The sequence below is a fragment of the Coregonus lavaretus genome (genome assembly GCF_964263955.1).
Source record: "Coregonus lavaretus genome assembly, chromosome: 3".
NCBI classification, from domain to species: domain Eukaryota; kingdom Metazoa; phylum Chordata; class Actinopteri; order Salmoniformes; family Salmonidae; genus Coregonus; species Coregonus lavaretus.
The window spans coordinates 30,699,468-30,843,646 of NC_139990.1; the positions used below are offsets into that span (position 1 = coordinate 30,699,468).

A 144,179-nucleotide genomic window follows, 5' to 3' on the forward strand; every position below is an offset into this window, starting at 1 on the left:
CTGCCTCCCCATACATATTCTCTGTTAGTTCCTTTGTCCCCTTGTTGCTAAATTCTAATTCCACTCCTGTTACTATCTCGACCCAACGGTCAATCTCTTTCCCTGTGTTACTTTCCAAAGCAGGCTGTCTCTCATGCTGTCCTTCTACCTCCCTGTCTGCTTTTATGCATCCCTCTCTATGCTTCCCTGCCTGCTCTTTATCTGAAAGCCAGGTCCAGCCCCCCTGCTTGCCTCCCCTCCCTGACCATTCCCCCCCCACTACATCTCCCCTAGCTGCCACCCTCCTGTCTGAATATGTCCTCTCCACCACCTTCCTATCATGGTTCCCCTCATCCTGCATGCCATTCTCCTTTGCGCATATCACCCGTTCAGAGAAGCTGAATGACCGCTTGGGCACATCCCTGAATCCTGCATGTTTATCCTCCCCTCTCCTGTCTCCATCATCGTCCTCATCCAGACAAAACTTTTCTCTGTCTCTGCCAGGCCGGATGAAACACTCTGAGCTTTTAGACCGGGACGGAGGCTTTGGATGTTCCCTGAATTTCTTTGTATGCTCCCCAAATTTACTCAGCAGCTCACTCACCCTAACTCCTCTCTCATTGTGGATACTGTCATCTGTGTCACCATATCTCCTATCCTCTTTTTCTGAAGCTGCTTGTGTCCGTGGTCGGTCTTTCTCCCTCAAGTTCTCCCTCTCTTTATCTTTCAACCATGCCACCTCTCTCTCCAGCTCCCTCTCACAGTCCTTCCCTCCATCTTTATTGCACTTTGCTTCTCTTCCTCTTTCTCCATCTCCTTCCCTGCCTGTCCCTTTTAGACCTCCACTCCTCGAGTCCTCAGTGCCAGCTAAGGGTTTAATGATCAATACTTCTGATGCTCGGATCTCTGTGACACTCCCTCCACCAGCCAGAAACTCCTTGAGGTCCATCTTTACATCTCTATTTTCCTGCTCCTCTTCCATCACCTCCCTCTCCCTCTCCGACTCTCTCCTTCTACCCGTCCTTTCATCACTTCCCTTTCTGTCCTGTTCAATAATGATGATGTTGTCTGCTCTGATGGTACGAAGGCCTGGGACTAGTGGATGGGGGTACTTGGGGCTTGGAGGATCTGAGTCTCCCTCCTCCCTCTCCTCCTCTTTTCTCTCTCTCTGGCATTCCCTTTCCCTATCTCTCACAGTATCCCGGCTCGTCTCTCTCCCGGCACTTCTGTCCTTTTCTCTGCCCCCACTCCTGTCCCTGTATCGCTCTATTTTTATTTCTATATCTCTTCCCTTCCCAGACTCCCCATCGTGACCTTTCACGTAGCCTCTTTCTTTCTCCTTTTCCCGCTCTCTCCTTACTTCTATTTCCTGCTCATTCCCTTTCTCATGGCCCATCTCCCCAGCCCTCTCTGCTTCTCTTCCCCTCCTCCATCCGCCATGTGTGCGAATGAATGGGTTTTGTCGGACAGGGTTGATTTGCTCCTTTAACACCTGACTCTGTGGTTTAGCCTCTTCATCCAGCCAAGGCCCTGTGATGTCTGGGCTGAGTGGTGGTTCACTTCCCAGCTGCACCAGTGTAGAGCTGTCCGGGTCACTCGCAGGATCAGAGGGGGACCTGCCCTCCTTGACTTGGAGGGGGCCCTCCCTCTCCTTGTCCCCGAAACTCTCCTGTTTCATTCTCCTCCTCTGGATGATCCCTCGCTTCCAGGCAGGCATGCTGGCGAGTTTGGCCTCCTCCTCTTTTTCTCTCTTCTCTCGCTCCTCCTCCTCCCTCCTCTTTCGCTCCAGCAGGAGTTGTTTCCATTCCGGTAAAGAGGAGACAGACATAACAGAGAAGAGGTCTTGCTTTTGGCAAGTTGCCTAATCTTCCTTTTTTTAAATGCTCTGGCAACAGGTCTGCCAAAAAGGACACATAGCAAGATGTTCATAAAAATATAATAAACATATGTTGTGTTGAAATTGTATAGCATATTCACTTTCAAACTGATCATAGAAAACTGGAGAAAAATGAGTGCCTCACTTTGTTTTCAAATCAGAATATACTTTTTATTGAAATGTTGCCTACTAATGTACTTTGTACATTTGTATGACAGCATGTGTAGAGGCTATGTAACTCAACTATGTAGCCTATATACTGGATTACCTTTTACACAGGCTTCTTCCTCCCCTGATGGTTACTTTCTCTAATCATAAAAAGTTAACATACCATCGACGGATAGTTTTGTGTTGTCGTTTAGATTAACATGCAAACTATGCCTCTGGTCTGCACATAGCTGTACGTTTGCACGCCAAACGTTCACCACAATTACGCACTCCTCGTTTTAAGCCTGCATGCAAGGGATGTTAAAAAATCATCTTTCAAACTTACCAAATCCTTGGTATTCCGCAGTAATGTTTTATATCTCGCTCTGTGTTGGTTTGAGAGTAGTCATCTTCTGAATGAAGGGCGACTGTGCGCCTCGTCGTGCTTAATGCGCTCGAATCACCAACTGGAAGATTGGGCTCTATCTAAAGCTTTCCGATATAGTTCATTAATCGATGTTGTCAAAAAGTCAGGATTAATCATGTTTATATAGCTCCATTATCTAATGACGACTACACTGTGAATCAGAGCATGTCAATTTAAAACACTTCCATTGGTAGTAAATATTCCCCAACTGCAGTGCTGTCCGACTACTGTAATCCACTAATTACATTAAATTCCGTCAGGGGAGTTAGTGGCACACACCATATTGGCCGACCTAAGAAAAGGCGTTTAAAGAAGACTCCCGTCTGCCGGTCACCCACCCCCTCATCCCTCTGTCCCGCTAATTGGAAGAGAGAGAGAGAGAGGAGAGAAGGGAGTCACCTCCGCCAGAACATGAGGGTTGAGGTGATGCGAATTACCCGAGGTGATGTGAAAAGCTTCAACCTGTCGTCCCTGGTGGAATCCCTAGTCCAAAAATATAGGATTAGTGATTTTTCCAATATAATCCTTTAAGATTCTCACAATCCTATAGGATTTTGTGTCACCTCTATCAGAATCATATTGGTATCCTATTGGACTACGTTTTTCCTATTTGAAATAGAAAGTAATCATATTGGGTCCTATAGGGTTCTTGCAGTCCTATAGGATTTTGTGTCACCTGTATCAGAATCCTATTGGATTATGTGTTTTCCTATTGGGAATCAAAAGTAATCCTATTGGACCCTATATGATTCTGGCAATCCTTTAGGATTTTGTATTACCTCTATCAGAATCCTATTGGAAATCAAAAGTAATCCAATTGGATCCAATAGGTTTTTGATCAATCTTGTAGGATTTTGTCACCCCAATCAGAATCCTATTAGTGTCACGATCGTTATAATGAGTGGACCAAGGCGCAGCGTGATATGCGTACATCTTTTTAATGTGTACTTAGCAACACGATACAAATAACAAAACGAAACGTGAAGTCCTCGGTCATACACAAACCTACACGGAACAAGATCCCACGAATCACAAGTGCACAAAAGGCTGCCTAAGTATGGTTCCCAATCAGAGACAACAAGCAACAGCTGATTCTCGTTGCCTCTGATTGAGAACCACCCCAGCCAACATAGAAACACATAACCTAGAACAGAACATAGAAAACGAAACATAGACACTACACAAAGAAACTAACACCCTGGCTCAACATACAAGAGTCCCCAGAGCCAGGGCGTGACAGTACCCCCCCCCCCCCCCCCCAAAGGCGCGGACTGCGACCGCGCCAACATAAACCCAACAGGGGAGGGGCCGGGTGGGCATTCCACCTCGGAGGCGGATCCGGCTCCGGGCGTGACCACCACCCTCTAACAACCCCCCCGTAGCGCCCCTGGTCTGGTCCCGCTGGCTGGAGCTGGACTGGACATCGGTGGAGCGGATTGCTTAGGCTCCGGTGTGGAGCAGCTGACCGGTACCTGACCAGGCACCGGTGAAACAGGCACGGGCTGTGCCGGACTGACGACGCGCACCACAGGCTTGGTGCGGGGAGCAGGAACGGGCCGGACCGGGCTGACGATGCGCACCACTGGCTTGGTGCGGGGAGCAGGAATGGGCCGGACCGGGCTGACGACGCGCACCACTGGCTTGGTGCGGGGAGCAGGAACCGGCCGGACCGGGCTGACGATGCGCACCACTGGCTTGGTGCGGGGAGCAGGAACAGGCCGGGCCGGGCTGGCGACGCGCACCACAGGCTTGGTGCGGGGAGCAGGAACAGGCCGGACCGGGCTGGCTACGCGCACCACAGGCAGGCTTGGTGCGAGGGGCAGGAACAGGCCGGGCCGGGCTGGTGACGCACACCACAGGCTTGGTGCGAGGGGCAGGAACAGGCCGGGCCGGGCTGGCGACGCGCACCACAGGCTTGGTGCGAGGGGCAGGAACAGGCCGGACCGGGCTGGAGACGCGCACCACATGCTTGGTGCGGGGAGCAGGAACAGGCCGGGCCGGGCTGGCGACGCGCACCACAGGCTTGGTGCGAGGGGCAGGAACAGGCTGGACCGGGCTGGCGACGCGCATCACAGGCTTGGTGCGGGGAGCAGGAACAGGCCGGACCGGGCTGTGGAGACGGACTGGAGGTCTGGAGCGAAGAGCTGACACAACCCGTCCTGGCTGAATGCCTATTTTTACACACTCTGTGTGAGGCATCAGCACAGGATGTACAGGGCTGTGTACTCGTACTGGCACTACAGCACGTGACACTGGCGCAGGATATCCGGGACCGAGGAGGGGTACTGGAGGCCACGAGCGTTGAGCCGGCACACTCCGTCCTGGCTGCATGCCCACCTTAGCACGACACGTGCGTGGTGCTCGCACAGGACGTACCGGACTGTGCCGGACCACTCGCGGCACAGTACGCAGCTCCGCATACCTCGGAACCTGCCCAGTCTCACGCTGCCTAGCCTGAGTACGGGGAGTTGGCTCTGCTCTACCTCTAGGCTCCGCCAACCTCCCTTCCAGCCCCCCAAACCCGGTGGCCTCCTCTCCTACTCCCCAAACTCGCCCTGTAGCTGCCTCCAGCAGCCCCGTCGTCCATGCCGTGTGCCCCCCCAATTTTTTTTATTGGGGTTGCCTCTTCCGTGTCCGACGTCGACCCGGTTGGCACCGCTGCTCCTCTCTATGGCGCGCCTCCACCGTCTCCTCCCACGGACGGCGATCCATTCCGGCCTGGATTTCCTCCCAAGTCCAGGACCCCTGCCCGTCCAAGATCTCCTCCCAAGTCCAGGCTGTCTGCTCCTGGACACGCTGCTTGGTCCTTTGATGGTGGGATCTTCTGTCACGATCGTTATAATGAGTGGACCAAGGCGCAGCGTGATATGCGTACATCTTTTTAATGTGTACTTAGCAACACGATACAAATAACAAAACAACAAAACGAAACGTGAAGTCCTCGGTCATACACAAACCTACATGGAACAAGATCCCACGAATCACAAGTGCACAAAAGGCTGCCTAAGTATGGTTCCCAATCAGAGACAACAAGCAACAGCTGATTCTCGTTGCCTCTGATTGAGAACCACCCCGGCCAACATAGAAACACATAACCTAGAACAGAACATAGAAAACAAAACATAGACACTACACAAAGAAACTAACACCCTGGCTCAACATACAAGAGTCCCCAGAGCCAGGGCGTGACAATTAGAACATATTTTCCTTAATTGAACCCATCAAATTATACACTGCAACAGCTGGTCCCATGTTTCATGAGCTGAAATAAAAGATCCCAGAAATGTTCCATATGCACAAAAAGCTTATTTCTCTCCAATTTTGTGCACAAATTTGTTTATATCCCTGTTAGTGAGCATTTTATCCTTTGTCAAGATAATCCACCTGACAGGTGTGCGATATCAAGAAGCTAATTAAACAGCATGATCATTACACAGGATAATAAAAGGCCACTCTAAAATGTGCTGTTTTGTCCCACCAGAGCTTTTGACAGATAATTAAATGTTAATTTCTCTACCATAAGCCGCCTCCAACGTCGTTTTAGAGAATTTGGCAGTACGTCCAACCGGCCTCACAACCGCAGACCACATGTAACCATGCCAGTCCAGGACCTCCACATCCGGCTTCTTCAACTGTGGGGCTGCGGAGGAGTATTTTTGTCTGTAAAAAAGCCCTTTTGTGGGGAAAACTCATTCTGATTGGCTGGGCCTGGCTCCCCAGTGGGTCGGCCTGGCTCCCAAGTGGGGGGTCCTATGCCCTCCCATGGCTGCTCCCCTGCCCAGTCATGTGAAATCCATAGATTAGGGCCTAATGAATGTATTTCAATTGACTGATTTCCTTGTATGAGCTGTAACTCAGCAAAATTGTTGAAATTGTTGCATTTTGCGTTTATATTTTTGTTCAGTAGTTTGTTGTCATTAATTCCAGTACAATACAACAACATTAATTACATTTTCGTTGATTGGAAACAACAGTTCTATATTAATTTCTGTTTTATTCACCTGTGAGAATGACTGTTCCTTTAAGAGTTTTAACGTCACAGCAAGCACGAGCTCGTCAGTGTTAGCCTAACTCCCAAATTTAGTGTGCCACCTGTGGCTGTGCGGAGAACCTCAGGTTTTCTAACATTATTATTCTAACTGTTTTATCCTACACTTTGCTGTGCGTAAATGCATGAATTGTGAGTACAGTAGTTGTTTCCTTATGTTCCTGACGAAAATTAGGCTGTTGCTGCTTCCTGTTGACAATAACTTTTGATAAATAGCCCAATGTCAAAACACAGTTTTGAAGTGTTCAAATCAATAAACAGTTTGTGATATATTGAAAACATAAACATAAAATGTACTACCTACACATACATGTGCCACAATTTTGTATTTTTTTTAACGAGCACCTTATAAACTGCATATGCACCAAAACCCTGTTGTTTTGACAAGTGGCAATTAATCACTCATATTGATTATTGGGGAAATCAGGTTGTATGCGCTGTTGAAACGAACACAACTCAAAAACCACATGGAAACTGGAAATATTGTTTACATCACTTGTTAGAGGACAACCTGCTGAAGACAACCAGCTACATTTCGGAGTGATGCATTTTGATTTGGTGGTAGCCAAAACGGAAAGAGAAACGCAACACTTATGTTAATCACTCATATTGATATCATGTTGAAATCAATAGAATGAGAGGGGCAGGTCGGGTTACACGTCCTGTTGAAACTAACCACATGGAATCTGGGAATAACAGTCCAATAGAACTGTGTCCAAAATCTGATAGGACTTTTCTAATGGATTCTTTATTGGAATCCTATAGGATAGAATCCTATAGTAGTCCAATAGGACTGGTTCCAAAATCTGATAGGATTTTTCTACTGGATTTTTGTATTGGAATCCGATTGGATAAAGTCCTATAGGACAGGTTCCAAAAATGTTTTACTTTCCCAGATCAGACAGTTGATGAATCATGCATAAGAGAATTGCCTACATCCCTCAAACTCAACTCTGAACCTTGAAGCCAGTTCCACTGCTTTTTTTCATCATTCCCCTCTAATCAGAGATTGAGACATGGGACACCAGATGGGTGTAATTCATTATCAGGTAGAACAGAAAACCAGCAGGCTCTGAACTTCGTAGGGTAAGTTGAATACCCCTGGCCTACATCAATGGTAAGAGCCTAAATCAAACTTAAATTAACTCTAAAAAATAAAGAATTACAAAAAATGACAATAGGAAAAAAATACATTACGGCTTGCATTTATTTAGATATTTTGTTGTAGTTGCTTATAATTTGTTCCAGTGTAACAATTAACTTATTGTGTTGGTACCAAACTGATGAAAATATGGCATCACATGAATAGTTTGCTCCAAGGTAGTTTCACCTATATAACATCTTATTAAATTAATCCATGTAGTTAAAAAATATGCTGTAATTAGACCTAATATAAAATAACTAAACAATGAATACCTTATCCTCTCCTATAATCCATGTTCACAATACAATTAATCTATTGGAATTGGAAGGAATTCAGCTATTCAAATCCTTATACATTGATTTACTGCAGCAATTACTGCAACACAAAGGATATATCAAGGACACAGCGCAATAAAACAATGATGATAGAGAGAAAAGGATAAGACAAAGACACACTTAAAATGTGACAGAATGTGTGTGGGGGGGACATAGGAAAGGAACAGCTAGCCAGTTTTAGAGAAATGATTTATTTTTCAAATTAACTGCCAATATGCCAACATTCCATTCAAACAATGCAGTCAACCCACAGCCATACACTGGCTGAAATCAGTTGATGATAGAACTTAAGACAAGTTGTAAATGCACAAAGTATATATAATAGCACTCACAGCTTTCCATGAAAACAAAAATGTAGACATTTATGGTCTGTTTACATATATTTTAGAGGCTATTTATACAGAAAATGTGTATAAAACCCCTATAAACTGTATTTATAATTATGACAATATTTTAGGTTGGCAATAATTCTATTACACAATTTCTGATGTCATATGCCTTACTTTTATTTTCCTGCATAATTAAAGTCAGGATTATACCTCTACTGCCATTCATTCCAATTAGACTGGTTTGGATTTCTCCCTGACCAATATGGCCGCCATTTTTACTCCATTCTGGAACTTTCACGGTTTATGACATAGCCCTTCTAGAAATGTAATAGGATCTCTATGAGTTGGCACTTGGTGGTGGAATGCAAAAGGTCATAGTATGTTCATAGGCTATATAAAAATATACTATTTTAGATTTTTTTTTTTTTTTACAATATTCTGAGTAATTACTCATAAATACATTGATGTTAAAAGCTATGCCTAAATGCTTGGTGGCATATTTACAGATGTTCTGAATCTGATTATTTTGTAAAATCAACACAGTGTTACCCCTACCAAGTGAAGTTAACAAACAACTGCAATGTGTACTTTTGTAAATTGCTGTGTGTAGCCACACAAATGTCCCATCTGATCCCATTCATGTATGTGTTGTAATAAAGCTCACCAGCTTGTAGTCCCCAAAAAAATGGAAATGAGTTACCTTTGGTTCATTCAGCCATTCCTATGGGGGAAATGGGGTTTTGGGATAAACACCGAAAATAGAGTCTGAGGTTAACACAGGCTTAGGAGATCTTATACGTTTTGTTCTATGAGATAACCAGGGTTGGGGTCAATACCATTTCAATTCCTGTCAATTCAGAAAGTCCAATGAAATTAAATTCTAATGCCAATTCTCTTCCAATGCCTTTCAATTTGGAAAGGAAATTGGAATTTATGTGCTTGTTTTTATTACATAAATGCTTAAAAATTCACAAAAAGTGACATTAGCTGATGAAGATTATCTCATAGAACAAAACCTATAAGATCTCCTAAGCCTGTGTTTACCACAGACCTTATATTCAACGTTGAGCCCCAAAAAAAATGCATTTCCCCATAGGCTTTGACCAACGAGCCATGGAGGAGTTAGTGCCTACGAAAAGATGCCATTACTATTGCTCTCTATAACCAGGTTTCCATCCAACCTTTTTATGTGAGTAAAGTACATGTTGGATAAAAAATTTTTATGACAGCCCTGATGGAAACAGAACATTTGTCTGTAAACTTTTCAAATGTCAACAAAACAAAATACGCTAGACAAGGTGGGATCTTTTTGTGTCTGTAAAATTAATTATGCAAGAAATGTCAGTGGAAACGCTTTTATGCGCAAATATTGATATAATAACCATCACATAGAAGTAAACTTGGAGTCACGCGATAACATGTGTGGTCCTTCCACTACGACTCGTCGGAAAAGCATGCAGTTTATTAAGATACAGACTAATAAATTATGAACTTCACAGGGTGGTGAAAGTGTAACGTGATGAGCTTGAAGCTCCTTTCCAATAAATATCTTGGGTCTTATTCTGGTGACATGATCATCGATGCTAGGGTGCCGTTTGACAAATATAAATAATCTCGCTCTTTTGCCCATACTAATCTCATGTACCCGCACTGTATCTGCGAGCTGTTGGCTAGAGCACACTTGCCAATACAAGAGTGGGCACACGCAGTATAACGCACTTTTTTTGTGTGAGAAAACCATCAGTAGAGTTGAAAATGCGATGGAAACCCGTTTAACTGGTATTTTTCATTCGGGAAATGTGAATTTAACCGCAAAAGGTATTTTTATGTGCACCACGTCATCACGCAGTCTTTTATCCCAAACAAGTCAATTTGATGGAAACATCTTTGGTGGGAAAATGTGCATATTGTTTTTATGTGGATTTTAGAATATTCTTATGTATCGGCAATTGGATGGAAACCTAGCTTTTAACACCCATGACTTCAATTCACTCTTCCTTGTGGTTGTTATTGTTCTGAGCAGTGCCCTCCTGTGGCAAAGAGAAGAGACGCAGTTTGCTATGCAGCTGGACACTGAGGTAGGCACAGTCCTGTGTATCCAGGGAGTGAGCCAGGGCCAGGTAGGCCGAAAGACTCCCCGCCAGCAGCAGCCTGTCCAGGGGCAGTGCAGGGAGGAGCCACAGCACCACAGCCAGCTCCACACACACTGGGTGACGCAGGTGGGCAAAGAGACGCTGAGCCCGGGGGGACTTGAGAGCCAGAGGGTCTCCCAAACCAAGACACTCATAATAAACCTGAGAGGGATGGAAGAGGGAGGATGGAGGGAGACCGGGAGAAAGGGAAAAATTACTTATTGCAGATATTAAACCAGTTATTTATATTTAAATCAGAAGGATATTCTTAATCATTCAATTGCTGACAAATGAATAATTTTATCAGGGTAATTTCAGCTTTGGTATCACATCAAAGAGAGAATTCATGCAGATTTTTTTAATTGTAGGCCTAATACAATGTGATGCATGAAAATGCTTCGGTGTAACCAGTGTCAAAGTGAACAGTATCATTTCCTCCACTGTCCCTGTCCCCTTACTGGCCTCAAACTAGTAGTCCTCTGATCGCAAACACGTGACTGCAATCTTACTCTGCATGGGTTTACTTTACCTGCTTGATGCCCAGTAGTTCAGGATAGTCAAAGATCAGCAGTATACTGCAGATGATGGACCAGCAGAGGAAGTGCAGGGTGAAACAGAGCAGTGGGAACCAGGTATTCCATGGGGCATTACGTACTGACCACAGACAGGGAGCATCCGTCACAGGCTGCCAGTAATGCATCAATATCTATAACAGGGACAAGACAGTCAAGTAGGACAGCAAAAGGGGTATTCAAATGTAGAATTGTCTCTCATAATTCTCCCTTTTTTAAGACCATAAGATTGCATAAATGAAAGTGTGTGTGTGTGTTACCTGGAGAGCCAGAGCGGTGGTGGAGCAGTACATGGCCCGGTTCAATACCCCCAGGACAGACTGGCAGGCCTGCTTGACTGGAGCCCAGGCCAATAGACTGTGCTGGACAGTAAAAAGCCCCAGAAGCCCCAGATCCACAACCACAGACTTGAGAACAGAGCTGTCCCGCAAGGCTACAGACCATGGTACAGAGTCTATATAAAGTATAGAAATATGGACAGAGAGATAAGGATATGGCGTGGTAGGTTAGGTGTTGTTGATTATCAGTGGAAGACAACTACAAAGTATTTGAGCAAAGTATAATGATGAATTCCCATGTTGAAATGATCTTGTTAGTCAGGCTGGGCCCTGTTTCCCAAAAGCATTGGTTCTAACGATGAACATAGCCTTAAGATCCTTTTGGGATACCGGGCCTTGTTCAGCTAACATTGGTTTGCACATGCACATCACATCTCGCGCACAGCGTACGGTTTCGACTGCAGTACTTTCGACTTTTTTCCAGTTCCAAAATAATTTCTTGAGATGAATGAAACATTCGAAAAACATTCTAACTTGCTACTGTAACAATGTCTCCGGAAATTGCAACAGCTGTGAACCTTTTGTATAGTTTGAGACCAGAATTTGCTACTTTTTCTGATGAACACACAACCCTCTGCCAAAGAATCAGGAAACATACCTTGACACAGTGGCGACTCTCCAGTGATGTTATGATATATCGCTCGAAATGAGATAAAACGAACAAAGTCTGCACCGGTTATAAAAACGAAGACAAAGTTTAACAGCGCCAAGATGCAAAGGGTCATACCACGAGCCGTGACTGACGCCATTTCAATATTGACTTTTTCCTCATTAGGCAGCAGAAACAACAGGCGTCGCCTCTTTCTCTCTTATCTTAGCTATCTGGGATCCTTGGGACGTACCGTAACCTTAACCGTAACCATAACCCTTACCTTACTACTGTGTAGTTTCTTCCGGGAGGTGAGCGGTAGGGACAAATATTAACACTCGATGTCGCTGTTGACCATAACTAAAGTTTATACAAAGTAGCTTGAAGAGGAGAGACCTGGGTTCGAATCCCACGAGGATGTAAATAACTTTCATTTGGCTTACTCAATGCTCATACAGTACATACCTGTCCAATAAAGGAGACCCTTTCTTACTTTGAACTTTTTTATTTATATTATTATTCACATAAAAGCCTCACAAAATGGACAGAAAAATCAACATATGATTCATTTTGTACAGTACAATATCAAATGTATTCAAAAGAAAGCCCAGGTCAGCATCTCGTGGTACACCTCTCTGATTCTCATGTGTAGGTTAATCTCCCAATCAAACATAAAATCAAATCAACCTCACAGTGATAGCACTCCACATGGTAACTTCTGTCCAAGGCCACTACCCGGATGGACTCTCTTGAACCCTAAGGCAAGACAGATATACAGACAGAGGTTCAGATCCTTCTCTGGACAGACAACTAATTATAAACACGCACCAAATAGCCTTATATCATAGCCTGTGTGCCAGTCTGCTTGGATGAGCGCAGAAACAACTGGCACCCAGGCTATTATACCATGCTTTTAGTTAGAACCTGCTCAAACATTCAAAAGCAAGATATCATAGCTAACCTCAGATGGCAGAATTGGCTGGCCACAAGTCGCACAGCTAGGTGCCAGAAGTCTGAGAATAAAAGGACAAGATGTAAATGAAATAGAGAAATGTGATTGACTCAATTGTGGTAATAGATTAATCATTATTGCTATGCTGTATGAGGGTGTGTCTGTGACAGGGTGTTGATGTTGATTTAAGGGTGTGTGATGGTCTTGCTCATTGTGTTGGTGTAGCAATGCAGTCAAACTCACCTGTGGTAGTCTCTGACACAGTAAACCTGTTAGTCCCCTGTAGCTCAGTTGGTAGAGCATGGCGCTTGCAATGCCAGGGTTGTGTTCGTTTCCCACGGGGGGCCAGTATGAAAAGTGTATGCACTCACTAAATGTAAGTCGCTCTGGATAAGAGCGTCTGCTAAATTACTAAAATGTAAGTAATGTTGTCGGTGTCCACAGTGAAGGGCATTCCTTCTAGGCTCTCATTACAGGTGACATATCGAAAGCAGGCAAGATGGTAGGAATTCCCAAGAGCCTGTAGTACCTGGTTAGATTGAGTGTGGAGAGGTCACATAATGGGAAAACACACTCTCTTTTATGTACTACTTTGCTCAACACTAACACAAGCACATACAAACAAATCTACCCTCATATTCTCATTAATCTACTCACCATTTATTTTATTAAATATCCACAGACATTACAGAATTCTGGAGACTCACGAGCACCTGAGTACTTTCAAAGTAATTGAAAAATAAAGTATATTTCATCAAATTCTCATAACAAGAGACAGTAATTGATTAACTAATTGAAAGAGAGTTCAAATGAGGGATAGTGAGAGAGTGTGGGGTGGGGTGAAAAGTATTCCAGTCTGAATAGCCACAACTATAACCAAAACACAGCTGAATTAAAACAGGGAGGGCTGTTAATGAAATGACATTTGTTTTTTTGTGTGCATGTTTGTGTGTAGAATAGATGCATGACATGTATAGGTCTACTCTGGCACCCCAATGGTGGAACAAGCTCCCTCACGACGCCAGGACAGCGGAGTCACTCACCACCTTCCGGAGACATTTGAAACCCCACCTCTTTAAGGAATACCTGGGATAGGATAAAGTAATCCTTCTACCCCCCCTTACCCCAACCCAAACCCCAACCCAAAAACAAAAAAACAAAAACAAAAAAAACAAAAAAAACATTGTGAAGTGGTGATCCCACTGGCTATAAGGTGAATGCACCTATTTGTAAGTCGCTCTGGATAAGAGCGTCTGCTAAATGACGTAAATGTAAATGTAAATGTACTCACTGCAAGCACTGCAGGTGAAGCAGGTGTCATGGTATAGCTTTCCCATCGCCTGGCAAGCCCGGCCAACACCATATACTGCTTCACTGCATCTTACACAGCTCCCTGAAAATGGCAGACCACACACACAATGCACACAAAACAGGAATACACACAAACTACACACTGTAACCACATGTTTCTTTCAGTATCCCTCGATCCTCCAGCAAGAGCTGCACGGTCAACTGAAATACTCTGACACCTGATCCTTTCCCCAATCACAAATGCAAGCAGCCAAGCACACAATCACACACTGCAGAGCTATCAAGAGCTGTTAAATACCACAATAGAGTACCCCAACATAAAACAGGTATGCTGTTGCTTGCTACAGTATAAAAGGGAACCTAACGTTCGACCAAAGCTGTGGTTTTGATATCTGCCTTACCAAAGTAGATGTCGGTACTGGTCTGGGAGTCCATCTCCACTTCCAGAAGCCTCTCTATGTGAGCTTCTAATTTTATGTCTGGTGCATGACAGCAGAGTCTCTGGCTGTAAGGGGAGCCCCTGTCTGGGTTTATAGGAGATCAAGAGGAGCTTGTGGTCTGCTGGTCTCCCTGTGGGGCCAGCTAGCCCACTGGCTTCTGCAGAGAGGGGTAGGACTGGCTGAGAAAGACGAGTCCAGCTGGCCACTCAACAACTTTAGCAGACATTCGCAGGTTAAGATTTTTCACCTAGTCGGCTCGGGGATTAGAACCAGCGACCTTTCAGTTACTGGCACAACGCTCTTAACCACTAAGCTACCTGCCGCCCCAGGGTTGAGCAAAGCTTTGAGATATTTGGAACAACATAGCAGGGGGGAGAAGGAGATAAATTATGCTGCGTTCGTAACCAAGTGGGAAGTGGGAATTAACCACGTACGACTGGGGAAAATCCACTTGAACGGCCTTCCAACTGGTAATTACTAGTGGGAAACTCCTCTATCATCCTGAGCTCCCACTTCTCCCACCTGTTGATAGCTTGCTCATTTAAAGTAACTGTCAGGTAAAAATCTCACTTTTAAAAGTTAATATTCTGTTAACTCATACCCAAATAGTGTTGTTGACTCGTCCTATACTTGTATTTGTGGCCAAAGCATAAATTGTAAGTAATTATAGGTAATATTTAATAGAAATTAGGAAACACTGGGCAGTTACTTTAATCAGTGACCATTAGTTGTGTGTTGCTGCCCTCATGTGGTCTTCCTAGGGTTCCTATCTTGTGCCCTGGGCTCCATCTCAGGAATGCTAGCTCATATGGCATAAGGCATGTGGAGGCAGGAGGATGTCTCAATAGTGCAGTGAGAGAAAAGCCCAAATGTTGACATCTGCACAGGTCCACTGAAAAAAACCCTGATACATGATGACACTGTGGCAGATACTGTGGTTTATGAAGTATATATACTTGGTAATACTTTGTAACAAATAACACAGGTTAGCCTATATCTAAACATGTCATAAGCATTCTGTAAAATAAAAAAATATAGCCTAAACTGCACCTTCTTCTTTATTTTTTCTAATTGTCTGGGGAAAACACAATCTCCCTTTCACAGTCTACTAAAATATTGATGTTACAGAAAATAAATAACACATAACCCTAGAAGTGGGCCTTCCCTCTGCAATATAATCAACACAACACACAATGAGGGATGCACAATGTTTGCCCAAAGAATGCTGCACACTTTTAAAATGCAGTCTTGTCACTTTAATGAAATATTCGAATTCATTGTAGGGCATCAATAAAACTAAAACAGAGAGAGAGCGGTGTCAAGGCTTCAACGGCAACCTGGACTCATGGGTAGACGTAACATAGATGCGGTAAAGGTGTCCATTGACCAGGCGTTCCATTGACCAAATTGGCGCTCATTCAACAAATCTGATCAAACAAAGTGCATATTCGTCAAATCTGTCATGGTTTATGTATTGTAACTGGTCCACAATGTGGTTACTGATTTTGATATGTTTGGCTGTTTTGCTGCATAACATGTAGAAGTTGTCCCTTTTCAGGTTTAGAAGAAGTTCGTATAAGCTGGTTAGCATAGCTAGCATACAGAAATCGGCGGTGGTAGTCAAATTCGTTTTTAACTGTAATGCAGTTGATTGGTAAAGATGACATGACCATGTGTTGGGGTTGACATCAGTGGAGGCCATCCTCCTCAGTAAATTTCATACCAATAAAAATAGTAAAACATTACAAAAGTTATCATTTTTAGATAAAACTATACTAAATATAAGCACGTCACCAAATAGTTTATTGAAACACACTATTTTGCAAAGAAGGTCTACAGTAGCCTCAACAGCACTCTGTAGGGTGGCACCATGGTGTAGCCGGAGGACAGCTAGCTTCCGTCCTCCTCTGGGTACATTGACTTCAATTCAAAACCTAGGAGGCTCATGGTTCTCACCCCCTTCCATAGACTTACACAGTAATTATAACAACTTCTGGAGGACGTCCTCCAACCCATCAGAGCTCTTGCAGCATGAACTGACATTTTTCCACCCAATCAAAGGATCAAATAATTAATCTAGTACTGAAAGCATAAGCAACAACTAGCTAGCACTGCAGTGTATAAAATGTGGTGAGTAGTTTACTCAAATAGAGAGAAAGACAATAGTTGAACAGTTTTGAACAAATTAATGTCTTCCAAAATGAAGGAGACGCAAGAGAGAAATAGAGAGAAAGAGATTTGTCGTAATTTTTTTCACTTTCACTTTCACTTACTTAGCTAGCAAATGCAGCTAGCTAGTTTAGCCTACTGAAACACCCTGCTCAAACAGAGGGCTGCTATGTTAGCTAGCTGGCTATGACTTTCCAACACAACACTGGAACTCTTCCAAGTCAAGGTAAGCTTTTGGTTGTACTAATTAATTGCCACCGGGGCCCGCCGGTGTAACTGCTTACTGACTGTACACTAACGTTACTGCATGATTGTAGTGGGTTTAATAACACATTAGTTCTATTAGCTATGACGTTACTTTAGCTAATATGGTGACAACGATGTAGGCTGTGTGTAGCGGTTTGGCTTGGAAAGGTTTTTTCGCCTGGGCACATGTGTTGTGCATTGAAGTCCACAAGCGAAGGTAAGAGGTGAGAGGAGAAGTGCACATAGACGCAAGAAGGAATACAACGTGGCTGCTATGAAAGTGAACTGTGTTTACGCGTGATCGGGGAGGATTCTGTTGAAAAAAGTTTCTTAAACGGAAGCAAACAGAACAAAACGAGGATAAACATACCTGTTGGAGAAATGATTACACCCTATATCAGCTAGATGCAGGCAAGAGTGTGCAAGGCAGTATTGAATGTCACTGTCTGTCCATGTGTCACTGTCTTGTCACCTCAAATGTGTCTCTCGACCTGTGTGCACCTACGTTGTAAACTTTCATTCATAGGCTAGGTTGTAGCAATCTCATGATGGGTATAGGGAAAATTAGAGTATCATGTAGTAGCCTAAACCTATCGCTGTTACATTGAACTGGGTGAATGGAATATGAATGAGAGTCATCCAATATGCTGTAATAGAAATAAGGCGATGCTCATTAAAAAACAATTGTCCTCCCTCATCTTAAACGGCACTGACCGCCACTGGTTGACATCCATACAAGCATTATACTCTGATTTTTACCTCAACATAGTGTGAAATGCACATATAAACAGTAGGCTAAATGTGGGCTAATTTTGCTGGGAGGCAATGAGGAGACTCAGGATCTTTCCCCCACACCCTTTCCTCCACGCATTTTCATGTAAATTCCATTGTTTTGGTCGAGTTCGATTGACCTCTTTACCGCATCTATAGTTTAAAAAATCCGGGACACTCAAATTAGTATGATATGTTACGTTAGGCATGGTATGTGTTTACATTTACATTTGACATTTTAGTCATTTAGCAGACGCTCTTATCCAGAGCGACTTACAGGAGCAATTAGGGTTAAGTGCCTTGCTCAAGGGCACATTTACGTCATTTAGCAGACGCTCTTATCCAGAGCGACTCACCAATTGGTGCGTTCACCCTATAGCCAGTGGGATGACCACTTTACAATTTTGGGGGGGGGGGGGGGGGGGGGTAGAAGGATGTGTTCATTTGTGGATGTCCATCATTCATTTCGTATGATATGTTACGAATTACAATTCGTATGATATATTACAAACTGCAATTTGTACAATATGGTACGAATTTGCAATACGTATGATATGTTACAAATTCCAATTTGTTGTAGTTAATATTAGCTAGGTGGCTAATGCTAATCTTAGCTAGGTGGCTAACATTAGCTAGGCTAGAGGTTAAGGTTAGGGTTAAGGTTAGGTCTTAGGTTAAAGGGTTAAGGTTAGGGGAAGGGTTAGCTAACATGCTAAATAGTTGCAAAGTAGCTAAAAAGTAGTAAGTAGTTGCAAAGTTACTAATTAGCTAAAATGCTAAAGTTGTCCGTGATGAGTTTCGAACAAGCAACTTTTGGGTTATACACCCGACCAACCACCTTCCTTTAATTTTGGCCTTTATTAACTGTATTTCTTATGTAACCATACAATTTAACATATACTAATTTGAGTGGCCCGGGTTTTCGTTTACTATGTTACGTGTAGTCTATGAGACCAGCCTGTCAACGGCTATAATCTACCGTCAAGTTTCGACAGACCGATTTACGGTAGCCTACACGCCCCACTCTGCGTGAAACAGGTAATGTAAATCAGGAAGTTAATGGTCTGTCACGGCCATCGATTTTTTTTTAACAAAAAGCAAATATCGTAGTTTTGATAACATTTATCCGGAAATATTTTTTGGTCGTTTTATCAGGGGACATGCGGCTCACTACAATTTGCGCTCGAGAGCTCCTGGGAATTGTCATTTTGTTGCTCCTCAACCTGTCAGGTGAGAGAACATTCAAAACAACCTTTCAAACAAAGCAAGCAGACGTTAACAATAAGTTACAAATCATGTACTGAGTGTGGCCTTTACATATTCACAATGTTGCAAAATATGATGATGTCGATAAACTTAAGAATTATATTATATTTCAGTTTTACAAGTTTTTAGTTTGATATATTTGCGAGAATTGTTTTATTATTATACATGATTGTGAAAGTATTTCATGTAATCTGTAACCGCATTCTGCATATTCTTGATCCACTGCAATTGGAAACAGTTTACAAATGACATTTAACGTTAGACAGGAAGGATAGACTTAAAACTGAGAAGTGAAAAGCTGAAAACGACGTCTTTATACTGATGTTCATTTCAATAGAACACAAAGAAGGCTGAACTTAAACTGCACTTAGGCTCAATTTGTACTAAAATAGTCAGACATCTTTCTCCAACTTGTGTCGGATATCATGTTGATTGAGTTGACACTGAAATGTGAGGCCTAACACATAACATGCAAGCAACATACATTGCTAGAGTTTGCACACCAGATAATGTGATATAAATAACCAAAGATGTGTGGACGTTACAGGTTCCATACGCTCTTTGTTCTCGATTCTGGAAAACAGTGATCTTAGAAATGATTGATGGTGGGGTGGGAGGGGCTCGATAGTTACATATCGGGAAATTATTTTGATCATACATCGTTTTGACAATATTGCAATATAATTGTTGCGCTAGTTAATTGGCTGTACCTGCACCAAAACTCCAGTATTTTTCCTTCATAGCTTGTTCTATATCTACTTTTTAAATAGGGAGCCAATTTGTTTTCAGCACTTTTCTTTCCATGACTGATCAAAACTCCTCTTCCCATGGCTCTCTCTTGTCCCTCTGCAGCAGACATATGGTGAGCAATATGCTTGGAACATCAAATCGCAATAAAATCACAGTATCCAATCACAATACATATAGAATCGTGACAATCGCAATACATATCGTATCGGCACCTAAGTATCATGATAATATCGAATCGTGACGTCCCTGGCAATTCCCAGCCCTGTAAAAAAAAAAAAAAAAAAAAAAAAAGGATGTAGAATAATGTTATATTGAAGAGGAGGGGACCTAAAAAAATGGAGAATAATGTTATAATGAGGAGGAGGGGACCTAAACATGAAGGGTAAATTATATAGCAGACAAGCAAGGGTTATACTCAGCTGAGGGTATGTTGTTGCTACAGTTTGTACGCCAGATAATGTGATATAAACAGTTTTTTTGTGTCCATTAGTGGACGTTACAGGTTTGCCCATACAAACTGCCGCCATAGATTTTTCAGCTAACCTGGTATTGGCGATACTCTCTTCGTTCTCGATTCTGGAAGACCGTTACCTTATAAATGTCTGTGTCCAGTTGCAGGTGCTTCTACAAACACCAGAGAAAACACAGAAAGATAGTAAATCAATGTTTTAAATCGCGCAAGGAGGTTCCTCGCCATCTTAGCTGCTGCACATCTAGCATTTCCTAGCATCTTTGCCGGAACTAGTCGTTTATATGCTACGCGGGCACGGCCACATGTAGAAGTAGATGACAAAGATCAATACAAAGATCTACACACATGCAAGAGGCATATCTCACTTGATACAAAACATGGATTTACTGTTTACTACTATTTACTATCTTGTTCCTGACATACCTCTTATTTACATTCATGTTCACACAGTCTGAGGCCATTGTGAGCTGAGCCTACACAGTACATATGGGTGATTCCTCACAAAACTAGGAACAAAAAAGATCCCAGAAATGTTCCATATGCACAAAAAGCTTATTTCTCTAAAATTTTGTCCACAAATTTGTTTGCATCCCTGTTAGTGAGCATTTCTCCTTTGCCAAGATAATCCATCCACCTGACAGGTGTGGCATATCAAGAAGCTGATTAAACAGCATGATCATTACACAGGTGCACCTTGTGCTGGGGACAATAAAAGGTTACTCTAAAATGTGCTGTTTTGTCACACAACACAATGCCACAGATGTCTCAAGTTTAGAGGGAGCATGCAATTGGAATGCTGACTGCAGGAATGTCCACCAGAGCTGTTGCCAGAACTGAATGTTAATTTCTCTACCATAAGCCACCTCCAACGTCGTTTTAGAAAACGTGTGTATGGTGTCGTGTGGGTGAGCGGTTTTCTGATGTCAACGTTGTGAACAGAGTGCCCCGTGGTGGTGGGGTTCAGGCATAAGCTACGGACAACGAACACAATTTTATTTTATCAATGGCAATTTGAATGCACAGAGATAACATGAAGAGGCCAATTGTCGTGCCATTCATCTGCCGCCATCACCTCATGTTTCAGCATAACAATGCAGGGCCCCATGTCGCAAGGATCTGTACACAATTACTGGAAGCTGAAAATGTCCCAGTTCTTACATGGCCTGCGTTCTCACCAGACTATATATACAGACTATATAGCAGACAAGCAAGGGTTATACTCAGCTGAGGGTATGTTGTTGCTACAGTTTGTACGCCAGATAATGTGATATAAACAGTAAACAGGACAATAAACAGGAAGCGAACAATGCATAAATATGTAATCACCAATTGTGAATGAAGATCAGGGCAGGCCAGTCTATTGTATTGATCCATTCTAATTATAATCTTAAAATGGTATGTACCCTATATCAGTCCACCGAATCAAAGCAGTCTTAACAGTCTACTCTGGCCTACTTGGAGTAGGCTACACAGCGAGAGTGTGTCTAACTGTACATGTTCAATGGCTTTCAATATCTGGGAAAATATCTGCAGCAGTTGAGTGAGTGTCGGAGAATGTGGTGATGGGGCTTGTGTAACCTTACATTGGCAAGGGGAGAAATGTCACCATGGACAATTTCTTAACTTCACTGTCATTGGCGAACAATTTGCTTGCAAAGAAAACAAGTCTGGCCGGCACCATGAACAAAGTGAGATGGGGGCTCCCTCTGCGCAAAATAAGGCACCTGCACAGCTGTGCTGAAGAATGACAACACAACGGGGACACAATAAAGAGAGAACTGGAGACTATTACGCACTACAACCAAAGAAAAGTATGTAAAAGTTAAAAAACTTGGGTCAACTGTTAGGACAAGGGATAACAGCTAAATTAAATCCAACTGATGCCATTGCGTGAAGATGCAAAGAATATGCAGTGTATTCGGAAAGTATTCAGACCCCTTGACTTTTCCAAATGTTGTTACGTTACAGCCTTATTCTAAAATATATTTAAATCGTTTTTTTCCCTCATCAATCTACACACAATGACAAAACAAAACAGGTTTTTTTGATTTTTTTTGCAAAAGTATAAAAAATAAATTAACGGAAATATCACATTTACATTAGTATTCAGACCCTTTACTCAGTACTTTGTTGAAGCACCTTTGGCAGCGATTACAGCCTCGAGTCTTCTTGGGTATGACGCTACAAGCTTGGCACACCTGTATTTGGGGAGTTTCTCCCATTCTTCTCTGCAGATCCTCTCAAGCTCTGTCAGGTTGGATGGGGAGCGTCGCTGCACAGCTATTTTCATCCAGAGATGTTCGATCGAGTTCAAGTCTGGGCTCTGGCTGGGCCACTCAAGGACATTCAGAGACTTGTCCCGAAGCCACTCCTGCGTTGTCTTGGCTGTATGCTTAGGGTCGTTGTCTGAGGACCTGAGCGCTCTGGAGCAGGTTTTCATCAAGGATCTCTCTGTACTTTGCTCCGTTCATCTTTCCCTCGATCCTGACTAGTCTCCCAGTCCCTGCCGCTGTAAAACATCCCCACTGCATGATGCTGGCACCACCATGTTTCACCGTAGGGATGGTGCAAGGTTTTCTCCAGACGTGACGCTTGGCATTCAGGCCAAAAAGTTCAATCTTGGTTTCATCAGACCAGAGAATCTTGTTTCTCATGGTCTGAGAGACCTTTAGGTGCCTTTTGGCAAACTCCAAGCGGGCTGTCATGTGCCTTTTTACTGAGGAGTGGCTTCCATCTGGCCACTCTACCATAAAGGCCTGATTGGTGGAGTGCTGCAGAGATGGTTGTCCTTCTGGAAGGTTCTCCCATCTCCACAGAAGAACTCTGGAGCTCTGTCAGAGTGACCATCGGCTTCTTGGTCATCTCCCTGACCAAGGCCCTTCTCCCCCGATTGCTCAGTTTGGCTGGGCGGTAAGCTCTAGGAAGAGTCTTGGTGGTTCCAAACCTCTTCCATTTAAGAATGATGGAGGCCACTGTGTTCTTGGGGACCTTCAATGCTGCAGACATTTTCTGGTACCCTTCCCCAGATCTGTGCCTCGACACAATCTTGTCTCGGAGCTAAGCAGACAATTCCTTCGACCTCATGGCTTGGTTTTTGCTCTGACATGCACTGTCAACTGTGGGACCTTAAATAGACAATTGTGTGCCTTTTCAAATCATGTCCAATCAATTGAATTTACCACAGGTGGACTCCAAGTTGTAGAAAAATCTCAAGCTGATCAATGGAAACAGGATGCACCTGAGCTCAATTTCGAGTTTCATAGTAGAGGGTCTGAATACTTATGTAAATAAGGTATTTCTGTTTTTAAATATTTTATACATTTGCAAATATCTAAAAACCTGTTTTTATTGATTTAAAAAAAATCTATTTTACAATAAGGATGTAACTTAACAAAATGTGGAAGAAGTCAAGGGGTCTGAATACTTTCCATAACAAAATGTGGAAGAAGTCAAGGGGTCTGAATACTTTCCAAATGCACTGTAAGCACGAGCTGACACGAATTGACTATTTTTGACTGCTGTCATATCGACACATTCATTATAATGCCATTATTGTTTTTGTGTCAAGGGCACATGGCGCTAATGATGTTCAGGCTACTAATGTTTTCATCATTTGACCGCGCGTCTTTGTGGTTGGGGTATTTTTTATTTTGTCGTTATAAAAATAAGCTGTTACTGTGTAAGAACAAATATGCTGTCAGTTTCATAGTTGTGTAACAAAGGCACTCCACAAATAAAATTGATTGAACACTTGAATTTTGGCTTTAAAAAAGTAATTATATAGCCTACAGTAACATAAATGAATGCAAATGCTATTGTGTTATTTGAAATAAAATAGAAAATCATATTTGTTTAACAAAAGCCTTCATAAACACAACCAAATGATTATTTTTATGATGGGTAATATTAAATATATTAATTACATTGTTAGAATGTTGCAGTCAGAATGATTGCTCATTTGCTTGAAGGGCGGGGGGGGGGTCTATCGAGGCCCAGCGGTTCTAGTGTTAATCAGTTATTAGTTCATCAACAAAATTTAAATCAGTAAAATCACTATACCTAATTGGTAGGTCTACCATTACTTGTTACTTCTGTGAACTTTCATTATCCTTCCTCTTCATGAGGGAGAGAAATTAGAGTGTATACTCATGTGAATAATGACCACCCCCCTTTTCAAGATAGACAAAAAAAGAAAACATGTGTTCAAACCTTTTAAGTAATACATTTTTGTACATTACACTAAATTATTAGCCTCTATATCTAAGTACCCACAACACCGAATATCGAAACGAACCCTATTATATTTCTGCCTTTTTCTTGCTATTTTGAAACCGATAAGCTTTACTTTGTGTTTAGTGCCAGTTGCCCAGAAGTGTTGGTCCAATAGGTTGATTATCGATTAGGAGTCATACACTGAAGGGACATTTTGGACAACAGAAAAAACAAGCCTAAAAAGCTTATTTTCCCTCTGCTGGTAGAGCATGAGCTGAAGAGGTTGTTGTAGGACATGCTCCTAACAGTATGGGGGAAGAGTTGAATTCCATCCATAGAGATAGAAAGGGGACTCCAGTGCCTAAAAGCCAGTTTTAGCATGGGCAAGCCATTGAGGACTTTCACCATTTTTAAGTAGTCAACTTGTTAGGACTTACTATGGGTTATGGAAGGATCACATGATTCCATCTGGGTCATAAGGAGGGATCAGCCAATTAATTATACTTGTGAGCAAACATTCCATAACTGCAGGTGGCAGTAAATCGCCAACCTAGTCTTTATACCTGTTCAAAAAACACACTCCAGGTGGCACTATGCACCTTTTCAGTTTGTTTGCCAACTCATAGAAGTAGTAGTAGAAGAAGAAAATTGACTACTTCAAAATGGAAATGGCCTCAATGATGCTGCCCATACTCTCACAGATGCCATAATGGGACAGATGCAATGATTTGATTTCTGTCAAAGTCTATGATTCCATTCTATACCATAGGACAAGGAGTAACAACTGGGAGGCACGTCCAACATTTGATTAGGGGAAATTCCAAATGTCCCGGCCACTGTGTGTAATAATGCCCATCCTCCTACATTAGACTCCTAGATATGATTCAATAATATCATGCAGTACTTTGCATATGAACTTTACTACTGTACCTAGTAAAAAAAATATCCTGGTTGCCCATTTAATTCACTTGTAATCTGTTAATGCTTTTTTGTAATTTGTGTGTAGAGATTTCCTGCCTACAGGAGAGATTTTCCTTTTTGCATGCAATGTGTTCTTACGGGGAATGGCACAGTGATGCTAATACTGTATGATACTGATACAGCCACTAGGGCCAGGAACGAGGAGCTCCGGTCCAGTTGGGCCACATAGGTTTTTATAGTGTTTCGGGACTCGAGTCGATCCATATTCACCAAACCTGATCTGATCTTTTGGGTACAAAAAACAGTTGTTGAGTGGTGGGAAACCTTCTCAACAACTGAATTGCTTCAGGTGGCAGTATGAAAAATGTATGCACTCACTAAATGTAAGTCGCTCTGGATAAGAGCGTCTGCTTTATGACTCAAATGTAAATGTAAAACATCTTCAAGATATGTGGGTTTTTGGTAACAGAATTACAAGGTAATATTTCTTAAATTTACAGAAGACACATTTATTTTGCCAAAACTAAATATAAGTGTTATTAGTTGGCAAGGGTATTAACTTCAACATTATCGTTTTTTAAATGTATTTTTGATGTATTTCTAATACCTTTTTGATCTTTTTGACTAGAAATCAAAGCCTTTTCTTATTCCTAATTTTAGAATAAACAATTGTTCAAATGTATTTATGCCTTATTTTCTCAAAAGTATAGAGACTTCGCTTTCATTTGACACCAAATTTGATGTGCTACTATGAACTTCACATTTTGGTGCTCATGGGTCCTTCTAAATTGAAATAGCCATGTGCTACAAAGCAGAAAATGGTGTCATATGAAGCTTTACCGCTTGCTCTGTAATATGGCTAGTATTCTTATTTCAATACAATTTTCTTACATTCATTTATGAATATTGGAAAATATAAACATGAATATTGAAAAATATAAAATTTTTGATTTGGCTACTTTTTAAATATATTGTTGAACATAATATACTTGGGCATATCAAAGTTCCAGAGTGGGATCTCTGATAGTTTTAATGTTATGGCCCATTTTATACAGAGAAATTGGCTTAATAGGCAATATAAGCGATCACGGCCCTCTGTTTAGTTGTACCATTGCACGTCCTGCAAATCACTAGCAGAGGGTGACCATTTTGAATCCATTTTCACATTCACTCTGTTGATAGCCTCGGCTTCCAGGCCTGCATTCAGTACGAATTTATTTTGTTGGTGGAATGTTCAATTAAACGGAAACGGTGCTGTACTGAACGACCCAGGTGGGGTTGGGTTGTGGGTTCAAAATGCATATTCATATTGGAAAGGTAGGTATGAATGGAGTGCTGATTGCCAGCGGCTGAATAGAAATAACAAAATTTTTTAAACAACCACCCCTTCCATCCCTCTTCAGAAGCCAAAATTATCTAGAGTATGCTAATTTATGGTAGTAGAATTGCTAGCATACTATATTTTAGAAAATTGATATTTCTGAAATTGTTTACTTTTATTTTGTATATAATTTGGTTGAAATGACACTACTCCACGTCGGAATCTGTGAAAATGATTTGCTTTCAGTTTCAATTCTTCGCCTCTGTTTGAACGTGCCTATTCCAATGGTTGGGAGGGGCAAAGGTCTTAGATACACCAAAGATTGTGGATAAATTTAAGATGAATGACTGAAGCCGCTTAACATTGGTCGCGTTGCCCTGCTCCGACATTGCGTGCATCAACCAATGGATGTGTGCCACGTCATCAACTGTGTCATGCAACGTCTTCATGCATGCAACGTCTGAGCAGGGGAACGTGATCAATATCTGGCATGCTCACGTGAGAGAGGGAACAGCTGGCTCTATCCTACTTATTGGTCGCGGTCCCTGCTAAGACGTTGTGTCATCGACTGACAGATTGCTATAACATATGATGTGGTTAGCTGATACTGTACGTAAAATACCTATCCAGGCGTTGTAAGATCTGGCAGGCATCAGCAATGTGAGCAGAGGAACGTGCCCATTGTCCCCTCCCCGCATGCCTTGAGCTAGTGAGATGTCTCGCTCTGGGACACCTCCTCCACGGGGTGGGGGCAATAAGCAAACGAGCAGCCCCGCCCCTATCAGAAAAGAATAGGGAGCCGGATGTCTCTTCAATCTCTGTATACATTCCACCTTCTTTAAGCCTATTTCTGACAAGGTCTTCCACAGGCTTTCATACGAAAGTTAAGGTGAAAGCCTGGTAGAGGCTACTCTGTTGGGAATGCTTAAATTGGATTATAACTCAAAGTAGCAGAGATCCCACTTTGGAACTTTGATATGAGTATACAGTGGGGGGAAAAAGTATTTAGTCAGCCACCAATTGTGCAAGTTCTCCCACTTAAAAAGATGAGAGAGGCCTGTAATTTTCATCATAGGTACACGTCAACTATGACAGACAAAATGAGAAAAAAATATCCAGAAAATCACATTGTAGGATTTTTAATGAATTTATTTGCAAATTATGGTGGAAAATAAGTATTTGGTCACCTACAAACAAGCAAGATTTCTGGCTCTCACAGACCTGTAACTTCTTCTTTAAGAGGCTCCTCTGTCCTCCACTCGTTACCTGTATTAATGGCACCTGTTTGAACTTGTTATCAGTATAAAAGACACCTGTCCACAACCTCAAACAGTCACACTCCAAACTCCACTATGGCCAAGACCAAAGAGCTGTCAAAGGACACCAGAAACAAAATTGTAGACCTGCACCAGGCTGGGAAGACTGAATCTGCAATAGGTAAGCAGCTTGGTTTGAAGAAATCAACTGTGGGAGCAATTATTAGGAAATGGAAGACATACAAGACCACTGATAATCTCCCTCGATCTGGGGCTCCACGCAAGATCTCACCCCGTGGGGTCAAAATGATCACAAGAACGGTGAGCAAAAATCCCAGAACCACACGGGGGGACCTAGTGAATGACCTGCAGAGAGCTGGGACCAAAGTAACAAAGCCTACCATCAGTAACACACTACGCCGCCAGGGACTCAAATCCTGCAGTGCCAGACGTGTCCCCCTGCTTAAGCCAGTACATGTCCAGGCCCATCTGAAGTTTGCTAGAGTGCATTTGGATGATCCAGAAGAGGATTGGGAGAATGTCATATGGTCAGATGAAACCAAAATAGAACTTTTTGGTAAAAACTCAACTCGTCGTGTTTGGAGGACAAAGAATGCTGAGTTGCATCCAAAGAACATCATACCTACTGTGAAGCATGGGGGTGGAAACATCATGCTTTGGGGCTGTTTTTCTGCAAAGGGACCAGGACGACTGATCTGTGAAAAGGAAAGAATGAATGGGGCCATGTATCGTGAGATTTTGAGTGAAAACCTCCTTCCATCAGCAAGGGCATTGAAGATGAAATGTGGCTGGGTCTTTCAGCATGACAATGATCCCAAACACACCGCCCGGGCAATGAAGGAGTGGCTTCGTAAGAAGCATTTCAAGGTCCTGGAGTGGCCTAGCCAGTCTCCAGATCTCAACCCCATAGAAAATCTTTGGAGGGAGTTGAAAGTCCGTGTTGCCCAGCGACAGCCCCAAAACATCACTGCTCTAGAGGAGATCTGCATGGAGGAATGGGCCAAAATACCAGCAACAGTGTGTGAAAACATTGTGAAGAATTACAGAAAACGTTTGACCTGTGTCATTGCCAACAAAGGGTATATAACAAAGTATTGAGAAACTTTTGTTATTGACCAAATACTTATTTTCCACCATAATTTGCAAATAAATTCATTAAAAATGCTACAATGTGATTTTCTGGAGAAAAAAAATCTCATTTTGTCTGTCATAGTTGACGTGTACCTATGATGAAAATTACAGGCCTCTCTCATCTTTTTAAGTGGGAGAACTTGCACAATTGGTGGCTGACTAAATACTTTGTTTCCCCACTGTATTTCAGACAGAAAACACTACTTACATTTGTTTAACCATTACATTAGGTATTGGGATTAGGCTCTGCTCTTCCGGGGCATCTCACTGTCAGAGCAAGCCTCTTTCGTTAAGATAATAAAATAACTACAGTGTGCTCGATATGCTATATCAATCCCCCTGATTGAAACGGAAGCAGAGCCAAATCGATGGAGGCTGGGGTGATGGTGGGCTAGCAAAATCAGACAAGCATAGCACGTAACGCAAGTTGGATGTGTGTGCGGAAATTGTCAATTTAAATAGAACACCATGTAAAGGTAGAGTGATGAATCTAATTGGTGCAATATCGGCTGATGCCATCACCTGATGCCGGATGCACACTCAGGTTTTCTTTCTGAACTGGTTTCGCTTTTTATTATGTTCAACAATATACAGTACCAGTCAAAAGTTTGGACACACCTACTCATTCAAGGGTTTTTCTTTATTTTTTTACTATTTTCTACATTGTAGAATAATAGTGAAGACATCAAAACTATGAAATAACACATGGAATCATGTAGTAACCAAAAAAGTGTTAAACAAATCAAAATATATTTTATATTTCAGATTCTTCAAAGTAGCCACCCTTTGCCTTGATGACAGCTTTGCATACTCTTGGCATTCTCTCAACCAGCTTCATGAGGTAGTCACCTGGAATGCATTTCAATTAACAGGTGTGCCTTGAATTTCTTTCCTTCTTAATATGTTTGAGCCAATCAGTTGTGTTGTGACAAGGTAGGGTTGGTATACAGAAGATAGCCCTATTTGTTAAAAGACCAAGTCCATATTATGGCAAGAACAGCTCAAATAAGCAAAGAGAAATGACAGTCCATCATTACTTTAAGACATGAAGGTCAGTCAATACGGAACATTTCAAGAACTTTGAAAGTTTCTTCAAGTGCAGTCGCAAAAACCATCAAGCGCAATGATGAAACTGGCTCTCATGAGGACCGCCACAGGAAAGGAAGACCCAGAGTTACCTCTGCTGCAGAGGATATGTTCATTAGAGTTAACTGCACATCCGATTACAGCCCAAATAAAGGCTTCACAGAGTTCAAGATTTCAGAGGAGACTGCGTGAATCAGGCCTTCATGGTCGAATTGCTGCATGGAAACTACTACTAAAGGTCACCAATAAGAAGAAGAGACTTGCTTGGGCCAAGAAACACGAGCAATGGACATTAGACCGGTGGAAATCTGTCCTTTGGTCTGATGAGTCCAAATTTAGATTTTTGGTTCCAACCGCTGAGTCTTTGTGAGACGCAGAGTAGGTGAACGGATGATCTCCGCATGTGTGGTTCCCACCGTGAAGCATGGAGGAGGAGGTGTGATGGTGTGGGGGTGCTTTGCTGGTGACACTGTCTGTGATTTATTTAGAATTCAAGGCACACTTAACCAGCATGGCTACCACAGCATTCTGCAGCGATATGCCATCCCATCTGGTTTGCGCTTAGTAGGACTATCATTTGTTTTTCAACAGGACAATGACCCAAAACACACCTCCAGGCTGTGTAAGGGCTATTTGACCAAGAAGGAGAGTGATGGAGTGCTGCATCAGATGACCTGGCCTTCACAATCACCCGACCTCAACCCAATTGAGATGGTTTGGGATGAGTTGGACCACAGAGTGAAGGAAAAGCAGCCAACAAGTGCTTAGCATATGTGGGAACTCCATCAAGACTGTAGGAAAAGCATTCCTCATGAAGCTGGTTGAGAGAATGCCAAGAGTGTGCAAAGCTGTCATCAAGGCAAAGGGCGGCTACTTTGAAGAATCTAAAATGTTAAATATATTTTCATTTGTTTAACACTTTATTGGTTACTACATGATTCCATATGTGTTATTTCATAGTTTTGATGTCTTCACTATTAATCTACAATGTAGAAAATAGCAAAAATAAAGAAAAACCCTTGAATGTGTAGGTATGTCCAAACTTTTGACAGCTACTGTATATAAAAAAAATTGCCAAATCAAAAATGTTGCATTTTCAATATGCATGTTTATATTTTCCTATATTCATAAATGAATGTAAAAAAAACTTATTGAAATCAAAATACTACCCATATTACAAAGCAAGCGGTAAAGCTTCAAATGACACCAATTTTTGCTTTGTAGCATCTATAAAACATTATGGAGTCTTTAAAGGAGGCCTGGGTAAGGCCAAAATGTAAAATATTCCAACTTCACTGAATTCTTTCTCAAGTATGCTTTAAGATACAAATGTCAAATATTTGTCAACAATCCTTCCTCCAAAGGACCCTTTTTTATTTATTTTTATTTAAATGTCGTGAAAATACATAGTTTCATGAGGATTCGCCCATATACGGCAACACTTTTCACAATTCAGTGTGAATGCTGTCGTATTGTTCTGGGCTTGCTTCAAGTCTCTGCAAGTTTAGGTGATGAACATTTCCTGCATGTTCTTGTAGGTGCACTACAAGAGTATTTTTCTCACAGAACAGCCTATGGAAATTGTGTTAACCATACCAAACTCCCATCTTAACACCATAAGATGTACACCATGTAACCACTAGACTTTCCAAATCTTTGAAAGAGGCCAGACTGATTTATTTCACTTTCAAAATATTGAGGTTTTCAAATAAAGGAAGAGTTTCTCAAACATTATGAGAGTACACTACTTTTTCTTCAAACACCCTTGTTAGATCACCTACAGAACTGTAACAAGGGCTTTGATAAGACTTCAGTCTATGAGTACTGACTTAATTGTGGGTGCTACTTAACAGTCGAGTACACAGTGGCCGGTGTGCTTGGAACCCGCTGTTTGTTATTAATGTTGACTTTTTTATATGTCGATATGCTATTCAAAGACAAAAGAGCTCCTACCGTGGTAGGTTTGGGCACAGACCAGTCATCTGACACTGGACTTGATACAGCCTACTTCCTGTCAATTTGAATGTCACAGAGAACCTCTTCATATTTTCCTCTGAAAGAAAATATAGCCTAGTGTTCTGGAAGGATGTGTATTTGTGCAATAACCAGTGCAGCCTCGAGTCCAGACATGCAAATAGGTTCTAGCCTACTCCCAATGTTGAGTGAAACTTAACTGCTATGTCACTGTTTTATAACCTTTTTCTGTCATCATGTATTTGTTGTTACCTTCACCTCAGAAATCTTAGCCTGTTCATTGATTGAAACAACAGTTTTACTCCTCAAACAATGACATAGTAGTGGACTAGCCTTTTCTGTTTGGACTGCAAAATATGAAAAATAACCTTTTCTTTGTTCTGTTCCCTCAGAATGTCTGCGCATGAATGTCCACCCTGACAAAGATGCCACTGTGACTGTGTCGCCCTCACTGTTCCTTCCGTTGGAACAGTGTTCTGTGTGCACAGTCCGTGGTGGTGAGAATGACACCCAGACAGCCTGTCACTCATCTCTGGCCCTGGTCCCAGATGAGGACATCACCTTGCTCTTCAACTGTACTGAACCGCCACAGAGTGCCTTCACCATCCAGATCCACAGGAAAATCGGTGAGTCTAGAGAAACATTGTAGTATTGGGTTTCCTGTTAGATTGCCAGCTCAATTCGATCAAACCAGTCAAAAAGACGCACAACACAGACAGCTGCTTCAGAATTTGACATGTATGCTGGGGGTGGTAGTTGTGTCAACAAAGATACTGCATAAAAACCGCAAAGGCCACCTTTCAAATCTGGCACTAAGGATGAACCGTTAAAGCAGGTTTTGTTTGGATTTCTTCTCCTCTTACTTGTTATGTGATTTTATTTTACCCAGAATGCACCGAGGACTCCTGCAGCCCTGCCACAGGTGCAGCTCAGCCTTCCCTCTTCCCAGAGTTCATTAGAACCCTCGTCTGGCACATAAATGTGCCAGAGAAGACCATTTTGAGTTTGGACTTCCCTAGTGACAGGCTGAAGGAGATGACTGAATCTGAGATGTGTCAAGATGGCTACCAGTATGCTGTAACCAGGACCAGCACTGAAGAAGAGGTCAAAACTCAGACATACTGCAGGAATGGCTTTGTGGCTCACCTAGATATAATGAGCAACGCCACAGTGTCTTTTCAAGTTCAAAATGGCGGAGAGGTGAATTCCTCTATATTCACGGCCACTGCCAAACTAATGGAGAAACGTAAGCTCTGTCAACTCTTCTGTTCATGCCTCACAATAATGTGAGCAATGTACACTATATATAGAAAGGTATGTAGACACCCCTTCAAATTAGTGGATTCGGCTATTTCAGCCACACCCGTTGGTGACAGGTGTATAAAATCGAGCACATAGCCATGCAATCTCCATAGACAAACATTGGCAGTAGAATGGCCTTACTGAAGAGCTCAGTGACTTTCAACGTGGCACCGTCATAGGATGCTACCTTTCCAACCAATCCACATACTTTTGGTAATGTAGTTTATGTACAATAAATTATATTTTGTTGAAAACAGAACATTCAATATACTGAACAAAAATATAAATGCAACATGCAACAATTTCAAAGATGTTACTGAGTTACAGTTCATATAAGGAAATCAGTCAATTGAAATAAATTAATTAGGCCCTAATCTATGGATTTCACATGACTAGGAATACAGATACAGTGAGGGAAATAAGTATTTGATCCCCTGCTGATTTTGTACGTTTGCCCACTGACAAAGACATGATCAGTCTATAATTTTAATGGTAGGTTTATTTGAACAGTGAGAGACCGAATAACAACAAAAAAATCCAGAAAAACGCATGTCAAAAATGTTATAAATTGATTTGCATTTTAATGAGGGAAATAAGTATTTGACCCCTCTGCAAAACATGACTTAGTACTTGGTGGCAAAACCCTTGTTGGCAATTCAGCTCCCTCCACAGATTTTCTATGGGATTAAGGTCTGGAGACTGGCTAGGCCACTCCTGGACCTTAATGTGCTTCTTCTTGAGCCACTCCTTTGTTGCCTTGGCCGTGTGTTTTGGGTCATTGTCATGCTGGAATCCCCATTTACGACCCATTTTCAATGCCCTGGCTGAGGGAAGGAGGTTCTCACCCAATATTTGACGGTACATGGCCCCGTCCATCGTCCCTTTGATGCGGTGAAGTTGTCCTGTCCCCTTAGCAGAAAAACACCCCCAAAGCATAATGTTTCCACCTCCATGTTTGACGGTGGGGATGGTGTTCTTGGGGTCATAGGCAGCATTCCTCCTCCTCCAAACACGACGAGTTAAGTTGATGCCAAAGAGCTTGATTTTGGTCTCATCTGACCACAACACTTTCACCCAGTTCTCCTCTGAATCATTCAGATGTTCATTGGCAAACTTCAGACGGGCCTGTATATGTGCTTTCTTGAGCAGGGGGACCTTGCGGGCGCTGCAGGATTTCAGTCCTTCGCGGCGTAGTGTGTTACCAATTGTTTTCTTGGTGACTATGGTCCCAGCTGCCTTGAGATCATTGACAAGATCCTCCCGTGTAGTTCTGGGCTGATTCCTCACCGTTCTCATGATCATTGCAACTCCACGAGGTGAGATCTTGCATGGAGCCCCAGGCCGAGGGAGATTGACAGTTTTTTTTGTGTTTCTTCCATTTGCGAATAATCGCACCAACTGTTGTCACCTTCTCACCAAGCTGCTTGGCGATGGTCTTGTAGCCCATTCCAGCCTTGTGTATGTCTACCATCTTATACCTGACATCCTTGGAGAGCTCTTTGGTCTTGGCCATGGTGGAGAGTTTGGAATCTGATTGATTGATTACTTCTGTGGACAGGTGTCTTTTATACAGGTAACAAGCTGAGATTAAGAGCACTCCCTTAAAGAGTGTGCTCCTAATCTCAGCTCGTTACCTGTATAAAAGACACCTGGGAGCCAGAAATCTTTCTGATTGAGAGGGGGTCAAATACTTATTTCCCTCATTAAAATGCAAATCAATTTATAACATTTTTGACATGCGTTTTTCTGGATTTTGTTGTTGTTATTCTGTCTCTCACTGTTCAAATAAACCTACCATTCAAATTATAGACTGATCATTTCTTTGTCAGTGGGCAAACGTACAAAATCAGCAGGGGATCAAATACTTTTTTCCGTCACTGTATGCGTACACTACATGACCAAAAGTATGTGGACACCTGCTTGTCGAACATCTCATTCCAAAATCATGGGCATGAATATGGAGTTGGTCCCTCTTTTGCTGCTATAACAGCCTCCACTCTTCTGGGAAGGCTTTCCACTAGATGTTGGAACATTACTGCGGGGACTTGCTTCCATTCAGCCACAAGAGCATTAGTGAGGTCGGGCATTGATGTTGGGCAATTAGGCCTGGCTCGCAGTCGGCGTTCCAATTCATCCCAAAGGTGTTCGATGGGGTTGAGGTGAGGGCTCAGTGCAGGCCAGTCAAGTTCTTCCACACTGATCTTGACAAACGATTTCTGTATGGACCTTGCTTTGTGCACGAGGGCATTGTCATGCTGAAACAGGAAAGGGCCTTCCCCAAACTTTTGCCACAAAGTTGGAAGCACAGAATCGTCTATAATGTATTTGTATGCTGTAGCATTAAGATTTCCCTTCACTGGAACTAAGGGGCCTATCCCGAACCATGAAAAACGGCCCCAGACCATTATTCCTACTCCACCAAAGTTTACAGTTGCTACTATGCATTGGGGCAGGTAGCGTTCTCTTGGCATCTGCCAAACCCAGATTAGTCTGTCAGACTGCCAGATTGTGAAGTGTGATTCATCACTCTTGAGAATGTGTTTCCACTGCTCCGGAGTCCAATGGCGGTGAGCTTTACACCACTCCAGCCAACGCTTGGCATTGTGCATGGTGATCTTAGTGTTGTGTGCGACTTCTCGGCCATGGAAAACCATTTCATGAAGCTCCCGACAAACGGTTCTTATGCTGACGTTGGTTCCAGAGGCAGTTTGGAACTCGGTAGTGAGTGTTGCAAACGAGGGCAGATAATTTTTTATGCGCTACGCACTTCAGCACTCGCCGGTCCCGTTCTGTGAGCTTGTGTGGCCTACCACTTCGTGGCTGAGCCGTTGTTGCTTCTAGACGTTTCCACTTCACAATAACAGCACTTACAGTTGACCGGGGCAGCTCTAGCAGGGCAGAATTTTGACGAACAGACTTGTTGGAAAGGTGGCATCCTATGACGGTGCCACGTTGAAAGTCCCTGAGCTCTTCAATACAGGCCATTCTACTGCCATTGTTTGTCTATGGAGATTGTATTGCTGTGTGCTCGATTTTATACACCTGTCAGCAACGGGTGTGGCTGAAATAGCTGAATCCATTCATTTGAAGGGGGGTCCACATACTTTTGTATATGTAGTGTACCTTGAAAGAAAAATATGGGCCTCACAATGGGTCTGCGGTTGTGAGGCCGGTTGGACGTACTGCCAAATTCTCAAAAACGATGTTGGAGGCGGCTTATGGTAGAGAAATGAACATTCAATTCTCTGGCAACAGCTCTGGTGGACATTCTTGCAGTCAGCATGCCAATTGCACGCTCCCTCAACTTGAGATATCTGTGGCATTGTATTGTGTGACAAAACTGCACATGTTGGAGTGGCCTTTTATTGCCCCCGGCACAAGGTGCACCTGTGTAATGATCATGCTGTTTAATCAGCTTCTTGATATGCCACACCTGTCAGGTGGATGGATTATCTTGGCAAAGAAGAAATGCTCACTAACAGGGATGTAAACAAATTTGTGCACAACATTTGAGAGAAATAACCTTTTGTACGAATGGAGCATTTCTGTGATCTTTTATTTCAGCTCATGAAACATGGGACCAACACTTTACATGTTGCATTTATATTTTTGTTCAGTGTAGTTTGAGTGCTTACGTTTCAAATCTTCCTCAGAGAGCCGGATGATGTCAGTGACCCCAGAGCCAGACACTATCGTTACCATCAGCAGAGACACCAAAGCCAAAGAGTGCAGTGTGTGTGTTGGGGAGGGGCCTACCTGCACCTCCAAAGAACTCGTCCTGAGAGACGCCCGCAACACCTCTGTGAAGTTCACCTGCCCACGGCCACAATATGTCTTCAGTGTGCAGATCAACAGGGAAATTGGTAAGATGCCTCCGACCCATTTTCCTCGCCTCAACAGGGCCCTGACCAGACCTGTTTTCTTGTAGCACTTGATTGAGCTTGCCTGGCACAATGGACCCAATAAGAGAGTCTCAAAAGTGTAAACCCTGCTCATCAGTTAGCTTCACTAACCACGATTCCATCCAAATATTTTATGCAAGTAGAGTCATACCCCATAAAAACTAAATCACGATGGAAACAACAGGAGGTTTCGTTACAATTTAATAAATGGCGATAGATAATTTGTTCGTTAGACATGGTGGGAACTTTTTGTGTCTAAAATTAATTATGCGCAAATATTTATATAATAATCATCATATCGAAGTAAACTTGGAGTCAGGCTATAATATGATGTGTGGTCTTCACACTACGACTGGGGAAACCATTCAGTTTATTAGGCTACAGATTAAATAAATTATGATGAACTTCACAGGGTGTTACACAGTGATGAGTTTGATGCTCCTTTTCAATAAATATTGAGGGTCTTATTCTGGTGACATGATGATCGATGCTTGACTGCCGTTTGACAGATAATAACATTCTCTCTCTTATCCATAATAATCTAATCATGTAGACTAGTCTACCCGCACAGCCTACCCGTACTGGATCTGAGCGGTTGGCTAGAGCGCACGTGCCAAGACCAGAGTAGGCACATTTGCTATTTAACGCAACAGTTTTTGTGACCAACCTATTGGCAGAGTTGAAAATGCGATGGAAACGCATTGAACTTTTAGATTTTTATTCGGTACATTAAAACGTAAGTGAAAAAGTACATTTTGTGTGCACCACATCATCACGCACTGAAACAAGTTAGTTTGGTGGAAACACACCATGGGTGGAAAATGCGCATATTTTCTTTATGCAGATTTTAGAATATTCGCATGATCTGTCGCCAATTGGATGTTTTTCCTCCTCCAGATTGCACAGAGATCGCCTGCAGCGGGAACATCATCCAGGCGGAGTCCTCCCTCTTCCCAGACTTCAACAGAACCTTCACCTGGGACCTGAAGGTTCCACCCCGCCTGTCCTTCCAGCTGGACTTCCCATCGCCGGGAATGAGACAGATCCCACCCTCTGAAACCTGTCCTGACGAGCATACCTACACCATCATCACGTACCAGCGCACCGGGCCCGCCACCATCGGCATGTTCTGCCCAGATGGCACCATCACCACGGTCCAGGTGCTGTACAAGGGCCGAGTGTCCCTGCAGGTCCCTGGGAACAGGAAGCTGGAGCCGCTGGACTTCAAGGTCACTGTTGGGCCGGAGATTAAAAGTGAGTGTCTGGCAGCTGTTGGAGGAGCCATAGAAAATGAATGCCTTTTGAGGTCACTGAGGTAATCTCTATTAGCCTATATTTATTCGGTAGACCTCCCTTGACAGAATTACTCATGTCATTATACCTAATTTAACCCTCTTCCTTCCAGTGTTGGCTGTGGTAAAAGTCAGTCTACCTCGAGGGGTGTCAGATACAAACTTTCTCTCAGCCAACTACCCTAGAGGTTTTCCTGACGATGACCTGATGAGGTGGGACTTCATGGTGCCCGGCATGCATAACTACACAGTTAACTTCCTAAATCACACGGAGCCTCTCTGCCGGAAGAAGAAAGTAATGGTGATGTACGACAAGGAGGGAGGGGAGGTGGGCATCCAGAAGACCCTGGTGGATCCCCAGCCAACACACAGGCAGGGCAGCTTCACCATGACCATGTTGAACTGTGAGACAGACAGGACCAAACAGGGCTTGTCGCTCCACTTCAGGCTCTCTGTAATGAGGAGCGGCCATCCAGGTACAAAGACTATTGGCGATCATAAATTGTTATATGACATGATTTGTGTTGTAATCAATCACAAATAAGATCCAAAGATGCTTATTTATTCTTTGCATGCAATCTGTTAAACCAAACCTAGACTTTTCCAAACCAATATACCACTAATATTTCCATTATAAACTTTTGAATAAACTTATTGTGGCATAAAATTAGCCTGATCATTCATTCAATCAAATTAATTGAGTGGTGATCAGTAACCTATTTCTCCGAGGATGATTGTGCCTGTCTGTCTTGTATTCCTGGTCAGTTCTCTGCACTATAAATCTGTCAGAGGAGGAAGGGCCATTCCTCCACATTGAGAAGAGGGGCTCTGACTCCAACTGTGAGATGAGGAAGGACTCTGTGGTCCAGGAGGAAATCACAGTTCCCTCAGGGACCAAAGCCAGCCTTTCTTTCCTGGACTGTCCAAGTGAAGACCTACATCTGACAGCCAGCAAAACCATAGGTACTGTAACAATACATACAGTAGCATTGCATGTATTGCCTCCAAAATAACTTAACTTGACATAGGAACTATAGTACTATGGACAGTATTTATGCCATTCTCACTTAAGCTTGTTGTTAGAGTATCTTTGTGACAAAGCTAGAACAAATGGTCTTTGTGTTTGTGTATTATCCAAATCTAAGGATGTGATGCACCAATAATATTCATGTACAGTGCCTTCAGAAAGTATTCACATCCCTAGACTTTTTTCACATTTTGTTGTTACACCCTGAATTCAAAATGGATTAAATTGAGATTTTGTGTCACTGGCCTACATACAATACCCCATAATGTCCCAAATTTTTGTTTTTTTGTTTGTGAATCTTTACAAATGAATAAAAAATGAATAGCTGAAATGTCATGAGATGATAAGTATTCAACCCCTTTGTTATGGCAAGCCTAAATACGTTCAGGAGTAAAGATTTGCTTAACAGGTCACATAATTAGGTGCATGAACTCACACTGTGTGCAATAATGGTGTTTAACATGATTTTTGAATGATTACCTCATCTCTGTACCCCACATATACAATTATCTGCAAGGTCCCTCAATTGAGCAGTGAATTTCAAACACAGATTCAACCACAAAGAAGGTTTTCCCATGAAAAGAAGGGCATATTTTGGTAGACTACTTAAGTAGTTTTTTTTTAGGTATCTGTAATTACTATTTATATTTTTGACAACTTTTAATTCACTACATTCGTAAAGAAAATGATGTACTTTTTACTCCATACATTTTTCCTGACACCCAAAATTACATTTTGAATGCTTAGCAGGACAGGAAAATGGTCTAATTCACACACTTATCAAGAGAACATTACATTTACATGTACATTTTAGTCATTTAGCAGACACTCTTATCCAGAGCGACTTACAGTTAGTGAGTGCATACATTTTATTTATCGAACCCACAACCCTGGCGTTGCAAGCGCCATGCTTTACCAACTGAGCTACACGGGGCCCAGTTGGTCATCGCTACTGCCTCAGATCTGGCGGACTCACTAAACACATGCTTCATTTGTAAATGATGTCTGAATGTTGGAGTGTGCCCCTGGCCAGCCTTAAATTAAAAATATTAGAAAATGGTGCTGTCTGGTTTGATTAATATAAGGAATTTGAAATTATGAATACTTTTACTTTTGATACTTAAGTATATTTAAAACCAAATACTTTTAGACTTTTACTGAAGTAGGATTTTACTGGGTGACTTTCACTTTTACTTGAGTTATTTTCTATTAAGGTACAGTACCAGTCAAAAGTTTGGACACCTACTCATTCAAGGGTTTTTCTTTATTTTTACTATTTTCTACATTGTAGAATAATAGTGAAGACATCAAAACTATGAAATAACACATATGGAATCTTGTAGTAACCAAAAAAGTGTTAAACAAATCGAAATATATTTTATATTTGAGATTCTTCAAATAGCCACCCTTTGCCTTGATGACAGCTTTGCACACTCTTTGCATTCTCTCAACCAGCTTCACCTGGAATACTTTTCCATCAGTCTTGAAGAAGTTCCCACATATGCTGAGCACTTGTTGGCTGCTTTTCCTTCACTCTGCGGTCCGACTCATCCCAAACCATCTCAATTCTGCAGCACTCCATCACTCTCCTTCTTGGTAAAATAGCCCTTACACAGCCTGGAGGTGTGTTGGGTAATTGTCCTGTTGAAAAACAAATTATAGTCTCACTTAACCCAAACCAGATGGGATGGCGTATCGCTGCAGAATGCTGTGGTAGCCATGCTAGTTAAGTGTGCCTTGAATTCTAAATAAATCACAGACCGTGTCACCAGCAAAGCACCCCCACACCATAACACCTCCTCCTCCATGCTTTACAGTGGAAACTACACATGCAGAGATCATCCGTTCACCCACATCCGCGTCTCACAAAGACACGGCGGATGGAACCAAAAATCTCCAATTTGGACTCGAGACGAAAGGACACATTTCCACCGGCCTAATGTCCATTGCTCGTGTTTCTTGGCCCAAGCAGGTGTCTTCTTCTTATTGGTGTCCTTTTTAGTAGTGGTTTCTTTGCAGCAATTCGACCATAAGGGCCTGATTCACACAGTCCCCTCTGAACAGTTGATGTTGAGATGTGTCTGTTACTTGAACTCTGTGAAGCATTTATTTGGGCTGCAATGTCTGAGGCTGGTAACTCTAATGAACTTATCCTCTGCAGCAGAGTTAACTTTGGGTCTTCCATTCCTGTGGCGGTCCTCATGAGAGCCAGTTTCATCATAGCGTTTGTTGGTTTCTGCCACTGCACTTGAAGACACTTTCAAAGTTCTTGACATTTTCCATATTGACTGACCTTCATGTCTTAAAGTAATGATGGACTGTCGTTTCTCTTTGTTATTTGAGCTGTTCTTGCCATAATATGGACTTGGTCTTTTACCAAATAAGGCTATCTTCTGTATACCAACCCTACCTTGTCACAACACAACTGATTGGCTCAAATGCATTAAGATGGAAAGAAATTCCACAAATTAACTTTTAACAAGGCACACCTGTTAATTGAAATGCATTCCAGGTGACTACCTCCATGAAGCTGGTTGGGAGAATGCCAAGCATGTGCAAAGAGTGGCTATTTGAAGAATCTCAAATATCAAATATATTTTGGTTGTTTAACACTTTTGGTTACTACATGATTCCATATGTGTTATTTCATCATTTTGATGTCTTCACTATTGTTCTACAATGTAAAAATAAAGAAAAACCCTTCAATGAGTAGGTGTGTCCAAACTTTTGACTGGTAGTGTATCTTTACTTTTACTCAAGTATGACAATTGGGTACTTTTTCCACCACTGTTCATTACACTTTGGATGGTGTATCAATACACCCAGTCACTACAAAGATGCAGGTGTCCTTCCTAACTCATTTGCCGGAGAGGAAGGAAACCGCTTAGGGATTTCACCATGAGGCCAATGGTGACTTTAAAACCGTTAGAGTTTAATGGCTGTGATAGGCGAAAACTGAGGATGGATCAACAACATTCTAGTTACTACACAATACTAACCTAATTGACAGAGTGAAAAGAAGGAAGCCTGTACAGAATAAAATATTCCAAAACATGCATCATGTTTGCAACAAGGCACTAAAGTAATACTGTAAAAGATTTGGCCTGAATATAGTGTTATGTTTGGGGCAAATACAACACATTATTGAGTACCACTCTCCATATTTTCAAACACAGTGGTGGCTGTATCATGTTATGGGTATGCTTCTAATCGTTAAGGACAGTTTTTCAGGATAAAAAAAGAAATGGAATGGAGCTAAGCACAGGCAAAATTCTAGAGGAAAACCTGGTTCAGTCTGCTTTCCACCAGACACTGGGAGATAAATTCACCCTTTAGCACAAAGCCAAATCTACATTGGAGTTGCTTATCAAGAAGACTGTGAATGTCGAGTTAGTTTTGACTTAAATCTGCTTGAAAATCTATGGCAAGACCTGAAAAATGGTTGTCAAGCAATGATCAACAACGAATTTGACAGAGCTTTTAGAATTTCTTTAAAGGATAATGGGCAATTGTTGCACAATCCAGGTGTGGAAAGCTCTTAGAGACTTACCCAGAAAGAGTCACAGCTATAATCGCTGCCAAAGATGATTCTAACATGTATTGACTCAGGGGGTTGAATACTTATCTAATCAAGATATGTGTTTTATTTTTCTAGATTTTTTTGACACATTTTATCATTTTTCTTCCACTTTGACATTGGACTATTTTGTGTAGATCATTGACAAAAAATGACATCCATTTTATTCCCACTTTGTAACACAACAAAATGTGGAAAAAGTCAAGGGGTGTGAATACTCTGAAGGCCCTGTCTGTAAACTATTATAACATCTCAAGCCTTTGTGGATCTATTCCAGGATGCCAGAGTTTGGAGTCGTGCTCGGTGAGTGGGACTCTTCTCACGGTCCCCAAAATGCCGACGTGCCTCCCTACGCTACTAGAAAGCTTCACTTGGCACCTCAACATCCCAGTATATGGCACCGTGGATCTACTGTCCCCCACAGGAAACCTCAGGCAGTCCCTGCCAGGACAGGAGTGCAATGGCAGTGTCTCCCTTCACATAGCCGAGGGTGATGGGTCCTCCATTGGCTACTTCTGCTCCGAAGGCGTCATTCACAAAGTCCAAGTGCACTCCAACGTCTCTGTCACTGCCACAGCCAAGGACCTTAGCCTGATTCAAGGGCCTTTCCTCAATGTGTCCTTCAGTGACGAAATTTCAGGTAACTAACCATCTTTGCAATCTTTTGTTTTTCATGTTTTAAATCTTTTAAAGTAACTGTCCAGTGAAAATCTCATATTCTGTTAACTTATACCCAAATGGACTCATCCTATATCCCCATTGGTGGCCAAAGCATAAATTGACTTTAAAAACTTGTATCAAACTTGTATCTCAAACAGACCGTTTAAAAAGTATTTGCTATTTCCTCAGAGTATGATATCATACTCCTGAGGAGGATGAGCTGGCCAATCAGCAGTCTATTTATAATTAATATTTTTAATGACCGGTATACGCCCACACCATTCTGTTGTTGGGGTACGCCTAGAGCTGTTACGTTGACCGTATTAACGCCACACCGGCGGTCACGAGTCATGAAGGCAGTCAAATTCCATGTGACCATTTAGTCACTGTAATTAGGCTTCTCCAAGTGCTGATGCTGCTGATGGTTATTAGTAGCCTACCAAACTTGCTAACTGCCTGGTACTCAGCACTCTATTGTCCCTATAATCACTCTTACATCAAAGCAAATGTCATCGAAAATCTAATCAAACACTTCATGAGAGCTCAAAAGAGTGATGGCCTCTATTAAAAAGAGGAGGATCCCATCAGCTTTCTATAGACTTACTATTTATTTCTCAACATTCCTAATGTTAAGCACATTGCTATTCTTTACAACCCGAGTATAGCCTACCTGGCTGGCATGAAAATGAACGACGGGAAAAGCATCCTCCATTCCCTGTTTAAGTTCATAGATGACGTATTTTTTTCCCCTGCCCCTGTTCCGAGACAGGTGCATGATAATGGTCCATTCTAAATCAAAACTAATTTCACACACATTATTTATGATATGTAAAGACAAGATTAAATCAAGAATAGTCTGATGGGTGACAATATTAGTCTATCACTTGTGAATGATATATTATCACTTCTGAATGATGATAAACGGGCGGCAGGTAGCTTAGTGGTTAAGAGCGTTGTGCCAGTAACCGAAAGGTCGCTGGTTCTAATCCCCGAGCCGACTAGGTGAAAAATCTGTCGATGTGCCCTTGAGCAAGGCACTTAACCCTAATTGCTCCTGTAAGTCGCTCTGGATAAGAGCGTCTGCTAAATGACCAAAAAAAAAAAAAAAGATAAACAAATAATAAAAAATAAAAAAATAATTAAAAAAAATAAAGTAATCCTTCTACACCCCACCCCCCCATTAAAAAATAAATAAAATAAATAAAATAAAAATAGTGGTTGTCTCACTGGCTATCATAAGTTGAATGCACCAATTTGGAAGTCGCTCTGGATAAGAGCGTCTGCTAAATGATGTATATGTAAATGTAATGCCCAGTGTAAGGCAAGAAACAATGCCTTTTTTTGCGACTTTTTCTAATCATAGTCACACACCTCATGTAGCCTAGCCCATAGGCCTACAGTGGGGGAAAAAAGTATTTAGTCAGCCACCAATTGTGCAAGTTCTCCCACTAAAAAAGATGAGAGAGGCCTCTAATTTTCATCATAGGTACACGTCAACTATGATAGACAAATTGAGAAAAACAAAATCCAGAAAATCACATTGTAGGATTTTTAATGAATTTATTTGCAAATTATGGTGGAAAATAAGTATTTGGTCACCTACAAACAAGCAAGATTTCTGGCTCTCACAGACCTGTAACTTCTTCTTTAAGAGGCTCCTCTGTCCTCCACTCGTTACCTGTATTAATGGCACCTGTTTGAACTTGTTATCAGTATAAAAGACACCTGTCCACAACCTCAAACAGTCACACTCCAAACTCCACTATGGCCAAGACCAAAGAGCTGTCAAAGGACACCAGAAACAAAATTGTAGACCTGCACCAGGCTGGGAAGACTGAATCTGCAATAGGTAAGCAGCTTGGTTTGAAGAAATCAACTGTGGGAGCAATTATTAGGAAATGGAAGACATACAAGACCACTGATAATCTCCCTCGATCTGGGGCTCCACGCAAGATCTCACCCCGTGGGGTCAAAATGATCACAAGAACGGTGAGCAAAAATCCCAGAACCACACGGGGGGACCTAGTGAATGACCTGCAGAGAGCTGGGACCAAAGTAACAAAGCCTACCATCAGTAACACACTACGCCGCCAGGGACTCAAATCCTGCAGTGCCAGACGTGTTCCCCTGCTTAAGCCAGTACATGTCCAGGCCCGTCTGAGGTTTGCTAGAGTGCATTTGGATGATCCAGAAGAGGATTGGGAGAATGTCATATGGTCAGATGAAACCAAAATAGAACTTTTTGGTAAAAACTCAACTCGTCGTGTTTGGAGGACAAAGAATGCTGAGTTGCATCCAAAGAACACCATACCTACTGTGAAGCATGGGGGTGGAAACATCATGCTTTGGGGCTGTTTTTCTGCAAAGGGACCAGGACGACTGATCCGTGTAAAGGAAAGAATGAATGGGGCCATGTATCGTGAGATTTTGTGTGAAAACCTCCTTCCATCAGCAAGGGCATTGAAGATGAAACGTGGCTGGGTCTTTCAGCATGACAATGATCCCAAACACACCGCCCGGGCAACGAAGGAGTGGCTTCGTAAGAAGCATTTCAAGGTCCTGGAGTGGCCTAGCCAGTCTCCAGATCTCAACCCCATAGAAAATCTTTGGAGGGAGTTGAAAGTCCGTGTTGCCCAGCGACAGCCCCAAAACATCACTGCTCTAGAGGAGATCTGCATGGAGGAATGGGCCAAAATACCAGCAACAGTGTGTGAAAACCTTGTGAAGACTTACAGAAAACATTTGACCTGTGTCATTGCCAACAAAGGGTATATAACAAAGTATTGAGAAACTTTTGTTATTGACCAAATACTTATTTTCCACCATAATTTGCAAATAAATTCATTAAAAATCCTACAATGTGATTTTCTGGATTTTTTTCCCCCTCATTTTGTCTGTCATAGTTGACGTGTACCTATGATGAAAATTACAGGCCTCTCTCATCTTTTTAAGTGGGAGAACTTGCACAATTGGTGGCTGACTAAATACTTTTTCCCCCATACTGTATATATTTTGAAAAGGTTTGTACCACAACTAAAGTGGCCAAATAACTTCTTAAAATTAAGCACATTAATCCGCTTTACAAGGGGTGTAGAGCCCAACTGGCATACATAAGCAGCGCGTGAGTTTCAAGTTTGGGAAATATAGCATTACACGCATAATCGCATTTGCGGTCACTTTTGATTATGGTGTTTTCCCGCTAATGGAACATTCGCGCTTATAGCCTATTGCCGTGTGCGCATTGCTGCGCTTATAATGTGAAGAAATAGCCTAATAGTTTATCAACATTGTAAGCTAAACGTTCTGATCTGTTGCGTCAGCTTCATTGCGTAAAAAAGGTTTTTTGATGCTAGTGGTTGAATTAATTTGGGATCTATAATAAAAAAAATAATAATAATAATAAAATAAATTCAAAAACAAAACAAAAACTATATATATATATATATATATATATATATATATATATATATATATATATATATATATATATATATAAAAGATCATTAAAAAATATACTATAAAAAAACAATTTGTAAAGTGGTTGTCCCACTGGCTATCATAAGGTGAATGCACCCATTTGTAAGTCGCTCTGGATAAGAGCGTCTGCTAAATGATGTAAATGTAAATCTATCGCATCCCACACCTGTCCCAGACTATGTTTGGAATATTTATTTCTCGCACAGAATAGAATAATAATAATATGCCATTTAGCAGACGTTTTTATCCAAAGCGACTGACAGTCATGTGTGCATACATTTTTACGTATGGGTGGTCCCGGGGATCGAACCCACTACCCTGGCGTTACAAGCGCCATGCTCTACCAATTGAGCTACAGAGGACCATTTGTGCTATGGGGGATAGTAGATTGACATAGGCTAGTGCTTTTGCTGTTTGTTAGGCCTACTCATCTTGTTGGCTGACGAAAAGTACATGTGGACAGTTCTTCCAATATCTTCAATATGCACCTCGGAATTGGATAAGGACACGCACAGTTGCATCCCTGATGTGTCTGTCTTCACATGTAGCCTGTGAGAAAGACCCGATCACATGATGGAGAGCCATGTGAGTGAGAGGCGCTTCGTAGCACTCAAGGAGAGGGGAATTATAATTCATATATTTAGCCCAAGAGCACAATGGCCACTGGCTGCAAAAGGCATGGATTATTTTGTGGGCATTACAGCCACACAAAGGGGATGCCACCGGGAAATTCGAGGCATTATCAAGTGTTTGTCAAATTGTGAATGAGAGACATTTGAAGTGAAAACTGTTTGCGCAAGCAGGCAACTTTTTTCAAATCATAATTAGAGTCGCATCATGCAGCCTTACAATGTATGAAAAATCAAAACATATAGCCCAACGTTGGTAGGAGAACTAAAGTTAAAAAATTAAGCATATAGGAGTACCTATTTCTTTGTTAACCGCTCAACACAGACTAGCCGCATGTGCTTACTCCCTCAAATCGTTTGGAGAAAATATCCTTTCTATTTTATTCAGCTTTGTTAAATTGTATTCTTCATACTATAAAATAATGCCAAATCTTGTCTGCTAAATGAACTAGTGTAGCCCACAGCCATATGGCATAGCCAGATCAGGGCCTAACAAGAGGACAACTCAGAGTATGCTATTCTGTTTTTCTGAAATAGACTACATTTTCTTCATATCTTGTTTCTTTAGACCTGTCTAAAATAAATAATGGATTTATTGTGAATGAAGGTGTAGACATGGATTTATTACACTTTTTCAAATGTAGATGTTCCAAAGGTCTGCATCAGTGGCTTGTAAGCTATGTGTGGAAGCCAGGAGATGCTAAATGTGTTTATGTTAATTAACGGTCAATTACCGTGAGACCGGCAGTTATTTGCTTGACAATCACCGGCTGACATAATTTCGTGACTGCCACAGCCTAAGGTACGCCTACACCATTCCAACACAGAAAAGCTTATTTTTAACATACTTAATTACACTTTTTTTGGAAGGAAAACTATTTTGCTCATATTGTAATTAATTATAGGTCACATTTCATAGAAATCTGGAAACACTGGACAGTTACTTTATTCACTTACCTTTTTATGATTCCTTGTGTAACATCCACAAGAGGGCACTGAAATACATCAATAGCAAGGGGATTTGTTTAAAAAATGGATTCAGTGGAAAATTGCATTCTCCCTCTCTTCAACCACTGTGTTCAAAATGTTTAGAAAATGATTGTTCCTCATCACTTACTTTGTCTCTCAGAGAGCATCATATATACAGTCCAGCCCAGAATGGGTTTCCCTGCCCTCCTGGCCACCCCAAACTGGCCCAGCGGTATGAAGCCGTACTCCACCGTGTCCTGGATCGTCAATCTGCCGGGCCACCTCCAGGCCAACCTGCTGTTCACCAACATCAGCCAGCCGAAGTGTGGCCAGGGGCACACTTGCATCAAGGTGCAGACCCTGGGCTCTCCAGATGAGATATTGAGTCACAGGGAGGATGAGGAGGCAGAGGACAAGCTGTTGGTCGCCGAGAGCTTCTACCTCAACATGTCCAACTGTTTGCCGGAGGATAGACACTTCAGTGTGCTCAGCAAGGTCACCCTGCAGAAGACTAGCAGTAAGGACCTGTTTGTTATGTTATTATGGAGTTGTGACTGAATTATAATAATATAATTATAATATGCCATTTAGCAGACGCTTTTATCCAAAGCGACTTACAGTCATGCGTGCATACATTTCTGTGTATGGGTGGTCCCGGGGATCGAACCCACTACCTTGGCTTTACAAGCGCCGTGCTCTACCAGCTGAGCTACAGAGAACCACGGTTGTGCATACGTAAAAAAATGTATGCACGCATGACTGTAAGTCGCTTTGGATAAAAGCGTCTGCTAAATGGCATATTATTATTATTATTATTTAAGATATCTGCATAATTCTAGCATTTGTCTCTCAAGACCTTTCTGGTTATTTCAATAACTCTTAAGAGATCTTAAATTTGAGGGAAAAAGAAAACAATTGTTTATATTTCTTAAACGACGTCAATACACTTAGTGCACTTATTAGGGATACTTGATGTTCTCATAATCATCAACACTGTATTTAGGGGTGCTGGCAGTGAAGCTTGACTCAACTCAGAATATATGTTCATCCCTCTACTAAGTATGAAAAAAGCTAAGCGATATGTCAAAGATGGAAGAGAAAATCGTAACTTTCTACAAATAAATATTACGCTCTCAATCAAACCCAAATAATTCAACTTCTCTTCGCTCTATCAACTTGAAACTGATTGATGTTCTTGAGGGTAGGAAGGTGTATGCCAAAGCAGGTGTTGATAAAAAAAAAAAAAAAAAAAAACAGCATTCAATTCAGTTGTGAACCTTAACTCAGCATGTATTACTGTCTCTAGTGCGTTTGAGAAAATCTAAGCAATACGTCAAAAGATGAGAAAATGGCATCTTCGTAAAACATTATTTACTTCCTCAATTAAACCCTAATAACTCCACTTCTCTTTGCTCTATCAACTTGAAACTTGCCATAGTGTTTTGAATTGTTACATGGAAGTTACATTGTCACAAGAGAGGATGTACAGTATAATGCTTCCATGCAACTTGTCTTTCAGCCTGCTCATAAACCAGCACCCCATTTCATTGCTACAGTAATTCTTACCATATCTAATCATGATTATCTCCTTGTGTGTGTCTCTGTAGAGCTGCTCCTGAGAGGCATCCTGGGGGCTGTGGGAGCAGTGCTGCTCCTTATGATCATTGTGCTGACAGTCGTCTGCTTGGTGCTAAGGTGAGAACACCTGCCTCACCAAAACAATCTGTATAGATTTTATGTTAAGGTCAATCTGAGGACATTGTACGACTTGGCTGTTTCCTCCACTGTAGATTGTCTGTTTGACTCAACCATTTGTATTCCTCTTTCGTGCTTTACAGGAAGAAGAAAAGAACGATGGTCAATGAGGCTTCCATCTACATAAGGAAAGGGAATATTTTCATCCCAGGCGACGGCGTGTTCCCCAAAACCCGGTCGGACAACGAGTCTCATGTATACGCCTCCATCGAAGACACCATGGTGTATGGCCACCTGCTCCGCGAGCCCAGCTATGTGGGCACCATCCAGGACCACTTCCAAGGACAGCCGGTCGACACCTACCGGACATTCATGCCGCTCCAGGACGGTGTGCCTGAGATCACAGAGACTGCTGCAGACCATGAGCCTGAACTGGTGCCTGAGAATGACATGTACAGACCTTTCCTGGACCCGTCGGAATCCTTCATCCCGTCGAGACCTCGCACGCCCATAGACCGCCAGGACAGCATGGGCTTCATGGACCGCAGGATGGTGGACAATGAGCTGTACACTTTCAAGAGCACTGGGGATATAAATACGATTCGACTGTCGGGTGCAGACCAAATCCTAGATCCAGAGATCTTCATCAACTCGGAGGGGGAGGAATCCATTTAGCGTACTGTGAGATGGACTACTGTTAATCATTTCACATAGCTCCAAGTGTTTCAAGTTCACTGCAGTGTAGAAATGGAGCGGAAATGTGCCTTTGCATAACATTCAGGGAGTCTGTATTAGTGGTGTGTCTACTGCACTAGACCATCAGACAACACTAGTACTACCTTTCATTGGAGCCTCTGAGTCTACGCTTCCTCCAAGCTCCTTGAAAGTAATTTCTGAAACAGCACATGGTGCTGCTCTTCTGTTTTTACCATACTGGTCTACTTGGTTTTTGTGTATATTTCTTGATTGTATTTTATCTTTGTTTTATATGCTAGTATGTACTTAATATAATTAATGTTGCCTGGGCCACTGGTGTGCCATGGATTTAGGAGCAGGGTTGCTTGTTTTGTTTCTTAGTTTTGTACCTAATGAGTAACCTTGGGTTACTTTTATTGCATCGTTTATGCTGTGTGCCAAAGCTTTTTCTCTGCCAATTCTTTTAATAAATTAATTTGACTTTTTGAGTGGTCTATGAAACTGTACAGCATGATATTGTGAATAATACGTTTTTTTAGGATAGATAAGGTAATCAATCCAAAACAAGATGCCTCTTAAAATACTTTAAAATACTAAAGACTTGCAAAGAAAAGACAAGGTTTCCTCCTTGTTGTGATGGGAAAAGTGACATTATTTCAACATTTGGCTAAAACCTGTGACCTTTTAAGTCCTGGCTTGAAGCTTGTTATAACCACAGGAACTACCATTGTTGAGAGGGACTTTTACAGGAAACAACTAAACCTTTAGCCAGATGCCAAGGGACATCAGATTGTGACAATCCTCTTGCGTCAATAAAATGTTGTTTAAAATTTTGTCGTGTCTCCTCTCAGTTCGAAGTAAAAAATATATATATATATACACAGTGGGGAAAACAAGTATTTAATCAGCCACCAATTGTGCAAGTTCTCCCACTTAAAAAGATGAGAGAGGCCTGTAATTTTCATCATAGGTACACGTCAACTATGACAGACAAATTGAGGAAAAAAATTCCAGAAAATCACATTGTAGGATTTTTAATGAATTTATTTGCAAATTATGGTGGAAAATAAGTATTTGGTCACCTACAAACAAGCAAGATTTCTGGCTCTCACAGACCTGTAACTTCTTCTTTAAGAGGCTCCTCTGTCCTCCACTCGCTACCTCTATTAATGGCACCTGTTTGAACTTGTTATCAGTATAAAAGACACCTGTCCACAACCTCAAACAGTCACACTCCAAACTCCACTATGGCCAAGACCAAAGAGCTGTCAAAGGACACCAGAAACAAAATTGTAGACCTGCACCAGGCTGGGAAGACTGAATCTGCAATAGGTAAGCAGCTTGGTTTGAAGAAATCAACTGTGGGAGCAATTATTAGGAAATGGAAGACATACAAGACCACTGATAATCTCCCTCGATCTGGGGCTCCACGCAAGATCTCACCCCGTGGGGTCATAATGATCACAAGAACGGTGAGCAAAAATCCCAGAACCACACGGGGGGACCTAGTGAATGACCTGCAGAGAGCTGGGACCAAAGTAACAAAGCCTACCATCAGTAACACACTACGCCACCAGGGACTCAAATCCTGCAGTGCCAGACGTGTCCCCCTGCTTAAGCCAGTACATGTCCAGGCCCGTCTGAAGTTTGCTAGAGTGCATTTGGATGATCCAGAAGAGGATTGGGAGAATGTCATATGGTCAGATGAAACCAAAATAGAACTTTTTGGTAAAAACTCAACTCGTCGTGTTTGGAGGACAAAGAATGCTGAGTTGCATCCAAAGAACACCATACCTACTGTGAAGCATGGGGGTGGAAACATCATGCTTTGGGGCTGTTTTTCTGCAAAGGGACCAGGACGACTGATCCGTGTAAAGGAAAGAATGAATGGGGCCATGTGTCGTGAGATTTTGAGTGAAAACCTCCTTCCATCAGCAAGGGCATTGAAGATGAAACGTGGCTGGGTCTTTCAGCATGACAATGATCCCAAACACACCGCCCGGGCAATGAAGGAGTGGCTTCGTAAGAAGCATTTCAAGGTCCTGGAGTGGCCTAGCCAGTCTCCAGATCTCATCCCCATAGAAAATCTTTGGAGGGAGTTGAAAGTCCGTGTTGCCCAGCGACAGCCCCAAAACATCACTGCTCTAGAGGAGATCTGCATGGAGGAATGGGCCAAAATATCAGCAACAGTGTGTGAAAACCTTGTGAAGACTTACAGAAAACGTTTGACCTGTGTCATTGCCAACAAAGGGTATATAACAAAGTATTGAGAAACTTTTGTTATTGACCAAATACTTATTTTCCACCATAATTTGCAAATAAATTCATTAAAAATCCTACAATGTGATTTTCTGGAAAAAAAAATCTCATTTTGTCTGTCATAGTTGACGTGTACCTATGATGCAAATTACAGGCCTCTCTCATCTTTTTAAGTGGGAGAACTTGCACAATTGGTGGCTGACTAAATACTATTTTTCCCCACTGTATATACAGTGAGGGAAAAAAGTATTTGATCCCCTGCTGATTTTGGACGTTTGCCCACTGACAAAGACATGATCAGTCTATAATAAAAAATTAAAAAATTGTGGGCAGAACTGAAAAAGCGTGTGTGAGCAAGGAGGCCTACAAACCTGACTCAGTTACACCAGCTCTGTCAGGAGAAATGGGCCAAAATTCACCCAACTTATTGTGGGAAACTTGTGGAAGGCTACCCAAAACATTTGACCCAAGTTAAACAATTTAAAGGCAATGCTACCAAATACTAATTGAGTGTATGTAAACTTCTGACCCACTGAGAATGTGATGAAAGAAATAAAAGCTGAAATAAATCACTCTCTACTATTATTCTGACATTTCACATTCTTAAAATAGAGTGGTGATCCTAACTGACCTAAGACAGGGAATTTCTACTAGGATTAAATGTCAGGAATTGTGAAAAACCGAGGTTAAATGTATTTGGCAAAGATGTAAACTACTGATTTCAACTGTATGTATGTACAGTGGGGAGAACAAGTATTTGATACACTACCGATTTTGCAGGTTTTCCTACTTACAAAGCATGTAGAGGTCTGTAATTTTTATAGGTTCACTTCAACTGTGAGTGACGGAAGTCTCAAAGAAAACCATTAGTAACACACTACGCCGTCATGGATTAAAATCCTGCAGCGCACGCAAGGTCCCCCTGCTCAAGCCAGCGCATGTCCAGGCCCGTCTGAAGTTTGCCAATGACCATCTGGATGATCCAGAGGAGGAATGGGAGAAGGTCATGTGGTCTGATGAGACAAAAATAGAGCTTTTTGGTCTAAACTCCACTCGCCGTGTTTGGAGGAAGAAGAAGGATGAGTACAACCCCAAGAACACCATCCCAACCGTGAAGCATGGAGGTGGAAACATCATTCTTTGGGGATGCTTTTCTGCAAAGGGGACAGGACGACTGCACCGTATTGAGGGGAGGATGGATGGGGGCATGTATCGCGAGATCTTGGCCAACAACCTCCTTCCCTCAGTAAGAGCATTGAAGATGGGTCGTGGCTGGGTCTTCCAGCATGACAATGACCCGAAACACACAGCCAGGGCAACTAAGGAGTGGCTCCGTAAGAAGCATCTCAAGGTCCTGGAGTGGCCTAGCCAGTCTCCAGACCTGAACCCTATAGAAAATCTTTGGAGGGAGCTGAAAGTCCGTATTGCCCAGCGACAGCCCCGAAACCTGAAGGATCTGGAGAAGGTCTGTATGGAGGAGTGGGCCAAAATCCCTGCTGCAGTGTGTGCAAACCTCGTCAAGACCTACAGGAAACTTATGATCTCTGTAATTGCAAACAAAGGTTTCTGTACCAAATATTAAGTTCTGCTTTTCTGATGTATCAAATACTTATGTCATGCAATAAAATGCAAATTAATTACATAAAAATCATACAATGTGATTTTCTGGATTTTTGTTTTAGATTCCGTCTCTCACAGTTGAAGTGTACCTATGATCAAAATTACAGACCTCTACATGCTTTGTAAGTAGGAAAACCTGCAAAATCGGCAGTGTATCAAATACTTGTTCTCCCCACTGTATGTGTACATGTATGTATATGTATATATACATATATTTGCGAGAAAAAAAAAACATATGGGGGATTGGAAGACAATTATATTGATGGAAGTTACAATCTATCTGCAATTTTTAAGCTGATCTACCCCCTAAAAAAAGTAATATTATAGAAAAAGTATACCATCTGGAAACTGTGCTGTCAGAGCGCCTTTAGAAAATAGATACTGTTATTTATGTCCAAATGGTCCTGAACAATGCCAGTATGTGTGAATCTCACCTGACTGCAAAGCTTGTTGCTCCTTCATAATATTTAGATCCTGAACAATGTCATTGATCTGCTTCTGCAGCTCCTCTATTGCTGCAGCTTTGCCTTCATCTGGGGCCCAGCAGCACCACAGATCAAAAACAGGTGGAAAACAGGATCGACTCAATTAAAGATGACACAAAGTTTGAGCACTAGGCTCCTGCTCCAGTAAGGTGGCAATGCCAGATGTGTTGAAATTATTGATATTTGTTTTGCAGTTAATCTTCTGGAAAATGAGAGCTGTGTGTAACAAAAATGTAATATCTCTAAAATTCTAAATGATTTATTGATTAAAAACAATTTAAACAATGGACATAAATATAATATTCTGGCAATTATATAGTGTAAGGCACCCACCTTTTCTAAGCCTGCTGGAATGAGCAGTTCACCAGGAGGACTATTCCAAAAACCAAACAGGTTCTTCTGAACTCCATGGCTAGATCTGTTGTTGAATGACTACTTCAATGTGGAGCCTGGCAATTTCTCCTCTCCCTCTTCCACAAAATAAAAATACATGTGTAATTGAAAACTGCTGCCTGGACCTGGAGCTGTCCAACCTCAGGACCTGATACTCTCCCAGTCCGAGACATCGCATGCACAGACATCCTTGTCTGATGTCTGGACATCCCAGTGGTCCCACCCTGTACTTTGAAAGAGAACAATACTCACTTTATGATCAACTCAATTATTTGTCTCTAGTATGATTGCAATGCAACTTCATTTCTTTACTCAGGATCTTGGTCAGGTTTTTAAATGGTGAAATAGTAAACAGACGAGTTTCGTTTGGACCCGTCTCCTCTCAGGCAGAGCAGAGCAGATGCCCGAGGCCAGGGTTCTTAGGCAGTGGAAATGGTCCAGTCTCACATCTGCTCTTTCGGCTGTGCACTTTCTGCTCCTCTGATGACACGAACACATGGCAAGGACAATAGGACATTTTAGTCATTTAGCAGACACTCTTATCCAGAGCGACTTACAGTTAGTGAGTGCAAACATTTTCCATACTGGCACCCCGTGGGAATCGAACCCACAACCCTGGCGTTGCAAGCGCCATGCTCTACCAACTGAGCTACAGGAGGAAACAGTGACTATTGCCATCAGAGTTGTAGCTACTCAATTACAGAAAAATATATTCAATTTTTAGAGATATACAGTATAAGCACTTCTTTGATATTAACTTCACTTAATGCTGAACATTCATGAAATCCTGGCCAACCTGGAAGACCCAAAGGTAAGAGGCTTTAGTTTTTATTGGAGCCATTTGAATGCCAAGAACACAATGTTCCAAATACTCATACATGTAATTTCTATTGGTGATTCAGAATTTCCCTGCTTTGAAGTGTAAGAAAGACAGTCACATTGCATAAGCCTTCAAAATAATATATAAAAAAATACCTTTCATACATTTCTCCTAAAACAGACAAGGAAAAACAGACTGTACATATAAAAAAAGCTTTATTAGAATAGTAAACATTTACAAACATGTGATGCTAACCAAGAAAGCCCACTTTCTGTCTCTTCTTTCCCAGACTCTCCTCCTTCTGCAGAAGCTCCATGAGGGGGGCGTGGAGGGCTTTCCCTACCCTTTTCCCTGTCTGTAGAGATGTACACAACAGAGCATCAAAATATGTTTTTGTGTGTGTGAGATATGAGTTTTCCAGTATACAGCACCTGGATACACAGTGCATTCAGAAAGCATTCAGACCCCTTGACCGTTTCCACATTTTGTTACATTACAGCCTTATTCTAAAATTGATGAAATTGTTTTTTTTCTTCATCAATCTACACACAATACCCCATAATGACAAAGCAAAAAATATATACACTACCGGTCAAAAGTTTCAGAACACCTTTACTATTCTAATAAAGCTTTTTGTATTTGTACAGTCTGTTTTTCCTTGTCTGTTTTAGGAGAAAAGTATGAAAGGTATTTTTTTTTTTCATTTAAAGGCTTATGCAATGTGTCAGTCTTCCTTACACTAATCATGTAGTAACCAAAAAAAGTGTTACACAAATCAAAACATATTTTAGATTTGAGATTCTTCAAGTAGCCACCCTTTGCCTTGATGACAGTGTAGTGTCTGAGGGTCTGTGATTGTGCTGACATTTGCAGAAGAGTGTGTTAGAGGAAACTTGGCTCTGCTTGCTGAAACATCTGGAAAGCATTACTAAATTCCTGGAAAAGAGGATATGGTATGAAATGTTAAAAGCCAGGGATTGGTGTATTAAAATCACGCCATACTATGTCACATAGGATATAAATGCCAGGTCTTGAACAAGGGAGATAGGAATAGCAAATCAGATTGGGTCCGGCTGTTCTTCAGATATCTGCAGGTATCTGTAAATCTGACGCTGAAACTCTTTGTTATAATAAACCTTTATAAACAGAGTACAGTGTCAGCGGACTTATCATCATCACGGCATTATCAGCAACGTTTGTTTTGGACACCACAACAGCTTTGCACACTCTTGGCATTCTCTCAACCAGCTTCACCTGGAATGCTTTCCCAACAGTCTTGAAGGAGTTCCCACATATGCTGAACACTTGTTGGCTGCTTTTCCTTCACTATGCGGTCCGACTCATCCCAAACCATCTCAATTTGGTTGAGGTCGGGTGATTGTGGAGGCCAGGTCATCTGATGCAGCACACAGTCACTCTCCTTGGTAAAATAGCCCTTACACAGCCTGGAGGTGTGTTGGGTCATTGTCCTGTTGAAAAACAAATGATAGTCCCACTAAGCCCAAACCAGATGTGATGGCGTATCGCTGCAGAATGCTGTGGTAGCCATGCTGGTTAAGTGTGCCTTGAATTTTAAATAAATCACAGACAGTGTCACCAGCAAAGCATCCCCACAACATAACACCTCCTTCTCCATGCTTTACTGTAGGAAATACACATGCAGAGATCATCCGTTCACCCACACCAAGTCTCACAAAGACAAGGCGGTTGGAACCAAAAATCTCAAATTTGGACCCCAGAACAAAGGACAAATTTAAACCTGTCTAATGTCCATTGCTCGTGTTTCTTGGCCCAAGCAAGTCTTCTTATTATTGGTGTCCTTTAGTAGTGGTTTCTTTGCAGCACTTCGACCATGAAGGCCTGATTCACACAGTCTCCTCTGAACAGTTGATGTTAAGATGTGTTTGTGACTTGAACTCTGTGAAGCATTTATTTTGGCTGCAATTTCTGAGGCTGGTAACTCTAATGAACTTATCCTCAGCAGCAGAGGTAACTCTGTGTATTCCATTCCTGTGGCGGTCCTCAGAAAGCCAGTTTCATCATAGCGCTTGATAGTTTTTGCGACTGCACTTGAAGAAACTTTCAAAGTTCTTGAAATGTTCGGTATTGACTGACCTTCAGGTCTTAAAAGTAATGATGGATTGTCGTTTCTCTTTGCTTATTTGAACTGTTCTTGCCATAATATGGACTTGGTCTTTTATAAAATAGGGCTATCTTCTGTATACCCCCCTATCTTGTCAAAACACAACGGATTGGCTCAAACGCATTAAAAAGGAAAGAAATTCCACAAATGAACTTTTAACAAGGCACACTTGTTAATTTAAATGCATTCCATGTGACTACCTCATGAAGCTGGTTGAGAAAATGCCAAGCGTGTGCAAAGCTGACATCAAGGCAAAGGGTGGCTATTTGAAGAATATCAAATATATTTTGATTTGTTTAACACTTGTTGGGTTACTACATGATTCCATATGTGTTATTTCATAGTTTTGATGTCTTCACTATTATTCTACAATGTAGAAAATAGTAAAAATTAAGAAAAACACTTGAAAGAGTAGGTGTTCTAAAAATGTTGACCGGTAGTGTGTGTGTGTGTGTGTGTGTATATATATATATATATATATATGTTTTGCAAATGTATAAAATATATATATATATATATATCATATTTACAGAAGTATTCAGACCCTTTACACAGTATTTTGTTGAAGCACCTTTGGCAGCAATTACAGCCTGAAGTCTTCTTGGGTATGACGCTACAAGCTTGGCACACCTGTATTTGGGGAGTTTCTCCCATTCTTCTCTGCAGATCCTCTCAAGCTCTGTCAGGTTGGATGGGGAATGTCACTGCATAGCTATTTTCAGGTCTCTCCAGAGATCTTCGATCAGGTTCAAGTCCGGGCTCTGGCTGGGCCACTCAAGGACATTCAGAGACTTGTCCCGAAGCCACTCCTGCATTGTCTTGGCTGTGTGCTTAGGGTCGTTGTCCTGTTGGAATGTGAACCTTCGCTCCAGTCTGAGGTCTTGAGTGCTCTGGAGCAGGTTTTCATCAAGGATCTCTCTGTACTTTGCTCTGTTTATTTTTCCCTCGATCCTGACTAGTCTCCCACTCCCTGCCGCTGAAAAACATCCCCATAGCATGATGCTGCCACCCTCATTCTTCACCGTAGGGATGGTGCCAGGTTTCCTCCAGACGTGACATTTGGTATTCAGGCCAAAGACTTCAATCTTGGTTTCATCAGAATCTTGTTTCTCATGGTCTGAGAGTCCTTTAGGTGGCTTTTGGCAAACTCCAAGCGGGCTGTCATGTGCCTTTTACTGAGAAGTGGCTTCCATCTGGCCACTCTACCATAAAGACCTGATTGGTGGAGTGCTGCAGAGATGGTTGTCCTTCTGGAAGGTTCTCCCATCTCCACAGAGGAACTCTGGAGCTCTGTCAGAGTGACCATTGGGTTCTTGGTCACCTCCCTGACCAAGGCCCTTCCCCCCCGATTGCTCAGTTTGGCCAGGGTGGCCCGCTCTAGGAAGAGTCTTGGTGGTTCCAAACTTCTTCCATTTAAGAATGAGGGAGGCCATTGTTTTTTGGGGGACCTTCAATGCTGCAGAAATGTTTTGGTACCCTTCCCCAGATCTGTGCCTCGACACAATCCTGTCTCAGAGCTCTACGGACAATTCCTTCGACTTCATGGCTTGGTTTTTGCTCTGACATGCACTGTTAACTGTGGGACCTTATATAGACAGTGTGTGCCTTTCCAAATCATGTCCAATGAATTGAATTTACCACAGGTGGACTCCAATCAAGTTGTAGAAACATCTGAAGGATGATCAATGGAAACAGGATGAAGCGGAGTACAATTTCGAGTCTCATAGCAAAGGGTCTGAATACTTATGTAAATAAGGTATTTCTGTTTTTTTTTTATTGTTAATACATTTGCAAGAACTTCTAAAAAACAGTTCTCTCTGTCATTATGGGGTATTGTGTGTAGATTGATGAGAATTTTTTCCCCAATCCATTTTAGAATAAGGCTGTAACGTAACAAAATATAGAAAAAGGGAAGAGGTCTGAATACTTTTCGAATGCACTGTCCATTGCAATGCATTTACATAAACAAAATAAACATTCACTCACACTTCATGAATTTCCTCTGTACAAATGTGAAAACAACTTTGTGATGTGCTGATAAGGTTCAACTTTGATACAACTGAACATTCTATGCTAATACGTTTGTTGGGGTGAGAGATCAGATGGTATGAAGAAGAGCGCAGGCGTCCTATTTCACCTCTGTCATCTCAAATATGCTCTCTGGGTCCAGGCTGCCTCCCCCCACCTTCCTGACACAGGTGACCGTCCCCTTGTGTGTGACAGAGATGATCAGGCTGGCCACTGAACATGCCTTCTCCTGCAGCGTGGCGTCCACCACGTGCCTATGGCCCACCTGGGGTGAGACGAAGACACACACAAATAATGTGTGAATAACCATAATTTGTGGACAAAACCATCCAACTTACTATCCTTTGTCTAAACTACACTAATTTACTCAGGTAAATTATGTGATTTGTTATGCTAATAATACCGTCTCAGCAGGTGTTGCCATGTCAATGACCGAACCCACCTTGCACAAGGTCACGATGCAGGGAACGTTCTCCACATTGAGTCGTATGCAGTCATAGGGGTCGTCTGACAGCTCTATTTCCTTCCCTCCTTCCTCGTCCTCAGAGATGTGCACTTTGGGAATTCTGTTGGGAGAGAGGGAAGGTGAAGAAATTGTTTGACTCAGGACTGGATGTTCTATTGTTTGAGCTCTGTAGGACAGACTTTATGAAATCACAGCATCTATTTATTGCAATTTAATTAGCAAAGTGGTAACTGGAACTTAGCACCTTACTTTGTATTGAAGAGAGCCGCTTTAATGGCAACAGAGATGGCATCAAAAAGATTTCCATCACACTGCAGGAGCTGAGAAACAAAACAAAAAGTGATGACGTCTTCACACATATATAACAGAGACCAATTACACTTTGCAAGGGGACCTGTCCATCCCTACCTTCAGGCTTTGCTCAAACCCTTGATGGGAATTTTTTTGTAAACTATGGGATAAACAAAGTTAAAATCACAGACGTGACGAACAGATAGTCGGGATTCTCTGTTGCTAGGCAAGAACTTGAATGGTTCCTTTCACTGGGCTTGGGTGTGTGTGTGAAGTGGGGATCTGACCTAGGGTCGAATTGCTCGCTCTTACCACTCCATGGCTGTCCTACCTTATCAGAGACTGAAACCAGACTGTTGCCTAATGCATTTCTCCTCAAACAAAGTAGAAAGAGCAGCACCAGAGTTGAACAGAGTTTAGACTAATCATGAGTAATTACAGCATGACGGGAGGGAAGAGAGGAGTTGGGTTTGGGTACGTTTGAGAGATTGAGTGTGGACCTGCCATGTCCAACAATCAATCTTCAGGTCAAGCCAGGGTGAGCCGGGGTTGAACAGAGTTGAAACTGAACATGATTGTTTTTGCATGACAAGGGCGTGATTGATTGTAATAATATTGTTCCTAAACTGAATGAAAGTCAAATGTAGCCCTATCATAGACTAAGGAAGTGGGCGGAGCGGTAGAGAGAGGGAAACTGAAGTTAATGGTGGGGGAACCTAAGAGGGAGGGGCTTTGAGCTAGGATGGATGTGAATGTGACTATATAGACGGAGAGCGGAGAGGGAGACGGGAGGTGCTCTGCAGATCATCTCGACTTACGTTACTCTGTGTAATAAAGTCTATCTTGATTCTACAAAAACTCTGGAAGAACTCAGATTTTTAATAAATATAGTGATAATTTTCCACAACACCCTACATCCCAACTCGAGCACTCCTGCCACCTCTGGTCTCTTGGTTTCCGCTCAGCCAAAGCTCTTCTCTTTCCTGGAACAACCACCCCCCCACTTCTTTGAAGAGTATCTTAAATAACTTCCACAGCACTTGTTGTTTCCTACTAGCACTGACTTTGCTGATAAATACTTTGTTGAGGGAATATGTACTTGCCACGATGGTGATATGTTGTTGTCTCACTCACCTAGCCATCTTAACAAGAATGCACTAATTCTAAGTCGCTCTGGATAAGAACTTCTGCTAAATGACTAAAATGTAAATGTTTTCACTGATACACTCCTTTTCAATATCCTGAACACTTCATTATGATCACTTTGCCTTGTTTGCCAAACTGTCAGTAGATTAGACTCTAATCTTCTCTGGTTATTTTTTCCTGTATGCTGCCACAGTATCTGCAGTGGTTTGACATTCTGATTGGCTAGGCAAAGGTCACTCTTTTCCATGATTGGCTTTGAGGTATAGGTCTTAACGGCCCAAGTGACCTGAAATTCCGAGATCCGGGTCCGGGTCCTACTTTGACTTTTTTCTCGGACCTGGGTCGGGTCTGATATAATTGCCACGGGTCTCGGGTATGTCCAATAACATGTATTTATTTACAGACTGGACTTGATGGACCCATCCTTTGTTTAAATTAATGAGTGAGGTGATGAGAACTGCGCAAGCTTGTTATCTGTGTCAGCCAATTGCAAGTCAATAAAATGTATAGCTGAAACTGGTTCCGGCTACACACCTCACATGCACCTGCTGTGAGGAGAGAGCGCGCGCGAGTGAAAGGAGCCTTGGCCTAGGCTACTGTTGTTTGTTAAGATAGAGGCCTTTTTCATTGAAGTAAAATGAAAGTTACAGAACGAGAATAATGAAAAGAAGCCGACAAGGGGAATGTCCTCCGTTTTATTGTAGTGGACAAAGATGAAAAGAACATTGGCGCGGCCAAATGGACTGTGTGCAACTCGCTAGTCAGGTTTGTTCCAATTTTCATTTTTTAAATAATTATTATGATTGTATATCAGTATAATTATTGTAGGCCTATTTAAGAATCTAAACCAGTTCTTTAAATATGATAAAAGTGTCGTTTTCGTTTGCCAAAATTTTTATTTTGTGCTCCGTATTTAGTTTAAGATATGTTAAAGTAGGCCAGTGGCTTGTTTTCATGGATGCCAAAGGAAGCTAGGCTTCCCCAAAAAAACTATTTTATCTTTCATCTCTCTCTGCGTTTACTAATTTTCCTTCAATTCGCAAGAGGCTGAATGTATCTCACAGAGAAAGCATCCGAGCAAGCAAAACAGCGCCCCCTAGACCATCTATCTATCAACATATACAATACCGGTCAAACGTTTTAGAACACCTACTCATTCAAGGGTTTTTCATTATTTTTACTATTTTCTACATTGTAGAATAATAGTGAAGACATAACTATGAAAAAACACATATGGAATCATGTGGTAACCAACAAAGTGTTAAACAAATCAAAATATATTTTGTATTTTAAATTCTTCAAATAGCCAGACTGGCCTCCAAATCACTAAGTCTGCCCCTGGCACCGGAGCTCCAATTGACTCCTACTGTTGAACTTGCAGTGAGGAAGAATGTTTTAAGCCTACCAGAGTTCCTCCTTTATTAATCTGCTAAATCAATGCTCTTTTGTGGTTGACTAGAAGGGGGAGTGTAATGCTTATCTTTATAAAAAATATATATTCTGTTCGAAAATTAACACATTTTCCTCCTGTATAGCAGTAGTAGCCTATCTGACAAGGATAAAGAATGCATGGTGGTGTTGGGAACATGGCGCGGGCATATCTCGATCGGTCTCGGCCTAAGCTTCTCTTCCTTCATTTAAAAAAAATCTATATCCTACAGTGGACTATAGGCCTCAATGCAAGCAATGCCCTAATGCATATAAAACCATAGGCTATGAAGTTTTGAATATGCTACACATCGAAACAAATTGTTTTTTTTGTCATTTGTTATAGGCAGTTAAGGACATGTACAGTGGGGGAAAAAAAGTATTTAGTCAGCCACCAATTGTGCATGTTCTCCCACTTAAAAAGATGAGGCCTGTAATTTTCATCATAGGTACACGTCAACTATGACAGACAAAATGATTTTTAAAAAATCCAGAAAATCACATTGTAGGATTTTTTATGAATTTATTTGCAAATTATGGTGGAAAATAAGTATTTGGTCAATAACAAAAGTTTCTCAATACTTTGTTATATACCCTTTGTTGGCTATGACACAGGTCAAACGTTTTCTATAAGTCTTCACAAGGTTTTCAAACACTGTTGCTGGTATTTTGGCCCATTCCTCCATGCAGATCTCCTCTAGAGCAGTGATGTTTTGGGGCTGTCGCTGGGCAACACGGACTTTCAACTCCCTCCAAAGATTTTCTATGGGGTTGAGATCTGGAGACTGGCTAGGCCACTCCAGGACCTTGAAATGCTTCTTACGAAGCCACTCCTTCGTTGCCCGGGCGGTGTGTTTGGGATCATTGTCATGCTGAAAGACCCAGCCACGTTTCATCTTCAATGCCCTTGCTGATGGAAGGAGGTTTTCACTCAAAATCTCACGATACATGGCCCCATTCATTCTTTCCTTTACACGGATCAGTCGTCCTGGTCCCTTTGCAGAAAAACAGCCCCAAAGCATGATGTTTCCACCCCCATGATTCACAGTAGGTATGGTGTTCTTTGGATGCAACTCAGCATTCTTTGTCCTCCAAACACGACGAGTTGAGTTTTTACCAAAAAGTTATATTTTGGTTTCATCTGACCATATGACATTCTCCCAATCCTCTTCTGGATCATCCAAATGCACTCTAGCAAACTTCAGACGGGCCTGGACATGTACTGGCTTAAGCAGTGGGACACGTCTCGCACTGCAGGATTTGAGTCCCTGGCGGCGTAGTGTGTTACTGATGGTAGGCTTTGTTACTTTGGTCCCAGCTCTCTGCAGGTCATTCACTAGGTCCCCCCGTGTGGTTCTGGGATTTTTGCTCACCGTTCTTGTGATCATTTTGACCCCACGGGGTGAGATCTTGCGTGGAGCCCCAGATCGAGGGAGATTATCAGTGGTCTTGTATGTCTTCCATTTCCTAATAATTGCTCCCACAGTTGATTTCTTCAAACCAAGCTGCTTACCTATTGCAGATTCAGTCTTCCCAGCCTGGTGCAGGTCTACAATTTTGTTTCTGGTGTCCTTTGACAGCTCTTTGGTCTTGGCCATAGTGGAGTTTGGAGTGTGACTGTTTGAGGTTGTGGACAGGTGTCTTTTATACTGATAACAAGTTCAAACAGGTGCCATTAATACAGGTAACGAGTGGAGGACAGAGGAGCCTCTTAAAGAAGAAGTTACAGGTCTGTGAGAGCCAGAAATCTTGCTTGTTTGTAGGTAACCAAATACTTATCTTCCACCATAATTTGCAAATAAATTCATTAAAAATCCTACAATGTGATTTTCTGGATTTTTTATTCTCAATTTGTCTGTCATAGTTGACGTGTACCTATGATGAAAATTACAGGCCTCTCTCATCTTTTTAAGTGGGAGAACTTGCACAATTGGTGGCTGACTAAATACTTTTTTCCCCCACTGTAACTGTGGATCATTTGGCCAATACCGTTATTTTATTGAGGGCGCTGGTAGCACCCGGTCGGAGGTTTCTTTCTCTCTCTTTCTACTCAGATCTGAACGGGTCTCTCGGATCCGAAATGGCATGGCTGTTTTACCACAGGCCTTTTCGGAACGGGTCAGACTGGCCTAGGTCCATTCGGAACAGGTTTTTTGATAATTAATTTATGCATATCGCGTCAGGTGGGAAAGCCACGGATCCATTTTGGAACCTGTGAAGACCTCTACTTTGAGGTTCAGTTGCTGTGTCAGTCACTCACCAGCACGTCCACATAGAGCACCCAGCAGTGTTCCCCTGGGCTGATGCAGAGGCTTTTCATGTCCACACTGTATCTGTTGTTGAACACTTTGTACAGGGTGTTGCTCAACTCCATGCCCAGCTCATCACCACCCCGACCCTCAAACTCTGGTGTGGCATTGGCAGAGCTAGGAAGGGGACAAGAAGAAGGCGAATCATCATAGATGACTTGTTACAACACTACCTCCAGTGTCCCTCATATTAGAATTATACTGTATTCCAACCGAAGCAACAATGCACTCACCAATCAACAAAAAACTCCACGTAGCCCTCATCTGGGACCATGGGCCTTGGCTTTCCTATTTCAGCTTTGACTCCCACTAGCACGTCTGTATGTCCCTGCAAGGGACAAGACACATACATTGACGGCAGGGATATGATACATGTATCTCACTGTCTGACATGTGAGATTATACCGTGTTAGCTTTTTGATGTGCAACATTGTTTTGCAAGGAGCATGCTTCTCATTGAAATTACCAGTGTCACTTTAGCTGAGCCATCTGTATTTGACACCATTTCTGTCTCAATCTCCATGTGTCTGTAGTCCTCGCATCCTCGTCCATCAACCCGTAAGTCATCCTGGTGAAAAGAGGACCACAGAACATAAGAACAATATCGTGTCACATTCAATACTGACAGTTGCATTAACATTAGCTTGTTAGCTAGTTAGCTAGCTATGTCAAGAGGATGCCTTTCGCTTTGGTAAAGAAAGACAGCTAACCAGAAAACAATGAATTCACGCAAAAAGGTCAACTAAACAAGAGCATGTAGCAACATCTTTCAGAATACCACCTACCCGTACACCATGCAAAATATACACCTTTTCGGCCTCACTGACTTGCACAGTAGCCATGCTGCATAAACACTGAAATACCGCGTGTGTTCTTCCGCTGTGTACGTCATCAATGAGCGGCAAAAAAAGACACAGATAAAAAAAAAAAATCAGCTTCTTATTGTACCTCAGTGGCAGAAACTATCCAGATTATTGCTGGATCAGTGTACAAATCAACACAGTTCTACCATTCGATTCTAATGCACGGAATATAGTATGTATTTTTGGACTGTTTGAATTTGTACTTTATAGCCTTTGAGATAACATGTCAATGATTTAGCTTATTACGCATTCAAAATCAGACAATTTTAAGATCGATATTTCTTCGATCAATGCTATGTTTTAATTTTGACATATTTTCATGAACAAAATAGCTATAGTTATTACTCAAAAGTAGGCGAAAGATGATATTTGGCAAAAGACTACGTTATAGTGCAGTGGGGGTTTAAATTGAGTTAGATACATAGCGCAAAGGCCGGCAGATAGCGATATTGAGTCGTTTCATCTTACCGTCCAAAGGGAACCCATGCAGCAGGCAACACTTGTATCCCCCGTGGACCGGTTCATAGATAAAACATTCTCCATTCAGGCTGCAAAGGCATCGATTTCCTCAACTCGATTTAATGTCGGGGGAAAAAACAGGGGAAATATGTGTACTTTCTTTATGAAACACCACTTTCCATGACCATGCTAGAGCCGCAAATGCCTATGAAAAGTAGTCCTGGGGTGTAATCATTATGCTGATTCTGTTGCAAAATGTTTACTCCAAACGGAAAACGCAAACGAGAGTTTCAATTGGACAAATTCAGGTAGGTCCCTCCCCGTTACGTTCCGTTTTCTCTGTTTTATGTAAGAACCGGTCCATGAAGGATATAAGTGTTTACACTATATAGCCAGCTGCATGCATTCGCTTTGGACGGTAAACTGAAATGACTCAATACCACCATCTGCCGGCCTTTGGGCCATTAGCTACACTGATATCCTAAATCGGTTTTTAGATGCAGTTCTGTTGGGTTGGGTTGGGGATTGGGTAGGGCGAATCTGTTCCTAGATCTGCTTGCAGAGGCAACAAATATACTAATAACTACGGGGGGCAACGTCAGGTGCTTGGAACGCCAGATAACCTTTGGAGCGAACAGACGTCTTGCGCATGGAAGGCAGGGCACTTCCTGGTTTTTCCTCAGTTAGTTTCTTGCTTGCCAGAGTGCTTTCTATATTAAGTAATGAGGGAAATTGGCATCCACCCACCTAACTAATAGGTCTGCACGTATGTACATTTCCATATGAGACACAGGAAACATCGAAACCAAGTGGTTTTGTAGTTTAACGATGGACTCGGTAATTCAAGCGTGAATAGTGAGACACAACAAGGGGTACTGCTAACTACCTCCACGCTAGCAAGGATAACTAGCTAGTTAACGTAAGCTAGCTAATTATGTACAACCAGCTACGATTTACTGTTGTCAATAGCTAACGTTTGCGTGACAGACAATCAAACCGAGTAACGTTACTCTTCTCTGAAAACTATTCCCTCAACCAGGAAAGAGGTGAGTTGAAATCATCGTGGTTGTTTCTACCGTTGCCTAGCTAACTAACCAAGTACGTAAAGCCATCAAATCTATGAAATCATGCTAATCATTGGAGCTACCAAGCTTGCTCGCATTATATTCTCTGACAGCAGAATCTAGATTTTTTTAATTAGCTAATGAACCATGTTACTGGGCTATTATTCTAACTCAATAACAGTGATTGTGACTTAACATAGAAGCAGGTCAACTTATCAAAAGACCGGTTTTATTCAACTTTAGTCATCTTACTATTACAATCAGTGGAAGGTGTTTGTTAGGAAATTTCAAAATATATACATAAGGTTAGAGTACTATCAATACCAGATCAATATCGCCATCTGCCGGCCCTTTGGCTAGTGTAACAGTATCTTTTCAGCTGCTGAAAAGTAGCTACTGATAATCTTTAGTGGTTCTAGTGAGCTATGGTACTTTTCTGCTGTGGGAATTCCATACTGAATCCTTTATGCTTAGTCAAAATACAACATTTAACAAATTAAACTGACTAAGGACAAGACTGATCATTGTGATCAACTGAGCAAAAGCTTACCACATTAAATCTAGACTAGTAGACAAGACCATGAGTATGTTTATGTCACAGTCAGGGACTGCCAGTAGAGGTTATAAACGGAAGTCACATCAGCCTGTTAACTGCTATTTCATCCTATTGAGACAAATCTCTCCTCCACTCTTATCCTCCACTCCCATCCTCCTGTGCTCTCTTCCTTGGTGTCTGCCATCATTCCTCAGTTGTATTAATTACTGTTGGAGGCATCCAAGCAGCAGGGCGTCCTGCATCCCTATAAATAATTTGTTAAAAGGATGCCTCATTCAGCGGTATAGCACTCATACAGTATAGTGCTCACACTCCAGTCTTCTGTAATGGTTCATTGGTCCATTGAAGTCATTACCGTCATATCTGTTAGACATGATATTTCGTTATGTTTATTAATGGTGGAGTCTGTTGAATTCTGAAACTTAGGCTAAATGTGTGACTCTTGTCAACTATTGCTGTCTTGAACGGCAGAATAGAATGGCAGTTTTGTAAAAGGAGTTTCTGCTATAAGACAAAGACGATACTAATGTCAATCAGTTCATTCAGGATAACAGCAGCATGTAATTCAGTGAAGGGCTAGTTTATACACTGCCCCTTCTAGTCAACCACAAAAGAGCATTCATTTAGCAGATAATAGCTAATCGATGCTTGCTTCGAAGTGTTTTTCTTGACAGTGCTTTGGCTTATGTTTACAAATGCAATAGAAGTTATAGTGAATTCATTATGTAGCATCATCCTTGGTAACAGATTGTGTCACTGGATTTATGCAGCAGTAATAGATGTTATAGAACAATGTTTCTGTGAAGTTCCTGACTTATTGGGTTTCTATGTTGTAGTACAAGATATACTGTTAGCTTTGTTCACTCTATGGGAGTGACACTCCAAGTCATCTCTCAACATTGAGTCACTTATGGGTAGTTCCACCTAAAAAAGCACAAGAAAGAGGATTTCGACACCCACCGGGTGATTCTCAGAAACCAGTTTTAACCATGGCAGTAGCAAATTGAGTTAGAAAACCATTATGTATCTGCAACAATCAACTATCATTCTGAATACTAAGATGCCTAGTTTATGGCATAGTGTCTCATTTTAAATACATTTTAAAGACTTTGGAGAAATTACTTTTTCTAAATAAAATAGTCATTTTTTAATGCTTAAATCCACTTTTCATTTTTGAAAATACATGCACATAATTACAGTACTTATACCTATGCTAAAATAAGGGGTATTTTAGTCAATTGCATTAAGATCAGATTTTGTTTTGTTTTATGCAAATCGTTTGGGATTAACAAGTGACACAGTTTGATAATGTGTTGAGTTACTAAATCTCAAATAAAGCTCAGTACAGTTTTTCAATGGCAAACTATGAAACACTCATTACCGACACATGCATTCTCATCTCTGAAACCTGCTTATCATTACCGTAATGCACCAACATTTAGGAAATATATTTAGGAAATAGTCATATCCCCCTGTTCAGAGTAATTAGTCATAAACGCGATCGATAAAAGACAGTACTGCGCAGCCGTCTTCATCGACCTGGCCAAGGCTTTCGACTCTGTCAACCACCGCATTCTTATTGGCAGACTAAATAGCCTTGGTTTCTCTAATGACTGCCTCGCCTGGTTCACCAACTACTTCTCAGATAGAGTTCAATGTGTCAAATCGGAGGGCCTGTTGTCTGGAACTCTGGCCGTCTCTATGGGAGTGCCACAGGGTTCAATTCTCGGGCCGACTCTATTCTCTGTGTATATCAATGATGTCGCTCTTGTTGCTGGTGACGCTTGGATCCACCTCTATGCGGACGACACCATTTTGTATACATCTGGCCCTTCATTGGAAACTGTTAACAAACCTCCAAATGAGCTTCAATGCCATACAACACTCCTTCCGTAGCCTCCAACTGCTCTTAAACACTAGTAAAACTAAATGCATGCTCTTCAACCGAACGCTGCTTGCACCCGCCCACCCGACTAGAATCACTACTCTTGGCGGGTCTGACCTAGAGTATGTGGACAACTACAAATACCTAGGTGTCTGGTTAGACTGTAAACTCTCCTTCCAGACTCATATTAAGCATCTCCAATCAAAAGTTAGATCTAGAATCGGCTTCCTATTTCGCAACAAAGTCTCCTTCACTCATGCTGCCAAACATGCTCTCGTAAAACTGACTATCCTACCGATCCTTGACTTCGGCGATGTCATTTACAAAATAGCCTCCAACACCCTACTCAGCAAATTGGATGTAGTCTATCACAGGGCCATCCGTTTTGTCACCAAAGCCCCATATACTACCCACCATTGTGACCTGTACGCTCTTGTTGGCTGGCCCTCACTACATATTCGTCGCCAAACCCACTGGCTCCAGGTCATCTATAAATCACTGCTAGGCAAATCCCTGTCTTATCTTAGCTCACTGGTCACCATAGCAACACCCACCCGTAGTCTGCGCTCCAGCAGGTATATCTCACTGGTCATCCCCAAAGCCAACACCTCCTTTGGCTGCCATTCCTTCCAGTTCTCTGCTGCCAATGACTGGAACGAACTGCAAAAATCTCTGAAGCTGGAGACTCTTATCTCCATCACTAACTTTAAGCGTCAGTTGTCAGAGCAGCTTACCGATCACTGCACCTGTACACAGCCTTTCTGAAATTAGCCCACCCAACTACCTCATCCCCATATTGTTATTTATTTTGCTAATTTGCACCCCAGTATCTCTATTTGCACATCATCTTTTGCACATCTATCATTCCAGTATTATACGAAATTGTTACTATTTTGCAATATGGCCTATTTATTACCTTACCTCCATAACTTACTACATTTGAACACACTGTATATATATTTTCTGTTGTATTTTTGACTTTATGTTTTGTTTACCCCATATGTAACTCTGTGTTGTTGTTTTTATCGCACTGCTTTGCTTTATCTTGGCCAGGTCGCAGTTGTAAATGAGAACTTGTTCTCAACTGGCTTACCTGGTTAAATAAAGGTTAAATAATGTCCCATCCTACGTCCTGATATTACCTGGTTCTGACCACTAGATGGTGCTGTTCCAGGTGATTTTATTTTTAAGAAAAAAGTAATCTAACAGCAAATTCACTGAGAATACATTAAATAGGATGAAGAAAACAATACTTAAAGCCACAGCCCATACTACTTGTCAGACATGGAGAACTGATACTGTATACTCGTTGGGGTGGGATGTGGGGGGTGGCTTTTGACTATTTCTTTGGATTCCTCATGTCTTACTCATTGTTAGAAAAAAGATTGGTCTAAATCGGATGTTAGGTACTATATTTATTGAATATTATATGAATTCTATAAGTTAAAATGGCCAATTTGGGGGCAATCAATCTGCGTAATTTCTCAGATCAAATTATATTTCAGCAAAATAATGTTGTAGGAATGCTAATCTTATCTGTTTCTAACTACATAAATGATTTCAGAACAATCTGAGATGGTGGGAGTCATGGCTTGCTGAAATGACATGGAACGACCCCTACAAGATATTAGCATTCCACTTCCTTTGTCTAAAGCGAGTTTTACCAGAAATGACTCAAACTGAATAATTCATTTAATGGATAACAGCAAAGGCCTTTCAATTGTTGGCTGTTTGACAAAACAAATTATATGCATCATGATTTTATGATTAACTAGGCTAACACAAAAATTCCACACCTGTGCTTATCGAATCCATAGAGGGATCCTTGCTTTCTGGCTATTAGTTACGCCCAATTTGCAGGATAGGAGTGTTGTAGTTGTGTGTGTGTGTGTGTGTGTGTGTGTGTGTGTCTGTGAGAGAGAGTGACACACTGACCCAGTGAATTAGCTAGATGCCCTTACTGCTATGCTAACACATCCAGGCCAGGCTATCAACAGCAGATGGTAATGTCTGGGCTGAGTGGGGAAAGTGATAGCCATGACCAGACTGGACATCACACCCACTAACACAGCAGGAGGGCTCTAAGCCTGTTGTGTGTAGGCACACTGTCCACAGTCTGTCGCTAGGCACTAACCAGGCTACAATACTGTAGTGTATGTGGGAGACAACCAGAGGATGGGGAGGCACTATGTAGTCTAGTGCATTTATGTGTGTAGTAATGTGTTTATCTCAGGTTGATTGTCACTGAGGCTACTTACTCACTAGCCTATATCAGTGCTGCTGTTAGGGATGCTTGAATAGTGTGCTTTTACAAACATGACATAAAAACTGTTTTGGCAGGAATGTCAGTTGGACCAGGGTTCCCCTCAAAGCCGACAGACTAAAGCTCCAAACTAGTATGGCTAATCATAAAAGTGAGATTACACGGAGATGCCCATTGAATTGGCCACATCGATGGATGTAATTCTGACCTCTTATAGGCCAGGCTTTTTTCCTAGCCACTGTGCTTCTACATCTGCATTGCTTGCTTTTTGGGGTTTTATGTTGGGTATCTGTATAAGCACTTTGTAACAACTGCTTTTGTAAAAAGGGCTTTGTAAAATACATTTGATTTGATAAATACATTTGAAAAGGCAGTGTGTTTATTTTAGGAATACTCAGCTTTTGTGAACTTGCAATGTTTTTTCTTCATATTTTTGGACATGTAGGCTACATGGCCATTTTTAGTACCCTAACATTCTGGTTCTACTAAACGTGGGCCAAAACTGACCGCAGAGACATTTTGACCAGAGTAATTGAATTGACTTGCTTTAGAATACTTAAACAGACTAACTTCATAAACTCTCACCTGCCGTCTCCTCTCTCACTCCCTTTGTCAATGTTGCTACGTCGCCACAGTTCAGATACGTTTAGATTATACAACACACAGGTCTCTAGCCTTTTCGGTCAAACATTTGTTTTCAGTCTACAACGCCACGTTCCAACAAATAACAGAAAAGAGACCACATTCCAACAATACTGTCTGTATAGACAATGAAACATTGACACTTCACTTCCTTATCACTTCTGTATACACCTGTAGTTTCTCACTTCCCCCTCTATATATTTACACTAGAACAACAGCGCATTCCAACAACACAATGCATTGCAACATTGGCACATCACTTCATTGACACACCTACATCTGTAGCCTATACCTAACCATCCAAACCCCTTATCTCCCAGCAGCATGCGGCGAGAGCTGCATCCATTCTAGAATGAAGAAGAGCCCGGCGCACCGTTGCAGGGACATCGAGAGGCAAGCCGGTTACCTGCAGCCCGAGCACTGCGCCCCTCCCCCGACCTGCCCCCGCTCCGACGCCATTTGGTTCATCCGCGACTGCTGTGGCATCGTGTGTGGCGTCATCACCTGGTTCCTGGTGTTCTACGCTGAGTTCGTGGTGCTCTTCGTCATGCTGCTGCCCGCCAAGAACCTGCTCTATAGTCTAATCAACGGGGCACTGTTCAGTACCCTTGCCTTCCTCGCCCTGGCTTCGCACGCCCGGGCCATGTGCACAGACCCGGTTAGTCTGGCTGGCTGGCTCTGTCTGTCTGTGTCAGTGATTCTGTTGCTTTGTTCCAATTATCTCTCCTACTATCCCCCCCCCCCCCCCCCCCCGAGAGTCCACTCACTGACTCACTGGCTGCGTCCCAATAATATCTCCTTTCTCCTGAAGAGTGCACTTGTTCACTTCCCTTCACTGATTTGAAAGGAAATGACTGGAATAAAAAAGATGGTGGATATTCCCACTAGCCCATGCCTCCACCAATCCAATGCTTTTAGGTTTGTGGGCAGTAGTGAACGAGTGCACTCTTCAGGAGAAAGGAGATATTATTGGGACGCACCCCGTGAGTGGACTCTCGGGCTAAACTGTCAAATGCAGTGCTTTCAGTCTTGAAATAAGTTGTCTTCACTAGAAAACCTGCTTGTAGAGAACTCCTTCAAAACTGTGTGTATTGTTTTCAGATAGGTGTCAGATATGAATGAATGCCCCTGTCCTAACCCATGCCTCTCTCCCAGGGTGCGGTGCCTAAAGGGAACGCGACCAAGGAGTTTATCGAGAGCCTGCAGCTCAAGCCCGGTCAGGTGGTCTACAAATGTCCCAAGTGCTGCAGTATAAAGCCTGACAGAGCTCACCACTGCAGGTACAGTACAGGACTGCTTCAGTCTAGTCTAGAAAGCCCTGGAATGGCTATCCCATTCCACTTATTTTCCAATGTTCTCTCCTGCCAATGTTGTTTAGCCTCAGCCCTGCTGCATTACTAATACCCACTGGTACTTACTAGATGGCTAAGGAGTTCCCCGGACTTTGAAGTGCTTAACCTAGTTTCAAGGGGACGAACATGGCTTAAACAAAGGGGACTAGTTGAAGTAGGAATTAGGAAAAAGTTGATAGCAACACAAAATAATGTGAATTGATGTGACATACAGTATGGTGTCATGATATTTATACTATCACACTTCTTACACCTTCAGAGAATACCATGGTATCAGAGCACCTCTATTAAAGCATATTGCAGCTCCATATGGCAGATGATTGATGATGATGATGTGTCGGGGCCAGTGGCGGCTCCTGAAAAAATTCTCAGGAGGGGCAATTTTTCTGATGATTTAGGTGACCTACACACATTTTTAAAAAGATATGTCCAGCAACAACATGAAGACAGGGGCAGCATATAAGTCAATACCAGAAGCATTTATTGACTGATCTCAAAAGTGTTGGCTTACAAAAGCAAAATAAGTTATCACAGTAAAAATAATCAAGGGTGTTCTTTCACATTCCTCAACACTGCATAAACAATATGTATGGCTTTGTAAAAATGAACAACCATATTCTGGCCAATTGTATAGATTTGTAAATATGAACAACCATATTCTGGCCAATTGTATAGATTTGTAAAAATGAACATGAACAGATTTTTTATTTTTTTGAATGGCAGTACCTTTCAAACATGTCTGCTTGCAGTAAGGTAGCACTCACAAGGTGGCCAGAGAAAGAGAACCTTTCTTTGGTGTGATCCAGGATGGTGTTGCAGACCTCTTCAGACAGCCTCTGCTTCTCCTCTTCTCTCAAAGCTGTTCTGGGTCTTTTGGCTCCTGTTGCTTCTTGCAGCTGCTGTTGAGAGGAGTCCCTGAAGGCAAACAGACCAATGTGTTTGTTGGCTTTGTACAGTATTGTTGTCTATGTGATGCACAGGTATATGCAATGTATCCATGTATAGTACAAATACTTCAGTTCCACTTAAAATGGGCAGGGATGCATAAAGTCTTTAGTGTTTAAGTTAGCCTTTGTGTCTCACATAGCCTGGATGTTCAGCACAGTATACAGTGGTGCTCATAAGCTTATGATCCCATGCTAAAGTTGACTAAAAAGAGGAATAAAAAAGAAAAGAAAATTGGTGTCCTTAAAGGTTGGATTTTCCAACTTTTTTAATTAAGTCATTAAGATCAATTTCCAAAAGATGATTTTTTTATTTTTTTATTCCTCTTTTTAGTCAGCTTTAGAATGTGTTCATACACTTATGAGCACCACTGTACAGTACACATAGTATATAAAATAAGATAGATTACACCACTGGCCATATATAATGACAATAATGTAATTTCAAACACAAATGCAGTCTCCTTTCATGCATACATTTTCAAATAAAGCTCTGCTTTGAGAAAGATCGAATGATATTGTTTAATCTTTATCTTACCTTATGGCCTGCACACTGCTTGCGAAGCTGTCGAGGGCACGTTTGATAAAGACAGCATCGATGTCCTTATTCTGTAGCTTCTGGTACGGTGGGCTGGTCAAATGAACCCAATGAACCCGTCCGGATGGCTTCAAAACATTCTATGAGGTCGTCTCGATTCTCGTAGACAGTGTTCACGACTCTGCTGTTGCTAACCTCATCGTTGTGGCGGCGGACAGCTAGCCTGTATCCCTCATCCAGTTGAGTGGCAATATTCACTCTCACCAAAGCAGACAATCTCAAACAGCTATCAATGTGGGTCTTTGACAGCTCATTTTTCTTAATCTTTTCTGAAAGATGGTGCATGTCGGTTACACCAGTCGCTGTCCAAGCGTTGCTGTCTGCCGTTCATGGTTACGTTACGTTACGTATGACGAAAGCGCGTAAGTGCAAGCCCTCAGACACCCATAGAGAATGTATTGAAAGCTCAGAAATTTGAAAAAACAATATTTTACATTAGAGGCTATGAGAGACTTCTGGGCGATTTTCAACCTGACTGAAATCGCCCCAAAACGGGCGGGGACATTTGAAGCACGACTTTAGCCTGATTGGACATTTAGTGGCTGGCAGATCAGACGTGAACACTGAACTACTGTTGCCATGATATAATTGATTAGAAAAAAAATCCCTTCCTTTTCCCGTTTGGCAGTGCGTCGCCCATATCGCCCTATTGAACACACCGCCCATGGTCGGGGCCTAGTTGAGTTGTCAGTCTGCTACCCTCTCCCTCAGATAATATATCTCCGCCGTGACTCCCCTGTGTGATGGAGAGTACAGTCCAGCTCAGCAGGTTATTCCCATCTCTCACCTCCATCAATGTCAACATGGTGTTTGTCCCAAATGTAACCCTATTCCCTATATAGTGCACCTGTTTTGACTCTGGTCAAAATGTATAAGTCGCTCTGGATAATAGCGTCTGCTAAATGACGTAAATGTAGAGTGCCATTTGGGGCGCAGCCAGTGTGCACCATGCAGCTAAAGGTGGCTAGAAGGAGTGGAGTCTCTCTCCACTCACTCTGCTGTGTTGTTGTGCGTGTTTGAATTCATTGATAATTAACTATGCATTGTGGCTGGTCTTCATGCGTCCAGAAGGAGCAGCTTGTGTAGGTCACGGTTTGGCTCATATTTCCAGGCCTCTTTTGTATGTGGCTGTACCCTGCTTTCATGTAATGTCCTCGTATGTGTGTGTGTGCGTATGCCCCTCGCAGTGTGTGTAAACGCTGTATCAAGAAGATGGACCACCATTGCCCATGGGTAAACAACTGCGTAGGAGAGAAGAACCAGAAATTCTTTGTGCTTTTCACAGTGAGTGTTTTAGCCTCGAGCTACTCAGCTATTACTCAAAAATACATTCTCTACAAGCCATTATTGACTCACTCACATGAGATGTTGCTACTTGTCTCAGTAATCATACCTTACAGTTAATGCTGACTAATTGAAATATCCATATCCTCCTACAAACCTGCAAACTCTCGCCCACATTCACCAATACATCACATTATTCCATTATGTACAAAATCTTGATAAAATAATAAATAATACATTTTCAAAATAAGAGGACTGCATGGTTAACTAATGTAATGTTACTACTGTGTTACCTGATGAGATGTAATATTTGTCTCCCTTCAGATGTACATTGCTCTGATATCCCTCCATGCCCTGGTCATGGTGGCCTTCCATTTTATCTTCTGCTTAGAGTCAGACTGGACGAGTGAGTACCATGCTGTTCGGCTATGTGTTAGCATGCTATGTCAAATTCACCATACTGTTTTTAACTTTGCGTGGTTAGTCTGCAACAGAGAAACACATTTGAATGGATTTGGTGTTGTGGTTTCCATTTGTAATTATTTATTTCCACTACCTCATAAGTGTCATGTTGTCTTCCTTTCCAGGACCCTAATTGTTCTCCTTTCACATCCTTTGATTGACTCTCTCTTTGTTAAAGCATGATTTAATTGGTCAATGACACATACAGGATAGAAGCTTTTGTTTCTCATTTCCTGCCCCCTAAGAGGGAATCCAGCACACCTGTCCTCAGCTTCTAGAGTCTAGACCATCAGTGCCCTCCAGTTGAAACCTCTCTCTCCCTTCCCTCCCTTCTCCTCTCCTCCCTCACTCGGCCCTCCCCAGAGTGCAGTACATTCTCTCCTCCTGCGACCGTCATCTTCCTCATCCTTCTCTGCTTTGAGGGACTCCTCTTCCTCCTTTTCACCTCAGTGATGTTTGGGACCCAGGTCCATTCCATATGTACTGATGAGACGGTAAGTGAACTGAACACGCCACTAGCATCCCTTTGTTCGCATTCACTCCCTCACTCCAATGCTCCTCTCTTCCTTCTTAACCATCGCTGCTTTTGCAGGTTTGGGGTCGATTCCATTTTAAATTTAGGAAGTCAACTGGAATTTCAGTTTACTTCCTGAATTGAAATGGTATTGACCCCAACCATGCTGCTTAGTTATTAGATTCGGATTGCCCATAGCTTTATTCAGGTTCTTGATGGAACTGTCCCCAAGATAAGTATCCAGGATTATTTTGAGACACATCATTATGTCTCCTGCTGATGTTTTTCCTGTTTGATCTTATCTACAGGGCATAGAGCAGTTGAAAAAGGAGGAGAGAAGATGGGCTAAAAGGACAAAGTGGATGAACATGAGGGTGATATTTGGCCATCCGTTTTCTATAGCCTGGCTAAGTCCCTTTGCAACACCTGACCACGGGAAGGCAGACTATTACCAGTACGTTGTCTGAGAGAGGAAGCCAAGCTCCAGCACCCATGCTACCAGCCTGTCTTTCAGGGTGCGGACTGATGATACGTACAGGCGATAGTGTTCCCACCGCCTGACTTCACTGAGTATAAACTCTTCTGACACTTCTTCTCCTTTTCTGTTTTTGATCATTTTTAAATTTCAGGGTCTTCTTCTTTGTGAAAAAAATCTTTATCTGCCTGTTTTTAATACTTGTCACCTATTTTGGTTTCTTTCTTTGCCTGGTGCTGATTTTGATATCTGTATGAAATATAAGTTATTTTCCATTCTGTTCACAATCACAGCCAAGCTCTGCAAAACCATCAACTGTAAAATGAGTCTCTGCTTTTCTCACGTTTACCATTAAAGAAAGCACCTGCTGATGTAACCTGGCCAGAGCCTGTATCTGACGTGGCTATAAACTGGGCTTTACCTTTGGGATAGAAATGGAGACGCTCTTAAACCCAAAGTACAGTATTTCCTGTATTTGGTCATGTCCTGTTTGAGGACTAGGCATAAACAAAGCAAACGCATGAGCTGAATTCAGATTGGCTTTTCAGTGGCCAAAAACAATCAGTTCCAATAGGCATATTTTGTCTTCCAATGTTGCAGTACCTTAGCCTAAATGGTGTAAGCTATAGCCTTGGTGCCAGTGCCACACTGTTGAAGTACTACCGACCCACAAGGCATTACATTTGCTTTTTAGACCAGCCAAATCTTTTGCTGCATTCTGCAGATTCTTTAAGCTGCTCCCTCTAAGCTGTGCGCGGCCGCGCACCTCCTCCAGGACTGCCGCACAGAAGAAATGGCAGGCCGCGCAGAGACTGGAGAGATTGAACTTCACTGAGTTCGCCCCATTAGTTTGCACTATATAGATCAACGTTTTTTCTGTGATCTAATCAACATTATAAACTGGTTGCTTCGAGCCCTGAATGCTGATTGGCTGACAGCCATGGTATATTAGACCGTATACCACGGGTATGACAAAACATTTATTTTTACTGCTCTAATTACGTTGGTAAGCAGTTAATAATAGCAATAAGGCACCTCGGGGGGTTGTGATATATGGCCAATATATCCAGCCCTTAGCCGTGGTATATTGGCCATATACCACACCCCCTTGGGCCTTATTGCTTAATTATATCAGCCCCTTTTCAATGCAACATACCAAAACAAATCTAACTTTGCAAGATTGAGTCTGTGATTTTTTGTAGGTAGAGCCAGAGCGCATCGGAGTAGAATTATTCTGGGTGCGGGTAGCCCTCGAGCGGTCTTTCAATCACCCGCGAGTGAATGCGCTTTTCAGATCATTGCCGCTCGTGTGATATTCTTTGGATGTTAACGAGTTATTAGCCCAGTTATAGATAAGTATAGGTCAGCAATGGGGAGTTACTGCTTCATACAAGAGCACAAAACCTGTAGGCTACATTTCAAGCTTTGCCTTTTTTATGAAAATGCATTATACAGACTGTCAAATCCATGCTGTATGAGCACAATGGTTATGTATTCATCAAACAAAAAATGTTCTCTTTAAATTGAGAATGCAGAGTGCATTTGCATGGCATTGATGCCATTTGAAATCTGTATGGACCACATTTATTGATTTTTATGATGTATTATGAAGAATAAAATCAACTTTTAATTAGTGTCATGCTGCTTTAGTGACGTCTATTGTGAGTCACCTTTTTCTAAGCAGTTAATAATTTTATGTATAGGTGACTTTAAAGTTTAAGATGCTTCAATCAAATCTACTACTGTCTCTTTCTGATTTGGTGCACCTATTTTATTTTAAACTACCTAAATCTCAATACTGCCATCTCCTGCTTGAACTGATGGAACCTTATAAGCTCTGTAGTGACTCACATATAACTATAAAATACTCTGACTAAAGTTGACTATCATATCAGACTAAATGCTCTCCAACAAGACATTCTTTATGTTATCTTTAAAAGGTGCTTCCTTTTGCAGCTCATTCCAGTTTACCTTTTAACCAAATATCAAGTTCAACTAATTATCAGCTGATCATGTACAATATCAATACGCCTCACAGGCATGTATTAATTATTTGTAGATCTGTGTACTGGAGTGGGAAGTTCCTGAATCTGATTAATGTCTGTCTGTGCCAGAGTCACTTTGAGGAGAGACATCAGAAGTAATGGGGTATGAAGTTCCTTAGAAATAGGCTGGTTCAAGGCTCATGTTACCCCCTTTCATTACATTAATCGTAGACTCAGCTACATGATGTACAGTGCCTTCAGAAAGTATTCACACCTCTTGTCTTTTTCCACATTTTGTTGTGTTACAGCCTGAATTTTAAATTGAGATTTTTTTTGTCACTGGCCTTCACACGATACCCCATAAAATTAAAGTGGAATTATGTTTTTTGAAAATGTTTACAAATGAATTAAAAATAAAAGCTGAAATGTCTTGAGTCAATAAGTATTCAACCCCTTTCTGTTCAGGCAAGCCTAAATACGTTCAGGAGTAAAAGTCTGCTTAAGTCAAATAATAAGTTGCATGTACTAAGTGTCTAACATGATATTTGAATGACTACCTCTTCTCTGTACACCACACATACAATTATCTTTAAGGCCCCTCAGTTGACGAGTGAATTTCAACCACAAAGACCAGGGAGGTTTTCCAATGCCTCGCAAAGAAGGGCACCAATTGGTAGATGGATAAAAATAAAAAAGCAGACATTGAATATCCCTTTGAGCATGGTGAAGATAATAATTACACTTTGGATGGTGTATCAATACAACCAGTCACTACAAAGATACAGTGCAGCCGTCCTTCCTAACTCAGTTGCCGGAGAGGAAGGAAACCGCTCAGGGATTTCACCATGAAGCCAATGGTGACTTTAAAACAGTTACAGAGTTTATTGGCTGTGATAGGAGAAAATTGAGGATGGATCAACAACATTGTAGTTACTCCACAATACTAACCTAAGTGAAAAGAAGGAAGCCTGTACAGAATAAAAATATTCCAATACATGCATCCTGTTTGCAACAAGGCACAAGTAATACAACTGATGTGGCAAAGATATTAACTGTTTGTAATGAATACAAAGTGTTATGTTTGGGGCAAATCCAATACAACACATTACTGAGTACCACTCTCCATATTTTCAAGCGTAGTGGTGGCTGCATCATGTTATGGGCATGCTTGGACAGGTTTATTTTTTCCAGGATAAAACATTTACGTAATGGAGCAAAGCACAGGCAAAATCCTAGAGGGAAACCTGGTTCAGTCTGCTTTCCACCAGACACTGGGAGATGAATTAATTTTCAGCAGGACAATAACCTAAAACACAAAGCCAAATCTACACTGGAGTTGCTTACCAAGAAGACCATGAATGTTCCCGAGTGGCCGAGTTCAAGTTTGGACTTAAATCGGCTTGAAAATCTATGGCAAGACCTGAAAATGGTTGTCTAGTGATGACCAACAACCAATTTGACAGAGCTTGAAGAATTTAAAGAATAATGGGCAAATGTTGCACAATCCAGGTGTGGAAAGCTCTTAGAGATTTACCCAGAAAAACTCACAGCTGTAATCGCCAAAAGTGTTTCTAACATGTATCGACTCTGGGTTGAATACTTATCTACTCAAGATAAACTATACCGTGCATTTGGAAAGTATTCAGACCCTTTTACGTTTTCCACATTTTGTTACGCTACAGCCTTATTCTAAAATGTTCCTCATCAATCTACACACAATACCCCATAATGACAAAGTGAAAACAGGTTTTTAGATTTTTTTGTACCTTATTTACATAAGTATTCAGACCCTTTGCTATGAGACTCAATTGAGCACAGGTGCATCCTGTTTCCATTGATCATCCTTGAGATGTTTCTACAACTTGATTGGAGTTCACCTGTGGTAAATTCAATTGATTGGACATGATTTGGAAAGGCACACACCTGTCTATATAAGGTCCCACAGTTGACAGTGTATGTCAGAGCAAAAACCAAGCCATGAGGTTGAAGGAATTGTCTGTAGAGCTCCGAGACAGGATTGTGTTGAGGCACAGATCTGGGGAAGAGTACCCAAACATTTCTGCAGCATTGAAGGTCCCCAAGAACACAGTGGCCTCCATCATTCTTAAATGGAAGAATTTTGTAACCACCAAGACTCTTCCTAGAGCTGGCCCGCCCTGCCAAACTGAGAAATCGGGGGAGAAGGGCCTTGGTCAGGGAGGTGACCAAGAACCCGATGGTTACTCTGACAGAGTAAATAAATCCAGAAAAACGCATGTCATAAATGTTATAAATTGATTTGCATTTTAATGAGGGAAATAAGTATTTGACCCCCTCTCAATCAGAAAGATTTCTGGCTCCCAGGTGTCTTTTATACAGGTAATGAGCTGAGATTAGGAGCACACTCTTAAAGGGAGTGCTCCTAATCTCAGTTTGTTACCTGTATAAAAGACACCTGTCCACAGAAGCAATCAATCAATCAGATTCCAAACTCTCCACCATGGCCAAGACCAAAGAGCTCTCCAAGGATGTCAGGGACAAGATTGTAGACCTACACAAGGCTGGAATGGGCTACAAGACCATCGCCAAGCAGCTTGGTAAGAAGGTGACAACAGTTGGTGCGATTATTCGCAAATGGAAGAAACACAAAAGACCTGTCAATCTCCCTCGGCCTGGGGCTCCATGCAAGATCTCACCTCGTGGAGTTGCAATGATCATGAGAATGGTGAGGAATCAGCCCAGAACTACACGGGAGGATCTTGTCAATGATCTCAAGGCAGCTGGGACCATAGTCACCAAGAAAACAATTCGTAACACACTACGCCGTGAAGGACTGAAATCCTGCAGCGCCCGCAAGGTCCCCCTGCTCAAGAAAACACATATACAGGCCCGTCTGAAGTTTGCCAATGAACATCTGAATGATTCAGAGGAGAACTGGGTGAAAGTGTTGTGGTCAGATGAGACCAAAATGGAGCTCTTTGGCATCAACTCAACTCGCCGTGTTTGGAGGAGGAGGAATGCTGCCTATGACCCCAAGAACACCATCCCCACCATCAAACATGGAGGTGGAAACATTATGCTTTTGGGGTGTTTTCTGCTAAGGGGACAGGACAACTTCACCGCATCAAAGGGACGATGGACGGGGCCATGTACCGTCAAATCTTGGGTGAGAACCTCCTTCCCTCAGCCAGGGCATTGAAAATGGGTCGTTGATGGGTATTCCAGCATGACAATGACCCAAAACACACGGCCAAGGTAACAAAGGAGTGGCTCAAGAAGAAGCACATTAAGGTCCTGGAGTGGCCTAGCCAGTCTCCAGACCTTAATCCCATAGAACATCTGTGGAGGGAGCTGAAGGTTCGAGTTGCCAAACGTCAGCCTCGTAACCTTAATGACTTGGAGAAGATCTGCAAAGAGGAGTGGGACAAAATCCCTCCTGAGATGTGTGCAAACCTGGTGGCCAACTACAAGAAACATCTGACCTCTGTGATTGCCAACAAGGGTTTTGCCACCAAGTACTAAGTCATGTTTTGCAGAGGGGTCAAATACTTATTTCCCTCATTAAAATGCAAATCAATGTATAACATTTTTGACATGCGTATTTCTGGATTTTTTTGTTGTTATTCTGTCTCTCACTGTTCAAATAAACCTACCATTAAAATTATAGACTGATCATGTCTTTGTCAGTGGGCAAAAATCAGCAGGGGATCAAATACTTTTTTCCCTCACTGTATGTAAATGTGGTATTTTGGTTCTTTATTTTTAATACATTTGCCATGAAAAATAAATACATGTTTTTGCTTTGTCATTACGGGGTATTGTGTGTAGATTGATGTGGGGGGAAAAAACAATGTAATCCATTTTAGCATAAGGCTGTAACATAACAAAATGGAAAGAGTCAAGGGGTCTGAATACATTCCGAATGCATTGTATATACAAATGGTTTTGGTTATTTCAGCCACACCCGTTGCTGACTGGAGTTTTAAATCGAGCACACAGCCATGCAATCTGCATAGACAAACATTGGCAGTAGAATGGCCTTACTGAAGAGCTCAGTGACTTCCAACGTGGCACCGTCATAGGCTGCCACCTTTCCAACAAGTCAGTTCATAAAATTTCTGCCCTGCTAGAGCTGCTCCGGTCAACTGTAATTGCTGTTATTGTGAAGTGGAAACGTCTAGGCGCAAGGCCACACAAGCTCACAGAACGGGACCGCTGAGTGCTCAACCACGTAACGTGTAAAAATTGTCTGTCCTCAGTTGCAACACTCACAACCAAGATCCAAACTACCTCTGGAAGCAATGTCAGCACAAGAACTGTTCGTCTGGAGCTTCATGAAATGGGTTTCCATGGCCGAGCAGCCTCCCACAAGCCTAAAATCACCATGCGCAATGCCAAGCGTCGGCTGGAGTGGTGTAAAACTCGCCACCATTGGACTCTGGAGCAGTGGAAACGCGTTCTCTGGAGTGATGAATCGCGCTTCACCATCTGGCAGTCCAACGGATGAATCTGGGTTTAGCGGATGCCAGGAGAACGTTACCTGCCCGAATGCATAGGGCCGGCCAACTATAAAGTTTGGTGGAGGAGGAATAACGTTTTTTCATGGTTCGGGCTTGGCACCTTAGTTCCAGTGAAGGGAAATCTTAACGCTACAGCATACAATGACATTCTAGACGATTATGTTCTTCCAACTTGTGGCAACAGTTTGGGGAAGGCCCTTTCCTGTTTCAGCATGACAATTCCCCCATGCACAAAGCGAGGTCCATACAGAAATGGTTTGTCGACATCGGTGTGGAGGAACTTGACTGTCCTGAACAGAGCCCTGAACTCAACCCCATCGTACACCTTTGGGATGAATTGGAACGCCGACTGCGAGCCAGGCCTAATCGTCCAACGTCAGTGCCGGACCTCACTAATGCTCTTGTGGCTTAATGGAAGCAAGTCCCCGCAGCAATGTTCCAACAACTAGTGGAAAGCCTTCCCAGAAGAGTGGAGGCTGTTATAGCAGAAAAGGTGGGACCAACTCCATAATACTGCCCATGATTTTGGAATGAGATGTTCGACGAGCAGGTGTCCACATACTTTTGGTCATGTAGTGTATATTAGTGTTTTACTTTTTATTAATTGTTTACAAATGTTTAAATTGTTCTTCCACTTTGACATTACAGAGTATTTTGTGTAGATCATAGAGAAAAAAATGCCAATTAAATCCATTTTAATCCCACTTTGTAACATAACAAAATGTGGCTAGAATCAAGGGGTGTGAATACTTTCTGAAGGCACTGTAGATTCACAAAGTAAACAGCATAATGGGTAAATTTCTGCAACAAGTAAGATCGTTGACATGCGAGGCTAAACTCCAGCGAACCCATGCACATTCACAGATACTGTGTTTGACTGTTTGCGAGAAAGGTCTTGCATCTCACTCATCACAACATCTGTGGTGCTGCTCATGGCAATGTCATTTCGCTCAGTCTACCTTTAATTACTATCAATCAGATCAGAAGCACTAAGGCGCAATCCTACTTATTAACTCAGAAGGGATATGCTGGAAAGTTGTCAGTGGTGGAAAAAGTACCCAATTGTCATACTTGAGTAAAAGTAAAGATACCTTAATATAAAATGACTCAAGTAAAAGTTAAAGTCCCCCAGTAAAATACTACTTGAGTAAAGGCCTAAAAGTGTTTGGTTTTAAATATACTTAAATATCAAAAGTAAATGTAATTGCTAAAATATACTTACGTATCAAAAGTATAAATCGTTACAAATTCCTCATATTAAGCAAACCAGACACCACCATCTTCTTGTTTTTTATTTATTTACGGATTGCAAGGGGCGCACTCCAACACTCAGACGTAATATACAAACGAAGCATGTATGTTTAGTGAGTTGATCAGAGGCAGTAGGGATGACCATGGATGTTCTCTTTATGTTTGTGAATTGGACCATTTTCCTGTCCTGCTAAGCATTCAAAATGTAACGAGTACTTTTGGGTGTCAGGGAAAATGTATGGAGTAAAAGGTGCATTATTCTCTTTAGGAATGTAGTGAAGTAAAAGTTGTCAAAAATATAAATAGTAAGGTAAAGTACAGATACCCAAAATAACTACTTAAGTAGTATATTAAAGTATTTTACTTAAGTATTTTACACCACTGGACAAAGGGACTAGTATTCTTTCATATCTGTCTCTTTATTTACACACTTTTCAAACACACTGCTTTAAAAAAATGTTTCACAATGTGCATCTCTTTCAATGTTTATCCGAATGCAAAAGTTTAAGTTACTTTCATATGGAAATTAATTACAATAAATGTATTGTTTAAAAAAGAAAATGTTTGTCCGTCTGTCAACATTTGTCTTATTAAAGGGATTGTTCACTCAAAAACATATTTTAGTATAGTTCGTTTTTGAGTGAACTATCCCTTTAAGAATATATCCAGGTAGACAATATACTGTACCTGTGGAATAGTTAATGTAGTGGTGCATTCTGAGTTTCAATTTATCGTATGCCTTACTTGTTATGCTAATAGCACACTGGCCTTTGTCTGAAAGGAGGGCCGAACACGCCCCCATTCACATCGACGGGTGGAGTGGGTTGAGAGTTTCAAGTTCCTTGGTGTCCACATCACCAACAAACTATCATGGTCCAAACACACCAAGACAGTCGTGAAGAGGGCACGACAACACCTTTTCCCCCTCAGGAGACTGAAAAGATTTGGCATGGGTCCCCAGATCCTCAGAAAGTTCTACAGCTGCACCATTGAGAGCATCCTGACCGGTTGCATCACCGCCTGGTATGGCAACTGGTATGGCAACTGCTCGGCATCCGACCGGAAGGCGCTACAGAGGGTAGTGTGTACGGCCCAGTACATCACTGGGGCCAAGCTTCCTGCCATCCAGGACCTATATACTAGGCGTTGTCAGAGGAAGGCCAAAAACATTGTTGAAGACTCCAGTCACCCAAGTCATAGGCTGTTCTCTCTGCTACCGCACGGCAAGCGCCAAGTCTAGGTCCAAAAGGCTCCTTAACAGCTTCTACCCCCAAGCCATAAGACAGCTGAACAATTAATCAAATGGCCACCCGGACTATTTACATTGACCCCCCAACCCCCCCCCCCCCCCCACTGCTACTTGCTGTTTATTATCTATTAGGGGTGTAACGATTCGTTTTAACAACGATTCGATTTGTATCACGATTCGTGGTTGTCGATACGATTCAAGGACGATATTGGTTCATTTAGAACGATACGATCCGAAACGATTCAGTGACTTGAAATCGATTCAGTAACCTTTTAGCCAAAAATTCAACCAGTGTGACTGAAATAAATACCTGGATACTGGACAGTGCAGGTGAAGTTTCGTAGATTCCTGTTTCTTGTAAGGACCGCAATGGTGGCTTGATAATTTCTCGCTCGTCGGCTTCTCCTCTGTCATCCGCCATGCTATGCTTTGTTGTCTTGGCGCCTTTGCGCTGCTGCTGGCGCGATGACGTCACGGATAGGCAGACTGAATCGAGTAATGTTTAAAGCCTTTATCATTAAAAGTGCTAAGAAAAATCATCCATATAAAGTCTGACGTGCTTAAATCCAATGGGTTATTTCCTAGTATCGATACAATCGATTTATTACATTTTAAAACGATGTTAGATCGATATATGTTGTCCAAAAGGCCAACTCGCCGAGCACAGATCGATGTAGTTGGATCATAGGAATATAAATCGATACATCGATGTAGTAGATGGATCGTTACACCCCTAGTAAAAACACTCCTGTGCGCAAAACAGGGGCACTGGAAAATACAAGGCACACAGGGAATATTCCCGGCGATACAAAATACATGGAGCTCCACCGAGCTTCTCTCTCCTCCACAATAAACAATCACACACAAAGACAAGGGGGCAGAGGGAACACTTATACAGGTACTAATGAGGGGATATGAACCAGGTGTGTGTAATAAACAAGACAAAACAAATGGAATGATGAGATGAGGAGCGGCAGTGGCTAGAAGGCCGGTGACGACAAACGCCGAAGCCTGCCCGAACAAGGAGAGGGGCAGCCTCGGAGGAAGTCGTGACAGATACTGTATATTTTTGAAAGAATACTATATTTCCCTTGACAGAGTAATGCTGAATGTAAAAAATGGCTCAACTTACCCCACTCTCCCCTACACATGATGTAACATTTGTTTACGATTGACAGATAATGTTTAAATGCAAAACACTTTATTTGTGATGGGGCCCTCAGCTCAGTTTGGGAACCTTAATCCAGGCTGGACAGCAGGAACTCAACCTGTATTTGTAGATTCCCCATCACCTCCCCCGAGAGCCTCTCTGGGCTTTCATAGATTGACTCATTGAGGGTGAAGATGGATTGTAGCCATGCCTTCATCTGGCCCTGTTGACAACAGACACATCATCAACTATTAGAGAGAGAGAGAGAGAGAGAGAGAGAGAGGAAGAGGAGAGAGAGAGAGAGAGAGGAGAGAGAGAGAGAGAGAGAGAGAGAGAGAGAGAGAGAGAGAGAGAGAGAGAGAGAGAGAGAGAGAGAGAGAGAGAGAGAGAGAGAGAGAGAGAGAGAGAGAGAGAGAGAGAGAGAGAGAGAGAGAGAGAGAGGAGAGAGAGAGAGAGAGAGAGAGAGAGAGAGAGAGAGAGAGAGAGAGAGAGAGAGAGAGAGAGAGAGAGAGAGAGAGAGAGAGAGAGAGAGAGAGAGAGAGAGAGAGAGAGAGAGAGAGCAAGAGAGAGAGAGGTAGAGAGAGAGATGTAGAGAGAGAGAGAGAGAACGAGAGAGGAGGAGGTAGAGAGAGAGAGAGAGAGAGAGAGAGAGAGAGAGAGAGAGAGAGAGAGAGAGAGAGAGAGAGAGAGACAAAATGTACCTTAACGAGGAGGTAGAACTTCCCAGCAGCCTCTGTCCAGGCTCCTCCAGGAGGGTGAATCCTCATTATGACTTCCAGGAGCAGATAAAGGAAGCTACCAGGCTTCTGGAGAAGGAACAGGGGACATGAGTGAGTGTCTACAGATCTGATATGACAACAGTGTGTATAGCATAGATAAACAACAGGATGTTCCATTCTTAGGGCCACTTACAGATATAGGAAGAGATGTCTTTCCTTCTAGAAGGCTTAGTAGAACGAATTCATAAAAAACATCTGCGAAGTTGATGCGGTCGATCTGAAGTCAAACAAATAGGATAATTACATAATCTTCATTGACAAGCACTTTAGAAAGTCTCATTGAGTAGATGTTAGATGAGAAGACGGTGCCTGCAGCTAACGCTCAAGCTTGCATGTAGACCTACTCCTACGAGAGCCATCTCCTGCTCTAGTCGCTCCCTGTTTGCTGGCTCATTAATGAAGTTCACCAGTAGGTCGTAGGCCTGCTGAAACTGCCTCACATCCTCAAAACAAAACAATCATAAAATTCCTTAAAACTTAGATCATAAACTCAAAGATTCAGGTCTGTAATTCAAAGGGCCTCCGATTGTTTGGCTAGTATGACGTTGAAACTTTTTTTTGGGGGGATTTCACATTGAATTCACATTAGTTGACAACTCAACCAAATGTAAATCAAAACGAGACGTTGAAATGACATCTGTGCCCAGTGGGAACTATATATCTGGTCTGATGAACGTTGCACAATTATGTAATTGGTTACCTGCTGGTTGAGCTCGGATAGTCCACTCAACACCATCCTCCCAGCATGGGTGAGGTAATTGAGGGAGGTACTGTCTGAGGATGTCAGAGCCTGTGAGAACAAGACAGTACATTTACAAATAGTCCAGAAATGTTCATGAAGTGAAATACAAAAGGTGCTAAATTCACATTTTCTCACCTCCATAGCACGTCTGATACCGGCCAGCCTCAGAGAGAAGTTGGTTGTCCCTTGGTTTTCAAAGTAACGCCTGTAAATAGAAATGTTCAATAACAAATGTTCAACCTAAGAAGCTAAAACATCAGTGCCATGAAATTAAGAAATCATTTTATGTTAGCCTATATTATAACTGCAGGATTCAGAAAGACCATACCAATGTAGGATCTTAATTTGATCACTCTTTTGTTGCTGAGAATTTTCCTGCACGGCAGGAAATGCAAACTTGTAGCGTATTTGTAATTTTCAAGTTTGTAATTTCCACTTTGAAATTTTAGACTCGATTTGCCCTAACGAAAAATGTATCCTGTTGCTGCAGGATTATTTTCCTGCTGTAGCAAACTGTCTCAAATTAAGATCCTACATCTGTATAACTACAATATTGGGCAGATTATTTCAAAGCAAAGGTTTTTACTATAGATGAACACATGAAAGCGAACTCACCGCAACTGGGGCACATCTGCAGCATTATTTTGCTCCTCCACAAACTCCTCCTCAAACTCCTAAAACAGACATCACATTAACTTAAACTCTACTAAACTGCATTTCACCTGCAACATCAACTGAAGCAGACAAAACATTCAGTGACATCATAACAATACTTTCATCTTGACCTAACAACTTGACCCTTGACAGACAACACAAACCTATCGATACCAAAACAATGACACACACCTGTACACACAAGTACAAATGAAATAAGAATTATTGACTGTAGAAAGAGTTTTACCTGAGGAGTGCTGTCAGGGGTCTGGTCCTGGTCCTGGGTGGAGTGGTAAGGTGGAGGGGGACTGGGAGGGGAATCGGAAGGGAAAGGGGGAGGCGGAGAATTCTGGGGGAACTGGTGAGAGGAGCCAGAGGACGGCTCATGAGGGGTGGTGATGATGTCAGAGGTGGAGAACTGATATGCCATCATCTCATCCCCCCTCTCCTGGTACCCCTCCACTGTGGTGGAGATATCCACCTGCTGTTTAACACACAACATGTGACACTGTCAGCCCAACACTGAAAACCACCATATTGAAAACCCCTCAACCAAACACTGAAATAAATCATAACACAGAGAAACAACGGGGTGTACCTGGGCATCCTCATAATAGGTGAACTCAGACCTCCTCTTGACAAGGCAGGACATGAGACCATGGATCCTTCTACCAAGGAACTAAAAATGAGGCAAGAGATTAGAACGTGTAATTTCATTTTCTGTCAACATGTATTTATTCAAATAGGTAAATGGACATTTGCCACTTTACATTTTTTCTGTGAAAAATTGCCTGACTGTACCTTAATACCAGTCAGCTTCTTGTTGGTGAGGACCACCTGGACGAGACCCTTTAAAAGAGACAGAGAAACATTACATTTCATCCAGGAAATATAAGTAGACCTATAGCATGTGCGTCATTTGACACAAATCAGGTGCATTTGAGACGAAAGACCAGTTGAGAATCTCTCACCCATGGGTCCAGGATTTTTTCCTGGATGACTCTGCTCCACCACAGCTGCTTCTCCACTCCCCTCACAATGCACAGGTGATGCATGTCCTCTTCATTTTGCTATAAAGAAAAAACTCCTTCAGTCTCCAGACCTCTCTCTATATGTTAGCTGTAGATGTCTATAACATTTGGCAGGCGATTTCAGTTCTGAGTATAATCCCTGGCAGTGATATAGAGCCCACATGATGTTCGTACGACAAGTTTCCCCTATGTTTCAATTAGGGACAGACATACAAAAGAAAACCCAGAGACAATTGGGAGTTCAAATACACAGGTGTGTTCATAAATGTTAAGAATATGTCTGAAGTACCTGCACTCGTCCATAATGGATATTCCAGTAATGGAAATGAAACGAACCCCAGTTCCCAACCAGCTGCAACTTCTCATAGGGAAAACCAGAGTCTTCCCTATTTGGCTGAAAAACAAAGACATCCCCTAATTATAGAGATTGCTCTGTGATTAATAAGACACACAATTGTGGAGATAGAGGACATGGTAATGTGTACTATTACTAATCAGCTATGACTGTCTAATAATGTGATTGACTACCTGTGAATGGCTATCTGAAGGTGCTGACAGTTCGTCAAGCACTAGCCTCCCAGCTTCAGTGAGGTGAATGGTAGGCTCCTCAATAACCAATTTGGAAGTCTGTGAAAAAAAAGGGAACAGGGTAAAGTAAATTCTCCCTATAAGATCAGATGAGCTTTGGTTAATAATGTGTTTGGTTACCTGTGTGTTTAACACTGCAAGCTCTGTTACCAGCATTCTCCCAGCACGAGTGAGGTAGTAGACTGGTTTGGCCTTGGAGAAGACAGGCTATGAAGACAAGGGAATATGTTTTTTCATTATGTGGTTTTATAGAAAACTAGTGACTTGATGTTAATCTTTAATATCCTCTAAAGACCAGAGAGTATCAGAATGGATAGACTCACAAAGATAGGAACACACAAGGGTCCAGACCAAGGGATTAAAGCCAGACAGGACCGGTGCCCAACCTCCTCATCCACATACTAAGGAACAAGACAGGATTAAATTAAGAGTCAGTTTGAATGATAGACAGGTAGCCTATAGGACTGACAGACTGGAATAGGGAGGATCGCAAGAGGAGGCCACTGCATGATAGATTCTAAGACAATTGGCAGTTGAAATACACATGTCTGTGTTCAAAGGTTAAGGAAACATCTGAGGTACCTGCCTATGAATGGTTACCTGTTCATTTTGAGAGGACAGTTCCTCCCATACCATCCTCCTAGCAGGAGTGAAACTGATGATAATGGCCTGCTCCATTGAGAAAATCTGAGAAAATGAGGGAACAGCTTTAAAGATATCAAAGTATTCTACTAGTGGATACTGAAGGTAATTATCCCTATTAGATCAGATGAGTAATGGTTAATAATCTGAATGGTTACCTGTGTGTTTAACATTGCCATCTCTCTCACCAGCATCCTCCCAGCGTGGGTAAGATAATAAATTGGCTGCAGTTTGACAGGCTATAAAAAAAGGGAATATGTTTACAGAAATGTATTTCCAGAAGTTTCTTTTAGAAAAAGTTATGTTTATGTTTAAGCCCCCCTAAAGACCAGAGAGTATCAGAATGGATGGACTTACAGCGTTTGAAACCCACAGAGGTCCAGACCAAGGGATTAAAGCCAGACAGGGCTGCTGCCGAACCTCCTCATCCACGTACTAAGGAACAAGACAGGATCAATTTAAGAGTCAGTTTGAATGATAGACTGGTACTGTATAGGAGTAAAATATTGGCATAGGGAAGATTGCAAGAGGAGGCCACTGCAATGATAATAGTTGAAATACACAGGTCTGATATAAATGTTAAGAACATGTCTGAAGTACCTGCAGATGAATGGCTACCTCTTCAAGCTGAGAGGACAGTTCATCCAATACCATCATGCCAGCACGAGAGATGAAAATGTGCTGCTCAATCTTGCAAATCTGTAAGAAAATGAGGGAACAGTTTTAAGGGCATCAAAGTATCCCACTACCATAGTAGATACTGAAGGTAATCCTGCCAATTAGATAAAATGAGCTTTGTCCAATAATCTGCATGGTTACCTGTGTGTTTAACACTGCCAGCTCTCTCACCAGCATCCGTCCAGCATGGGTAAGGTAATAAGTTGGCTGCAGTGTTACAGACTATTACAAAAATAGGGAATATGTTTACAGAAATGTATTTTCATATTGTTCTACAGAAAGCATCATGTTTATGTTTAAGTTACATAAACCAGTCTAAAGACCAAAGAGTATCAGAATGGATGGACTTACAGAGCTGGGAACCCACAGAGGACCAGACCAAGGGATTAAAGCCAGACAGGTCCGCTGCCCAACCTCCTCATCCACATACTAAGGAACAAGACAGGATCAAATTAAAAGTCAGTTTGAATGATAGACAGGTAGCCTATAGGTCTGACAGACTGCTATAGGGAGGATCACAAGAGGAGGCTACTGCATGATAGATTCTGAGACGCTACACAGGTCTGTGTTGAAAGGTTAAGGAAACATCTGAGGTACCTGCATATGAATGGCTACCTGTTCATTTTGAGAGGACAGTTCATTCCATACCATCCTCCTAGCAGGAGTGAAACAGATGAAAATGGGCTGCTCCGCTGTGAATATCTGTGAGAAAATGAGGGAACGAACATCAAAGTGTTTCACTACCGTAGTGGATACTGAAGGTAATCCTGCCTATTAGATCAGATGAGCTTTGTCCAATAATCTGCATGGTTACCTGCGTGTTTAACACTGCCAGCTCTCTCACCAGCATCCTCCCAGCATGGGTAAGGTAATATGTTGGCTGCAGTTATAAAAAATAGGGAATATGTTTACAGAAATGTATTTCCATATTGTTCTTCAGAAAACGTCATGTTTATGTTTAAAGTACATAAACCAGTTTTAAGACCAGAGAGAAGACCAAAGAGTATCAGAATGGATGGACTTACAGAGCTGGGAACCCACAGAGGTCCAGACCAAGGGATTAAAGCCAGACAGGGCCGGTGCCCAACCTCCTCAACCACATACTAAGGAAGAAAATCAGGATCAATTTATCAGTCAGTAAAATGACAGTTTGAATGACAGATTGTTATTGAACCAATCCTGCTAATGAAGCAGTATTGTTATAATCTGGGTGCCAGTCTGTTTCAGCTCTCTGTCCACTCCTTATGGGATTGTGATGCCAATATCATATTGCCACGATGGAATTGGCAAGAGAGCAGAAAGACTGGCACCCAAGCTATTGATAGGCCTGCAGCATTCTTACCTGAACAAGGACTGGGTCCTCCTGGTCCAGGGTGGGCTCATTATCTTTATGAAAAACAATAAAGGATTGTTTTCTCTAAGTTTAATAAATACTAGCTACAAGACACTAGACATCTGTCCATGAAGTTAGGCTGATCATATATTTACTTGTGTTTTATATTGTATGACATCAAATGTATTTATGTGTCTGCATAATGTACCAACATGTTCAATTAAACCTAAAGCAACGGTTTGGTTTCAAAGGAGCAAGTTTGTTTGTTGTTGTTAATCTAGGGCTACACTGTAAAAAATGTCATCACCATGATTGCTACCTAAATGACACCCTATTCCCTATTTAGTGCACTACTTTTGACCAGCGCCTTTTAACCATAGAACTATGGGTCCTGGTCAAAATAAGAAATAGGGTATTGGGTGGCATTTGGGACTATTACTATTTAGACATTGTCAAATATGTAAACTTACCCTCCTCAACCGTGACAACACGGTCCACGCTCTCCACGGTGGCCAGTGCATCCTCACCGATACCGTAATATTTGCTATATGTGGTCCTCTGTAGCTCAGCTGGTAGAGCACGGGGCTTGTAACGCCAAGGTAGTGGGTTCGATCCCCGGGACCACCCATACACAAAAAAAATGTATGCACGCATGACTGTAAGTCGCTTTGGATAAAAGCGTCTGCTAAATGGCATATTATTATTATAAAAGTAGACTGGCGAACCGGTCGCAAACAACAGGTCCGCTGCACACAGAAGCGACCTCTCGCGGAGGAATCTCAGCGGGGTCGCTTTCAACAAACGACTGAACATTGACCTACTCATTATCGCTCTACATACTGCAGTGATTTTGACTGAGTTCAAAACCATCTGACAATTCTTTCTTAGAATTACAGGGTTTTATAGGGACCATTAATACGTCAAAGTCTTCCATAAGTCATGGTTGGCTATGTCACAATGGGATAAACATGTTTATCAAACTGATTAAAAAACACTCAACAGTGACATCAATTAAATTGAATTTTGAGCATGATTTGGGAGTTTATACAATTGTAAACTATGAAACCATTGTTTAGAGAACAGTAGGAGTATAACCATTTAGAAAATACTGTATCTATGGCTCTGAGTAGGAGTAGAAGGGACAGCGTCACAATGCGCTCGCCATGGTTCTGAAAAAGAACGTTGCTGCGTTCATCAGCTCTGTGATGTTCTAGGCGGAGACACTCACTGAACCACTCACTTTCACGTTCAAGGTGTCAAAGCGTTCAACCAACATGCATTGGACTAAAACATCATTCAAATAGTTACTAAAAAGCCTACAGATATGTTTTACATTATTATTTTAAATCTCCTGCATAAATCAGCTGAGATAGCCTACTCTTCTCATCTCTTCGCCCTCCTGCCCTGGTGGTTATATCTGAGCGTTTTGATAACTGATTGATAATTTGGATTATTCATATCCAAAGTGAAATGCTGATTGTGTCATATTTATAATGTAGGCCTAGTAGCCCACGTTTCATGACATAACCCTAATCCTAAAATAGACTAAAATTGAAACCCTGGGCGAGCACACAAGCTCTGGCTGTACAGCCGGCAACAATAATACATCCAAAGAGGGTGGCTGTTGAGGAAAACCAGTACACCAACACAAATCTTCATTAGGAGATAAAAGTAATCAGAGGCTAAAAGAAAATGGCAGACAATAGAAATCGAATGCGTATGTTACGGCTGGTTAGTGTTTTAATTACGAAGGACTCCCACAAATCTATTGTCTCTAAAAAACTGTAGGCTGCATATTGGTGGTCAAAGTGGTCGAAACGGTGTAGTGATCCTCGCTAATACAGTGAGCCACATTACAATTCTGACCAAGTGGGTTAAATCTGTTGGAGCGATGCGTAGGGTGTGTGCCTTTCACGCATGTAACCTGTGTTCGCTTCCCCGCCACTCGTTTGCTACACTATTTTAGGAAAGGGACATCTTCATGACCAACAATCTTACTCTAAAAACGTTTGTGAAAAAAGTTTGGTCAGTCTGTGAAAGTTAGAAAAGGTTGGTTAGTCTGTGAAAGTTAGAAACTTCCAGCAGGAATTGACAGTCATCAGTCAAGGTGGTTGGATTATATAGCTACAGTGGTGCTATGGTTCCAAAAGTGCTGGTGATAAAATTAACATTACTGGCATACACATTTCAAAACAAAAGCCTATGATCAGGTATGGTGTTTTGGAAATGTTGTTAAACCCAACAGTCTATACTCTATAACACAAAGTGTGATGTCCCCAATGATAAAATTGCATGTTACTCTAATTGTGAGATGTGTTACAGTTTACAATAGGCTACTTGGGTCTACTATACCTTCATCCTTTATTAAAGCATTCGGTTGCTAGCATTATCTCCACAAGCAAGGGTATCCTGGGGAAAGACAAATCTTCTCCTCCCAGTAGACTAACTGGATCAAAGCCAGTAGCCTCCAACATTACTGCTAGATAGCCATGTAAACACGAACCTCAGTGGCAGAGCTAAAGCTCATCTGAGATCTTGCATAGGCTGCTGTTTACCATAATCAGGATATTTTTTTACAAACCTTGGCGATACTTTCTTTGTTCTCGATTCGGAAGAAACTTGTCTCTTATGAACATCTGTGTGCAGTTGCAGGTGGAACTCCAAAAAACAGAGAATATTCAGAAAAATATTAAATCCACTTTTTGTATTGAGCGATAAATACCGCTTTCATATGTGTAGATCTTTCTTTTGGTCGCACTGTGGGAAGTGCTGTCATTAAGGCTACTTCTACAAGCGGCCGCAGCCGCTTCGCATAGAAACGACTAGTTACTGCAACGGTGTTGGGAAATGTGAGATGTGCACAGCTAAAATGCCGAGGACTGTGCAAAAGGTGGATTTAATATATTTTTTGTCGAATTTTCTCTAGTTTTTGGAGTATGCTACCTGTAACTGCACACAGACGTTTATAAGAGACACATTTCTTCCTAGGTTAGGGGTCTATAATTGTAAAATAAATGTGTTTGATTGAATAACTAGCCTAATCTAACTATCGTGGTCATACATCTGGACTCTTCATCATCATCATCAACACTTTGAATTACTAAGGAATATTCCTATAGCAACTGGTTGCTAGGGGAAACGAGACACTAGCATTATCCTCTTGTTGTGAGACTGAGAGGGAGGATTGGAGAAGTGCACGAGGAGGGGTGGGAAGCAGAGAAGACGGAGCATGGTTGAAATTCCACCAAATGGATAAGAAGAGGCAGACAAAGTTTGACACATTTATGTTTTCAGTGGTTGACCGACACGAATGAACGAGTAAACCTTGTTTTAGCCTAGTGAAGTATCACAAATTAATACCTCAGTATTAATTATCCACTGCACGGAATCTCCATGAGGGCACAAGTCTGCATGACGATTTTCGCGTAAAGAGAGGCAGCGCGGGAGAGCTGACTTGTCGCCTGGCAGGTATGTTCTGCTATTTTGAATAAAGCTAGCCATACAGCTAATATAAGTTTTAGGCTATTATTAATTTCGTATAGCTAACTAAATAAATGAAGCTATCTAACAGCAATGCTGTTGTGGGCTTACACATGTAATAATTACAACCAGGAGCCTATAATGGAGGAAGTCAGCTTTTCAGTCAGTCCTATCATTTATATTGAAAATAGGTTATTATAACACAAGGTAAACACACATTTACAATAATTGTTAGGTCTATGTTATTAGCCAAAAATGTACTGATACAAGTACAGAAACATTCATAGCCAGAGGCAACCTAGGCTACACTGCAATTAACACTATACTTATTATACACGCTATGTTCTACAGTGCTGATTCTAAGAACAGGGTTAATTCCCATAAAGTATTAGTATCTCTGTCTCTATCACATACATGCATGGCCAAGGAAGATAGGTTGCATAAACAGATACAAATATAGAGCGATAAGGCGCAAGGGGGACAGGGGAAGAGAATAAACAGTGAGAGGGAAAGAATTGGTGAGTACGCTCTGTCCTGCAAATGCCAGAGCACATCAGCGCCGGAGCTACATCTAGTTTGATGTATGGAAGTAGCCTACTCGATTGCCTATCCAGGGGCCTTGTATGTGATCAGACCTGTTGAAGGTGGGGTTCGTGTGTGAATGTGAGTATGAAAGTGTGAGTATGTATAGCTGTAAGTATGAGAACGTATCAGTGTAAACTAGGGGTGTAACGATTCGTTTTAACAACGATTCGATTTGTATCACGATTCGTGGTTGTCGATACGATTCAAGGACGATATTGGTTCATTTAGAACGATACGATCCGAAACGATTCAGTGACTTGAAATCGATTCAGTAACCTTTTAGCCAAAAATTCAACCAGTGTGACTGAAATAAATACCTGGATACTGGACAGTGCAGGTGAAGTTTCCTAGATTCCTGTTTCTTGTAATGGAATCAGGTATCAATTAATTATGAATATAAATAAACAAGTAAACAACAATGAATGGCAAATGCATTCACATTTTATTTGAATAAAGTGCAAACAACACTTTAGGTTGAATTAACAGGAAGTTAAAATTGTCTGATCTCATTTTCAATATTCAATACATTTTCAATAAAAGTACAGTAAGTGCAACCAACATTTCAACAGTAGGTTTACCTGCTACTTCTGCTTTTGTTTTTCAACATAAAAATATTACAATATTAATATCAAAAATAAAGTGCAACCAACATCTCTTCAGGTTGAATTAACAGTAGGTTTACCTGCTACTTCTGCTTTTGTTTTTCAACATAAAAATATTACAATATTAATATAAAAAATAAAGTGCAACCAATATCTCTTCAGGTTGAATAAAGAGTAGGTTTACCTGCTACTTCTGCTTTTGTTTTTCAACATTACAATACAAATACAGTATTAATATCAAAAATAAAGTGCAACCAACATCTCTTCAGGTTGAATTAACAGTAGGTTTACCTGCTACTTCTGCTTTAGTTTTTCAACATTACAATACAAATACAGTATTAATATCAAAAATAAAGTGCAACCAACATTTCTTCAGGTTGAATGAGCAGTGGATGAACCTGCTACTACTCTCATTTTAATAAACAAACAATATTCAACAAAAGATCAAGTGTAACCTACTAGGCTACTCTTCAATGACTACAGATTTTTTTTCAAAAATATCAACTGATCAACATGATCTGGCTGCAGAACACTTCTCTGTGCGTTCACTATGTCGCCAGCAGTACTAAAAACTCGTTCTGCTGGCACACTGGTGCCTGGAATGCACAGGTACCGTTTAGCAAGGGTGGAAAGTACAGGTAGCTCTTTCTCCTGAGATCTCCACCACTTCATGGCATTTTCAGTCAAAGGCAACGCATCTTTTGCTCGGTACTTTAACACCTCTGCTCTGGCTGTCTCGCTTGTGGATTTTCTTTCTCTTTGGGTGAAGGAATCGCCAAACAGCGCATCTAAGGCTTTCTTCTTACAAGGAGGTGACTCATTTGGAGCTACAATATAAGAAATATATTTCAAAATATAGTCATGTTTCTCATTAATACAAAACAACAACAATCTTTTATTGGTATCACATGAAACACACCTGTGGTCTCTTCATTGAATCCTGACAGCTTTGTGCTTGAGCTTCCCTCGTCTTCCTCCTGATTTCCCATTGCTTGCATCTATTGATGTAAGAATGTGTGAACTGTTCAAATTTCTGCTCTGTAATACTGCACACATACATTTAGAGGAAGATAAAGAACAGATGAGATTTGAGAGAGGACAAATGAAAGGGGAGAAGAGAAAAGAGCAGAGGAAAGAGGAGAGAAGAGTTACCTGGTGGGACACTTCTGCCTCAAAAACCAGTTTTGTGTAGACCTGTTCTCTGTCCTCTTTTTCCAGGTAGGGCAGTTCTTTAAATCGCGGGTCCAACGCTGATGCTGTTTAAAGAACAAGAATATTGCATTCATTGCATTATTAAATTAAGTTGACCTGAAATTGCAAGTGATGACCACCTCCTCATACACAAAATAATCAGAAGATTAAACTTTAGTATGTTTAAAAGAAATGTGGCACAGTGATGATGTAAAGCCACCATGAACTAAGAATTGTATTGCAGATATCTTGTTTACTTTTCCATATGAAAAAACAACTCAAATTCAAACTTGAAAACGCAAAGGTGTGGCATTTTACAAATTAATACAGTCTAATAACCTAAAATATTAACCAAGTTGATTTTAATTAAGACTCCAAATTAATTACCTATGTTGAGAGCATCTTGGGTGCCTCTGTAGCGTGTGGAGAGGTCACTGGCCATCACCCTCTTAATCTCTGCAACCAGGGTTGAGTCGTCTTCGCATGGCTGTAGGTGTTTCAGCAGTTTTGCTTGAAGAGGAGCAATTACAGAGAGAGTTGGCTGGTCTTCTTCACACATCACAGTGGTTGCCATTTTGACAGGACCCATCAACTGAACAATGTCATCCATGTTGGCAATATCACTCTCACTCAGCGTGCCTACATCTGTGACCCTCTTTCGTAGATCCTTGGACATCAGAGTTGCCATTATAGCTGGCTGTTGTTCCAAAAAACGTTCAAGCATTTCGAATGAACTGTTCCATCTGGTGATTATGTCTTGGATCAGTTTATGTTTTGGTAAATCCATCAGGGTTTGTTTTTCCTCTAGGGCGTGACATGCAATCGGGCTGCGGTGAAAATATCCAACAATATTTCGCACTTTCCCCAACAACCTGGAAGCACGGTCCACCCCCAAACCCTTCTGCGAGGCAAGGTTGAGTGTATGTGCGAAGCAGGTAATGTGTGGACTGAACTGGGCTTCTGCACCGGCCACAATCATATTCCTGGCGTTATCTGTGACGATGGCAGGATTCTTGTCGTAGATTTTCCACTCCATGCAGGCTTCACGCAGTAACGCGCCAATATTTTTACCAGTATGGGCTTCATTTAAAACTCTGGTTAGCAGAACAAAGGTCTTCATTTTCCACTCCGGATCAATGTGATGAGAGGTAATTGTCACATACCCTTGATTTGAGCATGACGTCCAGCCATCTGTCGTTATCGCTACTCGTTCAGCTTGAGAAAGCGACAGCTTCACATCATTCTTAGTACTTTCGTACAATGCAGGAATAACCTTTTCTGAGAAGTGTGGTCGGCTTGGTATTGTGTACCTTGGCTCCAATGTTTGAATCATTTCATGGAATCCCGGATTTTCAACCACACTGTAGGGTCGCATGTCTTTGCAGATAAACTTGGCAATTGTTGCCGTGATGTTTTTCGCCCGAGCTGAGTTTTGGCCTAGTCTCTGACTAAACATGCAGGCGAGACCTGAGGCTTCTGCAGAGTTGACTTTACCTTTCGCTGCTGTAGCAGCGGGAACGCTGCAAGAGGTGCCTGGACGGTCGGTGTTGTGTGAAATCCCATGGCGCCTTAGTAGGTGGTTGGAGAGATTTGTCGTGTTGCCGTTGTACTTTACTTGACCTTTACATATCCTACAAACAGCGAGCGACTTATTTAGAACATCTCCGTCTTTGCAAAAGCCAAAGTGTTTCCACACACTGGACCGCAATGGTGGCTTGATAATTTCTCGCTCGTCGGCTTCTCCTCTGTAGTTCGCCATGCTATGTTTGGTTGTCTTTGCGCTGCTGTTGGCGCGATGACGTCACGGATAGGCAGACTGAATCGAGTAATGTTTAAAGCCTTTATCATTAAAAGTGCTAAGAAAAAACATCCATATAAAGTCTGACGTGCTTAAATCCAATGGGTTATTTCCTAGTATCGATACAATCGATTTATTACATTTTAAAACGATGTTAGATCCATATATGTTGTCCAAAAGGCCAACTCGCCGAGCACAGATCGATGTAGTTGGATCATAGGAATATAAATCGATACATCGATGTAGTAGATGGATCGTTACACCCCTATTATCTATGCATAGTCACTTTACCCCTACCTACATGTACAAATTACCTCGACCGACCTGTACCCCTGCACATTGACTCGGTACTGGTACCTCCTGTATATAGCCTCGTTATTGTTATTTTATTGTGTTACTTTTTATTTTTTACTTTAGTTTATTTAGTAAATATTTTCTTAACTCTATTTCTTGAACTGCATTGTTGGTTAAGGTCTTGAAAGTAAGCATTTCACTGTTGTATTCGGCGCATTTGACAAATACAATTTTATTTTATTTGACAATCAATTTATTAGCTAATCTGAGAAATTTACTGGACTTGTAACCTTAGAAATTCTGCCTGTATGTGTATCTCTTTCCATTGACGGTAGTTTAATTTTAGATGAGTCTCTTGGAGTTTTAGATGAGTCATTTAGAATAATGAATGAACAAATAACAGCAGTTCACTTTCCTAGATGAGAGGTTTATTCAACATTGTGCACCATCTCATATTTGGATGAGCGCTTACACATGTCCATAATATTTTCTGTAAATAGAAAATATTTACACTTACAAATGTTCGTTTAAAATAAGTTATATTAGACTAGATATGAATGGTTCATATTTCTTACCAGCGCAGACAAAGAGATTGAAGTCTGCCCAAACACCTGTTTCTCTCTCCCCATGTTGTCCAAGAAGTGATGACTAACAGTTAGCACATACTGCTGCTGTGTCTGTGTGTGACAATCAAATTATATTGGCTAACAGCCATTTTCTGAGACTTCCTCCCTTATCATACACCATTTACTAAGAGCCAAGCAACATATTCAAAGGATGGGGAGGTGGATTGTCCAAGTAACCATTTCAAGGACTCTTTTAATAATGCATTTTTGTTTATAATACATTGCCTTTCCTTATCCCCCTAGTAGGGCCCCAGTGCTGCACTAATCTGGAACACACATCTTATCAGGTCAGTCATTTGCACCTCCCAAACAAATCTCTACAGTTTATCATATGATATCAATATCTACAGTATAATGGTTAAAACAAACGTGTCCCATTCAGGGGCTGGCGATAAAAGAAACATTTAATGAAACCACTATTCTAATGCATTGATTTCTCTTGCCCTTAGTGACAGTGGCTTCACAGGTAGATGTTTATCCTCAGTTTAGACTGACTGAAGATCACAGGAGAAATGTCAGCACCAATGTCTCCCACCCTGATTCAATAGCATAGATAGTCACATTGCCAGGGAAGTAGATTACATTACATACAAAACCTGCAGTCTGTAATGTACTGTAACTGGAAGGAGAGCTGATTTCATAGTGTGCATTCTTCTGCATTTATAGAGACATATCATCGTCTAGTAGCTACAGTCAGAATACCGGTAGCTACCATTGGTTGTTGCATGCATATGATATGTATTATTTTTTTTAACAGCAAAGTGTGATCGTATCGTAAAGTCAAACTCTAGTCTATAGTAACGTTTGTTGTCAGTATTACGCAAAAAGCCAATTTCCACAATAGTACATCACAGTGTTAAGGAATATCAGGCAAGTACACTCTTGGAGGACAAGCATGCTAGTAATAAACACTACTTTCAGTAGGTGGGTTAGAAACCCCACAGCAACATTTGACCCTTTGGAAGTCTTGGAAGATGCAGAGCGAGGGACTGTGCTACCTGATGGCTCCCTTACCCCGAGGATAACCTCAAACTGATTTGAATTGCAATGGAAAACTAGGATAGACATTGTTGATGATACAGGCCTACAGCTGGAAGACAAACAGCTGGTGACACTCAATTAAAAGGCCAGACATTGGAGTAACTGTTGTTTGGGCACCCCATTAGGTCAGAATTAAATCAAATGAGTCTCTTCTGCCAAAGGGAATAAGGGATAGTTCACTCCAAAATTTGAGTTGGGGTCAGACGTCGGCTAATGTCAAGGCCGTCTGCTGTGTAGATCCAGCACTGTGCCTCAACTCCAAATGAATTGGAAAGACAGGCACCATCTAAAAAAGATGAAATTAGACTGTGCCTATCCTTTCCGAGTTTGTCTCATCTTGACATTAGACCACTTTTGAGGTTTGAATATGTCTGACAAATTTAGATTTTGGAGTGAACTAGACAGTATCACTTTACAGGCAGCTGAGGTCACTATGATTCTTTGGGCCACTTAGCAGTTTGACTTCACAATGCATTGACAGAGCCACTGCTGTGGTTACAGTGGGTAAAAGGCAGGATCAACATATTTGTGTACTTTGGTTTGACTTATTTGGGTTTAGACCTTGTTAGGAACTTTCTGTTAGACATTTGCTATAAAGGCAGGCAAGGCCAAACCTCCCCAGAATTCACAAAACATGTCAAAACACTGTAACGGCCAAGTCCTCAAGATATGAGGCTATAAACATGATACAACTGAGAAGTTCCTAACAAGGCCATGATGTGTATTCTGAGCCACATCATGTATGATACAGTAATAAACTCTGAGAATATCAATGTGTTTGCTGTATTTGCGTATATCTAGCAGTAGCAGCATTTGTGAGACCACTTCCATTCACACATCACCTTGAACATGCAATAATGCAATGTTGGTGTGGAAGTTTACAGTGAGTGTCATCTTAGGATATGTGAGCAAAATACAGCTTTTGTGATCTGTAGCATGGTGTAGTATTGATGTCATGCACACATTGCTGATGATGTCAGTGTTTCAAACAAAAAAATCACTGTATGTTCCTTACATGGTATGTTTTCACGTGAGTGCTTTACCTTCCAAAGTTGCCATTCACTGTAGAAATAATATTGTTTGTCACAGATAGTAGGCTATAGGTTGCATTTCTGGTTTCTTTCTATATCAGTTATTTAGTTGTCCCTTCCAACCGGTTGTTATTCGTCCTTCCTGGCTCGGTCGTTGGGCGCCGCCCTCTGAAGTACCAGGAGGCCAGAGAACGTGAGGGAGATTCCCACCCACCACAACGCAATCTGGGTCTCCCCGAAGATAAGCTGCCCCAAAAAGGCCTGTGGCAAAATACAGGTATTTAAATTTAGTGCACCAGTCATTACACTTATTTCTCTGTATTATTGACAGCACTTAAAACAGAAAATCTGTGTTACATTTATTAATTCAAACCCTACACCTGTAGACTATTAGGCCTATACATTATTTAAATAATTGTAAGTGTATTTTCCACAGGGAAATATGTACTTACGGAACATATGAAGTTGGAAGCAGTGGTGGTCACAGTGGTTTGGGTGGAGGAGGAAGAGTACCTGAGAGCCTTAGCGAGGAATGTCCACATCACAGCATTACAGGTGAAGAGCAGCCCCCCACACAGAAGCCTCAGTGGGATGTGTAGCTGAAACAAACACAATAGACCCCTTTCTGTGTTTGCAAACATTGGCCGCACTAGGGCGATGTGAGCAAGTTGGTGGCAGAACAAGGGGGAGTTCTTATAGAACGCCAGCAAAAAAAGCCTCTATTTACATGTTGCTTATGAGTGCATTTCACACTACTTTTGGATTATAATTGGATTTTAAGGCTCGTATGAATGTCCTGCTTAATATAATGTTTGTGTCATCATCGCAAATCAACTGCATTTTACTTTAAAAAACACTTCAACTTCAACCAGTAAAATGGCTCTTTGGTTAGCTTTTGCTACAGCCTATTTCAATGAGTGTTACCATTCTAGCTAACAACTGCTGCATCCAAAATATTTAATTTGCAAAGATCACAACCAAATATAATCTTTGCGACTGTTCAAGCCAGAATCTAAACATCATTGTAAGCCTATGAGAACCCCAAAATGTTATTTTGTTTAGAAGTAATAAAAACGTAAATCTAGGCAATGTTGAATGGGCACAGATGGTGATGGCTTTTTACTGCCTCCAAGAGTATCATGCATCTGTGCGTGACGTCGGTGTGTCTTGTACTTGGAAGTGGTCTATATGAATGAAAACAATGTTATTTTGCAAATGAGTCACATCAAATAGTTGAGCTCCATTCCAGGGATTTGGGGCCTAATTTAGTTATTTATCTTGATATGTAAATGTATGTAAAAAAAATTATATCTGACGGCTATATAAATAAATAATATGGCTGATAACTCAAACATAAAATCATGTCAGTCACCACGTGCAAACGTTATGAAGGTCATTTCAAGCAGCCTAATTACAATATGGTATTGACATTGAATGGAAAATTGCCCATATGTTAAACCAGGATCACATTCGGCCACTAGAATAAAATGATACGCAACATATAAGAACATATCTTGCTTTAACACAAAAATATATGATGTAACACTGCACTAGGTTGCACGAGCTGCAATGTCGTTGAAGCACGCGGATACGACACGATCTTGACACACAGCATGCGCCTGTCCAGCAGAGCGAGATGCTGAGCGCACGAGCTGGAATCAGGAGCCCCAAACGCATCACTGGAAAACCGCAACTTCTCTTTTCGCGGACGAATTGCTATGCTAACACAAAATTGCTATGCTAACACATTGACATTTACATTATTCAAAGCCACCCGAATCCCATCACGTTAATAATTCAGGCACTTAAACGGCGGCGATTCCTCACCCAGTCACACGCGGTAGTTTCGTCCGGTTGTCTAAATTTCCGCTGCTCTCCCCATGTTCGTAGCCCCGTTTCACATACACCTTTAAGGTAATCGGCTCCAAGTGACAGTTTTGCAGATGAAGATGCGACAGCCCCGAGAAACCCCGCCAGGAGCGCATAGAAAACGCCGGGGAACATGTTGACAACCGAGGCACATATTTTTCTAATCCATCACATTCCTACAGCGGTATTGAGTTGAATGTGGGGGTAAAATCTAATCTGCAGGCTACTTTCTACCAATAACCATACGGAGATAGCCACACCAATCAAAATACTTGCTCAGCGGGTAGGTGCACGACGTGGTTGGACAAAGAACTCCATGGCTTTATAGCATTGTGGGATGAGTAGTTTCTTCAGCAGCATCACGTGTTCAGGAATTCCGTGGATATTGGATAATAATTTATTTCATCAATAGGTCTATGGAATCAATAGGTCTATGAGTGAGTTATAGTCTCTCAAAGGCAATACCCAATTAATGAATCATAATAGGCCTTTAATTAGTCTAAATCATATTTAGAATATTAAAGCCAAATGTTCTATTTTAATCACAAAAAATTATCATACATTAGGCAATAGGCGAGGTTAGCCTTATAGCCTACTACTTTGTTAATCTGCTCTATATTAAAGTTGCAATATGTAACTTTTTGAGCAACCTGACCAAATTCACATAGAAATGTTAGTTATAGTCTAAGAAGCAGTAGATGTGTGCTTTGTGCTTTGTTTCTATGCTTCCCAGTCTTAGGTTTCGTTTTTGCGTCTTTTGGTTTTGTACACCAGCTTCAAACAGCTGAAAATACAATATTTTAGATTATGGAAAATATATTTCACAGTGGTTTAGATGGTACAAGGATTCTCTACAGTATACTTGCTTGCTTTGTCACATAAACTGAAACCAGGAAATGGAAGAGCGATTTCTGCATAGTGCATCTGTTATGTTGGATGGAGTGGAGGATCGATGCTAACAGGGCCTAAAGTTAACTTTTTGGTCCACCAGCCACTGTGGCAGGTAGATTATAGCATCTACCAGCCGCTCAGATTATTTACCAGCAAAATGTTTTTTCGCCATAACTACATTTAAAAAAAAATAAGTAGGACCATACTTTGTAATGTTTTCAAAAACAAGAAATGTATTAGTAAGAAGTAATGTGGTATATTGCTCAATTTCATTACATTTTTTATCAAAATATCAGCGAATTTTTTTTTCAACTGCCCCTTTATGGGCAGGAGGTTACTGTGGTAACAGGGCCACTCGAGTCCTGTCACGTGTCTGTGTGTGTGTTAGATTTGGGATCTGACTAGGCCAGTGGTCACCAACCAGTCGATCGCAATCGCCAAGGAATTCCTAGTATATCACCAAACAATTCTGTAAAAAACCCAACGATAAAGCCTTGCTTTAAAAAAATAATAATAAATAAATAATTTATCACTGTTGGTGATAGGTACACTTGATTCAACAGCCCTAGTGCCAGGAAGGCAAAGTGTTCCAATTTTTAACCATTTCATGTGTCTAAAGGTAGAACTCCGCCTACCCGGCAGGCCCAGAGAGCAAATCAAGTGCACCTATAGGCCTACCACTAGCCAATCCGATAGCTCAGACTTTGTCTGCACAGTTTCCTCCAGCCATAGACTGCAATGGATGGTTCAAAATTTACAGAATGGTTACCTGGAGGAAAATGGGGAGGGTCATGCTTTTTCAATTTCAGTCAAGGGTAGGGTTTAGTATTTCTTAAATCTAGTCCAGCGGAGGGTCATGTAATTTGTTTTAACCAGGTAAGCCAGTTGAGAACAAGTTCTCATTTACAACTGCGACCTGGCCAAGATAAAGCGCGATAGAAACAACAACACAGAGTTACATATGGGGTAAACAAAACATAAAGTCAAAAATATAACAGAAAATATATATACAGTGTGTGCGAATGTAGTAAGTTATGGAGGTAAGGCAATAAATAGGCCATAGTGCGAAAATAGTTACAATTTCGTATTAACACTGGAATGATAGATGATGTGCAAATAGAAATACTGGGGTGCAAATTAGCAAAATAAATAACAATATGGGGATGAGGTAGTTGGGTGGGCTAATTTCAGAATGGCTGTGTACAGATGCAGTGATCGGTAAGCTGCTCTGACAACTGATGCTTAAAGTTAGTGAGGGAGATGAGAGTCTCCAGCTTCAGAGATTTTTGCAGTTCATTCCAGTCATTGGTAGCAGAGTACTGGAAGGAATGGCAGCCAAAGGAGGTGTTGGCTTTGGGGATGACCAGTGAGATATACCTGCTGGAGCGCAGACTACGGGTGGGTGTTGCTATGGTGACCAGTGAGCTAAGATAAGACAGGGATTTTCCTAGCAGTGATTTATAGATGACCTGGAGCCAGTGGGTTTGGCGACGAATATGTAGTGAGGGCCAGCCAACAAGAGCGTACAGGTCACAATGGTGGGTAGTATATGGGGCTTTGGTGGCAAAACGGATGGCACTGTGATAGACTACATCTAATTTGTGTTGGAGGCTATTTTGTAAATGACATCGCCGAAGTCAAGGATCGGTAGGATAGTCAGTTTTACGAGGGCATGTTTGGCAGCATGAGTGAAGGAGGCTTTGTTGCGAAATAGGAAGCCGATTCTAGATCTAACTTTTGATTGGAGATGCTTAATGTGAGTCTGGAAGGAGAGTTTACAGTCTAAACAGACACCTAGGTATTTGTAGTTGTCCACATACTCTAGGTCAGACCCGCCGAGAGTAGTGATTCTAGTCGGGTGGGCGGGTGCAAGCAGCGTTCGGTTGAAGAGCATGCATTTAGTTTTACTAGTGTTTAAGAGCAGTTGGAGGCTACGGAAGGAGTGTTGTATGGCGTTGAAGCTCGTTTGGAGGTTTGTTAACACAGTGTCCAATGAAGGGCCAGATGTATACAAAATGGTGTCGTCCGCATAGAGGTGGATCCGAGCGTCACCAACAGCACGAGCGACATCATTGATATACACAGAGAATAGAGTCGGCCCGAGAATTGATCCCTGTGGCACCCCCATAGAGACTGCCAGAGGTCCAGACAACAGGCCCTCCAATTTGACACATTGAACTCTATCTGAGAAGTAGTTGGTGAACCAGGCGAGGCAGTCATTTGAGAAACCAAGGCTATTTAGTCTGCCAATAAGAATGCGGTGGTTGACAGAGTCGAAAGCCTTGGCCAGGTCGATGAAGACGGCTGCGCAGTACTGTCTTTTATCGATCGCGGTTATAATATCGTTTAGGACCTTGAGCGTGGCTGAGGTGCACCCATGACCAGCTCGGAAACCGGATTGCATAGTGGAGAAGGTACGGTGGGATTCGAAATGGTCGGTGATCTGTTTGTTAACTTGGCTTTCAAATACTTTCGAAAGGCAGGGCAGGATGGATATAGGTCTGTAACAGTTTGGATCTAGAGTGTCACCCCCTTTGAAGAGGGGGATGACTGCGGCAGCTTTCCAATCTCTGGGGATCTCAGACGTTACGAAAGAGAGGTTGAACAGGCTAGTAATAGGGGTTGCGACAATTTCGGCAGCAAATTTTAGAAAGAAAGGGTCCAGATTGTCTAGCCAAGCTGATTTGTAGGGGTCCAGATTTTTCAGCTCTTTCAGAACATCAGCTGTCTGAATTTGTGTGAAGGAGAAGCGGGGGGCATGGGCAAGTTGCAGCGGAGGGTGCAGAGCTGGTGGCCGGGGTAGTGGTAGCCAGGTGGAAAGCATGGCCAGCCGTAGCAAAATGCTTGTTGAAATTCTCGATTATTGTAGATTTATCGGTGGTGACAGTGTTTCCTAGCCTTAGTGCAGTGGGCAGTTGGGAGGAGGTGCTCTTATTCTCCATGGACTTTACAGTGTCCCAAAACTTTTTGGAGTTAGTGCTACAGGATGCAAATTTCTGTTTGAAAAAGCTAGCCTTTGCTTTCCTAACTGATTGTGTATATTTGTTCCTGGCTTCCCTGAAAAGTTGCATATCGCGGGGGCTGTTCGATGCTAATGCAGTACGCCACAGGATGTTTTTGTGCTGGTCAAGGGCAGTCAAGTCTGAGGAGAACCAGGGGCTATATCTGTTCTTAGTTCTGAATTTTTTGAATGGGGGATGCTTATTTAAGATTGAGAGGAAGGCACTTTTAAAGAACAACCAGGCATCCTCTACTGACGGAATGAGGTCAATATCCATCCAGGATACCCGGGCCAGGTCAATTAGAAAGGCCTGCTCGCTAAAGTGTTTTAGGGAGCGTTTGACAGTGATGAGGGGTTGCGGACCCATTACGGACGCAGGCAATAAGGCAGCGATCGCTGAGATCCTGGTTGAAGACAGCGGAGGTGTATTTAGAGGGTAAGTTAGTCAGGATGATATCTATGAGGGTGCCCATGTTTACAGATTTAGGGTTGTACCTGGTAGCTTCGTTGATAATTTGTGTGAGATTGAGGGCATCTAGTTTAGATTGTAGGTTGGCCGGGGTGTTAAGCATATCCCAGTTTAGGTCACCAAGCAGTACGAAATCTGAGGATAGATGGGGGGCAATCAGTTCACATATGGTGTCCAGGACACAGCTCAGGGCTGAGGGGGGTCTGTAGCAAGCGACAACAGTGAGAGACTTTGTAGTTATAGCTTTGGCTGAGGTTTTCATATTGTTGGTTAAATTAGCATTACTCTGCCTTACTGAAACATCTGGAAAGCATTACTATAGGGCCCCCCTGAAATAGAGGACACTTGGATATGTGAGAGGCCAGGGATTGGTCTATCTAAAACCACCCATCTTATGTTACATAGGATATATACCAGGTTTTCAACAAAGGACGGGGAGAATAATCATATTTGAGATTGGGTTAGTTGTTCTCCAGACTCTGCAAAAGTCTGTAAATTGACGCTGTAATCTTTTGATATAATAAACCTTTATAATCAAAGTACAGTGTCAACGGATTTCTTATCAACACAGCATATCAGCATCGTTGTCTCGACACCACAGAGAATTGGTGACGAGGATTTTGGGACGTGTTGCATCTGTTTCAACGTTCCATCATGGGCTGCGAAATGACTCCCACTCAAGAGGCCGGCAGATAAGGTGAGCTTTCTCACAACTTTGGGCGCTGGTCAGTTCGTGTGACTGTGTGTGCGTTGGGGGATGCACCGTTAAGAACTTGTTTGTGCGCTTTGCTGTTATTTGCTGTGGGATAAGAATCCGTTCTAAATTTCTAAAGTTGTTTGCGTTGAATATAATACAGGATAAAAGTGTCTATACGAATTGATAACACTGGGCCCTGGGAAATTTGGCTTGAATAGAATTAAAGGGAAAAAGGAATAGAATGAAGAAATAAGGAACAAGGAACTAAGGAAAAAAGTATACTGTTAGGACGTCGCTGATCTACGGAAGCCCTCAAACGAGGCGATCATTAAGATGGGCCATAAATCCTGGAGAGTCACTAGGTGAATTTTCAGGTCAGTTCAAGGAACTGTGAGATTGTAGAATATACATTCAATTGTATGTTACCTCTCGGTATATAGTTGACGAAGTATATGTCCGAAGTAGCCTCTCATTGAATATCTGCAACTCAAGGTAGCATAAATTTAGGAAGGAATATAAAGGAAATAGGAGCGATGTAAGCATGCTTTTAAGGACTGTATGAATGGATGCATTCTTTTCATGTGTGTGTGAGGGAAAGAGAGTGTGTGTGTTTGCGCAAAATTAAAGAAGTCTCTGTTGTGTTTCAGCTGTGTGTCGACTCATGCTATGATAAGATTTATGTTAGAGATATACAGTGGGGAAAAAAAGTATTTAGTCAGCCACCAATTGTGCAAGTTCTCCCACTTAAAAATATGAGAGAGGCCTGTAATTTTCATCATAGGTACACGTCAACTATGACAGACAAATTGAGATTTTTTTTCTCCAGGAAATCACATTGTTGGATTTTTTATGAATTTATTTGCAAATTATGGTGGAAAATAAGTATTTGGTCAATAACAAAAGTTTCTCAATACTTTGTTATAAACCCTTTGTTGGCAAACGTTTTCTGTAAGTCTTCACAAGGTTTTCACACACTGTTGCTGGTATTTTGGCCCATTCCTCCATGCAGATCTCCTCTAGAGCAGTGATGTTTTGGGGCTGTCGCTGGGCAACACAGACTTTTAACTCCCTCCAAAGATTTTCTATGGGGTTGAGATCTGGAGACTGGCTAGGCCACTCCAGGACCTTGAAATGCTTCTTACAAAGCCACTCCTTCGTTGCCCGGGCGGTGTGTTTGGGATCATTGTCATGCTGAAAGACCCAGCCACGTTTCATCTTCAATGCCCTTGCTGATGGAAGGAGGTTTTCACTCAAAATCTCACGATACATGGCCCCATTCATTCTTTCCTTTACACGGATCAGTCGTCCTGGTCCCTTTGCAGAAAAACAGCCCCAAAGCATGATGTTTCCACCCCCATGCTTCACAGTAGGTATGTTGTTCTTTGGATGCAACTCAGCATTCTTTGGCAGGAGGCCTGTGCAACCAAGCGAAAAGAAGCTAAGTGGGTTGCCAAGTTTTTGTGTAAAGAAGTCATAAGCAGGTGGGGATTTCCAGATAGAAATATCCTCAGATAGTGGGAAAGAGTTTTGTGGATAAATCAGTGAAATAGATTTTTCTAAAATTGGGAAAAAAGTCAGACCAAAATGTTACGAAAACTAGGGTTGAAGTAACTCTAGAAAATTTTGAATATCTGATTGTGTGATAATTTTTCACATTTCTTTACATATTATTATGATATTTAGTACTTTCTTATGAATCAAAGGGGGGAAATGGAATGTGATTCATTTTATATATCATTTTTATATTATTGTTGATATTGATGTTTTAATTTGCATGTGTTGCTTTGCAAAAGATACTGGTTGGTGTTTTCTTTTCTTCCAGAAGCATATGGGGGAATGTGTAGAGTGGGATTCAAATACTCAAACATGGACAATATGAATGGACTGGAGGAAGTTGAACAAGGAAGGTGTGGAAATGTTCAGATTCCATCATCGACGTTGCATTGAAAGTCGACACTGCAATGATTTATATACATATTTGCATGTGTAATACATAATTTGTGTCATATTCTTTCTGTATACATTTTTTGAAGAATGATGTTTTCTGTTGTTGGGTACATGTGGGGACCTCAGATGTATTTTTTTTTTTTCGTGGATGCTTAGGGATATTGGGTCTAGGCAGGGACAGAGAGAATCCACAGGAGGGTCCGATGGGTCGACCAGCCTGAATGTGGAAATTTTTGATTGTATTTAGTTTTCTGAGGTTTTCATGTGTATTCAATTGCATCATAGCTTAAAATGCATTGATAAAGATTTATAAATTGATCTGGAGTACTTAGGTGGTCGCCTGGGGCAGAGGGGCCGTGAGAGAATTTTACTGTCTTGATTGATTGATGGATATTTGGAAAGAAAGCTGCCAGACAGGTTTTTCGCTCTTACACTCCATAACGATTTGTTTACACTCCATGAAAATGTGTCTACATAAAAATGTGTTTACTCTCCATACATTTTGTTTTATTGCTAAAGTTACTCAAGAAGCCTGATGTAATAAAAATAGTTATTTGTCATAATCCTATTATTTTTGTTTTCGAGACTTAATTAGTCTCGAAGGGGGGAAATATGTAGTATCTGAACAATTTAGATTGCTTTTACTGAGGTTTTCATATTGTTGGTTAAATGAACTTTACTCTGCCTTGCTGAAATATCTGGAAAGCATTACTATAGGGGCCCCCTGAAATAGAGGACACTTGGATATGTGAGAGGCCAGGGATTGGTCTATCTAAAACCACCCATCTTATGTTACATAGGATATATACCAGGTTTTCAACAAAGGACGGGGAGAATAATCATATTTGAGATTGGGTTAGTTGTTCTCCAGACTCTGCAAAAGTCTGTAAATTGACGCTGAAATCTTTTGATATAATAAACCTTTATAATCAAAGTACAGTGTCAACGGATTTCTTATCAACACAACATATCAGCATCGTTGTCTCGACACCACAACTTATTTCTAGAAAGGTGGATTTTTAGAAGTAGAAGCTCAAACTGTTTGGGCACAGACCTGGATAGTATGATAGAGCTCTGCAGGCTATCTCTACAGTAGATTGCAACCCCACCCCCTTTGGCAGTTCTATCAAGACGGAAAATGTTGTAGTTGGGGATGGACATTTCTGAATTTTTGGTGGCCTTCCTAAGCCAGGATTCAGACACTGCTAGAACATCAGGGTTGGCAGAGTGTGCTAACGCAGTGAATAACTCAAACTTAGGGAGGAGGCTTCTGATGTTAACGTGCAAGAAACCAAGGCTTTTACGGTTACAGAAGTCAACAAATGATAACGCCTGGGGAGTAGGAGTGATACTGGGGGCTACAGGGCCTGGGCTAACCTCTACATCACCAGAGGAACAGAGGAGGAGTAGAATAAGGATACGGCTAAAGGCTAAAGGCTTTAAGAACTGGTCTTCTAGTGCATTGGGTACAGAGAAAAAAAGGGGCAGATTTCGGGCATTGTAGAATAAATACAGGGCATTATGTACAGACAAGGATATGGAAAGATATGAGTACAGTGGAGGTAAACCTAAGCGTTGGGTAACGATGAAAGAGATAGCATCACTGGAGGCACCGATTGAGTCGGTCTCCGCGTGTATGGAGGGTGGGACAAAGGAGCTATCTAAGGCAGGTTGAGCTGGACTGGGGGCTCTACAGTGAAATAGTACAATAAGAAATAACCGAAACAGCAATAAGCAAGGCATATTGACATGGGAGAGAGGCATACAGCAATCACAGGTGTTATTCGAGAGAGCTAAGACAACAGCTGGTAATGGCGATAAAGTTTGGGCTGAGGCTAAACATAAACAGGATGCGGTACCATATAAAGGAACAGTCCAGCAGGCATCAGCTGTAATAGCTGAGTTATCATAAGGTCCGGTGAACAGCAATAGGAGAGTTCGGAGGTAGTTCGGGGGCTGCTACAGCACTGGCGAGCAAGAGGTGCAGCTTGCGTGTGCTAGCGGGCCGGGGCTAGCAGATGGATCTTCGTGGTCGACGTCATAACGGGAAGCCTGTTGAAACCACATCAGACGATTTCGTCGGCAGACCAGTCGTGTTGGATCGGCGGGGCTCCGTGTCAATACTAGGAGGTCCCGTCCGGTTGACAGAGAGGTAGATAGCCGGGAGATGGGCCTGGCTCGAGGCTAGCTCAAGGCTAACTGATGCTTGCTAAGGGGCAATGGTAATTAGCCAACAACAACAGCCATTCGGTTGCAGCTAGCTAGTTGTGATGATCCGGCGCTAGTGTCCAGTGATTCCGGCAGAAAATACGATATGCTCTGGCTCGATAGCACACCATGCAGACTGGCCGACAAATTGTCCAGGCTAGTGACCTAAACTGGGATATGCTTAACACCCCGGCCAACCTACAATCTAAACTAGATGCCCTCAATCTCACACAAATTATCACGAAACTACCAGGTACAACCCTAAATCTGTAAACATGGGCACCCTCATAGATATCGTCCTGACAAATGTACCCTCTAAATACACCTCCGCTGTCTTCAACCAGGATCTCAGCGATCACTGCCTTATTGCCTGCATCTGTAATGGGTCCGCGGCCCCTCATCACTGTCAAACGCTCCCTAAAACACTTTAGCGAGCAGGCCTTTCTAATTGATCTGGCCCGGGTATCCTGGATGGATATTGACCTCATTCCGTCAGTAGAGGATGCCTGGTTGTTCTTTAAAAGTGCTTTCCTCTCAATCTTAAATAAGCATCCCTCGTTCAAAAAATTCAGAACTAAGAACAGATATAGCCCCAGGTTCTCCTCAGACTTGACTGCCCTTGACCAGCACAAAAACATCCTGTGGCGTACTGCATGAGCATTGAACAGCCCCCGCGATATGCAACTTTTCAGGGAAGTCAGGAACCAATATACACAATCAGTTAGGAAAGCAAAGGCTAGTTTTTTCAAACAGAAATTTGCATCCTGTAGCACTAACTCCAAAAAGTTTTGGGACACTGTGAAGTCCATGGAGAATAAGAGCACCTCCTCCCAACTGCCCACTGCACTGAGGCTAGGAAACACTGTCACCACCGATAAATCTACAATAATCGAGAATTTCAACAAGCATTTTGCTACGGCTGGCCATGCTTTCCACCTGGCTACCACTACCCCGGCCACCAGCTCTGCACCCTCCGCTGCAACTTGCCCATGCCCCTTCCCCCGCTTCTCCTTCACACAAATTCAGACAGCTGATGTTCTGAAAGAGCTGAAAAATCTGGACCCCTACAAATCATCTGGGCTAGACAATCTGGACCCTTTCTTTCTAAAATTAGCCGCCGAAATTGTCGCAACCCCTATTACTAGCCTGTTCAACCTCTCTTTCGTAACGTCTGAGATACCGAGAGATTGGAAATCTGCCGCGGTCATCCCCCTCTTCAAAGGGGGTGACACTCTAGATCCAAACTGTTACAGACCTATATCCATCCTGCCCTGCCTTTCGAAAGTATTTGAAAGCCAAGTTAACAAACAGATCACCAACCATTTCGAATCCCACCGTACCTTCTCCGCTATGCAATCCGGTTTCCGAGCTGGTCATGGGTGCACCTCAGCCACGCTCAAGGTCCTAAACGATATTATTTTATTTATTTTTATATACTTTGTTTATTGAATTTTCAGTACCAGCATTTAGTAAATAATTGCACTTGAAAGTTATTTGGTATGAATATGGAACAACAATTTGAAGACAACGATACAGCAAAACATGGAGAGACAGACATGAAAGAAAAAATAGACATTAAGTACATAAATAAGATAAAACACAAAAAAAAAAAAAAAAAAAAAAGGAAGAATATCTGTTTTGATCCAGTTGTTATAGGTCAGCTAGCACAGTTATTACCGTCCTTAACATCCGAGATGTCGTATATGCACATACCAGGCTTCTTACATCACCAATATATAAATATACATCACTCTGGAACTGCAGGGAAATGTATTCTTTTGACATAAGAAAAGAAGGGAGCCCACTTTGCATAAAATTTGTCTACAGACCCATTGAGTGTCTGTTTTATTTTCTCCAACTTTATGCAATTCAAAATAGATTTAATCCAAAGAGCATGAGAAGGGGCTGCAGAGGATTTCCATCTAAGTAAAATTAATCGTCTCGCTAACAACGTGACAAAGGCAATTACATCCTTATTCATTTTGGTCAATTGTATTGTGGGTAAGGAAACTCCAAATAATGCAATGAGAGGGTCTGGCTCGATCTGTGTGCCGCTTAATTCTGAGAGTGTGTTAAAGATGTCTTTCCAGAAACCAACAAGAGATGGGCAGCACCAAAACATGTGCACATGATTAGCAGGGGACTGGTTACATCGAACACAATTAGGGTTCACATCCTTGTAAATTTTTGATAGTCTTGCTTTGGTCCAGTGGGCCCTATGAATGAGTTTGCATTGGATGAGGCCGTGTCGAGCGCAAATAGAAGAGCTATGTACCCTTTTGAGTGCCTCTTCCCATAGTTCATCAGATATTTCCTCACCCAGTTCCTCCTCCCAAGAGGATTTGATATTGTTTAATGAGATGGCTTGTAGTGAGCAAATTTGACTATAGATTATTGACATTGTGCCTTTCTGATTAGGAAGAGGGGTGAGAAATGTGTCGAACTGTGTTCCACTAGAAAGGTTGGGGAATCCTGGATCTATGCTGCGGATGTAACTCCGGACTTGTAAGAATCTAAAAAAATGATGTCTGGGGAGACCAAATTTAGCTGATAGTTGTTGAAACGTACTAAATGTATTGTTAGTATACAGATCTCTGAATCTTTTAATACCGAGATTAGACCATGTTGAGAAAGCACCATCAATCATAGATGGGGGAAAAGCTGGGTTTGAGGCTACCGGAGCCAAGGAAGAGGTTGTTTGAAACCCAAAGTGGCGCCTAAATTGATTCCAGATCTTCAATGTTGTTTTGACACATGTATTATTGGTGAAGGAGGAGTAAGGGCCTGTAATAGAGGAGTGAGCGAGGGAAGACAGTGATGCCGGTGTAGACGAGGCAGCCTCCATCTCCAGCCAAGTTGGGGGTGGGAATATTACTCTGCTCTGCAACCAGTACTGAATGATCCTAAGGTTAGCGGCCCAATAATAGAATCTGAAATCTGGTAGAGCTAGACCGCCGTCTGGTTTGGGCCTCTGCAAGAGCTGTTTTCGCATCCTAGGAGGCTTTTTGTCCCATATAAAGGGTAGAATTAGGCCGTCGATCTTTTTGAAAAATGTATTGGGTAGAAATATTGGAAGGCACTGATAGAGGTATAAGAATTTAGGGAGAGTATTCATTTTAATAGAGTTAATTCTAGCAACTAAGGAGAGGTGTAGCAAAGACCACCGTTCCAAATCGTCCTTAGTACGGGTTAAGAGAGGAGCAAAGTTGGCTTGAAAAAGGTTTTCAAACCTAATTGTGACATGTACCCCGAGATAAATAAAACTGCTGTGTGCTATTTTAAATGGCAAGTTATGTAAAGGGGATTTTTTTGCAGCCATGTTAAGTGGCATCAATTCACTTTTACTGAGATTTAGTTTATACCCTGATATGTGACCGAAGGATGCGAAAGTGGCAAGGGCAGCAGGGACAGTGACAGAAAGATTGGATGTGTATATTAATAAATCATCTGCATATAAAGACAGTTTGTGTTCGTGCCCGTATCTGACTATGCCTTTGATGAGGGGGTTGGAGCGAAGTGCTATTGCAAGTGGCTCTATGGCGAGGGCAAACAGTAAGGGACTTAAAGGGCAACCCTGACGTGTCGATCTTTGCAGAGGGAAGCGATCTGATTGAGTGTTATTAGTCCTGACAGAGGCTTGGGGGGATGAGTACAGAAGTTTTATCCAGGTCATGAATTTGGAGCCAAAGCCAAATTTATTTAGAGTGTAAAAAAGGTATTTCCATTCCACCCGATCAAACGCTTTCTCCGCGTCCAGGGATATAATGGCTTCAGAGGTATTGTCGACAGAAGGATTGTATATAATATTAAATAATCTTCGGAGATTGAAGAATGAGTGTCTATTTTTTATAAATCCTGTTTGATCCGGAGAGATAATTGATGGGAGGACTGTTTCTAGCCGCGTTGCCAGAATTTTGGCTAGAATTTTATAGTCCACATTTAGCAGGCTAATTGGACGGTATGATGCACAGTCAAGAGGGTCTTTGTTTTTTTTAAGAATAACACAAATGGTTGCTTGAGTGAGAGTATGTGGGAGAGCACCATTTACAAATGCATCATTGTACATTTCAATTAGAATAGGGGCTATTTTGGTGATAAACTTTTTATAAAACTCTGTCGGGTAGCCATCAGGCCCTGGGCTTCTCCCAGATTGAAGGGATTTGACAGCGTTAGACAGTTCTTCAACAGTGATCGGCTGCTCTAATTTTTTTACCAAATCCCGGCCGACCGAAGGCACAGATAGTGAGTGGAAGAAATTATCCAATTCCAGTGTATCCGCTTTACTTTCAGAGGTAGATAGAGACTGGTAAAATCTCTTGAACTCCTCATTGATCCCCCCAGGATCTAATGATATCCCAGATGATGTACGAATTTTTGTAATCTGAGATGATGATGATTGTTGACGTAACTTGTGAGCTAATAATTTACTGGCTTTCTCTCCTTGTTCATAGTAAGTGCTCCTAGACTTGACAAGCATTTCAGTAACCTGGTCTGTTAATAGTGTGTCAAATTCTGCTTGCAGAGTTAAACGTTCCTTATAAATATCCGGGGATGGTGAAACGGCATAAATGTCATCTAATTGGGCAATACAGCGTGTTAGCATAGATAACCTATTCCTTTTCAATTTGTTCTCATGTGCGGTGTAGGAGATAATTTCACCTCTGATATAAGCTTTCAAAGTTTCCCAGAGAGTAGACGCAGAGATGTTTGGGGTTCTATTTGTAATCATGAAAAAGTCGATTTGACTCAAAACAAAATTGACAAAGTGTTCATTACTGAGCAGTTGAGTTTTTAGTCGCCAAGGCGGTCGCTGATTGTCAACATTTTGAAAAGCTACTTCCATAGTAACAGGGGCGTGGTCAGATACAACAATTGGGTTATATGAACATGAAGTTATGGAGTGGAGGATCCGGTCATCAACAAGGAAGTAGTCTATGCGCGTAAAAGTGTGGTGAACCGATGAGAAAAAAGAGTATGCTTTCCCAGCTGGATTAACCATTCTCCAAGGATCTGAGACTGCGAATTCAGACATAAAGGTTCGAACAACTCTAGCTGAGGTTGATAGGGTGGTAGGTTTAGTGGAGGATCGATCCAATTGTCGGTCTAACCAACAGTTAAAGTCACCTCCTAAAATCAACATATGGGTGGACATATCTGGGAGTGTAGAGAAAACCGATTTGAAAAAATCACCATTGTCCCAATTAGGAGCATAGATATTAACAAGAAGAACCTTTGTATTGAGCAGCCTACCACTGACAATTATATATCTACCATGGGGATCTGCGATCACCTTAGAACATGTAAAAGGTACCGATCTGTGAAGTAAAATAGCCACCCCTCTCGCCTTACTCTGAAATGAGGAATGGAACACCTGACCCACCCATCTGCACCTAAGACTTGAGTGTTGTGATACCTTCAGATGAGTTTCTTGGAGAAAGATGATGTGAGCTTTCAAATGATGAAGATGGTGTAGCACCTTACTACGTTTAACTGGGTTATTTATGCCCCTGCAGTTCCAAGTAAGAAAATTAAAGCCATTCCCTCCAGCAGTATGGGCTACACTAGGCTGAGTCATATCTTAAGAGAGAGAGAGGATGTGTAAAGGACAAGGTACAATGTAAACTGAAGATCTTAGTTGAACCTAAAAGCGCAAATGTAAAAAACAAAGACAAACGAAGAGGCACAAAAAACATATACAAACTATATACATGAACAAACCCTTCCCTCACACCCGCCCTTGCCGAAGCATCTCCCCAAATGAGATGCAAGCAAAACCCTAAATACGAAGAAAGTTTAGAGCTAAGCATGATAACTCTTACTCTGTGCTACCTAAGATTAGTGACCATTTAACTAGAGTAAGCCAAACATGAATAGAATGGTCCCCAATAGAGTCTAAGGAAAACTATCCTCGATTAAGAGAGGTTTAACCTCGACGCAGATGGTAAATGATCAGACTGAAACAGCCATGCAGACCCCCAGATATTGGCATTAGAGGCGGCAAACCTGGGCTGGAAATAAGAGATAAAGAAGAGAATGACATTCATATGTCGATGAACCCAGCAGAGATGGCTTCGTTAGTCACCCATTCGGCCTGCTAACTAGCCTGCTAGGAAGACCAGCCAGCCAACCATTTGTTACAAACCATGCGGTACAACAGCCGCTTTCACGTTCTTGTTGATGAAATCTGCCGCTATAGCCGGGTCCTCGAATCTGTGCATGGAACCGTCCGGTAAAGTCAGTCTCAAAACCGCAGGGTAGATGAGGCCGAACTTCACGCCCGGGCAGGTGTGTAGTTGGCGTTTCACAGCTCCAAAGCTAGCCCGCCTCTTAGCCACAGCTGTTGTGTAGTCCGCAAATATCGAGACTCTTTTACCCTTATGTAGAAGAGGGGATGCTTCTCCCGATCTTCTCAGTATGTCGTTGCGGACGTGAAAGAAATGCACCCTGATGACAAATGGTCGTGGGGGTTCTCCATCCCTGGGTCGGCTACGCAGAGTGCGGTGAGCCCGGTCTAGCAATGGCTTCTCCTCTAGCCCGAGCAGCTCCTGAAGTAGCTGGGCCATGTACTCCGTGGGTCTTGGGCCCTCCACTCCCTCCGGTATTCCCAGTAGACGAATGTTGTTCCTCCGCATTCTACTTTCCATATCTTCGCATCTATTATCAAGGAATGCCACCCTAGTTGTCAATGAGCCGACGCTAGCCTCTAGCTCGCTAATGCGAGTGCTGTGGTCTGTAGCCCCTCGCTCCAAATCCGATAAAGTCACCCCATGTGCGTCGAGCTTATTCTGTATACTCTCGATAGATTTTTTAAGCTCGTCTTTGATCGTTGATATCTCTGACCTGAGGTTGGTAGAGAGACAGTCAATTTTTCCGAAAATGTCGGTTTTGAGGGTGCCTATCACGGATTGTAGCATCTCCACAGTCAGTGTTTCCGTGGGGCCGGCATTGGTAGCGTTCGGTGGCGGGGGTGAGTCGGGAGAAGTTGCAGGCTTGTTGCGGCCTGCTCTTGCAGACTCTGTTTTTGGTCGGGTTGATGTCATTACGAATTTAAATTTATTAAACTTGAACTGAGTTGTTTATGGGTCTCTTCAGACGCCTGGGCAAACAGAAATGTATGCAGTTTTGCAAAGTTAAATATATAAATTTGGTCACTAACTCAGGAGCGATAGGGAGACGCGTGCTACATCCTTGGCTTCCAACAGCGCCCCCTAAACGATATTATAACCGCGATCGATAAAAGACAGTACTGCGCAGCCGTCTTCATCGACCTGGCCAAGGCTTTCGACTCTGTCAACCACCGCATTCTAATTGGCAGACTAAATAGCCTTGGTTTATCTAATGACTGCCTCGCCTGGTTCACCAACTACTTCTCAGATAGAGTTCAATGTGTGTTCAATGGGCCTGTTGTCTGGACCTCTGGCCGTCTCTATGGGGGTGCCACAGGGTTCAATTCTCGGGCTAACTCTATTCTCTGTGTATATCAATGATGTCGCTCTTGCTGCTGGTGACGCTCGGATCCACCTCTATGCAGACAACACCATTTTGTATACATCTGGCCCTTCATTGGACACTGTGTTAACAAACCTCCAAACGAGCTTCAATGCCATACAACACTCCTTCCGTAGCCTCCAACTGCTCTTAAACACTAGTAAAACTAAATGCATGCTCTTCAACCGAACGCTGCTTGCACCCGCCCACCCGACTAGAATCACTACTCTCGGCGGGTCTGACCTAGAGTATGTGGACAACTACAAATACCTAGGTGTCTGGTTAGACTGTAAACTCTCCTTCCAGACTCAAATTAAGCATCTCCAATCAAAAGTTAGATCTAGAATCGGCTTCCTATTTCGCAACAAAGCCTCCTTCACTCATGCTGCCAAACATGCCCTCGTAAAACTGACTATCCTACCGATCCTTGACTTTGGCGATGTCATTTACAAAATAGCCTCCAACACTCTACTCAGCTAATTGGATGTAGTCTATCACAGTGCCATCCGTTTTGTCACCAAAGCCCCATATACTACCCACCATTGTGACCTGTACGCTCTTGTTGGCTGGCCCTCACTACATATTCACACCCAGACTAGCCTATAGCCTATGTTCTGTTCAGTTTGAGAAGGAGAGCGCGAAGATGAGAAGGAGGACCGGAGGTCAACTTTGATAGCTTGCTACTACTATAATTGATTTGATCAAAAACAATATGTTTCTTGCCATGATGTATTCATCAGAATTATTGACCTCACAATAAGCCAGATTCGAGTAACTTCCATTGTGGTTCTGAAACTTGAAGCAGCAGCCGTAGCGCAATCAATCAGAAAAGCACAGCACGTGGTCCTGAAAGTAGGCAAATTCAAGTTGGCATATTCATTTAAACCATCTTTATTTTAATTAGACTTTACTAACAACAAGAGGGCTTTGTGTTTGAGCCTAGTTCTTCCTATTTAAGAAATAAGAGGTAGGCCTACCTGTTTGACAGACAAAATTAGGCTATAGACTGCTATATCCTTAGATTTGTTGGGTCAATTACTCCACCCACCGTGCACTCTTTAAATAGCCTACCTCCGTGTCAGTGAAGAGCTGTTAAGTTAAAACCCAGTCTTAAATTTAGGTGGTATGAGACGTTATGCCATAGATCTACCTTTTATTAAAGAAAATGGCAAAAAGCACAGCCCTACCCCTTGTGAGCTTATGATTTTGAAGAAAATAAAACAGATCAGATTATATAAAGTGATCTATAACATCGCTTTGGTCCGCAATGCTTTATGCTAGAAACAAGCTGTAAAATACCCGGGAAAGACGTGACTCCGATGCATATGGGGATTTCATTGTTTAGTTTCTTTGATATTCAGAGGCTGAGCTACAACCTTCTATAGCCAAGGAGACAATACATTGACTTCGCTTGGGAAGTACTCTAATGCTGTCACTATCAATTGATTAAGCTATTCACTTTCTGTACAATAGAAGTTGTTTAAACTGTCAAATTGCGTCAATTCAAATCTGGTATAGGAACAAAAAGAGGTCAATACACGTCTTCTAAGATAGACTAGTATTTTAATTAATGCAAACACTTGAATGGTAAATATGATGTTTGTATATACGGGCCCACTGAAACACCACGCAGGGCAGTCAGAGAACTGAGCAATTGTTATAAGTTCTTCTTTAAATACTCTGACAGAGATAGTTCCCGCTCCCTGCTGGGCCTGTCAGAGTAGAGGCTGGGTGTGATTTAAACTTACCCAACCTATCGTTGGCGCTCAGGCTGGTCCCAGCCCTTGCGCATTAGTTGTTATCTTTACAACTTGTCTCGAGTCAGCAACCTCAGACATAGTTTGTTCTTCTTCATTGTAGCAGTACACATGTCCTTGAGCAGTTTAACAAAGAGGCAGTGTGTGTGTGTGTGTGAGTCACAAGTCTGTCTCAGCCTACCCCCTAACGGTTCCTCACATAAATCACAGCTTGTTATGTTAAACAATCTATATCAGTACAGCACAAACCTATTATGTTTAATCATTAATGTATTCTTTCTAAGCTAGGCATCACATCTAATTATAAGAAAATAGATCCCAACAAAACCCAGACAGCTTTTGGGGAAACACTTGTGACCTTCTCTCGTTCTCCACAAAGCAGCACAGAGGGCTGTCTAGCTCCCGACCATATCCTTTCTTTGGATTGGTGGATACATCTCATTATTGTAATATTTTATTGAATATTCAATTAAGGTTGTTGACGTCAACCACCTGTATTCAATGGAGAGAGATGCTATGCTACTAGCCTCATGTCATGAATATGCATAGCCATCTCGAGACAACTCCGATATAAAGTGTTTTTTTCTCAAAGTTGCCGGGATGTCACGCGTCCTACTTATATAGGTATACTCGTAACAACTTAAGCATTACGAAGCTTCTATTTGAACAAATTAACCTCACATAGCAAATAAGCCATACATTCTTTTGTTGACCATCTGACTCTCATTGACCTCCATACAAAAACTCCTCGCTTGGTGGGCGAAACAACGAAAAAATGTCACCTGCTGGAGGGAGGCAGATTTTCCACTGAGTTGTGCCTCTCTCTTCCTCTCTGTGACTGAACGTACAAGTGTAGTTTTTGTAACGCAAGATGGAGGACAGCCTGTCTCGAGATGGCTATGATCGCATTTCTTTTGGGAGATTGCAAAATATGACCTTTTATTTCAAGACAGGATAAATATATTGTTTCAGGTGATAATAAAAAATGTTTTGTTTAGTTACTTTTTCCTCAACTTGTTTCTCTAACTTTATATCAAGTCAAGCTAGCTTGCACTGCAGAGCAGCTAGCTAGCTAGCTGAAAGCTAGGCTAGGATGAAGATACCATTGTAGCTAGTGACCTCCACCTAATAACTATCATCAAAAACAAACGTCATTACCATCACAATAAACTTAAATGGGAGGCAACAGTCATAATATAATTGGCTTAACAGCCAATGTGTAATATTTAACAATACTATAGTACTCACTTATAGGAATGGGTAATTGTTTACAAGTTGCTAGCTATCCCATAAAGCCATCACCGAAAACCACATATTTTCATCTTCTGTGGTTTGATAACTTCCTGTTCTTTGACGGACTCTGGCTGGACTGAAGTTGATGCAAAGTTTGAAAAATGTAATTGTATGCGGAGTCCGTCTCGCAACGGAGCCTTCAACCACAAGGGGGTGTTGCGTTTCCACTCCATTGTGGATGTCCCCATTGAAATACATGACATCTGGCGCAACGTAACGGAGTGCTTATAGGTAGTGTGAACGAGGCATCAGCCTCTGGACCTCGACTCCCTCATAGCCTTGACCATCCGGATAGATGGGTGGCTACGGGAACGTAGGAGGGAGAGGGAGTCTGTTCCCTGTCACCAAGGCTCGTCCTCGATTTCCACCTCGCCTCCGAGGAATCCCAGAAATCCACATTTCCGAGTGGATCCGATGTCGCCTGAGTTCTCTCGGAGGTCACCGAGGGCTGTCGAGTCATCTCCTCCGGAGCCCATGCAACTGGGCAGGGCTAGACTGTCTCCTGCTGAACGCTTACGCAGACTAAACACCCAGAGCTGTCTGTATTGTGGAGCTACGGGACATTTCTTATCTACCTGCCCATTAAAGAACCAGGAGTTTCCCATCTTCCATTTCTCGTACCCCTCTCCATGCTACCCTGTTGTGGGGTGACCGGTCCAAATCTCTCCGGGTGTTCATTGACTCTGGGGCCGACGAGAGCTTTATGGACGCTACCCTGGTGTCGGAGCTGGGAATCCCCACACAACCCCTCTCCATTCCCATGGACATCAGAGCGTTGGATGGACGCTCTATTGGCAGAGTCACCCACACTACGTTTCCCATTAACCTGAGAGTGTCGGGTAATCACAGTGAATCTATGCAGTTCTTGCCCCATTGAATCCCCTCATGCATCCGTGTTTTTGGGGTTTTCCTGGCTCCAGAGGCACAATCCTCTGATTGACTGGGCTACTGGTTCTATCCTGGGTTGGAGCCCGTTTTGCCATGCACATTGCCTGAAGTCGGTGCTGCCTTCCCCGGGACGTCTTTCTGCGGGCTTGGGAAAAGCCACGGACCTCTCCGCCGTTCCCCGCGGAGTACCAGGACCTCCGGGAGGTTTTCAACAAGGCCCATGCCACCTCGCTTCCTCCGCAATGGCCCTATGACTTTATTAAACGGGCAGGAACTGCATAGACCCGTTTTGATGTCTTCACTATTATTCTACAATGTAAACATTTTTACAAAATAAAGAAAAACCCTTGAGTAGGTGTGTCCAAACTTTTGAATGGTAGTGTACATTGAGGACTCCCTGGCTGCAGGGGGTATCCATCCTTCTGCCTCCCCCGCCGGTGCAGGGTTCTTCTTTGTGGAGAAGAAGGACAAAACCCTGCATCCATGTATCGACTACCGGGGCCTGAATGACATCACGGTTAAAAACCGTTACCCGTTTCCACTCATCGCCTCGGCTTTCGAGCCTCTCCAGGGGGCTACCATCTTCTCCAAGTTAGACCTCAGGAATGCCTACCATCTGGTACGGATACGGGAAGGGGATGAGTGGAAGACCGCCTTTAACACACCTAGCGGGCACTACGAATACCTGGTAATGCCGTTCGGACTGACCAACGCTCCTGCTGTGTTCCAGGCCCTGGTAAACAACATTCTCCGGGACATGTTGAACCGGTTCGTATTCGTCTACCTTGATGACATCCTCTTGTTTTCCCACTCGGCTGAAGAACATGTCAGACAAGTCCTCCAGCGTCTTCTGGAGAACCAGCTGTTCGTCAAAGCGGAAAAATGCGAATTCCATCTCCACCATCTCCCTCCTTGGATATATCATAGCTGCAGGCAACATACAAATGGATCCTGAAAAGGTGAGAGCGGTGGTGGATTGGCCGCAACCTACCTCCAGAGTGCAGCTGCAACGCTTCCTGGGGTTTGCCAATTTCTACCACCGGTTCATCCGGGGCTACAGCACCAGGACTTCCCCATGTCAGCGTTCACCTCTCCCAAGGTCCCATTTATGTGGTCCCCAGCTGCAGACCAGGTGTTCTTGGACCTCAAGCACCAATTCACTACCGCCCCCATCCTAATCCATCCGTTCAGTCCGTGGTGGAGGTCGACGCCTCGGACGTCGGAGTGGGGGCTGTCCTGTCCCAGCATTCGGCCCAAGACCAAAAGCTGCATCTCTGCGCTTTCCTCTCCCATCATCTCAACCCCACGGAAAGGAATTACGATGTGGGTAACCGGGAACTACTTGCGGTGAAGATGGCGTTGGAGGAGTGGAGGCACTGGTTAGAGGTGGCGGAACACCCATTCATAGTATGGACAGATCACAAGAACGTGGAATATCTCCGCACCGCCAAGCGCCTCAACTCCATGCAAGCTCGATGGGCCCTGCTATTCACCCGATTCAACTTCACCATCTCCTACCGCCCGGGGTCCAAGAATGTGAAGCTGGATGCACTGTCACGCCTCTATAGCCCCACTGCTACACCATCGGACCCCGAGACCATCCTCCCTACCTCTTGTCTCGCGGCTGCACTCATCTGGGGTATAGAGAACCGGGTCCGTGAGAGGGGGGCCCGGTTAACCGGATGTTTGTCCCGGACACTGCCCATTCCTTGGTTCTGGAATGGGCTCATTCCTCTCGACTGGCCTGCCATACTGGCTCCCGTTGGACCCTGGCCTTTGTACGACAACGATTTTGGTGGGCCACCTTGGTTCCTGATGTCTCCGCGTTCATCGCCGCCTGCACCTTGTGTCCCCAGAATAAGACTCCTCGGCAAGCTCCGGCTGGCCTCCTTCAACCACTTCCTGTCCCTCACCGTCCCATGTCACATATATCCCTGGACTTTGTCACTGGTCTCCCCCCGTCTGATGGCAACATGGTTATCCTTACCGTGGTGGACCGGTTTTCCAAAGCCGCCCATTTCATTCCTCTCCCCAAGCTACCATCAGCCAAGGAGACAGCCCAGCTCTTGGTGCAGCACGTCTTCCGGATCCATGGACTTCCGGTGGACATGGTCTCCGACCGGGGTCCTCAGTTCTCGTCCCAGTTCTGGAAGGTGTTTTGCACACTCATTGGGTCGTCGGCCAGCCTGTCCCCTGGGTTCCACCACCAGTCTAACAGCCAGTCGGAGCGAGCCAATCAGGACCTGGAGACGACACTTCGCTGCCTCCGCCAATCCCACCACCTGGAGCCAGCAGCTCTTGTGGGTAGAGTACGCCTGCAACACCCTCCCTTGCTCAGCCACTGGTCTCTCATCTTTTGAGTGCTCCCTAGGATATCAGTCCCTGCTCTTCCCGGAGCAAGAGGAAGAGGTCAGCATACCCCCGGCCCAGATGTTCGTCCGCCGATGACAGGCGGACCACCACCGGACCCCGGCTCCCCGTTATCGTCTCGGACAGAGGGTATGGCTTTCCGCTCGGGATCTTCCCCTCTGGCTCCCCCCGTTTTATCGGCCCTTTCCCCATCTCCAAGATTCCAAGATTCTTAGTCCCTCTGCTGTTCGTCTTCTGTTGCCCAGTACCCACCATATACATCCCACTTTTCATGTGTCTAGAATTAAACCTATGTCTCACAGCCATTTGTCTCCTGTTTCCAGGCCCACCCCTCTTCCCTGTCTCATCGATGGCCAACCGGCGTACACGGTGAGGCGCCTCCTGAAGGTTTGGCCGCGGGGCAGGGTATTCCAGTACCTGGTTGACTGGGAGGGTTATGGCCTGGAGGAGAGGTGCTGGGTCTCCGCTAGGAGCATCCTGGACCAAGCTCTCATCGCTGAGTTCCATCGCCGGCACCCCAGTCAACCAGGTATGCACCCAGATAGGACGCCAGGGGGTACTGTCACACCCTCATCTGTTTCACCTGTCTTTGAGCTTGTCTCCATCCCCCTATTTATACCTGTGTTCTCTGTTTGTCTGTTGCCAGTTCGTCTTGTCTCATCAAGCCTACCAGCGTTTTTCCCGTACTCCTGTTTTGCTCTAGCCCCTGTTTTCCTGTTTTTTCCCCAGTTTTGACCATTCTGCCTGTCCTGACCCTGAGCCTGCCTGCCATTCTGTACCTTGTGACACTGTTCTGGATTACCGACCTCTGCCTGCCCCGACCCTGAGCATGCCTGACGTTTCTGTACCTTTCGGACTCTGCTCGGTATTATTGACCTCTGCCTGCCCTTGTTTTTGTAAATAAACTTTTGCTATTTCGAACTGTCTGCATCTGGGTCTTATCCTGAGTCGTGATATAAACTTAACCTTAAACATTGATGTTTGCAAGAACTTTGAGAAACATGGATGAACGTCTAATTCTGCCGTGAGACTGTGAGAGCTAGTTGTGTTCGCTAACAGACCAATCTTTTTGAAGAGATCGTTGGGGACCATATCGCATCGGTGAAAGAGCCGTTCATTTGGCTCCCTGATTTGCATACTGCTACTACTGCTTTTTGAGCTCAAAACAACTTTTTTCTGCAGATAAATTACAAAATAATTCTCTAAAGAGGGTAATCCTCACTGCAGAAACAATAAGTAGTGGGGAGAGCATGTCAATCTGGTCCCCGCTGATTTTCTTCAAGTGCCATTAATACTTTGCCCAGGTAAACATTTATTTGAACGAGCATTTCACAATCTATTTAATGGTAGCCTACCTTTATTTTTTACATTGGAGATTAGCAATTTTTTTATGGTTCTAGATCGATTTTTAAGCATTTTGAACAAAGAGCCGTTTGGGTGCCAAATCACTGAAAAGACTGGAATGCCCATCAGTACCCTCCAGTGGCGGTCGGTGCCGTTTAAGATGAGGGAGGGCAAGTATTTTTTGATGAGCATGGCCTTATTGGATGACTGTCATTCATATTCCATTCACCCAGCTCAATGTGATATCAATAGGTTTAGGCTACTACATGATACTCAAATGAGCAATGTTCCCCCGTGCGCAGCTCCCCCTGGACTGCCGTGCAGAAGAAATATCAGCGCATGCAGGGAAGCAAAAGATTGAACATTCTAGACTTTACCCCGTTAGTTAACACTATCAACGTTTCCCTTTACTGTGGGAATTGTGATTGAATCAAACGCAATATTAGCCACTTTCAATGCAACATACTGAAACAAAATGCTAAACTAACTATGCAAGAGATTTTGTTGTAGCCAGAACACATCGGAGTAGGATTCTATTGCATTGACAGGCACTACTCAGGCCTGTACTCTACACAGACCAGTGTGCCATAACCAATCAGAGCTGCTGTAGGCCTATATGCAAATAGACCATTGCCATATATGGATCTGTGCCATTAACTCTGAACTGGACTGTTTTTACAGCATGAGGGGTCATGGGTAGAGGCGCTTGTTTTGAGATCAAAGTGAGAGCTACATGTAGCGATGTGTGCACAGTTGTACATTTGTTCATATCCTTCTCTAGTTAGTAAGTTATTAGCCCAGTTATAGCTAATTTGTAGTCAGCAATGGGAGAGTAATTGCTTCCTACAAGAGCACAAAACATGTGCATTTCTAGACATATTTGAAAAGTGAGTCAGGTAAAGAGCTTATTTTTGTCTTAAAAGGGCAGTGTTGTATTTGAGCCAGGCTTGAATAAGCTAAGTAGCCAAGAGGCAGAGGGTAGCATAATTTGTCTGATTCTCTGTAATAATGGTATGGGAATAATGATGCATTTTATTTTGTAAAGTGGTTTCTTGCATCAAACAACACAACAACAATTTCAGTCACCTCCTTGTCTGAATGACAAGTGGATAAACAGGTTAATGTCAAGCCCTGCATGTTTAAAAAAAAGTATCCTGGAACGTAGGCCTACATTGAACACCACACATTGGCTGCTACTGTAGGTTGAACGATAGAACCGCTATTTCCAAGTTAAAACGGAAGTTGCACCAGATCTTTAACAACGTTAATGTTTGGCTTAGGAGACCTGGAATTTGCTCAGTGATGATTTTTTTTTGAGGGAACATTGATCATGAGGCTGCTACAACCTAGCCTATGAATGAGAGTTTACAACGTAAGTGCTCAGGTTGAGAGAAAAATGTGCGTAATCAAGGTGACAGACAGTGACACATTCAATACCGCCTTGCACACTCTTGCCTGCATCTAGCTGATCTAGGGTGTAATCATTAGTCCAACAGTTGCAAACAAAGGTATGTTTATCCCCGTTTCGTTCCATTTGCTTCCGTTTAAGAAACGTTTTTCAACAGAATCGGCTGAATGAATATACCCTTGATCATATGCAAACACAGTTCACTTTCATAGCAGTCACATACAAACAGCATGATCACTTTGCTCGTTGTATAATTCCTTCTCGCATCTACCCGCTCTCCTCCTCTCTCCTTTTCCCTTCGCTTGTGGACATCAGTGCACAACACATCAGCTCTTTGACCAGGCGAAAAAACCTTTCCAAGCCAAACCTTCATATCATAACCGCTACACACAGCCTACATCGTTATCACCATATTAGCTAACATCATAGTCAACATAGCTACTAGAACTAACGCGTTAATAAACCCGCTACAATCATGCAGTACAGTGTACAGTCAGCAAGCATTTTAGCAGTTACACCGGCGGGCCCCAGTAGCAATAAATTCATAAAACCAAAAGCTTACCTTGACTTGGAAGATTTCCATTGTTGGATAGCCATAGCCAGCTAGCTAGCATAGCATCCCTCTCTGTTTGAGGTGGGTCTTTGAGTAGGCTAAACTAGCTAGCTGCATTCACCAGCTAAGTAAGTGAAAATGAAAAAAATACAATGAAGTATAACTATCTCCCTCTCTCTCTTTTGTTTCTCCTTCATTTTTGAAGAAAGTAGTTTGTTCAAAACTGTTCAACTATTGTCTTTCTCTCTCCTTGTGTCAACTACTCACCACATTTTATGCACTGCAGTGCTAGCTAGCTGTGGCATATGCTTTCAGTACTAGATTAATTGTCTGATCTTTTGATTGGGTGGACAACATGTCAGTTCATGCTGCAAGAGCTCTGATAGGTTGGAGGACGTCCTCCAGAAGTTGTAATAATTACTGTGTAAGTCTATGGAAGGGGGTGAGAACTAGGTTTTGTATTGAAGTCAATGTACCCAGAGGAAGACGGAAACTGGCTATCTTCCGGCTACACCATGGTGCTACCCTAGAGAGTGCTGTTGAAGCTAATGTAGACATTCATTGCAAAATATTGTGTTTTAATCAATTATTTGGTGACATTAATATATTTAGTATAGTTTTATCTAAAAAGGATAGCTTTTTTAATGTTTCACTATTTTTATTTTTATGAAATTCACTGAGGAGGATGGTCTTCCCCTTCCTCCTCTGAGGAGCCTCCACTGCTACCCTCCCTCCCCTCAGACTGACCATCAGATGCAGGCCAGCAGTCCAGTATGAAAATGTATGCACTCACTAACTGTAAGTCGCTCTGGATATGAGTGTCTGCTAAATTACTAAAATGTAAAAATAAAAAAAATAAAAATAAAAAAAAGATAATTATTATGCTCAGCTGTGCCTCACAAGTAATACAACAAATGATCTATTGCCAGTGTGATCATAAACCTACATTTATTGCCAGTGTGATCATATACCTACAAATATAATTTCAAAATGGTCTGAGAAGAACAACATTGGTAGGGCAATTCAAGCATAGCCAATATGCAGTGATAATATTGGGCCTAAAGCCTACTGCACAAACCTCATTGCTACAGAACTGTTTTTAATTGCTTAATGTTGCATAGGTTTACATTTTATAAATCATGTTTTGAAAAAAATCGGAGCGGTAGATCTTGGCTTGCATTTTGACTCAGAAAGTGATCTTGACTCAGAAAAGGTTAGTGACCACTGGACTAGGGCATCTCTTCGCTATCTGTTGAAGCAGCAGACTCAAACTAATGTTGAAAAACAACCGAGCTTGTGAACAAAACAATGTAAATACAACAATGGGATAAAGGATTCGTATTTCTTTGTTTAATTAGCAGCTATGAAACAAAACAGCAGAAATACTTTGAAAACAGCTACTGACGTATTTTTCTAACCCAAACTCACGCATGCTCATACTTGACTTTCAACTATTTTTATTCGCGAATGTAATGCTCGCAATGTAGAGCCCTGCAAACTGATCACCTGCCAACGTGGCTGGTGAAATAGACATTCTTACCCACCAATACCTAAATCTACCTGCATTTGGTGGGTGGCGGGTGTTCATTTTATGCCCTGGATGCTAATGTAATGTCTTTGAGTGGGGCAAGGCAGGGCTACTCTCAGTAAATCATCCCAGTAGCCACACACACACACACACACACTAGGCCCAATCCTGATCCAGACAGTGGGTCCCTCCTTATAGGCTCTGGTCAAAATAAGTGCACTACATAGGGAATAAGGTGCCATTTGGGATGCATCCCCTGTCTCTTCAACAAGTGGAGGGGAGAGAGACAGTACTTTGTCCAGCCATATCTCTGCCATTCAGATTGAGTGAGCTGTCACAGATGGAACTGGGACAAGACTTGAAATCCTCATTATGTGCAGACAGAGAGGAAATAAAGCAGGGGAAAATGCTGTTACTATTGGAGTTTCCCTAAAGAAAGAGAAGACTGTATAAAAAATGATATATTTCTCCTCCTCCCACTTCTTATCTATTATCAAAGAAGAATCTTATCTGTATTACAGATTTGAGACTGTAAGAGATCGATCTAAGATACCCCCTCTAAAACATGAACCTAACAATACTTTTAATGCGCCAATCTTTAAGTTATGTCTCCAGTCACCATGAGAATAACACCGCGCCACTGTTTTCCTCAGCTGTGTCAAGTAGTTTACTTTTGTATGTGTTTTATGGAATTTTGCACAGTGCCTATTTAATGAATAATTCAAGGTCATAAAATGTTATAGAGCCTAGCTGAAACAAACCTTATCCATCCATTCCCATTTTTCAACAGATCCAAGTTCTGGCCAGTAGATGTCTCTAATGTTCTTCAAGCAACAGCATATCTACAGAAATCAAACAGTTAATGAGTTTTGAATGCAGACAACTTCCTAAAATGTACACAATAATCATGAAAACCTAGAATCTGTGATGCACTTCAGAAATTACTGCTTGGATGAACTGAAAAACATGCAGAAAATACTTCTGGAAACATTTTAAATTGGACTATTGTTATTTTCAGTCATGTATCATAAAAAATATTACCTCAAATAAATGTGATTATAAACTACTGGTGGTTTGATTACTTCAGGTCTTTTACCAATTTTTTAAAACCTATTTTACCTGTAATATCTATTTTCTCATCTTTATGATATTTGTGACCAATCACGTCAAAGCTCTCCTCTCGTTAGGCATTTAGGCTACCGTTCAGTCTCCATCATCATGTTTCGCCATCAAGTCATTAGCAAGTCATCATCGCCACCCTCAGAAAATAATAACTTTCATATCAAGGGGCCAATTAAACGTAATCTTCACATTTGACGGTGCATGCTTGTGGAAGAGTATATAGCTGCGTCCCAAATGGCACCCTATTCCCTATATACAGTATGGGCCCTGGTCAAATGTAGTGCACTACATAGGGAATAGGGTGCCATTTGGGATACAACATATTAGTCACTAAGGTGAAAGAGATAAATCTCTAATTGGGGTCCTGTTCGTGTTCATTGGGAGATAACAGAGTCCACAGAGAACAAACGAACACTCACAACTGAGGACCTGTCATGGAGCTTCCTATCTATTTCCATTGTCTGAAAAGGAAGCCATGTTTTTCCATTTACAATCCTAACTTTACAGGACGAGCTAACTAGACTGACCTCAAGGTGAAGGGACCAAGATCATTAGTTACTACAACTTTGACCTTAACCTTTGCCTCAGTATATCGGGCCATCTTAAATGGCATCTTAAATGGGGCGATCTTGGCAGATAAGATCATTTGATTAAGTGAGAAAGAGGCAGATCTAAAATGAGTAGAAATTCAGTGAAAATGCCCTCTACATTTTTTACATATATCCTAATTTTCTCCAAATGTGAGTTACATGTATCTCTGCCAAAGAGACCATAAAAAGATAGAGCAAACAGCCCACATCTAATCTGTTATCTCGATGTTGGAAGATATAGGCATGCACTATATAGGGAATAGAGTGCGATTGGGACAAGGACATTCCAGGCGGCCAGACCCTCCCCTACGCGGACGACGCTGGGCCAATTGTGCGCAGCCTCATGGATCTCCCGGTCATGGCCGGCTGCGACACAGGCCGGGATCGAACCCGGATCTGTAGTGACGCCTCTAGCACTGCGATGCAGTGCCTTAGACCGCTGCGCTACTCGGGAGGCCCCCTCATTCCTCTTCTAGCAGTTGTAATGTATATTCATGGTTCCATCCTTCACCTGTATAGGCATGCATACATGGAGGCAGGAAGCACACTCACACACACACATCAGGCACACACACGTATGCACACACACACGTGCACACAACACACATACACCTTGTCAGTATGTAGGGTCAATAGCCCCCTCTAGTCTATTGAGTGCAAACCACAAGCTCTGGTAGGCCTCCTATGACTAGATGTCGTGTCTTTCTGTGAGCTGCATGACCCAGAGAATAACAAATGAACAACCATGCTTCCATTTGCCACATTAAAATGAAAATGAGCAAACATCCATAAGCTCTGGCAGGCCTCCCATGACCAGATGTCATGTCTTTCTGTGAGCTGCATGACCCAGAGAATAACAAATGAACAACCATGCTTCCATTTGCCACATTAAATTGAAAATTATTATCAAAGATTAAATCCCAATATTACGGTAACTGTTGTCTGGAGTTCGTTCTATTTACCCAAAAAATGGGGAATATTGATAGAGGAACCTCTTACCCTGCTTAGGAAAAGCCATTGTACAAATTATATACATTTTGCCAGCAAAACAGACAGATAAAAATGTACCCCCCCCAAGAAAAAAAACATCATTGCCAAAAGCAATTAGATCAGGTGACATGCTAATCTGATCCTACTGTTCTCTGTAAATGCAATGTTAGTTGTCTTTTTGTTTAATGAACTGGCACTGTGTTCCGACCGTCTGTCTGTTCCCACTAGTCAGATAGAGAGAGAGCAAGAGAGTGAGAGAGAGAGATTTCTCAAGCAGCGAACAAATCTATCAGACAGACAAGGACAGGGACAGCATCAGACAAGGAGTTCATCTAAACATCACCCAGCTACATTCCTGGATATGTACGTAACTCTTGCTGAGCCTTATATAAATGTTATCCTTGTTCCTTTTCTATTTGGCTGTTTTATACAGAAAATATATTGATGTTGTTAGAAATGACAATACAAAATAAGAGTACTTACATGGAGCTTTTGCAGGTTTGCAAACCAGCAGAGACCTTGAGGTTGTCTCAGTTGCTGCCAGTGTCAGGACACCATATAACTTCTTTATGAGCACAGACCTTGCCAACAAACAAGAGAACTGCCAGCCATTGAAATGGAACGTTCAGACAGTAGATGACTAGAATGGCCCATATAGTCCATGGCCAGAGGGGCATTAATGTTATGACCCCTATGCGGTTAGTTGGGCCAACAGGATTGAGGGTATGAAATGTATTTTTTATTTTCAGGGGACAAACTTCTAAAACTAATTAAATGTATTAAGGTATGAAACAATAGGAATGGTAACATCTCTATGGGCCCATCTTGGGGGGTCAAAGGTCATACATGTATGCATTTTGGGGTATATCAAGCCAGAATGGGCAGTATTGAGATTTTTTTACATTTACATTTTAGTCATATAGCGGACGCTCTTATCCAGAGCGACTTACAGTTAGTGAGTGCATACATTTTTCATACTGGCCCCCCGTGGGAATCAAATCCACAACCCTGGCGTTGCAAGCGCCATGCTCTACCAACTGAGCTACAGGAGTACACACATACATTTTTACATTTTAGTCATTTAGCAGACGCTCCTATCCAGAGTGAGTGCATACATTTTTCATACTGGCCCCCCGTGGGGATCAAACCCATAACCCTGGCATTGCAAACGCCATGCTCTACCAACTGAGCTACAGAGGGCTCTATTATCACATGGTACCCTAGATGATAACTACACCAAATTTCACACAGAACAAGGAGACCCATTGGGAAAGTTTTTATTAGCTATATAGAGTCGTCATAGATTTAGTCTATAATCAGTCCCAGCAGCCTATTTTCAAGATGGCCGCCATGCATCTCAATGGGGAGGAACTGCATTAATTTTGCAGGGCCATAACTCAACAAATACTTGGTGTAATAAAACCAATTATGGCTTAAAATGTGTGTTACAATGAGGAAAACACAAAATGATGGCCCAAGTATGTCAGTTATATGTATTTAGCCAAACATGCTGTACGAATTGCAGAGTTTTGTAGCTGTTTCAAATATATTACATCAAAACACTTGTTCAAGAAGCATTCACTGATGTCTATTGATTAAACTGATATGCAGTATGATTCTATAAAGTGTGTTAACATTAAGAAATGTGACATGAAACCTGCCCCGTACATTATACCCTATATGAAATCCCATAGGAAAAATTACGTCCAACAAAAAGGTACATACCCATTATCACAAAATGCCATCATAATGCAAAAAGATAAGGAAAGTCTAAACAATGATGCCTAGCTATTAATGATTTAACCATTTTCCAATATGGCCGCCAACAAGCTCCATTGGTTTAAATTGGATTGGTCTGACATGGCCACAACTCTTTCAATAATAGGTAGAATATGCCTAATTAAATCAAAAAAATTATTATAGTTATGGAATTTAGCCCAGTTTGCAAAATATATAATCTTTGTAAAATATTAGCATATTTGTTATTTTTTTAAACCAAAAACCCTATTCATATAATTGTTGTTTTTGTTCAGTAGGCTATTTGTATCTCTAATTGCTATATTTTATTTTCAAACAATAAAAAACTTACCTAGGGCCTCCCGAGTGTGCAGCGGTCTAAGGCACTGCATCGCAGTGTTGAGGCGTCACTACAGCCTGGGGTTCGATCCCAGGCTGTATCACAACCGGCAGTGACCGGGAGTCCCATAGCGTGGCGCACAATGGGCCCAGCGTCGTCCAGGTTAGGGGAGGGTTTGGCCGGGGGGCTTTCCTTGGCTCATCGCACTCTAGCGACTCCTTGTGGCGGGTCGGTGATTCCACCGACACATTGATGCGGCTGGCTTCCGGGTTAAGCGAGCGGGTGTTAAGAAGCAGCGCGGCTTGGTGGGTCATGTTTCGGAGGACGCATGGCTCGACCTTCGCCTCTCCCGAGCCCATTGGGGAGTTGCAGCATGAGACAAGATCATAATTGGATCTCAATTGGATATCACGAAATTGGGGAGAAAAAGGGGGTAAAATTACAAAACAATTATAAATAAAATACCTATAATATTCCTAAAGGGATCGTTCACTGGTTTGTAGTGATTATAATGATATACAATATAATGCCATATTGTTAAATATAAAATCTATGTATTGAATCAACCTGGTCTCAGGGTAAGACCTAACATAGTAAACGAAAATCCAGGACACTCCAATTAGTATGATACATTTCGTATGGTATGTATTAATTTGTGGTTGTACATCATCCATTTCGTATCACAATTCGTATGATATGTTACGAATTCCAAATGTGTTGTGGCTAACGTTAGGGGTTAGGCTTAAGCTTAGAGTTAAGGTTAGGGTTAGTCATTGGCTGAAAGGGTTAAGGTTAGGGCAAGGGCAAGGGGAAGGGTTAGCTAACATGCTAAGTAGTTGCAAAGTAGCTAAAAAGTAGTAAGTAGTTGCAAAGTTGCTAATTAGCTAAAATGCTAAAGTTGTCTGGCCCCGTGTAGCTCAGTTGGTAGAGCTAAAATGACTAAAATTTAAAAATATCTGTGATGAGATTCGAACACATAACCTTTGTGTTGCTAGATGTTCGCTTATACGCCGACCCATCCACCTTACTTTTATTTTTGCCTTATTAAGTAACCTTCTGTCTTATGTAACCATACCAAACGTAACATATCATACTAATTTTAGTGTCTCTGTTTTACATTTATTATGTTACGTCTAGTCATGAGACCAGGCTGATTGAATCCTGTCAACACTTCATTCCAACATAACATTCTAACAAACCGCCTGATGATGATGAGGGCATCAACGTACATAGCTGGTGAAGTATTAAAGCCTTAGGTTTACAGCCTTTATAGGTGGTGTCTAGTTAACACTAGTTATGCAAAAATAGTATATTGAAGTATATGGCCTACTGAACTATACATTGGTTAATGGCTGTTGAGGGTTTTCATCACTGGTCCAATTGCTAAAAGGCTAGATTTTTTTCTAATCACCAATTGCATAATTTCTGTTAAATTTGTAAACTAATGGCTACAAAATGATTAGGTAACATATTTAATTAAATAACTTGTAAGGGTGAAGGTTAGAGAACATCATTTTAAGATCATGTTGTTCAGGGACAGAAGAGCTTTTAATCACCAATGTTACTTTTTAGAGATAATTTGTGTTTACCAAAGTATTTGTATTAACTTTCTGGGACAACTCAACTAATGGCAGATCACACCTTTCATCTTAGCATGTTGAGTATTGCTATACAATAGACAACATTACAGGTGGCAACTATAAATCCAATACATTACATTTACATTTACGTCATTTAGCAGACGCTCTTATCCAGAGCGACTTACAAATTGGTGCATTCACCTTATAGCCAGTGGGATAACCACTTTACAATGTTTTTTTTTTTTTTTTTTTTTTTTTTTTTGGGGGGGGGGGGGGGGGGGGTGGGTTGGGGTAAGGGGGGGGTAGAAGGATTACTTTATCCTATCCCAGGTATTCCTTAAAGAGGTGGGGTTTCAAATGTCTCCGGAAGGTGGTGAGTGACTCCGCTGTCCTGGCGTCGTGAGGGAGCTTGTTCCACCATTGGGGTGCCAGAGCAGCGAACAGTTTTGACTGGGCTGAGCAGGAACTATGCTTCCGCAGAGGTAGGGGAGCCAGCAGGCCAGAGGTGGATGAACGCAATGCCCTCGTTTGGGTGTAGGGACTGATCAGAGCCTGAAGGTACGGAGGTGCCGTTCCCCTCACAGCTCCGTAGGCAAGCACCATGGTCTTGTAGCAGATGCAAGCTTCAACTGGAAGCCAGTGGAGTGTGCGGAGGAGCGGGGTGACATGAGAGAACTTGGGAAGGTTGAA

At 42.1% G+C, this 144,179-nt stretch overlaps 6 protein-coding genes and 1 long non-coding RNA gene across 13 annotated transcripts in view; 2 read left to right on the top strand and 5 right to left on the bottom strand.

Moving 5' to 3' along the window:
* LOC311108848 (uncharacterized protein) overlaps window positions 1-1,807 on the bottom strand; it is a gene marked incomplete at its 5' end in the record, with an annotated part of 19,843 nt that extends 18,036 nt beyond the window's left edge. Inside the window, one exon of the mRNA XM_084151616.1 lies at window positions 1-1,807. This exon is cut by the window's left edge and continues 2,531 nt beyond it. Coding sequence (XP_084007742.1) covers window positions 1-1,807 — 1,807 coding nt within the window.
* Window positions 1,808-8,715: 6,908 nt separating this feature from the next.
* Window positions 8,716-12,210, bottom strand: LOC311112747 (nurim-like). Of its 2 annotated transcripts, XR_014610902.1 has the most exons (5): window positions 11,926-12,210; window positions 11,250-11,443; window positions 10,947-11,123; window positions 9,333-10,579; window positions 8,716-9,066 (listed from the first exon to the last, which is right to left on the bottom strand). XR_014610902.1 is itself a non-coding variant. In XM_084155876.1 (4 exons), exons 1-4 carry the CDS (start codon window positions 12,074-12,076, stop codon window positions 10,274-10,276), a joined length of 828 nt encoding a protein of 275 aa, XP_084012002.1. In that variant the 5' UTR covers window positions 12,077-12,210; the 3' UTR covers window positions 8,716-10,273. The 2 variants fall into 2 exon arrangements, 1 of the variants encoding a protein (XP_084012002.1); XM_084155876.1 differs by having other exon boundaries at window positions 8,716-10,579.
* Window positions 12,211-18,827: 6,617 nt separating this feature from the next.
* LOC311126904 (CUB domain-containing protein 1-like) lies at window positions 18,828-52,275 on the top strand. 3 transcript variants are annotated; one of them, XM_084158599.1, is made up of 12 exons: window positions 18,846-19,035; window positions 29,921-30,027; window positions 32,608-32,841; window positions 33,105-33,461; window positions 37,171-37,380; window positions 38,317-38,673; window positions 38,825-39,187; window positions 39,477-39,674; window positions 43,593-43,955; window positions 49,211-49,567; window positions 50,658-50,745; window positions 50,889-52,275. In XM_084158599.1, the coding sequence occupies exons 3-12, from the start codon at window positions 32,619-32,621 to the stop codon at window positions 51,418-51,420; spliced, it is 3,048 nt and encodes a 1,015-aa protein (XP_084014725.1). In that variant the 5' UTR covers window positions 18,846-19,035; window positions 29,921-30,027; window positions 32,608-32,618; the 3' UTR covers window positions 51,421-52,275. The 3 variants fall into 3 exon arrangements, with proteins under 3 accessions (XP_084014724.1, XP_084014726.1, XP_084014725.1); XM_084158598.1 differs by lacking the exon at window positions 29,921-30,027 and having other exon boundaries at window positions 18,828-19,035; XM_084158600.1 differs by lacking the exons at window positions 29,921-30,027; window positions 33,105-33,461 and having other exon boundaries at window positions 18,835-19,035.
* Window positions 52,276-57,011: 4,736 nt separating this feature from the next.
* On the bottom strand, window positions 57,012-67,726 carry LOC311106505 (exosome complex component RRP42-like). Of its 2 annotated transcripts, XM_084148853.1 has the most exons (8): window positions 67,615-67,713; window positions 67,296-67,397; window positions 67,063-67,157; window positions 66,781-66,946; window positions 61,905-61,975; window positions 61,632-61,755; window positions 61,299-61,454; window positions 57,012-57,373 (listed from the first exon to the last, which is right to left on the bottom strand). In XM_084148853.1, exons 1-8 carry the CDS (start codon window positions 67,669-67,671, stop codon window positions 57,269-57,271), a joined length of 876 nt encoding a protein of 291 aa, XP_084004979.1. In that variant the 5' UTR covers window positions 67,672-67,713; the 3' UTR covers window positions 57,012-57,268. The 2 variants fall into 2 exon arrangements, with proteins under 2 accessions (XP_084004979.1, XP_084004980.1); XM_084148854.1 differs by lacking the exon at window positions 61,299-61,454 and having other exon boundaries at window positions 67,615-67,726.
* A 69-nt stretch (window positions 67,727-67,795) lies between these two features.
* LOC311120620 (palmitoyltransferase ZDHHC3-like) lies at window positions 67,796-82,612 on the top strand. 3 transcript variants are annotated; one of them, XM_084157872.1, is made up of 7 exons: window positions 67,796-67,864; window positions 74,885-75,219; window positions 75,717-75,841; window positions 78,643-78,739; window positions 79,064-79,145; window positions 79,565-79,695; window positions 80,024-82,612. In XM_084157872.1, exons 2-7 carry the CDS (start codon window positions 74,914-74,916, stop codon window positions 80,180-80,182), a joined length of 900 nt encoding a protein of 299 aa, XP_084013998.1. In that variant the 5' UTR covers window positions 67,796-67,864; window positions 74,885-74,913; the 3' UTR covers window positions 80,183-82,612. The 3 variants fall into 3 exon arrangements, with proteins under 3 accessions (XP_084013998.1, XP_084013996.1, XP_084013997.1); XM_084157870.1 differs by lacking the exon at window positions 67,796-67,864 and adding an exon at window positions 68,788-69,197; XM_084157871.1 differs by lacking the exon at window positions 67,796-67,864 and adding an exon at window positions 69,145-69,197 and having other exon boundaries at window positions 74,882-75,219.
* A 19,525-nt stretch (window positions 82,613-102,137) lies between these two features.
* LOC311115604 lies at window positions 102,138-103,273 on the bottom strand. The gene is made up of 4 exons (XR_014611299.1): window positions 103,017-103,273; window positions 102,591-102,694; window positions 102,358-102,436; window positions 102,138-102,265 (listed from the first exon to the last, which is right to left on the bottom strand). It is a non-coding gene; the product is annotated as an uncharacterized lncRNA (long non-coding RNA).
* A 4,275-nt stretch (window positions 103,274-107,548) lies between these two features.
* Window positions 107,549-109,423, bottom strand: tmem42b (transmembrane protein 42b; the record flags this gene model as incomplete). Its single annotated transcript, XM_084157275.1, has 3 exons — window positions 107,549-107,680; window positions 107,872-108,018; window positions 109,247-109,423. The coding sequence occupies 3 exons, from the start codon at window positions 109,421-109,423 to the stop codon at window positions 107,549-107,551; spliced, it is 456 nt and encodes a 151-aa protein (XP_084013401.1).
* Between the last annotated feature and the right edge of the window lie 34,756 nt (window positions 109,424-144,179).

Coding starts and splice junctions, on each gene's coding strand:
- LOC311112747 (XM_084155876.1), bottom strand. CDS start 12,076: ATGGCGTCAGTCACGGCTCGTGGTATGACCCTTTGCATCTTGGCGCTG. Junction 11,444..11,925: donor AGAGTCGCCACTGTGTCAAG/GTATGTTTCCTG, acceptor TACTTTATATAG/ACTCTGTACCATGGTCTGTA. Junction 11,124..11,249: donor CCACCGCTCTGGCTCTCCAG/GTAACACACACA, acceptor TCCCTGTTATAG/ATATTGATGCATTACTGGCA.
- LOC311126904 (XM_084158598.1), top strand. CDS start 18,966: ATGCGGCTCACTACAATTTGCGCTCGAGAGCTCCTGGGAATTGTCATT. Junction 33,462..37,170: donor TGCCAAACTAATGGAGAAAC/GTAAGCTCTGTC, acceptor AATCTTCCTCAG/AGAGCCGGATGATGTCAGTG. Junction 37,381..38,316: donor GCAGATCAACAGGGAAATTG/GTAAGATGCCTC, acceptor TTCCTCCTCCAG/ATTGCACAGAGATCGCCTGC.
- LOC311106505 (XM_084148853.1), bottom strand. CDS start 67,671: ATGGCTACTGTGCAAGTCAGTGAGGCCGAAAAGGTGTATATTTTGCAT. Junction 67,158..67,295: donor GCTCAGCTAAAGTGACACTG/GTAATTTCAATG, acceptor TGTCCCTTGCAG/GGACATACAGACGTGCTAGT. Junction 57,374..61,298: donor GCATATTTGAGATGACAGAG/GTGAAATAGGAC, acceptor ACATCTCTACAG/ACAGGGAAAAGGGTAGGGAA.
- LOC311120620 (XM_084157872.1), top strand. CDS start 74,914: ATGAAGAAGAGCCCGGCGCACCGTTGCAGGGACATCGAGAGGCAAGCC. Junction 75,220..75,716: donor GGGCCATGTGCACAGACCCG/GTTAGTCTGGCT, acceptor CCTCTCTCCCAG/GGTGCGGTGCCTAAAGGGAA. Junction 75,842..78,642: donor GACAGAGCTCACCACTGCAG/GTACAGTACAGG, acceptor TGCCCCTCGCAG/TGTGTGTAAACGCTGTATCA.